The sequence below is a fragment of the Leopardus geoffroyi genome, chromosome X (assembly GCF_018350155.1).
Source record: "Leopardus geoffroyi isolate Oge1 chromosome X, O.geoffroyi_Oge1_pat1.0, whole genome shotgun sequence".
NCBI lineage: Eukaryota > Metazoa > Chordata > Mammalia > Carnivora > Felidae > Leopardus > Leopardus geoffroyi.
Genome location: NC_059343.1, coordinates 75,515,714 through 75,659,892, shown reverse-complemented (window position 1 = coordinate 75,659,892; position 144,179 = coordinate 75,515,714). Strand labels below are relative to the sequence as shown.

The 144,179-nt window shown below is 36.4% G+C and overlaps 2 protein-coding genes and 1 long non-coding RNA gene across 6 annotated transcripts; 2 read left to right on the top strand and 1 right to left on the bottom strand.

The window, feature by feature from the left end:
- Positions 1 to 38,801: 38,801 nt before the first annotated feature.
- Positions 38,802 to 91,331, bottom strand: FAM133A (family with sequence similarity 133 member A). The gene is given in 5 exon segments (XM_045470875.1): positions 38,802 to 39,412; positions 39,415 to 39,595; positions 39,597 to 39,963; positions 55,350 to 55,435; positions 91,260 to 91,331. Coding segments are annotated over 3 exon segments (684 nt in total). The 5' UTR covers positions 39,834 to 39,963; positions 55,350 to 55,435; positions 91,260 to 91,331; the 3' UTR covers positions 38,802 to 39,146.
- Positions 91,332 to 92,310: 979 nt separating this feature from the next.
- On the top strand, positions 92,311 to 131,621 carry LOC123594558. Of its 4 annotated transcripts, none has more exons than XR_006710780.1 (3): positions 92,311 to 92,609; positions 99,575 to 99,662; positions 131,572 to 131,621. It is a non-coding gene; the product is annotated as an uncharacterized LOC123594558 (long non-coding RNA). The 4 variants fall into 4 exon arrangements; XR_006710778.1 differs by lacking the exon at positions 131,572 to 131,621 and adding an exon at positions 113,914 to 114,042; XR_006710781.1 differs by lacking the exon at positions 131,572 to 131,621 and adding an exon at positions 111,142 to 111,186.
- NAP1L3 (nucleosome assembly protein 1 like 3) lies at positions 92,608 to 94,964 on the top strand. The gene has a single exon (XM_045471349.1). The coding sequence runs from the start codon at positions 92,688 to 92,690 to the stop codon at positions 94,116 to 94,118; it is 1,431 nt and encodes a 476-aa protein (XP_045327305.1). The 5' UTR covers positions 92,608 to 92,687; the 3' UTR covers positions 94,119 to 94,964.
- Positions 131,622 to 144,179: the final 12,558 nt, after the last annotated feature.

Here is a 144,179-nt window from a genome sequence, read left to right as displayed (position 1 = left end):
CTGATCCTGAGTAAGGTACAAAATGCTAGCAGGAAAATAAACGTATCTAATCTTACACACAATTAAATGATCTGCTCAGTTTTAAAATTCAGAAACGATGATCTATTAGCAAAATCTTTTGCACTTTGGGACTATTAAAAGTGTCATTTGACATCATTAATTAACATTCCTACAATGTGTTTCTAAGCTTTTATAACTACTCTAAATTTGAGGGGAAATTTTCTATTAAGAGAACTCATATATATATATTTTTCCAATTAGAAAAGAGTAAAAACAAATGAATTGGTAAATAAAGTCTCAGAACAATATGAAGACACTGAGAATACGTAAGCTAACAAGTTTATTTACCTATTGGTTGTCATACATTTGATCTTATCATTGTTCAGGGCTGCTTCACTGAACACTAACCTGTCAACATTGCTTTGGGTGTTTTTATTTCCTTATTCCTACTATATTTATTCTTTGAGCTTATCTAGTTCTCTGGTCCCTTCATCTTTTCCTTTCTCCTCAAATCATCAGCCCCCTTCTAATATCACTTTCCTCCCTATTCAACTCTAACCCTAGGATCCATCTCTTCAACTACTCTCATGTAAGCATCCTCTGCTACCTTGTTTCTACATATTTGCACTGATATTGACCTTAAAATTCCAAAACCTGGATAAATTCGACATATTAACTCACTGAATCCTACGTTATGTCACTGAGATTGGCCATCTTCCCATAAATATGATTATTTGTACAATTACAAATACATAGATTCCAACCACAGCTAAGCTCTCAGCAAAGCAGGTTAATTTGTTCAAGTGTCCCTGGGAAGATCCTTCTTCCATTTCCCACATAATCTATTCTTCACAATTTTCTACTCATCTCAGAGAAGAATGGAAATCATCACAATTCTCTATTCATCTCAGAAAATAGATGTCTTCAGGAAAAACTACTGCAATTTCGTGTTTCCAACCTGCAAACTTATCTGTACCTATGTATAACCTTATTTCTATTGATTCAGTCTTTTTCTTTCCAAGATGAATGTTTCTGCCAATGCTCTGAGATATATTCTTTCTTGTCTCCTCTGAAATATTGCTTTAACTACTTTTTTTCCTTTACTGTATCTTCAACCTATCCTCTATTTTCTGTCTGGTTTACTTTGGCCTATAAATATTTTAAAGTCTCTGTACACCAAAAATATTAAGTCCTTGACCCTTCTGTGCCCTCTTCTAGTTACTAGTCCCTCTCCATTTTCCTTAACTATTAACCTTAAAAGGATTTTCTATACTCACTCTTAATATTCCCCTCACCTTTCATTTGGTCTACATTTCCATATAGTCTAGCTTTTCTCCCACTACTACATCAAACCTGTACCATTCATCTTCAATATATCAGTCAGGGACCCAGCAGAAAATAGATGGCATCCTAAAATTTGATAATTTAATGATAACTCAGTAAAGGGATTATTTATAAAGATATGGGCTTAGGTGTAGGGAAACAACTGTAGAATCTTAGGGTTAGTAATAGTGTGGTCACTTTACCACCCTTCTACCTGAAGAGGCAAGAGAAGGAAGCAGTTCCTAAAATCCTGGAAGTGGAGAAAACTGTTTGCAGATAGACACTGGGCAGAGGCAGTGACTTTCCATCATTTTTCTGTCATGAAAATGTCTAGTATATGCTGACACAGGGAGGGAGGGAGTAAGATGAATAAATATCCAAATCTAACTCTTCTCTTTCCCTGAGATCTCCTTCAAGGTCTCCCCAGCATTTGAACCTAAATCAAAGTCCATTGATGAGGTTTATACACATCAGACACCCAGGCACAGATCAGAGTGCAATGGAGAAAGGTAAATGATGGATCTGGAGAGGCCTACAAAAGATAATTAGCACATCTATGTTCCCAGATCCAATGACCACCTTGTAATTCTTAACTTTTTAAATATCTGCAACATTTGACCCTGTGGTTTTATCTGATCATTTTAAAACTCTTCCCTCCAATGATTTACGAATTTTTGCCCTTTAATATATATCTGACCTCCCTGATGGCTCTTTGAATTTTTTGTCACCTTTTCTTTCTTTCCCTTCCTACCTCTTACCTATGGTATATCCCAGGATTTTGCCCTCAGCCTACTTGTCTCAAAATGTGGTCCTTAGTTTGATCCCAGTCACATATAATATTTCAACCTGTGTGCTGAAAAATCCCAAATCCATTTCTCTTGGACATAATTTTTCCTGGAGCAACAACCTGTTTTTAATTCTTAATAGTCTAATTTCAACTTTTCCATTTTCAACAATTTTCAGTTCCTTATTGGACATTGTTTTCCAGATGTCCCACAAATAACTCCATTTCAACAGGTCCAAAATATAATCTTTATTTTTACTGAAGTAAAGCTATTCCTTTACAAACCAGCTCTTCTTCCTGTGTTCCCTATTTCAGTCAATGGAAACAATTATTCCACTATCTGTCAAAGCCAGAAACTGGGTGGTACTTTGCCAGTTCCATCTCCTTTACCCCACATGCCTGAGTAATTCTTAGGTCATTTAGACACTACCAATATAAAATTTCATATCTATTTTCTCTTCTCTATCATACGGCTACTCTCTTACATTAAGTCCTTATTTCTCCCCTGGACTATTGTTGTAGTCTTCTGATTTTCTTGACTTCAAATGTCATTCTCTATTTATTGTGCTGCAGAATTATCCCTTAAAAAGGCAAATATATTCATGAAATTGTCCTTTGGGAGCAAAATGGACAAGGTCTTTTCTGATTTAGCCATTGCCTATCAATATAACCTAATCACCATTCTCTATGCAGATGTTCAATGAATATTTGTGTAATAAATATATAATTAATGACATTCAGCTGCTTATAATAATTGCTACCATATGTAGAGGAATTACTAGGTGTTAGGCACTGTGAAAAATGCTAGATGTGAGGCTTATTTCACTTAAACCTTATGACAATTCTGTGATACACATATAGTTTTCCCTGTTTTACAAATGAGGAAATGCAGCTCAATAAAGTTATATACCTAAAGTAATAAAGCTGGGAATTGACAAAGGCTGCAGTGTAATCCAAGCTGTCTGAGCCCAAAGCTTATGTATCTGGCAGTATACACATGGCTTTATAGATCCAGAGCTTCGGAGTCAGATTGCCTAAATTTTGTTCTGTGTTTGGAAACTTTCTAATAGTTATGATGATTAAAAGAAACTATGTCGAACCCTTATAAAAGTGCCTGTCACTTGGTAAGTATGCCAAAAATGTTAGCTACTGTTATTAGACTGTAGGCTTTAAGGATTTCTGGGACCTGAAAGAGTTAATTCTAAAGCATCTACATTGATTACTTTTCTTCCCTTATTTTTCCATTGCTTTTCTGTAGGAAACTTGATCAAGAATGGTGCTGATCTTTATTCTGCATACAAGGCAGGTTTTGCCTGAAAAGGGACTGCATGTAGTCTCTTTAGGAATTCAAGACCACATTCACCTGCAGCCTCACAGTGAGAACTTATCTTTTTGAGCAATCAATTTGAAAGACAACTTGAAAGCCCCAAGTCCAGGTATAGTTACTCATTTTGTAGGTATGGGGAGGGGGGATTGCAGTTTTTGTTAGTCTATTTGTTTGTCTTTGAAGGAAAGGAAAGGAAGTGCCAAACTGTCTTTATGAATATTTGGAGAAAAGTATAATACATCAATATTAAATCAATTTTTGGATAGTATTGGACACACACACACACACACACACACACACACACCTCCTTTCTTTTTCCTAGCCCACTCTCTGTCTTTATAGCATGAATTAATCATCTACCATCATGACTACCTACACAATAAAGAAACAGCAGTAGCCTGTGTCCTTCTGTCACTGCCAAGAGCTCTGGATCTTCTGCTGCCTAATGAGAGGGCAGCACAGTTGAATAACCATAACATTTGCTTTTTACCAAGTGCATATTTGTTTTCAATGCCTTGTCCCAGAGTCTCCTGAAAAACGGTGCGCTTCAGTTTTTACTAATGAAATAAATTAACCATGCATACTCCTCTTTCTTTTTCTTTCTTTTTTTTTGTTTGTTTGTTTGTTTTGGCTTAAGAATTAAACCAAACAGTTTCCTAACAGGTTTTCACTAAAATCCACTTCTGGCCAAAACTCATTTTTTAGATATTATTATTCCCTTTTATCCCTCTCTCCTGTAAGCTCAAATAAAACAGTTAATTAAAAAAAAAACATTTCTTGCTCCCTTCCACTATGCCAGACACTGCACTTGTCACTGAGTATTCAGGGGATTGGATCTACTTCCTGCCATGAAGGAGCTTACACTTTAGAAAAACCAGTTGCTGTCTCTTAGGTAGCTTAATACCCAAGGGATCAGTGAAATCAGTCATCTCGAAGTCACTTAGAGATAGGTGCACCCAGAAGAATACATCATCATATTGCTTTACTTTTAATTGCTTAGGAGATAAGCACCAACCCAATGCATTAACAACATAAAGTTTTTATAAGTTGAATCAGTATTATTATAATAAGATGAGCCATAAATAGTCAAAGTTTTTGTATGACTAGAATTTTAAACAATTCTTATTCCATATCAGTGTAATGGTTACTTTCACTTATCTCAAAGAATAGACTGAAATACAATGATGTGCTAATACATACTGTGGTGTTCACCAGAAAGTTTTGACCCAATTCAGTGTTTCATCATTAAAAAGTCCATCATTCTCCTATGATGAGAATGTGTTCCTTTTCATATATATTTGTATGTTGGTTCAGAGTGATTCTCAGGTGGATAAATGAGATGGAGGTTGGATACAGTTGCATGGGTACTCCCCTCTTGTCCAATTCCCCATGTTATCCAAGAAGATGTTTTTGTTTAAAGATAGCTAGTTTGTATCTTTACCATGATACCATCTTTGGTCCACCTTTGGACCATGAACCAAAGCAAAAGTCACTAGGTTAACAGGAAAATAAATTGAACAGCTTCTACAACTGGATCTGAATAAAAAATATAAATTATGTCACAGTGACCTTTGACACAGCTTATCTTATCTTTTTATTTTTTTGGAAGAAGGATTGGAAAACTTTATTTTATACATCTGATTAGCCATACTGCCTAATTTTCAATAGACTATTATAACTTATATTTTAAAGTTTTTTTTAAACAGCTTGCACACCAGATTCTATTTAATGTTTATTTTTGAGAGAGAGAGAGAGACAGAGACAGAGACAGAGACAGAGAGACAGAGCATGAGTTGGGTAGGGTGAGAGAGAGGGAGACACAGAATCCAAAGCAGGCTCCAGACTCTGAGCTGTCAGCACAGAGCCTGATGTGGGGCTCTAACCAATGCACAGTGACATCATGACCTGAGCTGAAGTCAGATGCTTAAGAGACTGAGCCACCCAGACATCCAAGTTTTAAAGTTTTTATTTAAATTCCATTTAGTTAACATACAGTGTAACATTAGTTTCAGGTGTACAATATAGGGATTCAGCATTTCCGTACATCACCTGGTGTTCATCACAAGTGCACTCATTAATCTTCCGTACATCACCTGGTGTTCATCACAAGTGCACTCTTTAATCTCTATCACCTATTTCACCCACCTCCCACCTGTCGTAGACTCAGTCTAAAGTTCTCTTTTGACCAGCAAAAGAGAGGACACAGGATTAAAGCGAGAGATGGCTAATGTCTGCGGAAAGACAAGAGCCCCAAATAAGGGTCCTTGCCCTGTATTTATTCATATCAGAAGGCTTACAAACGTGATGGGCATGTACAAAGAGACAAAGAAACTGGGAAAATTAACTTAGGGGCATGAGGGAAGTGGGGGGTTTTGAAGATATACAGTGTTTGGGGTTTGGGTCAAGATAAAACAAATTCCAGGCACCAGGCAGTCAGTAGGTAGTCAGTAGTCAGTCACCAGGCAGACAGAAGGCAGCACCTCTGTTTATCTTAGTTAGCCTAGGGGATAAGACATATAGGGGAAATCACCTCAGGGTTAATAAGGCATCTTTTCTTTTGTTAACTGTCTCTTCTCTGGGCAACTTTGCCTGCTGCAGCACAGCAGTCCATAGTCCAATTCACCAATTTACCTAACCTGGCCCTATTCTCCTCTGAAAGCAGCTTTTCTGCTATAGTACTAAATTGGGGGTGCTTCCACCCTGAATATCTAATCTTGTTTATTTCATATACCTATGTATTGGGCACCTTTGAGCCATTCCTATTTTAGGACTTTGCCTCTCCCTCTCTATTCTGGGGGCTCTTCACCCCCTCTCTATTTTGGGGTGCATTTGTACCTCCCTATTCTGGCACCTTTGAGCATCCCTATTCTCAGGGTGCCTTTGCACCCGCTATTCTTGGGATGTCAATCTGATTTATCCAAACTCGGGTGTGAGCATTTTATGACTTTGTATTTCTTTATGCCTTGTTAACCCATTGATGTAAACCCAGGGGATTCCTAAGCTTATCCCCCACACTCACCCACCTCTTATATTTTAAAATATTTGTCAGACTTTATTTCTCTTACATCATTAGATATCAAGTGCCTTCCTGCTACACTTATTGCTCTTCTATTCCAGAAAAAGAAAGCATCGTATATACTAATGAATACCAATAAAGAAGTTTTATATATCAATAATTAGATTTCAAAAGAAGAATTTTCAGAAGATACAATACTTAACCAGGTTTTTCTCATACCACATCATGCAGCTGGCCATTTTTCATTAGGTTAGTCCTTATAACATATTAGATCTGGGTTCTGACCAACAGTTGTTTAGGAAGAAAGTCTCTGGGCTGCTGGACTACAAAGCACTTATTGGTCCTTAGTGAGTCAGGCCCAACTAGGATACAAATGAGTTGGTGGATATAAGTCTCCCTTCCTCATAGAAGCACACCATATATCTGATGGTCATGCAGAATGAGGATCTGACCACATCTGATGCACACCAAAACACAGACTCTGCCTTCTATCCCATTGTATTTGGGAAAAGCCATATCGAAACTTTAAGATGTATTGCCAAATAAGTCCCTGGCATTCAAACTTTCAAGTTTTTTTATTGAAATCTATAGTAAGAAGTATATTTTATATCTTGAATCATTAAATACACACATACACAAAAACTTAAAGTTCCACAAAGGAATACTTATCATTATTGCTTAAGATATACTCATATCTAAAAAAAAAAAAGATATACTCATATCTCATTTTTAATTTTTATTTAAAAATAAAAAAAGAATTGTCATGACCTGCTAAATTGATTTACAATCTACTAATAACCCCAACCCGCATTATTAAGAAACACTGATATTACTAATATAAGGTAATTCCATTCCACATAAGACCTGCAAGTTTCCTTGTTCTCTTTCTTAGTGAGTCATGAACCACACAGTGGCCCTGCTCATTGATTACTAAATATCATGACTAAAAACTGGAGGTACCTCATTGACTACCTGACTTATTACTAGGGAATTAGAAGAACAAAAGTCTCTTAATTACAAGGCTAATTATCACAGACTTATTCCACCCTATGTTCTATAACATTATTAAGGACTATGATTCTTTTTTTTTTTTTGTAAATCATCTTAGATAGTAAGAAAATACATGCTGAAAAGCTGGTTTTTTTAAGTTTTTGAGGTAAAATTTTTGTAAAATAAAATTTTCCCTTTTAAGTATAGAGTTCAATGAGTTTTGATAAATGTATACAGTCAACAATGTAATTAGCATCATACACAATATATAGACTATTTTCATCATCCCAGAAAGTTTCCTTGTGCTCCATTCTAATAAATTCACTCTATGAACACCCAGGCTCTGGAAACTGCTGCTCTGATTTTTGTCCCTACAGTTTTGCCTTTTCTAGAATCACATATAAATGGAATCATACAGTATTCAGTCTTTTGTGTCTGGCTTTTATCACTTAGCGTAAAAGTTTTAAGATTCATTTATGTTATCACTTAGCATAATACTTTTAAGATCCATTTATGTTAAAACTACAATGAGATACTATCTCACACCTGTCAGAATGGCTAAAATTGATAACTCAGAAAGTAACAGATGTTGGTGAGGACGCAGAGAAAGGGGAGACCTTTTGCACTGTTGGTGGGAATGCAAACCGGTGTAGCTACTCTGAAGAACAGTGTGGAGGTTCCTCAAAAAATTAAAAATAGAACTACCCTATGACTCAGCAATTGCACTACTAGGTATTTATCCAACGGACATAAAAATGATGACTCAAAGGGGCACATGGCCCCCAATGTTTATAGCAGCACTATCAACAACAGCCAAATTATGGAAAGAGCCCAAACGTCCATTGACTGATGAATGAATAAAGAAGGTGGTGTGTGTGTGTGTGTGTGTGTATGTGTGTGTGTGTGTGTGTGTGTGTGTGTGTGCGCGAAATAAGTCAGTCAGAGAAAGATATCATAGGATTTTACTCACACGTGGAATTTGAGAATCTCAACAGATGAACTTAGGGGAAGGGAAGGAAAATAAGATAAAACAGAGAGGGAGGCAAACCAAGGGAAATAAGATAAAACAGAGAGGGAGGCAAACCATAAGAGACTTTTAAATACAGAGAACAAACTGAGAGCTGCTGGAGGGGTTGTGGTGGGGAGGGGGGTTAAACGCGTATGGGCATTAAGGAGGGCACTTCTTGGGATGAGCACTGGGTGTCATATGCAACAGATGAATCACTGGATTCTACTACTCCTGAAGCCAAGACTACAATGTATGTTAACAAACTTGAATTTAAATTTTAAAAAAGAGAGATTCATTTATGTTATTGCATGTCACTGCTGACATTGTATGAACATAACTCAGTTTTTTATCCATTATCCATTTACTATTGATAGACAGTTGGGCTGCTTCCATTATGTGACTATTATGAATAATGATGTTATGGACATTCACATAAGGTCTCAGTATGGAAATGTGTTTCATTTTCTCTTCTGTAATTACCTACGAGTACAATGGCTGGATCATACGATAAGTATATTTTTAACAATTTAAGAAGCTGCCAAAGTGTTTATCACAGTGAATATGCAATCTTTCATTCCCACTAGCAATGAATTACTAATTACTCCACATCCTTGCCAAAACTTGGCGTTTTCTGTATTTTTAATTTTAACCATTCTAGTTGTGCATAGTGATGTTTCATTGGGAGTTTTGACTAGTTTTTTATAATAGTATTTGAGAAAGAAAACTTAATTAACATATACACTACAATTGTCATATTTAAATAATTGAAGGCAGGGTGCCTGGGTGATTCAGTCGGTTCAGTGTCCAACTTTGGCTCAGGTCATGATCTCGTGGTTTGTGAGTTGAAGCCCGGTGTAGGGCTCTGTGCTGACAGCTCAGAGCCTGAAGCCTGCTTCAAACTCTGTGTCTCCCTCTCTTTCTTCCCCTCCCCCACTCCCACTCTGGTCTCTCTGTGTCTTTCAAAAATGAATAAACATTTTAAAAAATGTAAATAATTGAAGGCACTCATTCCATTACAAAAGCTAGCCAGATGACAGAGATTATTGCTAACACATCATTCCAAATCTCTCTCTTCTTATGATGCAATGGCTTTGAAGCCCAAAAAAATACATTGATTTTCAGTACATCTCCTTTTTGAACACTGCTTTGTTAAATCTTAAATATTTTGCAGGTGTACAATTAAAGCCTGTGATCTGCCTTTTCAGAATGTGAGGTTTGTTGTTGTTGTTTTTAATATTTGATAGGTTTAAGCATGTAATAGGGAATAGGTCACAAATCTTAGTCCCAATTAAAACAAAACCACACCAAAAAGAGCAAAATTAGAACCTAATAATTGTTTTGTGATGAAAATGCTATCTAAGAAGGTTTAGAATTGAAGTGGATTCTGGAAAATGAAATTTGAATGGTATTTTATCTTAAATGCTAGGACAAGGAACCAAATATTGAATGACTTTTAAAGCAGACTCCAGACTGAGCTATCAGCACAGAGTCTGATGTGGGGCTCGAGCCCACAAACCATGAGACCATGACCTGAGCCAAAGTCTGACCCTCAACTGACTGAGCCATCCAGGCACCCCTTGTTGATATTTGTGTATGCATACAACTTCATGTATTGCTGTCCATATTTTGTCTGTTACTGGCTTTACCCACATAATAAATATTTCTTTAGCAAAATCTTCTACTGAAAATTCCCCCCTGTCTGTAATTTCTTGATGTAGCTACCCCCTGATCACTATTTTAACCTTATCTATGTTATTTGTCTCAGCACAGACATTACTTGACCCAGCTCCCATTTTGAGTTAGGTGGCCCTCCTCTGTGATCCTATAGCTATCTGTGCTTAGCTCATCACACCTACCAATACTGTTTACCTTGCACTTTAATGGTATATCTACTTGTCCATTTCCCCTACCAAACTAGAAATTCTTTGAAGACAGAGACCAAGTTATTTTTTTCACCATTGCACCAACTAAACCAGGTACAGTACTGAGTGCATAGTGGATACTGAATAAATATTTGCTTAGTGAATCAATCATTTCTACTCATTTATGGCTGGTGCATTTAACAGGAGTATTCAATGTCTTGCAAAGATGTGTTGAATACTGAAATTTTAATCAGGCCATATATTGAAATAGTCCTTGGATAAGGTATCAGTTACTTTCTTATCTAAGAGTAGTCCTGCCTTCACACCCTACCCCACTTCCTCTTATGTCTGCCTTAATGTTTTAAGTGTCCATGGAGAGTTTTAATAATGCACTTAATCTCAGAAAGAGAGGAACTTGATCCAAGGTTTCTGTAAATTTGGTATCGGTCACCCTTAAATATTTCAGATATACCTTCTTTGACTAAGGTCTTTCTTTATTCTATATTTATTTGTTCCCCAGGTCCTATTTTAAGATGCATACAATCCATTTTGTGTCTCTAAGTCAGCTTTGGGTCTGTCTATAATGTCTCTGTGTATAACTTAGAGTTTGCGGCTTGACGTGGAAGAATGCAAAGAAAGCATAAATGTGAAATTTTTAGACTCCTTCTATATCCCCTTAGGTCTGTATATTTGTCACACAACAGAAGTCATTGTCTGATTATGTGAATTCTCCTTAAGAACTGCTTCTCTCATTTCGGCAAAATCTTCTTTCCTGCACGGTGTTCTCCTTGCCAAATAATTGTCAAACTGAATAGATTCTTAGAACTGAGACCATTTAGATAAATGTGTTATTAAAAAAAAGCAAAAAAAAAAAAAAACACCTCCCAAACCCTGAAATTCACAGAGCTAAAAAGAAAATTTAGATCATTTTTACTTTAAAATCTGATAAACAATGTTACTTCCATTCATTTAAGAAGCTGATGTAATAAATGGCCAGAAAAAAATTGATTCTAAGTCTCAGTCAATAGCAGCTAGCAAATGGTTCTAACAAGTACCCTTCAAAACGTGTTGCATTTAAAACAAACTTTTCTTTATGTTAATATAGCTATATAAGAAGAACTGATTTTTTCTTTCAAATGATTACATTTTGAAGCAATATTTGCTGTTGATATAAACATAGTTAAGAAACTGCTTGTTATGTGTGTCAACACTCCAAGTGGTTGTGTCCTAATGTATCAATCAGAAGAATAAGGAAATAGTGGGTAAGAAACCAGAAGACTTACAAATTAACTAATAGGATATTTTATATTACTATGGCATAATTAGCACAAGAATAAATATCTCAGCAACTGAGTGATAGAAGGTAGAGGAGGGTTAGTAATGAATCCACCGGACTGAGCAGGTGCTTTGAGACGAAAAAATAAAGCAAGCCACCGCATATCATTTACACTGTATTTATTTATTTATTTATTTATTTATTTATTTATTTATTTATTATTTTGTTATGTATTAATTATTTTTTTCTCAAGTTAGATAACATACAGTGTAGTCTTAGCTTCAGGACTAGATTCCAGTGATTCATCACTTACATACAACACCCAGTGCTCATCCCAACCAGTGCCCTCGTCAATGCCCATCACCCATTTTCCCCACCATTCCAACCCCCATTCCCATCAACCCTCAGTTTGTTCTCTGTATTTAAAAGTCTTTTATAATTTGTCTCCCTTTCTGTTTTTATCTTATTTTTCTTTCCCTTTCCCTATGTTCATCCGTTAAGTTTCTCAATTTCCACACATGAGTGAAATCATGTGATATCTGTCTTTCTCTGACTGGCTTATTTCATTTAGCATAATACCCTCCAGTTCCATCCACATTGTTGCAAATGGCAAGATTTCATTCTTTTTCATCACCGAGTAGTATTCCATTGGGTGTGTGCGTGTGTGTGTGTGTGTATCACATCTTTTTTTATCCACTCATCAGTCAATGGACGTTTGGGCTCTTTCCATAATTTGGCTATTGCTGATAGTGCTGCTATGAACATTGGGGAGGATGTGCCCCCTAGAATCATCATGTTTGTATCCTTTGGATAAATTTCTAGTAATGCAATTGCTGGGTGGTAGGATAGTTCTATTTTTAATTTTTTTGAGGAACCTCCATACTATTCTCCAGAGTGGCTGCACTAGTTTGCGTTCCAACCAATAGTGCAAGAGGGTTCCCCTGTCTCCACATCCTAACCAACATCTGTTGTTTCCTGAGCTGTCATTTTAGCCACTCTGACCACTATGAGGTGGCATCTTAGTGTGGTTTTGATTTGTATTTACCTGATGATGAATGATGTTGAGCATCTTTTCATGTGTCTGTTTGCCATCTGGATGTCTTCTTTGGATAAATGTCTATTCGTGTCTTCTGCCCATTTCTTCCTTGGATTATTTGTTTTTTGGGGTATTGAGTTTGGTAAGGTTTTTTAAATAGATTTTTGATACTAACCCTTTATCTTATATGTCATTGCAAATATCTTCTCCCATTCTGTCGGTTGCATTTTAGTTTTGTTGGGATTGTTTACTTTGTTGTACAGAAGCTTTTTATCTTCATGAGGTCCCAATAGTTCATTTTTGCTTTTATTTCCCTTGCTTCTAGAGATATGTCAAGTGAGAATTTGCTTCTGCCAAGGTCGAAGAGGTTGCTGCTTTGTTTATCCTGTTCGATTTTGATGGTTTCCTGTTTCAAATTGAGGTTTTTCATCTATTTTGAATTTATTTTTTGTATGGTGTAAGAATGTGGCCCAGCTTCATTCTTCTGCATGTTGCTCTCCAGTTTTCCCAGCACCATTTGCTAAAGAGACTGCTTTTTTCCCCACTTTGGGTACTCTTTCCTACTTTGTCAAAGATTAATTGGCCATATACTTGTGGGTCCATTTTTGGGTTTTCTATTCTATTCCATTAGTCTATGGGTCTGTTTCTGTGCCAATACCATACTGTCTTGATGATTACAGCTTTGTAATAAAGGCTAAAATTTGGGATTGTGATGCCTCCAGCTTTGGTTTTCTTTTTCAACATTACCCTGGATATTAAGGGTCTCTTGTGTTTCCATACAAATTTTATGATTGTTCTAGCTCTGTGAAGAATGCTGGTGCTATTTTGATTGGGATTGCATTGAATGTATAGATTGCTTTGGGTAGTATAGACATTTTAACACTATTTGTATTTCCAACCCATGAGCACAAAATGTTTTTCCATTTCTTTGTGTCTTCTTCAATTGCCTTCATAAGTTTTCAGTGTACAGATCTTTTACCTCTTTGGTTAGGTTTATTCCTAGATATTTTATGGGTTTTGACACAACTGTAAATGGGTTTGATTCCCTAATATTTCTTTGAGTTGCTTCATTATTGGCATATAGAAATGCAACCGATTTCTGTGCATGGATTTTACATTCTGCAACTTTGCTGAATTCATGTATCAGTTCCAGCAGTTTTTTTTTTTTTTTATGGAATCTTTCAGATTTTCCATGTAGAGTATCATGCCATCTGTAAAGAGTGAAGGTTTAACTTCTTCTTCACCAGTTTGGGCCCCTTTTATTTTGTTTTGTTTTCTGATTGCTGAGAGTAGGAGTTCCAACACTACGATAAACAACAGTAGTGAGAGTGGACATCCCTGTCATGTTCCTGATCTCAGGGGCAAAGCTGTCAGTTTCTTTCCCATTGAGGATTATATTAGCTGTGGGAATTTCATATAGCTTTTATGATGTTATGGTATCTTTCAATACTGACTTTCTTTAGGGTTTTTATTAAGAAAGGATGCTGTATTTTGTCAAATGCTTTTTCTGCATCTATTGACAGGATCATATGGTTCTTACCCTTTCTTCTATTAATGTGATGTATGTATCATGTAGATTGATTTGTGAATATTGGACCATCCCTGCAGCCCAGGAATGAATTTCATTTGATCATGTTGAATAATTCTTTTAATATACTGTTGTATTTGATTTGCTAGTATCTTGCTGAGGAGTTTTCCATCCATGTTAATCAGGGATATTGGTCTGTAATTCTCCATTTTAGTGGGGTGTTTGGTTTGGGAATCAGGGGAATGCTGGCTTCATAGAAAGAATCTGGAAGTTTTCCTTCCATTTCTATTTTTTTTTTTGGGAAGATTTTGAGAAGAATAGGTATTAACTCTTCTTTAAATGTCTGATAGAATTCCCCTTGAAGACATATGGCCCAGGACTCTTATTTGTTGGGAGATTTTTCGATAACCAATTCCGTTTCTTCGCTGGTTATGGTCTGGTCAAATTTTCTAATTCTTCCTGTTGCAGTTTTGATAGTGTGTGTCTAGCAATTTGTACATTTCTTCCAGATTAGCCAGTTTTTTGGCATATAATTTTCATAATATTATTTAATAATTATTTGTATTTCTGTGGTGTTGGTTGTGATTTATCCACTTTCATTTGTGATTTTATCTACTTGGGTCCTCTCTTCTTTTTGAGGATGTCGCTATGGATTTATCAATATTCCCTTTATTCTTTCAAAAAATTAGCTCTTAGTTCCATTGATCTGCTCTACTGTATTTTTAGATTGTATATTGTTTATTTCTGGTCTAATGTTTATTATTTCTCTTCTTATGCTGGCTTTGGATTTTCTTTTCTGTTGTCTTTCAACTTTGTTGTAAGTTTTGTCATGAATGGATTTTGCACTTTGTTAAAAGCTTTTTATGCATCTATTGAAATGGTCATATTGTTGTTATACTTTCTCTTGTTAATGAGATGTATCACTTTGATTGATTTGCTAATATTGAACCACTTTTTCATCCCTGGAATATATTCCACTTGATTGGAGTGCATATAGCAGACTATATTAGATTGAAAGTCACTTAAGTTTGAACCCATTCTAAAAGCAATACATTTTTACTCCTCCTTCCATGTTTTATGTATATGATGTCAAACTACATATCTTTTTATTTTGTGAATCCCTTGACTGATCTTTATAGATATAATTGATTTCACTGCTTTTGTGTTTTTATTTCTTTCTGGTTTTATGTGATTAATCTACTAGTTTTATTATATTGGTTGTACCTGTGAACTTTCTCTTTCCCTAATTGTTTTTACTCTTGATTATGGCCTTTTCTCTCCACTCAAGGAATTCCCTGTAACATTTCTTGTAAGGCTGATTATTGGTGATTAATCCTTAAACTTTTATTGGTCTGGGAAACTGTCTCTCCTAGTCTGACTGATAGCCTTGTTTGATAGAGGATTCTTGGCTGCAGGTTTTTTTGCTTTAAACACTTTGAATATATCACACCACCCACTTTGTCCTGCAGTTTCTGATGAAAAATCAGCTGATAACTATGGGGTTTCCTTCGTGTAACATTTTGTCTTCTTGCTTTAAAATTTTTCTCTTTATCACTACTTTCTGCAACTCATTATGTGTTTTCCTGTGGACCTCCTTAGTTTGATTTTGTTGGGGGCTTTCTGTGCCTCCTGGATCTGGGTGTCTGTTTCCTGCTCCAGACTAAGGAAGTTTTTAGCTATTCTTTCTTTCTTTCTTTTTTTAAAATTTTACTTATTTTAATTTTTAATGTTTATTTATTAGAGAGAGAGAAAGAGAGAATGAATGGGGGAGGAGCAGAGAGATAGAGAGACACAGAATCTAAAGCAGACTCCAGGCTCTCAGCTGTCAGCACAGAGCCTGATGCTGGGCTCAAACTCCCAAACTATGAGATCATTAAGTGAGCTGAAGTGGGATGCTCAACCAACTGGGCCACCCAGGGGCCCCAGCTATTATTTCTTCAAATAAATTTTCTGTTCACTTTTATCTCTCTTCTTCTGGGATCCCAAAATATGAATGTTATTATGCTTAAAGATGTCATTGAGTTCTCTTAACCTATTCCCAATTTTTACTAATATTTTTTTTTTGTTTTCTTTTCACTGTTCTGCTTGGTTGCTTTTCATTACCCTGTCTTCTAGCTTGCTGATCCATTCTTCTGTTTCCTCTAGTCTACTATTTGTTCCCTCTGGTGTATTTTTAATTTCAGTTATTTAGTTCCTATCTTTGATGGTTTCTTTTTAATGTTTTTTATACCTTTTTTGAATGTCTGAGGTCCTCCACTCTTTTCTCAAGTACAGAAAGTATCTTTATGATTATTATTTAGAATTCTCTATCAGGAATATTGCTTATATCCATTTCATTTAACTCTTTTGCTATGATTTTGTCCTATTATTTTATTTGGAGCATATTGCTCTGTCTCCTCAGTTTATCTAAATCTCTGTGTTTGTTTCTATATATTCAGAAAGCCAGCTATGTCTTTTGATCTTAAAGTAGTGGCCTTATGAAAAAGAGTTCCTATAGTGTCTTGTAAAGTATCTCCTCCTCACCACAACCTGGCACTTCAGGACTATCTCTTATGTGTGTTATGTGCACTTTATAGTTGTCACAGAGTCATCTTTGCCTTCAGTCCTATTGACTAAAATGGTCCTCTTCGACTTTAATGGGTAGTATTTGGTCCCTGTGCTGTTAAAGGGCATGTCTGGGGCCTCCTTGGTCTTACAGTTGGGTCAGATCAGATACGTGTCCTCCGTCCATTTGCTGGAACTGCATTTGCACCAAACTGTAGGGCTTTCTCCCAATGTTGTTCCCTGAGGGGCTTTCTTTGGTGGTCAGGGCCTTCAGCCAAAGTAGATATCTGCCCCCAGTCTGTCTGCTGTATTCGCAGGGACCCAAAACTACAAGGATCTCTCCTTGTAATATCCCCTATCAGGTTTTTGTTGGTGGGCAAGACTGGCAGTCAGAGTAGATGTTTATCCCTGGCCCACTGCTTGGCTGTAGTGGAACTGTTATTTGTGGTTATTTTCCCCTTTCCACAGGGCAGGAGTCCCTTTGGAGTGGTATTTGTCACTTGTTGGAGCTGCTTGCAAAATAAAATGTGTCAAGCACCAGTTTCGTGGGACTCCTGCCAAGTGGGGCAAGTTGGATGGGGCAGTACACAGGAGAAAACAGGGTTGTGGTGTGTAGTGTTAGCAATGTATGTGCCAGTCCCTACTGTGGCTGCTTGCAAGATAAGGCCTGGCTGGAGCTGCTCTGGAGAGAGTCCCAGGGAATGGGGCAGGTTAGATGGGGAAGTCCACAGGAGAACATGGGTGTGGGGCACACAGTGTTAGCAAGCTATGTTGACAGTGTTCCTGGTGGTTCCCACAGGTGTCTGGCTATCTAGTCTGAAGGGGGAATGGAATGGCGCCAACCAGCTTTTTTGTTTTTGGAGAAGCCTCCTAAAGATTCCTGTCCCTCTCATGAATTTTCTTAGATTAGTACATAAATCTTATTCCATATACCCCAAGAGCTTTTCAAATTGCTGCTTCTATGCTGTATCTTGGCAGGGTTGTTTTTCATGCTGTATTTTTAATGGTGGGGACTAAGTTTCTAGTCAACATCCAGCTCCTCCAGAGTCAAGCCCACTGACTTTTAAAGTTCCCAGCATTAAGCTCCACTTATTATAAGGCAAGCCCCTCTGGTTTTCAAAGTCAAATTTCATGAGAACTCATCTTACTAGTGCAGGTCCCCTATGTCTGGGGTGCATGGTGTAGAGTATGTCCCTTTCCCTTCTTTGTATTTGTAGTGTCCCTCCCATTTGTGATTATCCTCACTGGTAGTTTGGTTCTAGACTGGGACTCTGCCCTTCCTCCCATTTTCAATGTGGCTTCTTTTCTACAAATAACTGTGGACGGTCTGTTCTGCCAGTGTTCAGTTCATTTTCTGGGTTAGTGACACTGATGTGGCTCTTTTCTAGGTGTATCTGTGGGATGAGGTGATCTTATGATCCTCCTACTTGGCTATCTTCCAGGTCCATTAATATCTTTATAGTTGTAGCCTGATTGGCTTTTCTACAGGCAAAGGCTTATACAAGTCTGTGGAAGTATCCACACAGGTCAGCACATATTTGCTCCCTTTAGATACTGGCAATGGGCCTATGTAATCTTTTAACCAGCAAGAAACAGGGTATGTAGTCTGCCCAGTGTGTCCTGGAGTGTGGTACAGTGGCCATTGCCTGAGGCAGCACTGTGGCCAGTTTTTGTCAGTGCTTGTAGATTGAAATATTTTAAAAGCCGATGTTGTCTTTTTACTATTTCCCGAGTCATTTTGGGACAGTGGTGTCTTGATTTACAGTGGATCCATTATGCTGCCTCATACAGGCTCAGCATTTCCTCCAGCAGAAGGACTCATGCCTGGACTAGAGCTTCTGCTTCATGATTGCCTGGAAGTATGGATGTGGAGTTGAGCAGACACATGCCAGAATTAGATGCCTGAATTGGGTTTAGGGCATACTTCCCAATTCCCAATTATCTTCACATAGTTCCACTCTCCACAGGGGTCTATTTAATATAGAGCAGGCTTCATTGTGCCACTGGAGCATGCATGTTGCTAACCCTTTCCACACTCCCCAGCTGTCAGTAGCCAAATTAATGGGCATGAGTTCATTCATCAACAAAATCCATACTGCTCTCAATTTTGCCTACTCAAACCAAAGTGCATAAGAATCCAGTTGTATGGGAGAGGAATGCCAAATAGGTGGGTTTTCCTGGCAACTGCTGTCAGTGTACCATGTGCCTGCTAGAGGTAAGACCACCCCTTTCTTTGCTTGGGTGAGGGGAGGCATAATGCCGGCAACTTCTGGAAGTTGGGCTTGGTCAACATAGGTGACTTGCCCTAGTAATGAGTGTAGTTCATGAGACAGTAGGCTGATGTTGTAATTTCTCTTCTGCTGTGTAAGCATGCCATTTCTTTAAGGTGATTACCTGGGTACACTCTTAGGCTTGCTGAATATGTCCTTAATATATCCTCCTACTAGCAAAATGATTCATATCATCATGGGCATGTTGGCAGTCAGTCCTTCCATCTGTTGCAGTGCAAGATTATGCAGCTAATAGTTGTTTCTTGATTGGACTATACCTGGCTTCTGTTCTCTTCCATAATTGAGACCAGAATCATAATGGGATTTGTTTCCCATTTTGTGATTGCCACAAGCCCCAGTCAAACCCTTGTGGATATGAGCTTATATCTAATTAACAAACTACATCTAGCATGAATATCCCCAGGGCCTGTACTTGTTTCACTACCATTTTTTACCTTTAAGAAAGCCTCTTGTTGGTTAGAACCCCAATCCCATCGATTTCCCTTTTGTAACAAAGGCATATAAGAGTCTTAATATCTGTGCTAGAAGGGAAATAAAAGGTCTCCCATAACCTAATAAACCAACAAAACCTGTAATTCCTTTACCATTTCAGAGATTATGGAATGCTTCTTTGTATTGGTAACTGCCTCCAGCATCACTTTTGTTTTACCTGACCAGATCATGCCCTGGAACTTTACTGATTGACTCAATACTTGGATCTTGTTGGTGTTTACCTCTCATCCTCCTGTCTTTAAGTAGGCCTGTAAAGACATAACTGTTTGAGACAGGAAAGATAAGTTATCACGAGTTAAAAGCACCATTTCCTCTGGCAGTACCATTTTCTCAAATCTCTGGCTACCATTCTGTGACAAATTTGGAGATTATGGAGATACCCTTAGGGCAATGCCTGTAAGGTCGATTGTTTCCTCTTCCATGGGAAGGCAAGTTGGTTTTGGGATTCAAGTCCTAATAGAATACAGAAAAAGGTGTTAGAAAACTGTAGTACATACTGGTATATCTTAGTGGATGTCCTGTTTTTTTTCTAACCAAAAGGATATATTAGGTACCCCATGGGGCTGACTGCAAGATATTGTCTTTCATACCAGAGGAAAATAATTCTTTTTCTGTTCACATATAATTTCTTGTAGTTCTTCCACTGAGATCCAGCATAATGGAAGGGAGGGAACAGCTCCTTTGTTAGGCCGGGTTATCTTTTTTTTAACTTTTTAATTTTTATTTTTTTAATATAATTTATTTACAAATTGGTTTCCATACAACACCCAGTGCTCATCCCAACAAGTGCCCTCCTCAATGTCCATCACACACTTTCCCCTCTCCCCCACCCCCTATCAACCCTCAGTTTGTTCTCAGTATCCAAGAGTCTCTTAAAATAGCCAAATGATGGAAAGAGCCTAACTGTCCATTGACTGATGAATGGATAAAGAAGATGTGGTTGATATATACAATGGAATACTACATAGCAATGAGAAAGAATGAAATCTGGCCATTTGCAGCAATGTGAATGGAACTGGAGGGTATTATGATAAGTGAAATAAGTCAGTCAGAGAAAGACAGATACCATATATTTTCACTCATAGGTGGATCTTGAAGACCATGGGGGAGACTAAGGGGAAAAAAAGTTACATAAAGACCAGGTTATCTTAATGCTATCTTAATGCTCCAGTCAGTCAAATTAGCTGAACACCTGCAATTCTTGGCTAGGTCCGGTTATCTTAAGGCTAGCATTTATCCAGACAATCAAATTAGCTGAGCACCTGCATTTCTTGCTCATGCCTGTGGCACATAATATCAGCTGCAGGGTAGACTGAGTAGTGACTGAGGCCATTTCTAACATCTCAAACCCATTTAACATAGTACCATCTCTCCCAGAATCCTATAGTTGCAACATCCAATCTGCCACCACCTCTCAGCCTCCCTTCTCAAAGTAGCTGGCTAGCTACACCAATTCAGTGGCAGAATATTCCCTCATAGTCATCTTCTAAATGGTGGGAACTTCCTCTCGGCCATCTCTTGACTCCAAGATGAACTTGGTCTTTGACTCAAAGGATATGCCTGAAAATCATTTTCCTCCTATATTATAATGTCTTCCTCATCAGAGGAGTCATCATTCCAGGGATCTTATGCCTCAGGGACACAACTCTCCTGAGATACAATAGTTTTCACTTTGATGTGAGTCAGTTCATACCCATACATCCCTGCTTTGCCACATGCCACAATCTCTAAGTATTCCTCCCTGTTCTGTTCCAATTTTCTCCTTACTCATAATTGTCTTTCCATGGTATCTCAAAATGTTTAGATCAATGGCCAAGCTATTGCCACAATAGTTTGGTCACTTTCCCTTCTCCATTTCTCCCCACCTTTTTGGATAGGATATCCAACAACCCCTTGGGCATTTCTAGGGCATCCCCCTAGTCATGCACTGCTCCAAAATGCTCAAAAGACCTGGCCAAATTTCCCCACACAGTGTGACTAGCCAGTTTGGGATTTCCCCCATGGACAATGGGCTTTCCTTCAGCACATCCCCTTTACCTTTGCTTGTTTCATTGTTGGTCTTCTGGCTGGTTCACCAATTATTAGAAGGTGGAGGAGAGTCAATAATGTACCCTCCAGGGGCACCTGGGTGGCTCAGTCAGTTGAGCTTCAAACTTTGGCTCGGGTCATGATCTTGCAGTTCATGGGTTCGAGCCCCATGTCAGGTTCTGTGCTGACAGCTCAGAGCCTGGAGTCTGCTCCAATGGGTTTGAGCCTCATGTCAGGTTCTATGCTGACAATTTGGAGCCTGGTGTCTGCTTCAGATTACATGTCTCCCTCTCTCTCTGCACATCCCCTGCTCATGCTCTGTCTCTCTCTCTCTCTTTCTCTCAAAAATAAATAAATGTTAAAAAAAAATAAAAAATATAATGTACCCCCCCCGAACTGAGAAGATACTTTAAGACTGAAAAATGAAGCAAGATATTCAATACACAACTTTATTCAGAATAGCTTGCTGACAGGATAGATCTGGAAGCAAGATATATGATTCAGGAGGTACAGAACCATTCTCTGACCCACTTTACATTGAGTTTGGGCCTTAAACCTCAGCTTTTATGGAGTGAGAGGCATGGTGGTGTGGTCACAGGGCAAATATCTAAAGCAGTGCAGTCTTTGCACCAGGGAATGTCTAATAGTTATATAAAGTGGGGCTTTCTATGGGCCAGTCATCTCTCCTAGTTATCTTAAGTTGGGTCTTCTGTGTGCCAGTCAACTCTACTAGTTATCTGAAATGGAGCTTTTTAGGGATTAGAACAAGACTTAGTGCATTCCACTCAAGGCATATATTAACCTCCATGGGGTCTGGGAAAATAGCCCTAAGTGAAGTCATTGCACAGGCATGAACAAGATGGAGGGCCAAAGATGGAGTCAATGTTGTCAGCACTTGTGCAATGAGTATGGAAAACAAACCTAGAAAACGGTGGAGTCCAACAGAGTAAATAAATTGTGGTGTGTGTGTGTGTGTGTGTGTGTGTGTGTGTAGATTGTCAAGGACAAGAAAAGAAGAAAAGTTAAAGAAAAGCCCACAGGTTTATGCTAAGAAGAAATGGTCTAAAGAGCAGCACATCATGAGGGGAGATTTAAGGAACAGAGCTTGAGAGATCTTGGAAGATGGCAGTGTTGGAGGACGCTGGACTCACCTCATCCTGCTGATCACTTAGATTCCACCCACATCTGCCTAAATAACCCAGAAAACTTCCAGAAGACTAGCAGAATGGACTCTCTGGAGCTAAGCATAGATAAGAGCCAACAGAAGAGGCAAAATTCCAAAAGGAACCAGTTCCCCTCAACGAACTTGCTTGCACCACACAAATGCCCAACACTGTGCTTCTATGGATCCATCCCTCCAATAGGCCTGCCTCCCTCTGGTGCTGCAGGGTCCCTCCCTCAGGGGATCACCTATGACAAAGCGAGCTAAGCCTGCCCTCCTACCCCTGTGCACCTTTGGGATCCACCCCAGCTAATACGGCCTTGGCCAGATCCCATTGAAGCAGCACCACAAGCCTGGCAAGTAGCCCAGATAAGGAACACACCACTCCACAGTAAGTCCTGCTCCTGGGAGAGGTGAAGATAAGGTACAAAGCAGACTGACTGTGGCCCCAGCTGTGAGCTGGAGGCAGACATCTTGTCTGACTGCTGCCCCTCCCACCAACAAAAGTTACTCTGGACAGCACAGAGGAATTCTCTGCAGTTTGGAGCTACTGCAGTGACTACTCAAAATGACAACATGGGGGAATTCTCCTCAAAAGAAACTCCAGGAAGTAGAGACAGCTAACGAATTGATCAAAACTGATTTAAGCAATATAATGGAACAAGAATTTAGAATAATAATCATAAAATTAATGCTGGGCTTGAAAAAAAGCATAGAGGACAGCAAAGAATCTATTTCTACAGAGATCAAGGGACTAAGAAATAGTCATGAGGAGCTTAAAAATGCTGTAAATGAAGTGCAAAATAAAATGGAGGCAGCCATAGCATGGATTGAAGAGGCAGAGGAGAGAATAGGTGAATTAGAAGATAAAATTATGGAAAAAGAGGAAGCTGAGGAAAAGAGAGCTAAAAAAATACAGGAGTATGAGGGGAGAATTAGAGAACTAAGTGAGCAATCAAATGGAACAATATCCATATCATAGGAATTCCAGAAGAAGAGAGAGAGAAAGGGGCTGAAGGTGTACTTGAACAAATCATAGCTGAGAACTTCCCTGATCTGGGGAAGGAAAAAGGTATTGAAATACAAGAGGCACAGAGAACTCCCTTTAGACATAACTTGAATCAATCTTCTGCACAATATATAGTGAAACTGGCAAAATACAAGGAAAAAGAGAAAATTCTGAAAGTAGCTAGGGATAAACAGGCTCAAACTTACAAAGGTAGACACATAAGAATAGTAGCAGACCTATCTACTGAAACTTGGCAGGCCAGAAAGGAATGGCAGGAAATCTTCAATGTAATGAACAGAAAAAATATGCAGCTGAGAATCCCTTATCCAGCAAGTCTGTCATTCAGAATAGAAGGAGAGATAAAGGTCTTCCCAAACAAACAAAAACTGAAGGAATTCATCACCACTAAACCAGCCCTACAAGAGACCCTAAAGGGAACTCTGTAAGTGAAATGTTGCAAGGACCACAAAGTACCAGAGACATCACTACAAGCATGAAACCTACAGACATCCCAATGACTCTAAATCCATATCTTTCAATAATAACACTGAATGTAAATGCACTAAATGCTCCAACCAAAAGACATAGGGTATCAGAATGGATAAAAAAACAAGACCTATCTATTTGCTGTCTACAAGAGACTCATTTTAGACCTGAGGAGAAGTTCAGATTGAAAGTGAGGGAATGGAGAACTATCTATCATGCTGGTGGAACTCCAAAGAAAGCTGGAGTAGCCATACTTATATCAGACAAACTAGACTTTAAAGTAAAGGCTGTAACAAGAGATGAAGAAGGACATTATATAATAATTGCAGGGTCTGTCCATCAGGAAGAGCTAACAATTATAAATGTCTATGTGCCAAATACGGGAGCCCCCAAATTTATAAAACAATTAATCACAAACATAAGCAACCTTATTGATAAGAATGTGGTTATTGCAGGGACTTTAATACTCCACTTATAACAATGGATAGATCATGTAGACACAGGATCAATAAAGAAACAAGGGCCCTGAATGATACATTGGATCAGATGGACTGGACAGATATATTTAGAACTCTGCATCCCAACGCAACAGAATATACTTTCTTCTCGAGTGCACATGGAACATTTTCCAAGATAGATCACATACTGGGTCACAAAACAGCCTTTCATAAGTATACAAGAATTGAGATCATACCATGCACACTTGCAGACCACAATGCTATGAAACTTGAAATCAACCACAGGAAAAAGTCTGGAAAACCTCCAAAAGCATGGAGGTTAAAGAACACCCTACTAAAGAAGGAATGGGTCAACCAGGAAATGATAGAAGAAATTTAAAAATACATGGAAACAAATGAAAATGAAAATATAACAATCCAAATGCTTTGGGATGCAGCGAAGGCAATCCTGAGAGGAAATTACATTGCAATCCAGGCCTATCTCAAAAAACAAGAAAAATCCCAAATACAAAATCTAACAGCACACCTAAAGGAAAGAGAAGCAGAAGAGCAAAGACACCCCAAACCCAGCAGCAGAAGAGAAGTAATAAAGATCAGACCAGAAATAAACAATATATAATCTAAAAAAAAACTGTAGAGAAGATCAATGAAACCAAGAATTGGTTTTTTGAAAAAAATAAACAAAATTGATAAACCTCTAGCCAGGCTTCTCAAAAAGAAAAGGGAGATGACCCGAATAGATAAAATCATGAATGAAAATGGAATTATTACAACCAATCCCTCAGAAATACAAGCAATTACCAGGGAATGCTATGAAAAATTATATGCCAACAAACTGGCAACCTGGAAGAAATGGACAAGTTCCTAAACACCCACACACTCCCAAAACTCAAACAGGAAGAAATAGAAAGCTTAAACAGACCCACAACCAGTGAAGAAATTGAATCAGTCATCAAGAATCTCCCAACAAATAAGAGTCCAGGACCAGATGGCTTCCCAGGGGACTTCTACCAGACATTTAAAACAGAGATAATACGTATTCTTCTCAAGCTGTTCTAAATACATTTGACTGAGAACAGAGCCAAATTAATTGCAATGTTGGTATACAACTGTTATTCATTCCACACTTTAATAAAACAGAATATTAAAATATGGAACCAAAGTGAGTTTCTAATGAACGATTAGGCCACCCACGAAAAAAAAAAAAAAGCTCTTTGAAGCAATTCCATGGGAGTCAAGCTATCAGGTGATAGTCTGAATGATGGGAACTCTAACCTCATAGTCTGTGTGACTATAACTCAGTAGGATGCAGAAACCAAATGCAGAGACTCCAACTATCCAGGTTTTTCTCCTTGTGTGGAGAAAACCTGGCTTTTACAAGGTCATATTTTGATTAGCTATTCTTAGATAGTATTACTAAAAATATCTGGTGAAGATTTATTGAAAAATGAATTCCATTTAAATATTTGATGACTTCCTATAACCATTTCAAGTGATAAAAGTAGTTATTCTAAAGGTTGATAAGTTGGTTTCTATTTATATTTTTGTAAGTTTCCATAGAGCTATAGCATTCTGATTTCTCAGTAAGATAGAATGAGTGATCATTTTGTAGTATATAAAGTAATTTTATAAACCACATTTCAGCTCAAATTCAAGAGAAAAATAAGAGATTTACTTCCCCCAGATGGGCAACAAGGTGCAAAAATAACTAGCAATTAGATCATTTATAATGGCAACATTACTAATAATGATAACCATTTAATTTTAGTAAACATCTTCTGGGAAAAGTTCTGAAAATACCATATAGTGTTCTTGATTATACCATTTAGAAAAGTAGCTTATTGGAGGAAATATTACCATAGAAAAGTAGCTTATTGGAGGGAATATTACCAATCCAAACTCTCCTCAAAACACTTCTATTCTTCACAAGTTTCTGAGCACAAAAACATACTAATATTGTATCATTGTTATCAGCCTCCATTGCAAAAATTGATCCAATTTCCTCTTATGAATCCTTTGAACATTTTTACATCCAGGAAATATAATCCTTCAAATAATCTGCTGCATCATCAGGATTTTTAAAGTAGTGCAAGGCATATTAATGGTGCCAAAAATATCTATGAAAGGTGTTGTTTCTCCTGGTTCTAGCCGAAACTTGGTAGGATGTACTAGATTTTCTTTTATCTTATCTTGGCATAAAAATTCTTTATACATGCTACAAAATGAATGTACCTTGAAAATACTATGTTCCAATAAAGAAACCTGCCACAAAAGACCGTATATTGTATAGTACCATTTATATGAAAATTTCAGAACAGGGTGATCTATAGAGACAGAAAATATGTCAGTAGTTGCATCTTTTGGTGGGGTAAGTATGAGAGACTGGGGGTAGTAGGGAGGACAGGATATGGAGTTTCTTTTTGAGGTGATTAAAATGTCCTAACATTTATTGTAGTTGTGATTGCATATATCAGTGTGTATACTAAAAACATTGAATTGTGTATTTTACAAAGGTGAAGTATATATCTCAATAAAGTCTTTTAAAAAGTGAGACAGTTGACCCTTGAACAGCATGGGTTTGAACTGAACAGGTATTCTTTTTTTTTTTTAATTTTTTTTTTCAACATTTATTTATTTTTGGGAGAGAGACAGAGCATGAACGGAGGAGGGGCAGAGAGAGAGGGAGACACAGAATCGGAAACAGGCTCCAGGCTCTGAGCCATCAGCCCAGAGCCCGATGCGGGGCTCGAACTCACGGACCGCGGATCGTGACCTGGCTGAAGTCGGACGCTCAACCGACTGCGCCACCCAGGCGCCCCCTGAACAGGTATTCTTACACACAGATTTTCCTTGTTAAATACAATACAGTGCTGGGTAAATGTATTTTCCTTATGATTTTCTTACTAACATCTTTTACTTTATTGTAAGAATACATATAATATAAAAATATGTATTTTTTTTAAAAAAAATTAATGTTTACTTGTGGGAGAGAGAGACAGAGTATAAGCGGGAGAGGGGCAGAAAGAGAGGGGTACACGGAATCTGAAGCAGGCTCCAGTCTCTGAGCTATCAGCACAGAGCCTGATGTGAGGCTCAAACTCACAAACCGTGAGATCATGACTTGAGCCGAAGTCGGTTGCTCAACTGATTGAGCCACCCAGGCGCCCCAACATAAAAATATATGTTAATTGACTATGTTATCAGTAAAGCTTCTGGTCAACAGTAGGCTATTAGTAGTTAAGTTTTGGGGGAGTCAAAAGTTGTACACAAATTTTTCACTGCACAGTGGTTGGCGCCACTAAACCCCCAAGTGGTTCAAGGGTCAACTGTACATAGTGTTGCATTGCATTCACTCATATTCTATCTCCCAGGACCTAACCAGCTAACTCAAGTAAAATAATGAGGAATCTGTGATATGCAATATACTGTGTACCATGATTGCAAAAGATAAAAGATGAAACAGCCTCTAACTTTAAGGAGTAGGGGCGTGATATATTAAAAATAACTATACTAATGATGATGGTGGTGGTGGTGGTGGTGATGATGATGATGATGATAGGAGGAAAAAGGAGAAATAACATTTACTGAGAATTTACTATATGCCAGAAATTGTGTTAAATGCTTTAAATGTTATTATGTCTTATTCTCATAACAATCCTAGAGATATACACTATTAATTTTGAGTTTGTACCTAAGGAAATTGAGACACAAAGAAATGAACTAAGGGTCACATATCAAGAAATGGAAGAGTGGGAATTTCAACCTAGTGCTTAGCCAAAAACCCGTGTTTTTAACAACCAGAGTCTATAAGTATATAGGTTATATACTTATATAATACAAGGTAGATTAAGGTAAGTGTTATGAAAGAAACAAGTAAAAGTGACTGAGCCATTTGAAGAAAGAACATATCCTGTTTGCAGCTCAGGAAAGATTAGGAAATTCAGTTCAGTTGAAAAATACATAGGTATTTTTGAAGGATAATTTTTCTGAGTCATAAAGTAGCTACAAACCTACACAAATATTTTTTGTAAAATAAATATGATCAAACAGAAAATGACCACAGAATTACAATTTGCAACTTTCAAAGGTGCAACTTTCTCCTCAGATAAAGTTATAATAAAGAAAAGAACTATTATTCCAAGATGCAAAACCAGAAACCCAAATTTTATTCACTCATCTTAAGTCCAATCTAATGTCATCTTCAGCCTGAAATCTTTCAAATTCTTCTTTTGGTGCTTACAATTACATTCTTAATCTAGATTGTATTGATTTTTCTCTTCTCTCATCTACTTTCTTATTGATTTTCTCATTGTTTCTCTTCCCATAGTCAAAGTTAGCTGAATGTTATGTCTAAAGCTCTTTTTTTAAGTTTTTATTTTAAATCCAGTTAGTTAACATACAGTGTTATATCAGTTTCAGGTGTACAATATAGTGATTTAACACTTCCATACACCACCCTGTGCTTATTGCAACAGGCGTACTCCTTAATTCCCATCACCTATTTAACCCTTCCCCCTCCCCCATCCCTCTCCCCTGTGGTAACCAACAGTTTGTCCTCTATAGTGAAGAGACTGTTATTGGTTTGCCTCCTTCCCTTTCCCCTTTGCTCATTTGTTTCTTAAATTCCACATATAAATGAAACCATATGGTATTTGTCTTTCTCTGACTTATTTCACTTAGAATAATACTCTCTAGCTCCATCCATGTTGTTGGAAATAACAAGATTTCATTCTTTTTTAGAAGTTTATTTATTTTGAGAGGGGGAGGAACAGACAGACAGAGGGAGAAGAATTCCAAGCAGGATCCCCCCCCCCCCATCAGCACAGACCCTGAAGCAGGGCTTGATCTCAGGATCAGGGCTTGATGTCAGGAACTGTGAGATAATGACCTGAGCCAAAATCAAGAGTCAGATGCTTAACTGACTGAGACACTCAGGTGCCCCAAGATTCCATTCTTTTTTATGGTGCAGTAGTATTCCATTGTACATATATACCACATCTTTTTTATCCATCCATCAGTTGATGGATATTTGGGCTCTTTCCACAATTTGGCTATTGGTTATAATGCTGCTATAAACATCAGGGTGCATATACCCCTTTGAATTAGTATTTTTGTATTCTTTGGGTAAATACCTAATAGTGCAATTGCTGAATCATAGGGTGGTTCTACTTTTAACTTTGTTATGAGTCATATAAAGTGAGTCACTAATAATAACTTTACTGCTTTTCACATAAGGGTAAATTATTTTGTTTTCAATCTGAAGGCTACCTATTGAATGTTCACCTAAATCTATTTAATCTATTGTCCTGTACATAGTTTCGTATCATTTCACCATATCATCTATACTTACATCTAAAAAATAGCATTCTTCTTCCTTATCAAGTCCCCATGAGTGCTTTTAAATTTTTCTTCTAAACGCTTTATTGGAAGATTATTTTGGCTATATTCAGAGGAATAATGAAATAGTTTTGCTTTTTAGACAGCATTGTTGATAACCATAAAATGTTATGCTAGACCATCCTCTTCCTCAGTCATTAAACACCAATGCAAATAAAATAACATTTCCTTCTATTATGACATAAATGATCACCTCTGAAACAAGTTGAAAAAAGATGTGATAGAAGTAAGTTATTTATGTAAATAACAAAATAGACATTCTAGAATGCTACAATATTAGAATAGGTTAGGTGAAGCTGTGGTAATAAAAAAGACCCAAAATCTCAGTGGCTTAACACATAACAGTTTATTTCTTACTCTCAAAAGTTTCACTGCAAGTCCATCAGCTCTCCAAGGCAGGTCCCTTGTAAAGAGTAACTTAGAGATACAGGTTGCATCCATCTTATAGATACACCATTTGGAGTACATTGCTTTCAGGTCACCATGGCAGGTAAAGAGAGGGCTGGAAGGTCACGCAGGACTTTTTCTGCTCCAGTATTGAAATGACACCTCATTTCTGTTTACAATCTCTGTAATCCCTCTGCTAGAAGTAGTCAAATGGCATTACCTAAGTACAAGGGGCTGGGAAGTAAATGAGAGCACACAGATATTTGGTAAGCTGTTAATGTCTTTACCATATTCTACAAATAATATAAGCTTCTTTCATATGTTAATCAAAACCAAATTTGAAAAATTCTATATGGATATAAGATATCCCTTAACTATAATATTTTTATCAGCGTATATAGTGTTGTTGTTTTTTTTAAGAAAACAACTAAATTTATGAAGCTTTAATGTGATCTATCATGATATTAAATATATAATGTTCCAAGAAACTTACTGAGAGAACTGCAAAAATTTGGGGAGCCAATATTTATTTACTTGATATTTTCTATCTTTATAATAACTTTACCTGTGATTCAAGGAGGTTGATATGAAATCAGCTATTAAAAAGTAGCTATTGATTCCCTCATCATGCCAAAATATTTTGTAAATATGTTACAATTAGCACATCCTCTGTAACAGGTGGGTTTTTTTGAGACATCAATTTATAATTAATATTACTCTGATATATCAATATGTAAAATAAAAATAATTCTCAACTCATTTCAGAATTAGTGGTGAACATTAATCAGCAACAAACATGAGGCACCATTTAATAAAATATAACACAGGAAGATCAATGATGTCATTATCTTCTAAATTCAACTCCTATTTTAAATCAATACTAATGCTTAAGATACTGAACTTCTAAACAGAATACTTACTAAGATTTTGGAAATAGTTTCATGTAACAAGACACATAGCGTACTAGAGGTCTGGCACTTAACTTGCTTGCAGTAAACAAGCTTCAATATGAATGAAATATAGTAATGAAATATAGTAAGATTAAGAAATTACAAACTTGTATCCTAAGCATAAATCATATAAAAAGGATTAATGGTTGTATAGAATATCCCTGGATAATCAAAAATTAATAGTATAAAACATGCAAAATATTTCACATCTTTATTAATAAAAAAGATACCAGGGTTTATATAAAATGATTCCCCTCCAAATGGCATCAAAGTTAATTCAAACAATGTAACACTCTAATGCTAAACAGTATTCAGTACTATTGAAGTGGAGGTAAATTTCATAGAACTGGGGGTTTACTTATCCTTTCTTCTTGTTCACATGAAGGAGCACACAACATCCCAGAATTTCACCAAATAAGAATAGAATGGCTGTTGCACTGGCAAAGATAGGATGTGTAAAGATCAAAGGCACACACTATTCAGCTAGCTAAAGTTATAGCAAACTCTTTTTTCCCCCACAGGCCCTTTCCTCATGTAAACTAAAGTTTATTAAGAAGTAAAATAAACTAATTTTCAAAAGTAAGGATTTATAGTATTCCCTGATAATTGCTTGTATCTCTGAGGGATTGGTTATAATAATTCCATTTTCATTCATGATTTTATCTATTTGGGTCATCTCCCTTTTCTTTTTGAGAAGCCTGGCTAGAAGTTTGTCAATTTTGTTTATTTTTTCAAAAAACCAACTCTTGGTTTCGTTGATCTGCTCTACAGTTTTTTTAGATTCTATATTGTTTATTTCTGCTCTGATGTTTATTATTTCTCTTCTTCTGCTGGGTTTAGGCTGTCTTTGCTATTCTGCTTCTATTTCCTTTAGGTGTGCTGTTAGATTTTGTATTTGGGATTTTTCCTGTTTCTGGAGATAGGCCTGGATTGCAATGTATTTTCCTCTCAGGACTGCCTTCGCTGCGTCCCAAAGCGTTTGGATTGTTGTATTTTCATTTTCGTTTGTTTACATATATTTTTTAATTTCTTCTCTAATTGCCTGGTTGACCCACTCATTCTTTAGTAGGGTGTTCTGTAACCTCCATGCTTTTGGAGGTTTTCCAGACTTTTTCCTGTGGTTGATTTCAAGCTTCATAGCATTGAGGTCTGAAAGTATGCATGGTATAATTTCAATTCTTGTAAACTTATGAAAGGCTGTTTTGTGACCCAGTATATGATCTATCTTGGACAATGTTCCATGTGCACTCGAGAAGAAAGTCTATTCTGTTGCTTTGGGATGCAGAGTTCTAAATATATCTGTCAAGTCCATCTGATCCAATGTATCATTCAGGGCACTTAAAAGTAAGGATTTAGAGATATCATTAAGTCCATGCTTCAAAAATGTCAACTGTAGTCATCTAGATATTTCTAATTACATTTTATATGTGTATCAAAGTACACACTTTTATTTTTTTTTTTATTTTTTTTATTTTTTTATTTTTTTTTATTTTTTTTTATTTTTTATAATATATGAAATTTATTGTCCAAATTGGTTTCCATAAAACACCCAGTGCTCATCCCAAAAGGTGCCCTCCTCAATACCCATCACCCACCCTCTCCTCCCTCCCACCCCCCACCAACCCTCAGTTTGTTCTCAGTTTTTAACAGTCTCTTATGCTTTGGCTCTCTCCCACTCTAACCTCTTTTTTTTTTTTTTTTCCTTTTTTCCTCCCCCTCCCCCATGGGTTCCTGTTACGTTTCTCAGGGTCCACATAAGAGTGAAACCATATGGTATCTGTCTTTCTCTGTATGGCTTATTTCACTTAGCATCACACTCTCCAGTTCCATCCACGTTGCTACAAAAGGCCATATTTCATTTTTTCTCATTGCCACGTAGTATTCCATTGTGTATATAAACCACAATTTCTTTATCCATTCATCAGTTGATGGACATTTAGGCTCTTTCCATAATTTGGCTATTGTTGAGAGTGCTGCTATGAACATTGGGGTACAAGTGCCCCTATGCATCAGTACTCCTGTATCCCTTGGATAAATTACCAGCAGTGCTATTGCTGGGTCATAGGGTAGGTCTATTTTTAATTTTCTGAGGAACCTCCACACTGTTTTCCAGAGCGGCTGCACCAATTTGCATTCCCACCAACAGTGCAAGAGGGTTCCCGTTTCTCCACATCCTCGCCAGCATCTATAGTCTCCTGATTTGTTCATTTTGGCCACTCTGACTGGCGTGAGGTGATACCTGAGTGTGGTTTTGATTTGTATTTCCCTGATAAGGAGCGACGCTGAACATCTTTTCATGTGCCTGTTGGCCATCCGGATGTCTTCTTTAGAGAAGTGTCTATTCATGTTTTCTGCCCATTTCTTCACTGGGTTATTTGTTTTTCGGGTGTGGAGTTTGGTGAGCTCTTTATAGATTCTGGATACTAGCCCTTTGTCCGATATGTCATTTGCAAATATCTTTTCCCATTCCGTTGGTTGCCTTTTAGTTTTGTTGGTTGTTTCCTTTGCTGTGCAGAAGCTTTTTATCTTCATAAGGTCCCAGTAATTCACTTTTGCTTTTAATTCCTTTGCCTTTGGGGATGTGTCGAGTAAGAGATTGCTACGGCTGAGGTCAGAGAGGTCTTTTCCTGCTTTCTCCTCTAAGGTTTTGATGGTTTCCTGTCTCACATTCAGGTCCTTTATCCATTTTGAGTTTCTTTTTGTGAATGGTGTGAGAAAGTGGTCTAGTTTCAACCTTCTGCATGTTGCTGTCCAGTTCTCCCAGCACCATTTGTTAAAGAGGCTGTCTTTTTTCCATTGGATGTTCTTTCCTGCTTTGTCAAAGATGAGTTGACCATACGTTTGTGGGTCTAGTTCTGGGGTTTCTATTCTATTCCATTGGTCTATGTGTCTGTTTTTGTGCCAATACCATGCTGTCTTGATGATGACAGCTTTATAGTATAGGCTAAAGTCTGGGATTGTGATGCCTCCTGCTTTGGTCTTCTTCTTCAAAATTCCTTTGACTATTCGGGGCCTTTTGTGGTTCCATATGAATTTTAGGATTGCTTGTTCTAGTTTCGAGAAGAATGCTGGTGCAATTTTGATTGGGATTGCATTGAATGTGTAGATAGCTTTGGGTAGTATTGACATTTTGACAATATTTATTTTTCCAATCCATGAGCAGGGAATGTCTTTCCATTTCTTTAAATCTTCTTCAATTTCCTTCGTAAGCTTTCTATAGTTTGCAGCATACAGATCCTTTACATCTTTGGTTAGATTTATTCCTAGGTATTTTATGCTTCTTGGTGCAATTGTGAATGGGATCAGTTTCTTTATTTGTCTTTCTGTTGCTTCATTGTTAGTGTATAAGAATGCAACTGATTTCTGTACATTGATTTTGTATCCTGCAACTTTGCTGAATTCATGTATCAATTCTAGCAGACTTTTGGTGGAGTCTATCGGATTTTCCATGTATAATATCATGTCATCTGCAAAGAGCGAAAGCTTGACTTCATCTTTGCCAATTTTGATGCCTTTGATTTCCTTTTGTTGTCTGATTGCTGATGCTAGAACTTCCAGCACTATGTTAAACAACAGCGGTGAGAGTGGGCATCCCTGTCGTGTTCCTGATCTCAGGGAAAAAGCTCTCAGTTTTTCCCCGTTGAGGATGATGTTAGCTGTGGGCTTCTCATAAATGGCTTTTATGATCTTTAAGTATGTTCCTTCTATCCCGACTTTCTCAAGGGTTTTTATTAAGAAAGGGTGCTGGATTTTGTCAAAGGCCTTTTCTGCATCGATTGACAGGATCATATGGTTCTTCTCTTTTTTTTTGTTAATGTGATGTATCACGTTGATTGATTTGCGAATGTTGAACCAGCCCTGCATCCCAGGAATGAATCCCACTTGATCATGGTGAATAATTCTTTTTATATGCCGTTGAATTCGATTTGCTAGTATCTTATTGAGAATTTTTGCATCCGTATTCATCAGGGATATTGGCCGGTAGTTCTCTTTTTTTACTGGGTCTCTATCTGGTTTAGGAATCAAAGTAATACTGGCTTCATAGAATGAGTCTGGAAGTTTTCCTTCCCTTTCTATTTCTTGGAATAGCTTGAGAAGGATAGGTATTATCTCTGCTTTAAACGTCTGGTAGAACTCCCCTGGGAAGCCATCTGGTCCTGGACTCTTATTTGTTGGGAGATTTTTAATAACCGATTCAATTTCTTCGCTGGTTATGGGTCTGTTCAAGCTTTCTATTTCCTCCTGGTTGAGTTTTGGAAGAGTGTGGGTGTTCAGGAATTTGTCCATTTCTTCCAGGTTGTCCAATTTGTTGGCATATAATTTTTCATAGTATTCCCTGATAATTGTTTGTATCTCTGAGGGATTGGTTGTAATAATTCCATTTTCATTCATGATTTTATCTATTTGGGTCATCTCCCTTTTCTTTTTGAGAAGCCTGGCTAGAGGTTTGTCAATTTTGTTTATTTTTTCAAAAAAACAACTCTTGGTTTCGTTGATCTGCTCTACAGTTTTTTTAGACTCTATATTGTTTATTTCTGCTCTGATCTTTATTATTTCTCTTCTTCTGCTGGGTTTAGGCTGCCTTTGCTGTTCTGCTTCCATTTCCTTTAGGTGTGCTGTTAGATTTTGTATTTGGGATTTTTCTTGTTTCTTGAGATAGGCCTGGATTGCAATGTATTTTCCTCTCAGGACTGCCTTCGCTGCATCCCAAAGCGTTTGGATTGTTGTATTTTCATTTTCGTTTGTTTCCATATATTTTTTTATTTCTTCTCTAATTGCCTGGTTGACCCACTCATTCGTTAGTAGGGTGTTCTTTAACCTCCATGCTTTTGGAGGTTTTCCAGACTTTTTTCTGTGGTTGATTTCAAGCTTCATAGCATTGTGGTCTGAAAGTATGCATGGTATAATTTCAATTCTGGTAAACTTATGGAGGGCTGTTTTGTGACCCAGTATATGATCTATCTTGGAGAATGTTCCATGTGCACTCGAGAAGAAAGTATATTCTGTTGCTTTGGGATGCAGAGTTCTAAATATATCTGTCAAGTCCATCTGATCCAATGTCTCATTCAGGGCCCTTGTTTCTTTTTTGACCGTGTGTCTAGATGATCTATCCATTTCTGTAAGTGGGGTGTTAAAGTCCCCTGCAATGACCACATTCTTATCTATAAGGTTGCTTATGTTTATGAGTAGTTGTTTTATATATTTGGGGGCTCCGGTATTCGGCGCATAGACATTTATAATTGTTAGCTCTTCCTGATGGATAGACCCTGTAACTATTATATAATGTCCTTCTTCATCTCTTGTTACAGCCTTTAATTTAAAGTCTAGTTTGTCTGATATAAGTATGGCTACTCCAGCTTTCTTTTGACTTCCAGTAGCATGATAAATAGTTCTCCACCCCCTCACTCTCAATCTAAAGGTGTCCTCAGGTCTAAAATGAGTCTCTTGTAGACAGCAAATAGATGGGTCTTGTTTTTTTATCCATTCTGATACCCTATGTCTTTTGGTTGGCGCATTTAATCCATTTACATTCAGTGTTATTATAGAAAGATATGGGTTTAGAGTCATTGTGATGTCTGTATGTTTTATGCTTGTAGTGATGTCTCTGGTATTTTGTCTCACAGGGTCCCCCTTAGGATCTCTTGTAGGGCTGGTTTAGTGGTGACAAATTCCTTCAGTTTTTGTTTGTTTGGGAAGACCTTTATCTCTCCTTCTATTCTAAATGACAGACTTGCTGGATAAAGGATTCTCGGCTGCATATTTTTTCTGTCTAGCACACTGAAAATCTCGTGCCAATTCTTTCTGGCCTGCCAAGTTTCAAAAGAGAGATCAGTCACGAGTCTTATAGGTCTCCCTTTATATGTGAGGGCACGTTTACCCCTTGCTGCTTTCAGAATTTTCTCTTTATCCTTGTATTTTGCCAGTTTCACTATGATATGTCGTGCAGAAGATCGATTCAGGTTCCGTCTGAAGGGAGTTCTCTGTGCCTCTTGGATTTCAATGCCTTTTTCCTTCCCCAGTTCAGGGAAGTTCTCAGCTATTATTTCTTCAAGTACCCCTTCAGCACCTTTCCCTCTCTCTTCCTCCTCTGGGATACCAATTATGCGTATATTATTTCTTTTTAGTGTATCACTTAGTTCTCTAATTTTCCCCTCATACTCCTGGATTTTTTTATCTCTCTTTCTCTCAGCTTCCTCTTTTTCCATAACTTTATCTTCTAGTTCACCTATTCTCTCCTCTGCCTCTTCAATCCGAGCTGTGGTGGTCTCCATTTTGTTTTGCATTTCATTTAAAGCGTTTTTCAGCTCCTCATGACTGTTCCTTAGTCCCTTGATCTCTGTAGCAAGGGATTCTCTGCTGTCCTGTATACTGTTTTCAAGCCCGGCGATTAATTTTATGACTATTATTCTAAATTCACTTTCTGTTATATTATTTAAATCATTTTTGATCAGCTCATTAGCTGTTGTTATTTCCTGGAGATTCTTCTGAGGGGAATTCTTCCGCTTGGTCATTTTGGATAGTCCCTGGCGTGGTGAGGACCTGCAGGGCACTTCCCCTGTGCTGTGGTGTATAACTGGAGTTGGTGGGCGGGGCCGCACTCCGACCTGATGTCTGCCCCCGGCCCACCGCTGGGGCCACAGTCCGACTGGTGTGTGCCTTCTCTTCCCCTCTCCTAGGGGCGGGATTCACTGTGGGGTGGCGTGGCCCGTTTGGGCTACTTGCACACTGCCAGGCTTGTGATGCTGGGGATCTGGCCTATTAGCTGGGGTGGGTAGGCAAGGTGCACAGGGGCAGGAGGGGCAGGCTTAGCTCGCTTCTCCTTAGGTGATCCACTTCAGGAGGGGCCCTGTGGCAGCGGGAGGGAGTCAGATCCGCTGCCGGCAGTTTGGCTCCGCAGAAGCACAGAGTTGGGTGTTTGCGCGGAGCGAGCAAGTTCCCTGGCAGGAACTGGATCTCTTTGGGATTTTGGCTGGGGGATGGGCGGGGGAGATGGCGCTGGCGAGCGCCTTTGTTCCCCACCAAACTGAGCTCTGTCGTCCGGGGGCTCAGCAGCTCTCCCTCCCTTTGTCCTCCAGCCTTCCCGCTTTCCGAGCAGAGCTGTTCACTTATGACCTCCCAGACGCTAAGTCGCGCTTGCTGTGGGAACACAGTCCGTCAGGCCCCTCCGCTTTTGCCCGCCAGACTCCGGGGCTCTGCTTGGCCGGCGAGCCGCCCCTCCGCCCCGGCTCCCTCCCGCCAGTCCGTGGAGCGCGCACCGCCTCGCCGCCCTTCCTACCCTCTTCCGTGGGCCTCTCGTCTGCGCTTGGCTCCGGCGACTCCGTTCTGCTAATCCTCTGGCGGTTTTCTGGGTTATTTAGGCAGGTGTAGGTGGAATCTAATTGATCGGCAGGACGCGCAGTGAGCCCAGCGTCCTCCTACGCCGCCATCTTCCCAAAACTCCCGAATTACACACTTTTAAATAAGATACATTCCGGGGGGTCAAATTATTATCTAAAACATTTAAATTCAATTCCAAACGTCTTAACCACTAGTATGAACAACAGGGTTTTAGCTCCCAGAAGAATTAACCAATGGAAGGAAAAACACACAAACTAACAAAATTATATATTTGTGCTGCAGGCAATGATTATGGCCCTTTCTGGCACAGTGGCATATGACTGACACTCAGTCCAGGAATAATTCTATTAGCACAGGGAAATTCATGCATTTTTGTAAATATGCCCTAACATTCACAGTTGAAGTTTCCTTAAGTGCTTGCTTTTTTAAATAGGAAAATCTTAATTTTTTATGTTATCCTGACTTGTGACTTGAACCTGACTTCTTTTTCTTCTTCTTAGTATGTTTCTTGTGATGTTTCTTCTTCTTTGCTTTTTCTGTTGCTTTTTCTCACTCTTCATGTCTCTTCTTTTTTGCTTGAACTTCCACTTTATAATCTGATTCTGATGAGGATTCTAATGAGAAAGGTTTATCTTCAGGATAAGTCTTCTTTCTTTTTTTGTTGAGTCTTCTAATATACTTTTCTTTCTCTGTTTCATCCTTTGACTTTTCTTTTTTACAGATTCCTTGCTTTCTGATTCAGATTCATATGTAGCGCTTTCTGATGACCTGTATGAACAGTTCTTTTCCTTTTTTCATTGTTTCTTTTCCTCATTCTCAGAATCTGAACTGCTTGAAGAATCAGAGCTTGATGAAGAAGATGAATACTGATAAGATTTCTTCTTTTTCTTTCTTTCTTTTTTGTTTGGATGAACTTTCATTTTCACTTATTAATTTCTCTCTGCTTTTTTCTAATTATTTTTTCCAATTCTCATTCATTTTTTCTTCAAATTAAGCTAATGCCTTGGAGCCTTTCTTTTTATTTTCTAATTGTTTCTTCACTTCTTCCCAGGTGGGCCTTGGTCGATTCAGATAATCTTGTATTGTTGGGCCTACAGATTGAGTTGGGCCCCTCCATCTGGCCATTGATATAGGATTCATAAAGTCCACTCAATTATCCCACTTCCCCATGGAGTCTGAAGGCTCCAAGAGCAGACCCTCAATTCTAAGGAGAATAAAAATAAACCCTCCTTCAGTTCTTCATTTCCTGGTATATCAAGCAGGCTCTATTCTGTTAGAGAAACAGATGGAATGGTTACAAAACACCTTTAATGTAAGAAAAAAATAAAAATCTTAATTGTTCACTATCGTTTACATAGTACAATAGACATTTCAAAATCTTAGACCTTGAGAACAAAGAATATACACATTTAAGACTTTTGCATACTTTTTATATTGTGGTAGGAATATAACATTTTATATACCTCATAAGGTTCTCACTTATCTAAAAGTTTTACTAAATATTTCTTTTTATATTGTATGATACTTACCTTTTTTTCTTTTTTATTCGGCCTTAAATAGTATAAACAGAGAGAGAGAAAAATTTCTATAGCTGAAATCTGTACCAGGCAGATCTTCCCCAACTTAGAAAAGTGCAGCAGAATCCACTCCACTCTGACAGAAACCTAGGAGTTATATATGGAAAACTCTCTCCTTCATCTCTCACATATAATTCATCACTACATCCTGCTGTTTTAAACCTTGACAATAGGTCTCATATCCATTCACTTATTTCCAAATATATGGTCATCAATTCAGTTGAAGCACTATCACTTGGACTATTAATCTCTAGTATCAATTAAGTGTTATTTGCCAGGGACTGCTTAGTGTTTTCAAATGGCTTATCTCATTCAATCTCTAGACTAATGCTAAGAGGTTGATTCTATTATTTTCCCTATTTCACAGATGAATAAATTGATGCTTAGAGAATTTGAGTAACTTGCATAAAGTAACAGCTAATAATTGTTAGAACTAGGATTTAAACCAAGGGAGCATGACTTCAGTGTCTTTTTTTTTTTCAATATATGAAATTTATTGTCAAATTTGTTTACATACAACACCCAGTGCTCATCCCAAAAGGTGCCCTCCTCAATACCTATCACCCACCCACCCCTCCCTCCCACCCCCCATCAACCCTCAGTTTGTTCTCAGTTTTTAAGAGTCTCTTATGCTTTGGCTCTCTCCCACTCTAACCTCTTTTTTCTTTTTCCTTCCCCTCCCCCATGGGTTTCTGTTAAGTTTCTCAGGATCCACATAAGAGTGAAAACATATGGTATCTGTCTTTCTCTGTATGGCTTATTTCACTTAGCATCACACTCTCCAGTTCCATCCACGTTGCTACAAAGGACCATATTTCGTTCTTTCTCATTGCCATGTAGTACTCCATTGTGTATATAAACCACAATTTCTTCATCCATTCATCAGTTGATGGACATTTAGGCTCTTTCCATAATTTGGCTATGGTTGAGAGTGCTGCTATAAACATTGGGGTACAAGTGCCCCTACGCATCAGTACTCCTGTATCCCTTGGGTAAATTCCTAGCAGTGCTATTGCTGGGTCATAGGGTAGGTCTATTTTTAATTTTCTGAGGAACCTGCACACTGTTTCCCAGAGTGGCTGCACCAATTTGCATTCCCACCAACAGTGAAAGAGGGTTCCCATTTCTCCACATCCTCGCCAGCATCTATAGTCTCCTGATTTGTTCATTTTGGCCACTCTGACTGGCATGAGGTGATATCTGAGTGTGCTTTTGAATTGTATTTCCCTGATGAGGAGCGACATTGAGCATCTTTTCATGTGCCTGTTGGCCATCCGGATGTCTTCTTTAGATTAGTGTCTATTCATGTTTTCTGCCCATTTCTTCACTGGGTTATTTGTTTTTCGGGTGTGGAGTTTTGTGTGTTCTTTATAGATTTTGGATACTAGCCCTTTGTCTGATATGTCATTTGCAAATATCTTTTCCCATTCCGTTGGTTGCCTTTTAGTTTTGTTGGTTGTTTCCTTTGCTGTGCAGAAGCTTTTTATCTTCATAAGGTCCCAGTAATTCATTTTTGCTTTTAATTCCCTGGCCTTTGGGGATGTGTCGAGTAAGAGATTGCTACAGCTGAGGTCAGAGAGGTCTTTTCCTGCTTTCTCCTCTAGGGTTTTGATGGTTTCCTGTCTCACATTCAGGTCCTTTATCCATTTTGAGTTTATTTTTATGAATGGTGTGAGAAAGTGGCCTAGTTTCAACCTTCTGCATGTTGCTGTCCAGTTCTCCCAGTACCATTTGTTAAAGAGACTGTCTTTTTTCCACTAGATGTTCTTTCCTGCTTCGTCAAAGATTAGTTGGCCATACGTTTGTGGGTCTAGTTCTGGGGTTTCTATTCTATTCCATTGGTCTATGTGTCTGTTTTGGTGCCAATACCATGCTGTCTTGATGATGACAGCTTTGTAGTAGAGGCTAAAGTCTGGGATTGTGATGCCTCCTGCTTTGGTCTTCTTCTTCAAAATTACTTTGGCTATTTGGGGCCTTTTGTGCTTGTGTATGAATTTTAGGATTGCTTGTTCTAGTTTCAAGAAGAATGCTGGTGCAGTTTTGATTGGGATTGCATTCAATGTGTAGATTGCTTTGGTTAGTATTGACATTTTGACAATATTTATTCTTCCAATCCATGAGCAGGGAATGTCTTTCCATTTCTTTATATCTTCTTCAATTACCTTCATAAGCTTTCTGTAGTTTTCAGCATACAGATCTTTTACATTTTGGTTAGATTTATTCCTAGGTATTTTATGCTTCTTGGTGCAATTGTGAATGGGATCAGTTTCTTTATTTGTCTTTCTGTTGCTTCATTGTTAGTGTATACGAATGCAACTGATTTCTGTACATTGATTTTGTATCCTGCAACTTTGCTAAATTCATGTATCAGTTCTAGCAGACTTTTGGAGGAGTCTATCGGATTTTCCATGTATAGTATCATGTCATCAGCAAAAAGGGAAAGCTTGACTTCATCTTTGCCAATTTTGATGTCTTAGATTTCCTTTTGTTTTATGATTGCTGATGCTAGAACTTCCATCACTATGTTAAACTACAGCGGTGAGAGTGGATATCCCTGTCGTGTTCCTGATCTCAGGGAAAAAGCTCTCAGTTTTTCCCCATTGAGGATGATGTTAGCTGTGGGCTTTTCATAAATGGCTTTTATGATCTTTAAGTTTGTTCCTTCTATCCCGACTTTCTCCAGGGTTTTTATTAACAAAGGGTGCTGAATTTTGTCAAAGGCATTTTCTGCATCGACTGACAGGATCATATGGTTCTTATCTTTTCTTTTATTAATGTGATGTATCACGTGGATTGATTTGCGAATGTTGAACTAGCCCTGCAGACCAGGAATGAATCCCACTTGATCATGGTGAATAATTATTTTTATGTGCTGTTGAATTTGATTTGCTAGTATCTTATTGAGAAGTTTTGCATCCATATTCATCAGGGATATTGGCCTGTAGTTCTCTTTTATTACTGGGTCTCTGTCTGGTTTGGGAATCAAAGTAATACTGGCTTCATAGAATGAGTCTGGAAGTTTTACTTCCCTTTCTATTTCTAGGAATAGCTTGAGAAGGATAGGCATTACCTCTGCTTTAAATGTCTGGTAGAATTCCCCTGGGAAGCCATCTGGTCCTGGACTCTTATTTGTTGGGAGATTTTTGATAACCGATTCAATGCCTTCGCTGGTTAAGGGTCTGTTCAAGCTTTCTATTTCCTCCTGAATAAGTTTTGGAAGAGTGTGGGTGTTTAGGAATTTGTCCATTTCTTTCAGGTTGTCCAATTTGATGGCATATAATTTTTCATAGTATTCCCTGATAGTTGTTTGTATCTCTGAGGGATTGGTTGTAATAGTTCCATTTTCATTCATGATTTTATCTATTTGGGTCATCTGCCTTTTCTTTTTGAGAAGCCTGGCTAGAGGTTTGTCAATTTTGTTTATTTTTTCAAAAAACCAACTCTTGGTTTCGTTGATCTGCTCTACAGTTTTTTAGATTCTATATTGTTTATTTCTGCTCTTATCTTTATTATTTCTCTTCTGCTGGGTTTAGGCTGCCTTTGCTGTTCTGCTTCTATTTCCTTTAGGTGTGCTGTTAGATTTTGTATTTGGGATTTTTCTTGTTTCTGGAGATAGGCCTGGATTTCAATGTAGTTTCCTCACAGGACTGCCTTCACTGCATCCCAAAGCATTTGGATTGTTGTATTTTCATTTTCGTTTGTTTCCATATATTTTTTAATTTCTTCTCTAATTGCCTGGTTAACCCATCATTCTTTAGTAGGATGTTCTTTAACCTCCATGCTTTTGGAGGTTTTCCAGACTTTTTCCTGTGGTTGATTTCAAGCTTCATAGCATTGTGGTCTGAAAGTATGCATGGTATAATTTCAATTCTTGTATACTTATGAAGGGCTGTTTTGTGACCCAGTATATGATCTGTCTTGGAGAAAGTTCCATGTGCACTCGAGAAGAATGTATATTCTGTTGCTTTGGGATGCAGAGTTCTAAATATATCTGTCAAGTCCGTGTGATCCAATGTGTCATTCAGGGCCCTTGTTTCTTTATTGACCATGTGTCTAGATGATCTATCCATGTCTGTAAGTGGAGTGTTAAAGTCCCCTGCAATTACCACATTCTTATCAATAAATTTGTTTATGTTTATGAGTAATTGTTGTATATATTTGGGGGCTCCCGTATTCGGCACATAGACATTTATAATTGTTACCTCTTCCTGATGGATAGACCCTGTAATTATTATATAATGCCCTTCTTAATCTCTTGTTACAGCCTTTAATTTAAAGTCTAGTTTGTCTGACGTAAGTATGGCTACTCCAGCTTTCTTTTGGCTTCCAGTAGCATGATAAATAGTTCTCCATCCCCTCACTCTCAATCTGAAGGTGTCCTCAGGTCTAAAATGAGTCTCTTGTAGACAGCAAATAGATGGGTCTTGTTTTTTTATCCATTCTGATACCCTATGTCTTTTGGTTGGCGTATTTAATCCATTTACATTCAGTGTTATTATAGAAAGATACGGGTTTAGAGTCATTTTGATGTCTGTATGTTTTATGCTTGTAGCGATGTCTCTGGTACTTTGTCTCACAGGATCCCCCTTAGGATCTCTTGTAGGGCTGGTTTAGTGGTGGCAAATTCCTTCAGTTTTTGTTTGCTTGGGAAGACCTTTATCTCTCCTTCTATTCTAAATGACAGACTTGCTGGATAAAGGATTCTTGGCTGCATATTTTTCTGTTCAACACATTGAAGATTTCCTGCCAATCCTTTCTGGCCTGCCAGGTTTCAAAAGAGAGATCAGTCACGAGTCTTATAGGTTTCCCTTTATATCTTAGGGCACGTTTATCCCTTACTGTTTTCAGAATTTTCTCTTTATCCTTATATTTTGCCAGTTTCACTATGATATGTCGTGCAGAAGATCGATTCAAGTTACGTCTGAAGGGAGTTCTCTGTGCCTCTTGGATTTCAATGCCTTTTTCCTTCCCCAGTTCAGGGAAGTTCTCAGCTATTATTTCTTCAAGTACAACTTCAGCACCTTTCCCTCTCTCTTCCTCCTCTGGGATACCAATTATGCGTATATTATTTCTTTTTAGTGTATCACTTAGTTCTCTAATTTTCCCCTCATACTCCTGGATTTTTTTATCTCTCTTTTTCTCAGCTTCCTCTTTTTCCATAATTTTATCTTCTAGTTCACCTATTCTCTCCTCTGCCTCTTCAATCCGAGCCGTCATCGTTTCCATTTTATTTTGAATCTCGTTTAAAGCGTTTTTCAGCTCTTCCTATTCCTTAGTCCCTTGATCTCTGTAGCAAGAGATTCTCTGCTGTCCTCTATACTGTTTTCAAGCCCAGCGATTAATTTTATGACTATTATTCTAAATTCACTTTCTGTTATATTATTTAAATCCTTTTTGATCAGTTCATTAGCTGTTGTTATTTCCTGGAGATTCTTCTGAGGGGAATTCTTCCATTTGGTCATTTTGGATAGTCCCTGGATTGGTGCGGACCTGCAGGGCTCTTCCCCTGTGCTGTGGTGTATAACTGGAGTTGGTGGGCGGGGCCGCAGTCAAACCTGATGTCTGCCCCCAGCCCACCGCTGGGGCCACAGCCAGACTGGTGTGTGCCTTCTCTTCCCCTCTCCTAGGGGCGGGATTCACTGTGGGGTGGCCTGTCCCATCTGGGCTACTGGCACACTGCCAGGCTTGTGGTGCTGGGGATCTGGCATATTAGCTGGGGTGGGTAGGCAAGGTGCACGGGGGAAGGAGGGGCAGGCTTAGTTCACTTCTCCTTAGGTGATCCACTTCAGGAGGGGCCCTGTGGCAGCGGGAGGGAGTCAGACCCGCTGCCGGAGGGGTGGCTCCGCAGAAGCACAGAATTGGGTGTTTGCAGGGAGCAAGCAAGTTCCCTGGCAGGAACTGGTTCCCTTTGGGATTTTGGCTGGGGGATGGTTGAGGGAGATGGCGCTGGCGAGCGCCTTTGTTCCCCGCCAAACTGAGCTCTGTTGTCCGGGGGCTCAGGCTCAGCAACTCTCCCTCCCTTTGTCCTCCAGCCTTCCCGCTTTCCGAGCAGAGCTGTTAACTTATGACCTCCCAGAATCTAAGTCACACTTGCTGTTGGAACAGACTCTGTCCGGCCCCTCCGCTTTTGCAAGCCAGTCCTGGGGGTTCTGCTTGGCCAGCAGGCTGCCCCTCCGCCCCAGCTCCCTCCTGCCAGTCCGTGCAGCTCACACCGCCTCTCCGCCCTTCCTACCCTCTTCCGTGGGTCTCTCGTCTGCGCTTGGCTCCGGAGAATCCGTTCTGCTAGTCTTCTGGTGGTTTTCTGTGTTATTTAGGCAGATGTAGGTGGAATCTAAGAGATCAGCAGGACGCGCGGTGAGCCCAGCGTCCTCCTAAGCCACCATCTTCTGCTGGTCCTCTAGCTGCTTATTTTAAAAACACAAGTATTTCACTTTTATTAATCTTAATATAGTAATATTGTGTATTTTATATTCAGAAAAACAAATCATGATATTTTTAGCTTTTATGCTAATGAAGTAAAATGCTCTTTAATATTTTTATTAAAAAATTTCAATGTAATATAACATACTATAATGTGGTTATATATGAATTCTGGGTAGGAAAGGACTTTTTTATTGAAGTACAATTGAAATACAATATTATATTAGTTTTGGGTGCATAACATAGTGATTCAACAATTCTATACATTATGTAATGCTCACCACAATAAGTGTAGATACCATTTGTCATTATACAAAGTTATTACAACATTATTGACTATGTCCCTATGCTGTACTTTTCATCCCCATTACTTATGTATTTTATAACTAGAAGTCTATACCTCTTACTCCATTTTTTGCCCATCCCCCTGCCCCTCTGGCAACCATAAGTTTGTTCTCTGTATTTATGAAATTGTTTGTTTGTTCATTTGTTTTGTTTTTTAGGTTCCACATGTAAGTGAAATTATATGGTATTTGTGTCTGACTTATTTCACTTAGCATAACACCCTCTGAGTCCATCTATTTGTCAAGAATAGCAAGATTTTTTTTTTATGACTGAGCAATATTCCATTTTACACACACACCTTTTTTATACATTAATCTATCAATGGACACACATTGCTTCCATATGTTGGCTTTTATAAATAATGGTACCATAAGCAGGGATATATATATATATATATATATACATATATATATATATATATATGTTCAAAATTAATATTTTCATTTTCTTCTCTGGGTGAAATATCCAGCAGTGGAATTATTGGGTTGTATGTATTTATATATTTAATTTTTGGTGGAACCTCCATACTGTTTTCCATAATGGTTGCAATAATTTACATTTTTCACCAACAGTGCACAAGGGTTCCTGTTTCTCCACATCCTTGCCAACACTTGTTGTTTCTTTTTTTTTTTTTTTTCAATAGTAACCTTTCTGACTGTCATGAGGTGATATCTTATTGTGGCTTTGATTTGAATTTTTTTATTATTAGTGATGCTGCACATTTTTTCATTTGGCCAACTGTATGTCTTCTTTAGAAAAATGTCCATTCAGGTACTCTGCTCTTTTTTAAATAAGATTACTTGTGAGTGTGTGTATGTGTGTGTTGAATTGTATGAATTCTTTATATATTTTCAGATTAACCCTCTATTGGAAAAATCATTTACAAATATCTTCTCCCATTCAGCAGGTTGCCTTTTCATTTCATTGATGGTTTTCTTCACTGTGAAAAATCCTTTTTATTTTGATACAGTCCCAATAGTTTTTTGTTTTTGTTTTTGTTTTTGTTTCCCTTGCCTGAGGAGACATATTAAAAAAAATGTTGCTAAGGCCAATGTCCAAGAGATTATTGGCTATGTTCTTTAGGAGTTTTATGCTTTCAGGTCTTATATTTAGGTCATTAATCCATTTTGAGTGAAATTCTTTCTTAAAATGATTTTTTTATACTTGAGAATATTTTTAGCTTTACATAAAAGTTGTAATTCCTGTATCTGCTGTACCCAGTTTCCCTTTTTTCTTTCTCTTATTTCCCTTATATCCTACATTAATATGGAACACTTGCAACAACTGATGAGACAATGCTGATGTATATTAACTAATGTCCATTGAGTATTAAAATTTCCTTAGCTTTTAGCTGATTTTTGTTGTTGTTGTTGTCATTGTTAGTTTGTTTGTTTGTTTTTGTGTGTGTGTGTGTGTTTTTCTATCACAGGAATCAACCCAGAATACGGTGGTACATTTAGTCATCATGTCTCCCAGGCTCCTTGTGATTATGGAAGTTTCTCAGAATTTCCTTGGTTTTGATGACCTTGACTGTTTTGAGGAGTAATGATCAGATATTTATTAGAATCCTCTTCAATTTGGGTGCCCCTGATGTTTTTCTCATGGTTGGAATTAGGTTTAGGTTCTTGGAAGAAAGAACACAGGTAAAGTACCATTTTCATTACATCATCTCAAGGGTACATACATTGATCACCTAACTGAGGAGTGTTCGTCAGATTTCCCCACTGTAAGATTATACTCCTTATCCATACTATACTCTTTGAAAGGAAGTCAATTTTTGCAGCCCACACTTAAGGAATGGAGATTTACCCTCCACCTCCTTGGAGGAGTATCTATATTAATTACTTGAAATTTGTGTGTATGGGAGATTTGTCCATTCATAATCACTGATTCAGTTTTTCAATCATTTTTATCCATATGGGTCAAGAGTACTGATTTTTATAATTTGGTGAATATTTCAGTGCTACTTTACTTTGCTGCCAAAATAGTTCTAGTTTTGGCCTTTGGGACCTCTTTTAGTTGGCTCCTGTGTCCTTTTGACATGGCCTCATCATTTTTTTTCTTAAGCACTCCCTACTTTCTGGCTAAGACACTCCAGGATATTTTGTATACCACCTGCATTAGCCCTAGAATCCTATCAGGGAATCATTGCACTAGGTCTTCTCAGTAGACAGGGCCAGGAAGTATATGAAGTGGTTTTAATTCATTCAATCACATATGAAGTTTGAAATAAATACATGACATTTGAATATAAATTATTTACAGATGGTATGCAGAACACTATGTTGACTATAATATGACATCCAGGTCATAAGACTGAGTCATCATCAACAGAGTCTATGTTATGATTATTTCCTGATTAATAGGAAAGGAGCTCTACTAAATATTTCTGAAATTTCTTGAAAAGTCTAATAGTCTAAAAAAAAAGAGCAAAGGTCCTCAGAACTAGCTCTGCCCCTTTAGCATTTGCCCTAGTCAACAAGCCATGAACAAAATAACAGTACCGTTTATAGCGTCAATGTCAATGTTTTAAGAAACCCTATGTAGAAAACCATTATATACAATGTTTTAAGAAACCTTATTAAGAAACCATTGTATACATAAGTATAAAATTAAACTACACATTTTCCAAGAAAATGCATTTGGCAAGTTTTGGATACTCACTGGCAACTTTCTTGAGTCTTCCTTAACAACAAATTTTGCCCTACAATGTGTGTTTAGATGTGATATGACTATATGTGATGTAACTAACATATCCTTGGAACACTGAAAATTCTAGTTCTTCTATTCAAGGAGTCCTCTTACATAAACCAAAGCTATTTGGATACTAGTTTCTTTCCATCTGTATGACGAGTCCTATGAAAATACACCTCAAAAATAAGGTTTGCTACATATCTTCTCCATACTGACCCAGTTTCTATTTAACAAATGTCTCATTGTATGAATTTGGTAGAAACCCTTGACAAGATCCCTCAAGTCCTAAAGTTTATTGAGTTTGTTTGTTTATTTATTTATTTATTTATTTATTTATTTATTTTTAGCACTGAACATCTAAAATCAGTTTGCTCACATTTGGCCAGAGCATAAATGGAATATCATTAATATATGAGACTTTCAAAGTGAGATAGAACTGCATCTATCACATATTCCTTACAATTTCATCTACATGTTTGTGTTAAAAAGTGATATATTATTTATTAGAGAATTTTGATATGTTTCTTGAGTAAATACACTGTGTACCCAAAGTCATTTGTAATCTAAAATCTGCCAAATATTCCCTAGGATCTAGTTGTGCCAGGATACACTTGTCCCTAAGCATAGAAAGCAAAATACCAGGGGAACTCTTTGTTATTCTGCCAGAGAACACAGTTCAAAACCACATCTATTTATGCATGGCTTTAAATAGCCTTACTTGGTTTTACATGAATCAATGTTTCAGTCACTACCTTCTGTACCCTGCTACCCTAACACAATATTTAAATGTATTTCTGAAAACAGAACAGATAATTTGATGTAATGTATACAGATGAATATACTGGCTATGAAATAGCTAAAAGCATCAAAGTTAGTTAATGAATCTGGGTACATTTACATGAATCACATCTCTTCTCATATTTGAAATTACTACATGTGCAAATTTCCTAATAATTCAAATGCCAGAGCATATAGACTTATTTGTTACAATAGCTAAATTATGATGCTTATCAGAAACGATAGTAAGTTGTGCTCAGAAGCATCACAAACTAAAAATTTGTATTAGCATTACTTTATTATATTAGAATCAAAGGGGACTACATTTCTGAATCCAGAAGATTCAGAAATCCGTGACTGGCCTGATTTGAAAACATATGTGGGAAAATAACTCAGTATGGAAAGGAAAAAACAAAACAAAACAGATTTCAATTCAGGAATAACACTGAAGAAGGGTTGGCTTGATGAAGGCAGATAAAATGTAGGGAAAATTCACTAGGCATGCTACTTCACACATGCAGCAAATCATCATTAGAATTCATTATCATTAGAGTTGAAAGCCTAGCTTTCCCATTTACTTGCTGAAGCTGTCAGACAAATCATATAACCTCTCTGTGTCTCAGTTCTCATTTCTGAAAATTAACATATGATCATTCTTTTTTATAATCTCATTCCCTGCCAGGTTCAAATGGAATACTGTTTGGCTCTCATTCACTGTTCATGGTGAATACTGAATAGTGAATTCACCATGAACAGATACTGTTCCAAGTAGTTTACATGGTTTATCATTTAATTCCCATGAAGTAGATGCCATTATTTTCCCCATTTGACAGATGAAGAAACTCAGTATCCACAAGGTTAAGTAATATGTCCAAGGTTTCATAGCTAGTAAGTGCTAGAACCAAGATTAGACACCTAGCAGCCTGATTTAAAACCTGCATTATTAAAGAATGTTATAGCATGAAAAGTGGCCGTAAATTCTAGTTGAGAACTCTAATGAAAATATGATGGTTATTTGTAGTTGTACCTCTATCCCTCAAGTTCAGAAGGTCACAGGACAAGTACTTACTTGAAAGGGCAGAAGAGAGTCTAATGTTAATAAAATTTAAATTGGTTGATAGTATCAGTTTCTATAAATTGGGACAACTTGAATCAGGAGTTCTACTAATTTGTTAAATCAATCTAAAATTTTCAGATACATGAAGCATACACCTCTCTTTGGGTGTGAATGGGGATGGAAGTCTAGCCTAAACTAGTCAATGTTTCTTTTTGAATTACCAATACCACTAAATTTTATGATAATGAAGATTAACTTGAGAAAATGGAAATATATAGAAAACTTTAAAACACCATTATTTTCAACTTCTTTCCTTGCCCAACCTGATGATTACCAGAATTGTTAAAATGGACTGATTCAAGTTTTCCTTCTCTTTTCAAACTTGCAAGTGTGGCAATGCATAAGGAACAGTGTTAACTATAATCAGCAAAAAAATAAAATGGAAACTATCCCAGTCAGCCTGGATTATCTACAAACTCTACTAAGAGTTTCTTCCTTTTAGATTACAGATTACTTACTACCTAGCTCTGTTCCTTTGTATGACTGTATATGTTTCTGTATTAGTAGATTGTCATTTCTTTTTTCTTCATATTTACTTATTTATTTTGAGAGAGAGGGAGAGGGAGAGAGAGAATGAACAGAGAGGGCCAGAGAGAGAGGGAGAGAGAGAATCCCAAGAAGGCTCTGCACTGTCAGCACAGAGTTTAACATGGGGCTCGATCTCACAAACCCTGAGATCATGACCTCAGCCGAAATGAAGAGTCAGACACCTAACTGAATGAACCACTCAGGTGCCCTGACTGTTCTTTCTAATTTCCTTTTCCCTCACTGAACTGCAGATCCCTAAAAGATAAAAGAATAGCATGTGCCCAAACTACTATGCTCTATCTACTGTGTTAGCAGATATTCTGAGTGACAGAATTTGCTAACTTGACACTTAAAAACATATCATATCACTTATTTTCACCTATTTGTTATATAATTGCCAGTTTTTATGCAGTATTCAGAAATATAGGAAAGTTCCACACTGGGAACTCAGCTATTTTTACTTAGACTCTTCTGAATCTTTTTTACCATTTTACTGACACTGAAATAATCTGCCTATATAACTGCCTAAATCTGAAGATTCAGAAATCTGAAGGTTCAAGTACGTTTGTTTGATTCACTCCAAACTCAGTAATTATAGATAACTTTCTCTCTATACAAGAAGTCAATTCTAACCTGAAATTATTCAACCACCTTGAATAGAAGCATACAGATTACTTAATGCAATCCCTTAAATCTTTTGATAGGCAGTCCTTCCAAAACCTTGTAATCTTTTTGGATTAATCTATTCTAAAATGTTTGAGCATGAAATTCCTCATCATGGAAATAAACTTTATATCCTAAAAATTAATGAAACATCTAAAATGTTTATCCATGCTAAAATGGAAGAAAACTTACTTTTCATCAGTACAAATTACTGGCCTAGAAAATAAATCATGGTTCTAGAACTTTATTCTGACTATACTAAAATTTAAAATAACTTAAACTAAGGTTCAACCTATATGGCAGAAATACATAATCTGAATGAAGGCGATTCACTTATTCACATAACAAATATATACTGAGATTGTACTATGAGATAGGCACTAGTGTTAAACAAGACAGATCAAGTCCGTGACTTCATGAGGTGTACATTTTAGAAGAGGAAGATAATTACAAATTTGGGCTTTATTCCAAGTATGTCATAATACATGTAATCAAGAATCTAATAGAAAATACTAGGTGGGGGATATTGAAGAACAAGTTAAATGACATAATGAAGAAACACATAGATAAATCCAAAATATGGGACATTCTATAAAACAAACAGCTTGTCTTTTATAACAATTACATGGAGGAAAATGAAGATGATTCTAGAAAAAAAGAAGTTTTAATGAGACATAATTAAATGCATGAACTTTGATTTTATCCTGGTTCAATAAAAACAGGTATATGAGGTTTCTTTTTAGGAGTGATGAAAATGTTCTAAAATTAGATTGTGGTAACAACTGTACAACTTCTGTAAATTTACAGTAAATCACTGACTCTTACATTTAAAATTATATCCCACAAAGCTGTTAAAAAAGATTTTGAGGGGACACTGAAGATACCTAATATTGATGGGTATTAAATGATATCAGGAAATTATTTTTAATTATCTCAAATATTATAATATTGATAGTACAGAAGAAAACGTCCTTATTTTTAAGTGATGCATGCTGAAAAATTTGCATCTGAAGTATCATGATGTCTATAACTTACTTTTAAATTGTGCAGCAAAACAGAGAAAGCAAATACAGCAAAATGATGTTAGTTCTTGACTCTAGGTTGTGAGTATATAGGTATTCATTGCAAAAGTCTTTCAAGTTTTCTACATTCTTGAAAATTTAATAATAAAAAATTGTATATTAATTTTCAAGAGGGAAAAAAAGATGGGTGCCTCGGTGGCTCAGTCAGTTAAGCGTCCAAGTTCAGCTTAGGTCATGATCTTGATGTTCGTGAGTTTTGAGCCCCAGTCCTGCTCTGTGCTGAGAGCTCTGAGCCTGAAGCCTGCTTTGGATTCTGTGTCTCCCTCTCTCTCTGATGCTCTCCCACTCATGCTGTGTCTCTCTGTCCCAAAAATAAATAAAAATTTTTAAAAAGAGGAAAAAAAGAGAGCCATTTGAAGACATTAAGTAAGGCGTGATATCTGTTGTTTTGTGGCATCTTAAATTGGATTTGTCTACTGTATGATTTGATAAGTTATACAAAAATCCCTCAGTTGCTGAAAACTGAATAAATTGAATATATTGGGAAATAACTGATTATGAAGCTACAATATAGACTTGGCCTAATGTTCTGTCTCCAGCAGGATAAATAGTGAACAAGCAATTCACCTTTCTATTTTGCTTCCTGTCTCTTTCACCTTTAACTTTTCAATTCTGGCTGGTTCACTTTTTTCAAAATCAAGGATCCCTAATGCTTTTGGCATTAAAAAAAGACAAAGTGAATTTACAGGCTCCAGTCTAAATAATCTCATCAGTCTACATAATCTCATCACTGCTTATCTCTTCCTCCTTACCTTCTGCCTCACTTATCTTCCTTCCTCTCTCACCTCAAAATCAATGGCTTTCTTTTCATATCTCAGATATGACACATTCTCCCCTAACCAGAGTCTTTGCCTGTACTATTTCCCCTCCTAAGTGCAACTTAAATATCATTCATTTAGAGAAACTTGTCTTGATGTTCTTGAAAAAGCTAGGTCTGACAATTATACTCTCTGATGGAACTTTGTACTGTTACTTTTAATATTCATTGCAATGATAATTATCTAATTACTTGCGTAATCACTTAATATAATTTCCTCCCACTAGATTATGAGTTTTATAAGGAAAGGATTCTGTGTGTATTGTGCTCACTAATGAAGATTTGAGGAAAACATTAGCATATAAATATGTTATTGTTTCACTTACAAAACAACAGAAAACCACCTTTCAACCCCATTTCTCCTATTATCTAACACTCCATTTCTCTGTTACCCTTCTTTAGCAAAACCTGTGGAAAGGGCTGTTCATACATTGTTTTCAAGTCTTCTTATTCTCTCTTGAACACACACCAATTTGGGGTTTTGATCTCAACCACTTCATGAGGACTTTTGTTGTCTAGGTCACTAATGACCTCTATGTCACTAAATTTAATGATCAATTTTCATTCTTTATGTTAATCTCATCAACTGACATCAATTGACAGAGTGAATGACTCCCTTTTCCTTGAAACATTTACCTCAGTTGGCTTCCAGGATTAAACACACTCTTGGTTTTCCTATCACCTTCCCACCTTTTTGTTCCTTCCAGTTTCCTTTTCAGGTTCTTTCACGTTGACCAAAAAAATAAGAAAAAATAAGATAATATTTGTTAAAGTTCTTGCACTAAACTGGTGGTAAGTTTTAGGTTATAGAACTAAAACTTAACGTAACAGAAAATGTAATAACCGAATTTGAAAAAGTATGCTAACCAAAACAAAAGACTCTTTTACTCAAAGAAATAATCTACCTTAAAGTGTTATGATTAGCACTTTAACCATTATTATTACTTAATCAATTGTAAATAACTACTATAAGTAACTATAGGTTGCTCCCTGTTAATCACACTTTCCTACCTATACTTGGTCACCTAATACATTCTTCCTCATTGTTGAAATTCCTCTACTCTCAAAGGAATCATTGTTCTGAAACCCAATTTCTTTAAACAAAATTCTGCTCCAACATCTGGACCCCTAATTTTATATTTCTATAGTGCTTTCAAATTCACAGAGTAAATTATTCATAAAAGCAATATTGGAGTAAATTTTATGAAATAATTTAACAATCCATCACAATCTATGGAACAAATTAATTTTCTATCTTCTTTGACATCTCTAAACTTTTATGACCAAAATGGACTGACCCACAAAAACTTTTCTGACAGCAAAAAACAGATATTACTATAAGACTATAACTCAAAATGGGGCCCCAGGACCCATGGGGTTCTCCAAGATCCTCTCAGGGGTCTGCAAGGTTTTCATTTTTCCAATTATGTTATTTGTATGAGGCCTTATTTTACTCATATACTTCAACCAAAATATCATATCACAACAGATTAAATGCAGAAACATATATGAGAATTATTGTAAGTATTAAAGAAGTTTAAAAATGTGAAATGATACATACTGTTCACTAAATATTTTTAATTTGGAAGATATAATTACTTTTAATAAAATGTTATCCAGTTAAAATACAATTGTCTTATTACTGGTATTTTTAAATGAGTTAATAAGCATTTTAAACATTTCTTAGTTCTCATCTTTAATATCATAAATATCAATAGCTATTTTTATCAGATATTATTTACCATATAAACAAATGTACTTTGGGGTTCTCAGTAATTTGTCATGAAGTAAAGGAATCCTGAAACCAAAAACATTGAGAACCATTTTCATTGAGAAAATGTTTCTGAGTATGTGAACTGACCATGTGCATCACAGCCATCTGGGATACTTGTTAAAAATATATATTTCTGGACTTCAGAGACCCAGGGGTCATGAACTTACATGTTTAAAGCAGCTCTCAGGTGACTCTTATGCATACTAATACTAGAAAATTCTAATAAAGAGGTATATTGACTTTGGAGTTTGATGGATTCCAACCCTAGTTGTGCTGCTTCCTTGTTATAACCCCAGCCTATACCACTCTTGCCTGATTCCCTAATCTTACTTTTTGTCCCTCCCTCCACCTCCTGAATCCTCTTCCAACTGCACATTCTCAACTAAATAGTTCCTCATTTATAGAGGAAGCCCAAAATTTTCTATGTAACAGGAATTTAGAAGCAGCAATCTAGGTCTTAAAGAAAGGGGCCTAAAGTTTCACTTCTAAAGCAAGCACATTGCTTTTACTCAGGTTGTTTTACTGGGGATGACTAGGGAGACATCTGGTGGGGGCATAATATTTCCTAGGCTACTCATTGGCATTACCACTTACCTATATGCTTCTGCTCCTAAACAGGGTAAGCCTCCTCAAAGGATTTTATTTACTGTTCTTTACTTCGAAGCACATGGAACCATGAAGCTGGCAGCCATTTTGTATTTCCTTAGCCCCACCCCAAATCAATTATCCACCTAATGCTGCCATCTTCTACTTCCTCAATGTTTACTGTGATTTGCATACATTGTTCCTACCAATCAGAGGCTTGGAACTGTTTATGATGTTATCAATTTAGCCAATTAACATAAACCAATGAAATTTTGCCCAGCGGTGAAAAAACACTTTCAGCACCACAGGGTTATTTAAAGACAGCAAAATTCTCTGTAGAACAGTGCTGCTCAAGGTATAGTACACCAACCTTCAAGATCAGAATCATATACGATGTTTTTAAAAAATGCAGATTACTGTGCTCCATCCCAGACTAAGTGTATCAAAATCTCTGGCAGTGAGTGAAATCTAGGAATTTGTAATTTTAATAATTTCCTCAGGTTATTACACTATAAAGTCTGAAAACCATTGCCATAAGGGAAATTTCAATCAGAAACAATAAAAATAGGAAAAATAAGCATATTCTGTATCACTACCTAACTGTTTTATTGATCGTAAATGTATGTCACCCATGTGCCCTTCCACACAGATTTAATATTTCCTTCCTTCTGTGTAAACATTATTTACTATTCCATCAGTGTTCCAGTAGTATCAGGATTAGGGAAGTTAATTCAAACTAACTACAGTTACAAGATATCAATGTATAAAACAGAATGCCCACCTATTAGTTTATAATGGGAAATATTTGTAAACACAGGGATGTTCAGTTTGATAACCAGCATATTCTGAATCTATCAGATAATACATATACAAAAATAAATTATAATAAGATATTACCACGGTGAGCCAGGAATCATTAGAAAAGTAGTCAGTAGATATTCTTAATGACTACTGCTTTAATAGTTAATTTGATCTGCCTAACCATCTCCAACACTGGGTTGAGGACTAGAGTATTTCAATCTGATAATTAGGGCATTTCCTTTCCTATACATTGCTGGAAACTCACAGCTAGCTCTCCAATTTTCTCTAATACAGTAATTTTCTTTCTGATAATTCAGTCTTCTGAATTAAATGATTAGATTTTACCTTTTAAATTTATCAACACATTCTATTCATGCTTCCCTGCAACTCAACCAAAACTTTTGGTGTTTCCAAATCAACTTATCTACTCACAAGCAGTCTCTTGGGTTAATTCTGCAAGTGGCTTATCTTACTGTGGCTCTTCATTTTTCTTAATTTCACCTCGAATTTCTAACCTTAATTTCCTTGATTTTATAAGACACTCAGAATTTCTAACCTTAATTTCACCTTGATTTTATAAGATACTCAGAATTTTGCAAATATAAATAATAAATTTGCAAAGAGTTCTTAAGAATATTCAGTATGCTGTCTATATTATATTCTAATGTTTAAAAGTATCAGGACAGAAGTTTCATATTATAATTCTTATATTATGGTAATTGGAGAATATTTTTGAAATTTTTTCCTGTGTTAAAAGGCACTGTATAAAGATGGCAAGTAAGCACATGAAAAGATCTTCAACAACATATGCCATCAGAGAAATAGAAATTAAACCAGCAACAAGATATCACTACACACCTATTAGAATGCCCAAAATGTAGGACACTGACAACACCAAACATTGTCAAGGATGTGGAGCAACAGGAACTCTCATACATTGCTGGCAGAAATGAAACTGGTACAGCCACTTTGGAAGACAGTTTGGCAATTTCTTGCAAAACTAAATATACTCTTACCAAATGAGTTAGCAACTGTGCTCTTTGGTATATACCTTAAAGAGTTAAAAATTTATGTCTGTACAGCTATCTGGACATACATGTGTAGAGTAGCTTTATTCACAATTGCCAAAACTTGGAAGCAACCAAGATGTCCTTCAGTATGTGAATGGATAAATAAAGTGTGATACATCCATACACTGGAATACTATTCAGCAATAAAAAGAAATAAGCTATCAAGGCATTAAAGGACATGAAAGAAATTTAAATGCATATTACTAAGGGAAGTAAGTCAATCTGAAGAGGCTATATACTGTATAATCCCAACAATATGACATTCTTAAAAAGGTAAAAGTATGGAGACAATAAAAATATCAGTGGTTTCCAGTAGTAACAAAATGAAAAGGCAGAGCACAGAATTTTTAGGACAGTGAAACACTCTGTATGATACTATAATAGTGGATATATGTCATTATACATTTATCTAAACCCATAAAAACCAAGAGAAAACCCTAAGGTAAACTATAAACTGGATAATTACGGTGTGTTAGGAAAGGTTCATCCTTGGTAAAAGAAATAAAAAATACCATTCTGGCAAGTGATATTGGCAATGGGGGAGCCTATACAGGTACGGAGGGCAGAGGGTGTATGGGAAATCTCTGTACCCCACTCTCAATTTTGTTGTAAAGTTAAAACTGCTCTAAAAAATTAGTCTTAGAAAAGACATTCCAAACAAAACTATTACAGATAATAAACATGCCATATTATCTTTCTCAAAAGATGTTCAACCATATTGGCATTTCCATCTTTTTGCATTTCTATTCCAGTTTCTTTCCATCCTTTATTCACCTTCTAAATGTAATGAGATGATCCCTGTTCTGCCAACCCAAAGCAATACTTTTATGTAGACAGTCATTCTGTTCCTTTTAAAATTACCCTTAGATTTTTTAAAAGTTCTAAAATATGGGTGTTATTTTTAATAGATAATAATCATCATTTGAATTTTCATTTTTATTTTTTTAGTGTTTTTATTTATTTTTGAGACAGAGAGAGACAGAGCATGAGCAGGGGAGGGGCAGAGAGACAGGGAGACACAGATTCTGAAGCAGGCTCCAGGCTCTGAGCTCCCAGCACAGAGCGCGACGCAGGGCTCGAACTCACGGACTGTGAGATCATGACCTGAGCCGAAGTTGGACGCTTAACCAACTGAGACATGCAGGCACCCCATCGTCTGAATTTTTATGACAATTAAATTTATAATCCATTTATCTATGTAATTTTTGGTTAGTCTTTGCTTAGGCCTTATAGATTGTGGAAATATTTCAAAAGGGCAGCCTAAAGGTAGCAAATGCTAATCTTTGTTGTTACCTCAAAGTTATAAGAACTTGTTGTGAAACCTTTATTAAAAGCATTAGTTATAAAAAGTAACAACAGTAAAATCAGTACTAAAATGCATGCAAATGTGCTGAATTAAGAAGGGCCTTGGACTTAGGAAAGAGCTCTAATGCTACATCTCACTTAACGCTAGTTATATAAACTTAGGATGGTCTTTTAGCCTGTGTGAAGCTCTGATAAAATAAGAAAAGCTGTCTCTATGAGTTTTGGTGAAAATCAAATAAGGTAGTATATATGAACATACTTCAAAAAGGTAAATGTGTCAGGCTTATATAATTTCATATTGTTAGAATTGTTAGTATTATCATGGTATCATGAGGGTATAATAGGAGGACCTATAACCATATTTAACAAAAGTTTCAAAGAAAATTCTGAAATTAAATAATATATATCTGAATGACATTACACACACATACACAATGGTAAATGTTTAGGAGGGTCCTATAAATAATGCAGATTACTATGCAAATGCTGTGCACCAAGTATGCTCTACTTGCATACATATTTTTCTTTACCCTATTCTCTGTCCAGTATATCATCCACACTGCCAATTCTAGTTACCTTCCCCCCAAAAAAAAAAAAAAAAAAAAAACAAAACACAAAAAAAACTCATTTGGTCACTCCTTAATATTTATTTAATTACATTTGAATTCCCTAGTTAGGCAGAAAGATCTTTGCCTTGATCTAACCTCATCTCCCCTTAACCCTCTTCCTCTTATTCTCTCTTCTTCTTCCATATATCACTGAGATCCTTATGCTTTCGTCACAAAAGGTAGCTTACTAGTCTTCAAATATTCCAAGAACTTGCCTAACTCTTTGACTTTACACAAACATGTTTCTTTGCCTAGAATATTTTCCCTTTAATTCCTGACTTTCCAGATCCTCCTGGAAGGAAATAATGTCTTTCTCTCTTATATTCCTATGCTATATTCATTCATTCATTTATCCTATATTTATTGAGTGCTTACTATGTGCCCAGGACTGTGCTAGAAAGTACTGGTGACATTGCACAGTTATGGTCCCTAAACTCATAGATTTTATAAAATGCTCATATTAAATAAATAATCCACAAATAACTACATAATTAAAACTGTAATAGTGCTATAGGGGCACCTGGTGGCTCAGTCGGATAAGCATCTGACTTCGGCTCAGGTCATGATCTCGCGGTTTTTGAGTTCGAGCCCCGCTTCAGGCTCTGTGCCGACAGCTCAGAGCCTAGAGCCTACTTCAGATTCTGTGTCTCCCTCTCTCTGGCACTACCCCGCTCACACTCTGTCTCTGTCTCTCTCAAAAATAAATAAACATTAACAAAATTTTAAATTGTAATAGTGCCATAAAGAAAATGTATAGAGTTTGATGCACTTAACTAATACTTAGTCTATGGGATCAGGGAAGACCTCTCTTTGAAAGCAGGATTTAAAATAAGACTTGAAAGATGAATAGTCTTTGGCCAGGTAAAGTAGATTGGGTCTTGTTCTGGGCAGAAGGAAATCATATGTGAAGGTATAGGAATTAGCTTGGCTACTTCAAGAAACATTAGGACAATATGACTGGAGGGTAATAATCGATGATTATGGTGGCATGACATGATGCTGGAAAAATGGGCAGGAGCATGATCATGAAGAAACTCGTGGGCAAAAGTAAATATTTTGAAGTTTTTCCACAAGGCCATGAGAAGAGTTCTGAATAAAGGAGAAAGAGAGATATATTTAAATTTGCATTTTATAAAAATTATTCTCTCTGTAAACAATAATAGATAGGTAAGGTTGTATTCAAAAGGAATGTCAATCTAGGTGAGAGATGCTGTTTACTTGGACTATTTTGGGACTAGAATGTCACATCTCTTAAAGGACACCCTTAATTAAGCATCATACTATATGCCAGGCGGGAAGCCACTGAAAATTTTAAGCAGAGAAGTGATGTGATCATACTTTCATCTTTAAAAGATCATTTTCCCCCTTGTGTGGAGAAATAATATTAGTGGGCTAGGATGGTATGCAGGATAATAAGTTAGGCAGTAGTCCAGGTATGATAGTTTAAATTTTCTTAATGTTTATTTGCTTTTGAGGTAGGGGAGGGGTAGAGAGACAGGGGACAGAGGATCTGAAGTGGGCTCTGTGCTGACAGCACTGAGCTTGATGTGGGTTCAAACTCACAAACCATAAGATCATGACCTGAGCCGAAGTTGGACACTCAAGACTGAGCCCCCCAGATGACCCCCAGGGTAGGATAGTTTAGAATGCAGTGGTGGCAATTAATGATGATAATCTGGACTATGACCTTGGAACTAGAGTAGGAGACAAATGGAAATATATGAGATACGATTTTTGGAGGTAGAACTAAGAGGACTCAAGGACTGATTGGATATGAGGTAAGGGAGAAAAAGGAGTCAAAGATGACTACCAAGTATCGAGAACTTGGCAGAGAGAGGTGCCATTTATTGAGATGGGGCTCACTAAAGAGGATTAGTAGCAAAGGGTGGGTGAGCAAATTCATTTTCACACATGTTAATTTTGGGATGCCTGCTAGATATCTAAGTAGAGGTTTTGAATAGTCAATTGATAGTATGAGTCTGGGGCTCAAAATAGATACACACTTGGCTGTCTACTTTATACTTCAATTAGTTTAGACTCTAACACTACATGGAGAATTTTGGTAAGACAGCAATAATGGTTTATTCATCTATTATTTCCTGTGGAATCAAACATATATAGGAGAGGAGCTAATATGGTAGCATAGTAGGAGAACCCTAGACTAGGCTTGTTCTTCAAACACAGATAACTGTCAAATCATTCTGAATACGCAAGAAATCGACCTGAGGACAGAACAAACTCCACAACTAGAATGAGAGAACAGGCCACAACATGGAAGGTAGGAAGTACAGAGACATGGTTTGGGGAAGAAGGGATCATGGGTGCTGCGGAGGGGAGGGAGCCCTGGTCACAAAGAAAGGCAAGACAGAAAGGAGCACACAGGGAAATACACAAAGAGAACACTTCCCCAACGCCATTGGCTGGGGAAAAAAAAGGGGAGGTCCGATTTTGGTGAGTTTCTAATACCAGCAGAGCTCAAATACTTGAGTTTTAAATGTCTGCAGGCTTGGCTGGGATAGAGACCTGAGGGTGCTGGAGTAAAGGCAGGCAAGCAACTCTGAGCAGATGGTGAAATCTGAGGACTGTCTAAGGTGCACTGGGTGGGGGGGTGGTGGGGAGACTGTTCCCTTTTCTTAGAGCACATCTGTGAAGGGTAGCTTTCACAGAGACATCTCTCCAGGGACAAAGGAGCCTGTGGGAGCAATTTCCCTCCTCTACCCCTCAGCATAGACACAGAGACACCTGCTGAGGGCTTCTCAGCCCAACGATGGCTGTTTAGCTTGCTTGCACCAAATCCCATAACCCTGTGTTTTGGCACTACTGCCCTTCTCTGTAAAACCTGCATCCATCCCAGCACAGCAAGACCCTCCCCTAGAAGATGAGTACAGGTCCCCACCATGGCAAGTCCTTAAAGTTTGGAGTTGTAAAAGTCACTAGACTTGGTTGGGATAGAGCTCACAGTACACTGTATTGTTCCAGGCACACAAGCAACTTGAAGACAGCTTAAAAATGGAGACCTGAAAAATGGCTGGGACACACAAAGGGAGATTATTTGCTCTTCTCTGAGTGCTTACTTGAGAGCAGCAATCAAGAGCGCACTTTCTGGGGACAAAGGAGCTGGCTGGCATGATTTCCCTCCCCTGCCTCTCAGCATAAACTAGCTTCAGTAAACAGCACAGAACCTATACTAGCTGCCTAATCTGCTTACACCAAGTCCTGCCCCCCTGCACTCTGCTGATATCGTGTTTCTCCTGCAAGTGTGCCTAAGTCCCAGTGCAGTAGGCTGCTTCCCCAGAAGACCAGCAGATACTCTTACACACACCACATCACCCACAGAGTCCTGAAGGGAGTCATTTCTAGTGCAAGAAGCATCAAATCTCCTGTAACAAGCAGACCAGAGTACATCTAGTTAAAAGTCACCACACTCTGGTCAAAGTCCAAACACTGCCCACTGCAGACAAGGAGAACCTCTGCAGACAACTGACCTAAGGAACAGAGTAGCCAAAACACAGCAATAGAGTGACCACAAGAGTGGAAGAAGCAGAAGCACAAATAAGTGATATAGAAGATAAAATAATGGAAAATAATGAAGCTGAACAAAAGAATGGAGAATTCTGCAACATGAGAACATACTCAGTGATGCCATCAAATGTAGTAACACTCATATAATAGGAGTCTCAGAAGAAGAGAAAGGGGGCAGAAGGTTTATTGAGGAAATAATAGCTGAAAACTTCCCTAATGTGGGGAATAAGACCAACATCCAAATCCACAAGGCACAGAGAACTCTGATCAAATTCAACAAAAGGAGGCCAATACCAAGAAATATTGTAGTAATATTTGCAAAATATACTGATATAAAAAAAAATCCTAAAAGCAGCGAGACAAAAGAAGTCCCTTAATTATAAGGGAAAACCTGTAATGCTAGCTGCAGATCTCTCCACAGGAACTTGGTAAGCCAAAGGAAGTGGCATGATATATCAAACATGCTGATTGGGAAAAATCTGCAGCCAAGAATACTCTATCTAGGAAGTCTATCATTCAGAATAGAAGGAGAGATAAAGAATTTCCCAAACAAACAAAAACTAAAGGGGGTCCAATCCACTAAATCAGCTCTGCAAGAAATATTAAAGAGGACTCTTTGAGTGGGAAGTAAAGACCAAAAGTGACAAAGACAATAAGAGAGAAAATCCAGAAATGGCAAAACAAGTAATAAAATGGCACTGAATACACACCTATCAATAATTACTCTGAATATAAATCAAAAGACATACGGTGCCAGAATGGATAAAAAAACAAGATCCACCTATATGCTGCCTATAAGAGATTAATTTTAGACCTAAGGACACTTGCAGTTTGGAAGTGAAGGGATGGAGAAATATTTGCCATGCAAATGGATGTCAAAAGAAAGCCAGAGTAGCAATATTTATATCAGACAAACTAGATTTTTTTTAATGTTTATTTATTTTTGAGATAGAGAGCACCAGTGGGAGAAAGGCAGAGAAAGAGGGGGGACAGAGGATCCAAAGTGAGCTCCATGCTGACAACAAAGAGCCTGATGAGGGGCTTGAACTCATGAACTGTGAGATCATGACCTGAGTTGAAGTCAGATGCTCAACTGACTAAGCCACCTAAGCACCCCAAACTATATTTTCAACCAAAGACTGTAACAAGAGATGAAGAAGGACACTATATCATAATAAAGGGGAATTCCAAAAATATCTAATAATTGTACATATTTATGGCCTCAACATGGAAAACACTCAAATATATAACATAATTAATAACAAACATAAAGGAATTCATTGATAATAATACAAAAATAATAAGGTACTTTAACAACCCACTTACATCAAAGGACAGATCATCTAAAAAAATCAACAAGGAAACAATGGCTTTGAATAACACTACTGGACCAGGTGGACTTAACAGAAATGTTCACAATGTTTTATCCTAATGCAACAGAATACATATTCTTTTCAAGTGACATGAAACATTACCTGAGATAGATCACAGACTAGGTCATAAATCAGGCTTCAACAAGTACAAAAGACTGAGATCATGCCATGCATATTTTCTGACCACAACTCATTGAGAAACTTGAAGTCAACCACAAGAAAAATTTTGGTAAGACCACAAATATATGGAACTTAAATAACATGCTACTAAACACTGAATGGGTAAACCAGGAAATCAAAGAATAAATTTAAAAAGATACAAAAACAAATGAAAATGAAGACATGATGGGCCTGCAAAAACAGTCCTAAGAGGAAAATATATAGCAATAAAGGTCTACCTCAAGAAGCAAGAAAAATCTCAAATAAACAACCTAACCTTACATGTGAAAGAGATAAAGAATAAATGAAGCCTCAATCCAGCAGAGCAAGAGAAATAATTAAGATTAGAGCAGGAATTACTGATATGGAACCTAAAACACAATAGAACAAATCAATGAAACCAGGAGCTGGTTCGTTGAAAGAATTAATAAAATTGATAAACTCCTAGCCATACTTATGAAAAGAAAAGAGAAAGGGCCCAAATAAATAAAATCACAAATGAGAGAGGAGGGATCACAACCAACACCACAGAAACACAATTATAAGAGAATATTATGAAAAACTATATGCTAACAAATTGGACAACCTGGAAGAAATAAATTAATTTTTAGAAACATATAACCTACCAGAACTGAAATGGGAATCAATAGAAAATTGGAACAGACCAAAGACCAGCAAAGATTGAATCAGTAATCAGAAATCTCCCAACAACAAAAGTCCAGGGTCAGAAGGCTTCACAAGTGAATTCTACCAAACATTTTTAATACCTATTTTTCTCAAACTATTCAAGAAAATAGAAATGAAAGGAAAGCTTCCAAATTCAATCTATGAGGCCAGCATTACCATAATTCCAAACTAGACAAAGACTCCACCAAAAAAGAGAACTACAGGCTAATATCCCTGATGAACATGGATGCAAATATTCTCAACAAAATACTAGCAAACTGATTCCAAGAGTATATTGAAAGAATCATTCACCATGATCAAGTGGGATTCATTCCTGGGCTGCGAGGGTGTTTCGATACTCACAAATCAATCAATATGAGACACCACATTAATTTAAAAAAGTATAAGAAAATTTTCTCTCAATAGATGCAGAAAAATCATTTGACAAAGTACAGTGTCCGTTCATGATAAAAACCCTCAACAAAGTAAGGATATTGAGAACATACTTCAACATCACAAAGGTCATATAAAAATATCCATAGCTAATATCATCCTCAATGGGGAAAAACTGAGTACTTTTCCTGCAAGGTTAGGAACAAGACAGAGATGTTCACTCTCACCACTGTTATTTAACATAGTACTAGAATTCCTAGGCTCATCAATCATACAACAAAAATAAATAAGATGCATCCAAATCATCAAGGAAGAAGTCAAATTTTCATTATTTGCAGATGACATACTATATATATATATATATATATATATATATATATATATATAAAACCCAAAAGAATCCACCAAAAATTGCTAGAACTGATACATAAATTCAGTAAAGCCATAGGATACAAAATCAAAGTATGGAAACCTGTTGCATTTCTATACACCAATAATGAAGCAGAAAGAGAAATCAAGGAAACTATCCCATTTACAATTTCACCAAAAACCGTTAAGATACCTAGGAATATATCTAACCAAAGATGTAAAAGATCTGTACTCTGAAAACTATAAACACTGATTAAAGAAACTGATGGTGAAACAAAGAAATGGAAACATATCCCATGCTAATGGATTGGAAGAAAAAATATTGTTACAATGTCTATGCTACCCAAGACAATCTACACATTCAATGCAATTTCTATCAAAATACCACCAGCATTTTTCACAGAGCTAGAGCACACGATCCTAAAATTTGTATGGAACCACAAAAGGCCCAAATAGCCAAAGCAACCTTGAAAAAGAAAAGCAAAGTTGGAGGCATCACTATTCTGGACTTCAAGTTATATTATAAAGCTGGTGACAAGACAGTATGGGGCTGGCAGAAAAACAGACACAGAGATGAATGGAACAGAATAGAAAACCCAGAAATGAACCCACAACTGTATGGTCAATTAACCTTTGACAAAAAAGGAAAGGATATCCAATGGAAAAAGACACTCTTCAACAAATGGTGTGGGAAAACTTGACGGCAACATGCAAAACAATGAAACTGGACCACTTTCTTCCTCCATACATAAAAATAAATTCAAAATGGATGAAATACCTAAATATGATACAGGAAACCATCAAAATTCTAGAGGAGAACAAGGCAGTAATGTCCTTGACATCAGCCATAACAACTTCTTACTAGACATGTCACTGGAGGCAAGGGAAACAAAAGCAAAAATAAATTAATGGGACTTCATCAAAAGAAAAATTTCTGCACAGTTAAGGAAACAATCAAGAAACTAAAAGGCAACCTACACAATGGGAAAAGATATTTGCAAATGACACATCTGATAAAGTGTTAGTATCCAAAATATATAAAGAACTTATTAAATTGAACACCCAAAAAATAATCTAGTTAAAAAATGGGCAGAAGACACGAGTAGACATTTTTCCAAAGAAGACATACAGATGGCTAACAGACACATGAAAAGATGCTCAACATCACTGATCATCAGGGTAATACAAATCATAACTACAATGAGATATCACCTCACACCAGTAAGAATGGCTAAAATTAATAACACAGGAAACAACAGTGTTGTGGAAGATGCAGAGAAAGGCAAAACCTCTTACACTGTTTGTGGGAACACAAACCTGTGCAGGCACTCTGGAAAACAGTATGGAGTTTCCTCAAAAATTTAAAAATAGAACTATCCTATGATATAGCATTTGCACTACTAGTATCTACCCAAAGGATATAAAAATACTGATTCAAAGGGATACATGATCCTGAATATTTATAGCAACATTACCAATAATGTTTATAGCAACATTATCAATAATGGCCGGGGCGCCTGGGTGGCTCAGTCGGTTAAGCATCCGACTTCAGCTCAGGTCACGATCTCGCGGTCCGCGGGTTCGAGCCCCGCGACGGGCTCTGGGCTGATGGCTCAGAGCCTGGAGCCTGCTTCCGATTCTGTGTCTCCCTCTCTCTCTACCCCTCCACCGTTCATGCTCTGTCTCTCTCTGTCTCAAAAATAAATAAACGTTAAAAAAAAATTAAAAAAAAAAAAATAATGGCCAAATTATGGAAAGATACCAAATGTCCATCGACTGAGGAATGGATGAAGAATATATGGGGTGTGTGTGTGTATACATACATACATAATGAATATTACTCATCCATCAAAAAGGATGAAGTCTTGCCATTTAGCAAATGTGGATGGAGCTAGAGAATATTATGCTAAGCAAAATAAGTGAGTAATAGAAAGGCAAATACTATCTTAATTCACTCATACATAGAATTTAAGAAGCAAATCAGATGAACATATGGAGAGGAAAAAAAAATAGAGAGGGAAGCAAACCATAGAGGACTCTGAACATTAGAGAACAAACTAAAGTTTGGTGGAGGAAGGCGGGTGGAGGATGGGCTACATGTGTGATGGGTATTAAGTAGGGCATGTGTTTTGATGAGCACTGGGTGTTATATGTAAGTGAGGAATCCCTGAATTCTATTCCTGAAACCAATATTACACTATATGTTACCTAGAATTTAAATAAAAATTAAAAAAATATATATATATGTAAGAATTCTGCAAAAAAAAAAAAAGTCAGTCAAAGACAAATACCATATACTTTCACTCACATGTGGAATGTAAATTTAAAAAATGAACATAGGGAAAAAAAGAGAGGAAACCAAGAAACAGACTCTAAACTATAGAAAGCAATCTGATGGTTACTGGAGGGGAGCTGGGCAGGAGATGGGTTAAATAGGTAATTGGTATTAAGGAGGGCAATTGTTATGTGGAGCAGCGGGTGTTGTATGTAAGTGATAAATCACTAAATTCTACACCTAAAACTAAGATACAAGTGTTTGGAAACTTATGTATAGAGGCATATGAGAACAGACCTGTTTTTACCCCATTGTAAATGCGCTATTTACGTAAAAATAAAAATCATATATATATATACATATATATATGTATATATGTATATGTATACATATATATATTTGCTTTATATATCTATTCATTTGAATTAAATTATATACTTAATCTCAGTCATTTTTTTTTTTTTTTTTTTTTTTTAAATTTTTTTTTTCAACGTTTATTTATTTTTGGGACAGAGAGAGACAGAGCATGAACGGGGGAGGGGCAGAGAGAGAGGGAGACACAGAATCAGAAACAGGCTCCAGGCTCCGAGCCATCAGCCCAAAGCCTGACGCGGGGCTCGAACTCACGGACCGCAAGATCGTGACCTGGCTGAAGTCGGACGCTTAACCGACTGCGCCACCCAGGCGCCCCAATCTCAGTCATTTTTATCACAACTCTAAACATAATTAATACAAAGTAAAAAAATATCCAATCACATATGTTTTATCTTTAAAGGACAAGTGGTAGTTTTATATGTTTTCTGACTGAACTTGCATAGATCAATTGATATCATGTCACTGGGCTTTTGGAGTTAAAAGTGTTTGGAACACAATTCTCATGGTACACGGTACCATGGCTCATGGTACTTGATACACGATACATCGTTCTCAAAGTTCATGGTAGTACTTCTGTCATTCTCTTGGGTGAGGAGATAAGGAAATCTTCTCCCTGGAAAGCACTATAAACCTGGACAAAGTTAACAAAAGCAACCACTTCAGCACTCTGGAAATTGACCAAAATAATATATCCATCCTACAAGTGTTTATTCTTGAAAAATTGCTGACTGTGGGAGACAAAGTGTGGGAATCTATGGCACTAGGGCCTGGACCTGCTCCCATACTCCCAATCCCCACTTCGTTCAGCTCAAGAGTTCTGACTACCAAAATATGATCTCAGTTCTTTGTAGAAATTGACATTGACAAGCTGATCCTAAAATTCATATGGAAATATAAGGTACCAGAGCAGCCAAAACATACTTGAAAAAGTGGAACAAAATGGGAGTATTCACACTTCCCAATTTCAAAATGTAAAAGCCAGTTAATAAGACAGTGTGGTATTGGTATAAAGAGAGGAATTTAGAGAAATAGAACAGAATTGAGAGTTTATAAATAAATCCTTACATTTATGGTCAATTTATTTCTCACAAAGGTACCAAGACAATTCATTGGTGAAAAGGATAGCCTTTTCAGCAAATGGTGCTAGGACAATTAGATACTCAATTAAAAAAGCAGAGAAGAAAATTATACCCTTATTTCATACTATATACAAAAAAAAATTAACTCAAAATGGATCACAGACCCAAATTTAAGAACTAAAACTATAAAATTTCTAGAAGAAATTCCAGAAGAAAAAAATTATGACTTTGGGTAGGGCAGAGAATTCTTATATACAATATTAAAAGTATGATCCATAGAAGAAAAAAATGATAAATTAGACTTTATCAACTTTTGCTCTTCAAAGTCACCAATAAGAAAATAAAAATACAAGCCACAGACTAGAAGAAAGTTTTTGCAAATCACAAATCTGATATAGGACTTATATAGAGAATATTTGAATAATACAATTCAATAATTATTAGGAAGAAAAAAGCCCAATTTAACAAATGGGCAAATAATTCAAATACACATTCTACCAAAGAAGATATATGGATGGCTAAAATAAGACGTGAAAAGATATGCAACATCATTAGCCATTAGGAAAATGTAAATCAAAACTCCAACAAGAAACTGCTATATATCCACCAGAATGGCTAGAATCAAAAAAAACAAATGATACCAAATGCTGAGGAGGATGGGGAGAAAGTGGACCACTTGTGCGCTGCTGGTGGGAATGGTAAGGACACTCTGGAAAATATTTTGGCAGTTTCTTAGCAAGTTAAACACAAATTTACCACACAAATATCAGCAATTTTACTCCTAGGAATCTAACCATGAGAAATGAAAGTATATGTCCACAGAGAGACATGTGTAAATATTCATAATAACATTACTCATAATAGCAAAAACTGGAAAAATCCAAATGTCCATCACCTATTAATTAAAAGGAACAAGCTATTGATACATGCTACAACAAGGATATACCTTAAAAACAGTAAAAGAAACTAAACACAATGGACCATATATTGTATGATTCCATTTATATGAAATGTACACAAAAAGCAAATTTACAGACAGAAAACAGAAGAGTTTTTGCTTAAGAGGGGTATGGTTGAACAAATCTATTAATTTACAGAAATAATTGAATTAAACACCAATAAGCGTGAATTTTATAGTACATAGATTACATTTTAATAAATTTGTTGAGGGGCACTTGGGTGGTTCAGTCCATTAAGTGTCTGACTTTGGCTCAGGTCCTGATCTCACGGTTTGTGAGTTTAGCCCTGCGTCAGGCTCTCCGCTGACATCTCGGAGCCTTGGAGCCTGCTTCAGATTCTGTCTGTCTGTCTGTCTGTCTCTCTCTCTTTCCTTCTCCCACTTGTGCTCTCTCTCTCTCTCTCTCTCTCTCTCAAAAGTAAATAAACATTAAAAAATTAATAAATCTGTGTAAAAATACAGGAATATAGTAAATGGAAGCATTTGGTGTACTTTAAGGCCTCCATTTGGCTTTCTTTCTTAATGTTTATTTCTTTATTTTGAGAGAAAAAGAGAAAGAGGGGGCGGGAGGGGGAAGGAGAGAGAGAGAGAGAGAGAGAGAGAGAGAGAGAGAGTGTCCCAACCAGGCTCTGTGCTGACAGCACAGAGCTGGATGCAGGGCTCGATCCCACCAACCATGAGATCATAACCCGAGCCAAAATCAAGAGCCAGACACCTAACTGAATGAGCCACCCAGGCACTCCTTCATTTGTCTTTCTTTAGGCCTACTGTATGTACTAATTTTTGTAATTTCTCCATCTAGACTAACACTCCTTACACACCAATGAATCACAATCCTTTATCTCCTATATGTAGGCCTTGACTGCTAAGCCCTTTTCCAAGTTCTAATTCTCATATATCCAGTTACCTATCATACTGCTTGCAAAAGTTAACAAACTCTTCTCTACCTTTTACCTCAATAAATTTTCCTGAACCTCAATTTTCTCATAACTATTAGTGTTACTTATATCTGTTCTGTATTTCTCACAACTTCAGTGTTATTTTCAGTCTCATTATCTTTTTTGACTTTTCTTTTAACTGTTAATTTATTGATTCAATGAAAGTTTTTTTTAATCTCCTGTACATTCAGTTATGCTTTAAGTATCACATTTGTAGCACTTTCAGTCTCCAAATGAAAATATTCATCCTTTGTCTAATCTCATCATTACATAATTTTTCTGAGCTTCTGTAATACTTGGTTGGGGTTGTTTTCATGAACACATCCATAGTACTTAAAAGTATATATTTTAAAAAATAATATTTATTTATTCATTTATTTATTTTTAATTTATTTTTTTAACTTACATCCAAGTTAGTATATAGTGCAACAATGATTTCAGGAGTGGATTCCTTAATGCCCCGTACCCATTTAGCCTATTCCCCCTCCCACAACCGCTCCAGTAACCCTCTGTTTGTTCTCCATATTTAAGAGTCTCTTATGTTTTGTCCCACTCCCTGTTTTTAATATTATTTTTGCTTCCCTTCCCTTATGTTCATCTGTTTTGTATCTTAAAGTCCTCATTTGACTGAAGGCAGTCTCATTACCTTAATCCCCAAATTAAATTGGAAATTTAGTCAAACTAATTTTTCCCCAAAGCGTTTCTTAAGTTTCCCCTTTCCACTATCTAATCAAGAATCCTAGCATGTCTTGATGGCTTTAGAGCCTTATATATAGATGTTAAAGCAATTTCCCTCAATTATTATCTTTTATATTATGTCCTTGAAAACCTATAGTACTTTTTTTTTAGTTGTCGGTGCCATTGATTTATTCAGAATATTTCCATGAATATTTATAAGATCGTAGTGTATCATGGGTCAAAGGGATTTTCGAGACTTTGGAGTCTGGAGTCCATATTCCTATATTTATCATGAACTGAGGCTCAGTGATATTAAGACTTGACTATGTTTACTTAAGCAGATAAAGGTGAATATCTAGATGTAAATATCACTGAATTAAAAGAATGGAAAATCTGAATTGGCTGCCATGGAAAGGTAAAAGCACTAAGGATGGAAAACCTATAGTACTTTTTTTAAGTTTTTTTTTAAAGTTTATGTATTTATTTTGACAGAGAGAGAGAGAACACAAGCAGGGGAGGAGCAGAGAGAGAGGGAAAGAGAGAATTCCAAGCAGGCTCCACACTGTCAGCAAAAACCCCAATGTGGGGCTTGATCCCATGAACCATGAGATCATGCCCTGAGCCTAAATCACGAGTTGGACGCTCAACCAACTGAACCATCCAGGTGCCCCAAAACCTACAGTACTTTTAAGTATACATGTTCATACTTTTTTCTGTCAACCAAATATATCTGTTGGAAAAATTTTAAAAAGCAACCATGGAGTACACCACCTACATCCAACTATAATTAGTACCTTGTTGATTATAATTCCAGATATTTTGATGTGTTTTTATGCCCTTTATTTAAAAAAATAAATTCATGTACATAATATTTTGTAACCTGTTTTTGTGGCTGAATACTATATTTTGATCATATTTCTAAGTCACTAAATAATCATCACTGTGGGTAGCAGATTAATGTTCCATTATGTAAATAAACTTCATTCCATTTAGTGAAGCTATTGCTGTTCCCTCTAAATTTATAAATTTATTTTTCAAATACTTCCCCAACCCTGTGTTCTCTAATACTATCTTTTATTATTTTCCAACATGAACTCTTCATCCTAGACAAGGCAATCTGCTTGTCCCTCACATCTATCTAGTTAATCCCTGCTTTTTATATATTCTTATACTCTTAGTGTGGATATCAAACATTTTCACATGATAGTTTTTACTTATTAATATAATTGCTCTTGAGGTGCTTCATGTCCTTACCTTTTTTCTCTCCTAAATTAAACTGCAAGCTTTATCGAAGGCAACTTTACAGTTTTTATCTTTTTTCTGCACCCTCAAAACAATCACCACACTGCTGAGTATAGAGTGTGTGATCATTAAATGAACATTGATTGAAATTAATAATTCATATTCTTGTATCCATTTACCAGAAGTTTATGAGCACTTACTATATGCATGATACTGGGTTAAATGCCATCAAGGAAACAAAGAAAATATGATACATTATCTCTCTTCTCAAGGAGTTACAATCTAGATAGGAGAAAAAAGGCACAAGATGGGTTAGATAGTACAAAACCACTATTCAAAAAAGATGTCAAGAAATAATACATGATTAAGAGAAAACGAGAAAAAGAAAATCAGTGATTCAGGGATCAGAAAAAGAGCTAAACTAAGCTTTAAAAGAGATAAATAGGATATTATTAAAAAGTGAGAGAGGTTGAGAGCATTTCAGACAGGGAAAATGGACTGAGTAAGAAGGACAGAGCTGGATATTAAGGGTTTGCAGAGGATTCAGGGGAAAATTAAGTTTGAAAAGGCAGTTTGATGACAGAAAGTGAATGACCATGAATGCCTGACTAAGTTGTCTAGATTTTGTCTTGTTAAAATAGCCATTTACTGAGCACCTATGTGACTGGTGGTTTACATGCATTGTGGGCATTTGTTATGTGCTAGATATCAGGCATCCATTTTTTCAGTCTCACAGTACTGATTTTCCTTTGAGAAGAGTCCAGTGGGACTATAACTAGAAGTCTTACACTCCCATAGTGAAGGGACAAACAATTAAATTGAAAATGACTGAAGCTCCAGTTTATCTCATCCTCAACATCATGGTTAGACAATACTGGTTATGAAAACCTTGTGTTTTCTGCTTGCTAGGTATCCAAAGCTATTTCAGTTCCTGTCTATTCCTGGACCTGATTCATTAGCCTTCCACAGAATTTGTAAGACCATGTTATTTTTTCCAATGAATCAAATTTTGAGTAAGACAACCAGCACTAGTTTATATTGCTTACAACTCAAAAGTCCTAATTGATATACATTATTTTCCACATTTCACTGATAAGAAGACTGAATTAATGAGATTAAATAAAACCCCAAGGCCATATAGCTAGCAAGTAGCAAATGTAGTTATGTTTGACTCTGGAATCTAAATTCAATAAAATTACCTACTAGAGGTTACATGGCGGGACCAAGATTCAAACTCTAATCCATCTGACTCCAAAGCTGGTGTTCTTTTCCTTATGCTATTCTGCCCTGCAATGGGGATTCAGTGCGATTTTCAATAAGGGTATGATATAAAATGGAATTTTAGAAAGGTTAATTTCACAGCAGAATATACTTTCAAGGGAAGCAAGAGAGCTTGAGGTAGTAAGAAAAATGACAAAGAAGAGGTAAATAATCCAGATGGGAAATGACAGCAGTCTGAAACAGTGAAATAACAGTTGGAATGCAAGACAGTAGAGAAGGAAATAGTAACTTGAATACTTTATCAGTTGTGATGCTATCTCTCTGAAATGTACATCCCATTACTTGCATAACTTCAGTGGAGTAATTTCAAATTTCAGTCCCGTAAACATATGTCTTTTACTGAACTAAACAGAATCTCTTAGTATACTCATACTATAAACTTATAAGCAAATGTAAACCATTTGCACCTAAAATATATAAACATCCTTTGCAGAAAAAAAAAAATGCAATGTGCCTAGTGATTTTATGAGCAAGCAACATTTTATGGATTGAAGTTTCAAGTTATCACAAACCCACAGGAAAAAAAATATCAAAAATCCAAACATATTTATAGGAAATAGCTTATTTTTTCCTCATAAAGGTAAAAATAAAGTTGTCAAAGAATGGTTGATCTACTCATGATCTTCGTTTTCTAGGCAACATAAGTCACTAAAAGTAAGAGACATTTCACCATTAAAAATATCTGTACAAGTAAATAGGAAAAATGAGATGAATTTCAAAACAAGAGGAAATGATTTGAATGAAAAAAAAAAAAAAAAAAAAAAACTTAGAGGGGGGATCCAGCCCAAGATGGCAACGTAGGAAGACTCTGAATCCACCTCATCCATGGAACACACCAAATTGTATCTATTTATAGAACAATTCCTCTTGAACATCTGAGGGTCAACTGAACAGCTTCTGTACAACAAAAGATAGAATGACAAAAAAAAAAAAGAACAGCAAGAGAGACAGAGACATGGTAACAAAGGGAACCCCAACCCTCTACCTTGTGAATTTCATTGGGGTGGGATAGTACTGAGGGGCTGAGAACAGATTCCTATGTCCTTGGGCACAATAAAAAAAAGTCTTGGGTTTAAAAAAAACAACTAGCATATAAAAAAGTCAACCCCAGGGGCGCCTGGGTGGCGCAGTCGGTTAAGCGTCCGACTTCAGCCAGGTCACGATCTCGCGGTCCGTGAGTTCGAGCCCCGCGTCAGGTTCTGGGCTGATGGCTCAGAGCCTGGAGCCTGTTTCTGATTCTGTGTCTCCCTCTCTCTCTGCCCCTCCCCCGTTCATGCTCTGTCTCTCTCTGTCCCAAAAATAAATAAACATTGAAAAAAAAAATTAAAAAAAAAAAAAAAAAAAGTCAACCCCAGAATTCTGCCAAACAGCAGAGGACCTGCAGGAATGCACTACAGGTCAGCGGGATTGAGCAGCGACATGGGTTTATGCTCTCTCTCCACCTTAAAAATGGATACTGGAGTAGGAACTTATCACCATAGCTGGCTTGCCACCTCAGCAAACCCCAGGTCCACAAGCCGACACCAGCCCTGGTCACACTGAGGCACAGAAAAAAGCCACGGTTTAATAGAGCAAATAGCATACAAAAGAGCCAGCCTTAGAACTCCACCAGAATGGCAGGGAAAGCTGCCTACACTTCCACCCCCACCTTGAAAGCACAGATAGGTGCACAGTACCGGCACCCAAACTGGTCTGCCACCTCAGTGAGCCTTAGGTCCCTAGTCCACACCAGCTACAGCCATCCCACCAAGGTGGCCACAAGGCAGTGCACACCAGGGTACCCCTGGTTAGCACTCTCTGTAGCCCCAGCTTTCATGCCAAGGTGAAACAGGTGCAAAGAACCCTGGAACATCTCCAGGCCTATACCACTTTGGCTTCAGAAGGCTTGCGAGGGCACCCCCGAAGCAGAGTGCTCTAGAGCCACCTGGCTGATGTCCCCTTTAGACCCAGTTGCCCTGCCAGGGAGACACTGTATGGAGTACTCTGGGAATCCCTGGCCCTTTTCTGCATCAGTTCCAGCCATTCTGCTGGGCACCCCCTGCATGAAGTGCCCTAGAACACTTCTGTCCATACCAGCCTCAGTTCCAGTTGCCAGGCAAGGGCACCTCCTGCATTCAGCACCTTGGGCATCCTGGCCCGCACCTAATTTAGCTTCAGCTGTCCTGTCAGGTTGCCCTCAGTTCAGAGAGCCATGGGACACCCTGGCTTGCAAACACTTCAGCTTCACTTGTCCTGCCAGGGCACATTTTTTCAGAGAGCCCAGGGGCCACAGTAGCCCATGCTCACTTTAGCTTTAGCTGTTGTTCCAGGGTTCCCCCTGCACAAAGCAGCCCAGAACCTCCTGAATGATACAGTGCCTTGGCTCTATATACCACTTCATGGAACCCTCTATGCAGAGAGTCCTGGAACATCCCAGTTTACACTCACTTCAGCTTCAGGTATCCTGCCAAACTGCCCTCTGTTCATAGAGCCCTGGGTATGCCCAGCATGCACCCACTTTAGTTTTAACTATCCTGCCAGGGAACCCTCTGCACAGAGAACACAGGGACATCCTACTTGTATACTACCTTGCTCCAGAAATTCTGCCAGGGCACCCCTTGCACAGAATACATGGGATACCCCAGTTTGTACCCAGAGTACCCTCTGCATGGAGAGCTCCAGGTGCTCCCAGCCTGCTCACCACCTCAGCTTCAGCAGCTCCACCAGGGTACTCCCAGCATGGAGTGCCCCAGGATCCCCCAACTTTCATCTACTTCAGCTTTAGTTGTCCTGCCAGGGTGCCTGCTGCATGGAAATCCCTAGGATGTGATGGCCCACAATATGCCTCAGTATCAGCCACCTCACCAGGGCACCCTCTGGGTGGAGAGTTCCAGGATGTTCCAGATAACATCATTTTAGCTTCAGCTATACTGCCAAGGTGCTCTCTGCATGTAGATCCTTGAGACATCGCAGCTTATGTCCTCTTTAGCGTTAGCTGTCTTACCAGGGTACCTGCTGCATGGAGAGCCAAAGGAGCACACTAAACTGTACACATCAGCTTTAATTGTGCTGCCAGAATGTCCGCTGAGTGGAGTCCTATGACCCCCAGCCGATGCACACCATAGATCCAGCTAGCTAGCAAAAGTAACCAAGCATAGTCTACATAGGGGATGACCATACACTAGGCCATTCCTTCAAGTTTAGGCGAAGTAGCTGTTCCACCTAATCCATTGAAACAAACAGAGAAAGTCAAGGAAAATGAGGAGACAGAGGAATATGCTCCAAAAGAAAGAACAAGACAAAACCTCAGAAAAAGATCTAAATGAAACAGAAAGCAATATGCCTGATAAAGAATTTAAAATAATGATTGTAAAGATGTTCACGAGGCTGGAAAGAAGAGTGGAAGAACTCAGTGAGACTACCAAAAAAGAGATAAAGAATATAGAAAGGAACCAATGTTAGTTGAAGATCACCATAACTGAAATACAAAACATACTAGAGGGAATTAACTATAGATTAACAGATGCAGAAGAATGAATCAGTGATTGGGAAACAGAGTAATGGAAAGCATAAAAGTTGAACAGCAAAGTGAGAACAGAGTGAAAAAAAAGTGAGGATAGGTTATGAGATCCCTTGGATAACATCAAGCAAAGAAACATTTGTATTATAGGGGTCCCAGAAGAAGAAGAAGAGAAAGAGGTAGAAATTTTATTTGAATAAATAATAAATAATAAATATAATTAATTAATTAAATAAAATAAAAATAATAGTCCCCTAACCTGGTAAAGAACATAAACATCCAGGTTCAAGAAACACAGGGAGTTGCAAAGAGGCGAACCCAAAAAGGTCCACACCATGACACATAATAATTAAAATATCAAAGGTTAAAGATAAACAGAGAATTTTTAAAGCAGCAAGAGAGAAGCATGAAGTCACCTGCAAGGAAAATCCTATAAGGCTATTAGCTGATATTTCAGCAGAAATTTTGCATGTCACCAGGGAGTGGCATGATATATTCAATGTACGGAAAGGAGAAAAAAAAAAAAAAACTACAACCAAGAATATACTACCCACAAGGTGATCATTCAGGTTTGAAGAACAAATCAGACAAACAAATGATAAAGGGGTTTATCACCACTAAACCAGGATTACAAGAAATTTTAAAGGGATTTATTTGAATTTTTAAACTTTAACCTTTATCTGAGAGAGACAGCACGAGTGGGGGAGGGGCAGAGAGAGAGGGGACAGAGGATCTGAAGTGGGCTCTGAACTGATGGCAGAGTGCATGATGTGGGGCTCAAACTAATGAAATATTAGATCAAGATCTGATCCAAAGTCAGAGGCTTAACTGACTGAGCGACCCAGGTGCCCTGACCCAAGTGCCAGGACTAATTTAAATGGAAAAGAAATTGCCATAATTAATTAGATACAAGAAAATCATGAGTAAAAATATGTAAAATAAGATAGCATATACATAAAACATGGAAGGAGTAAAAAAGAACTCTTTTGAATGCGTTTGAACTCAAAAGACCATCAAATTAATATAGAGAGTTATATACTTGGGATGTTATGTATGAACCTCATGGAAATGAAAAACCATGGAAATGACAAACCCAAAACCTATAATAGATATACAAAAAATAAAGAGAAAGAAAGCCAAACATAACACTACAGGAACTCATCAATCACAAAGAAAGAAAAGAAAATGGGTAGAGAAGAACTATAAAACAACCAGAAAACAAATAACTAATAGTTACTTTAAATGTAAATAGCCTAAATGCTCCAATAAAAAGACGTAGGGTGACAAAGTGAATAAAAAAGCAAGGCCCATCTATATGCTGCCTATAAGAGACTCACCTCAATGGAAGCCAAAAAAATAAATAAACAAAGCTAAAGTAGCAATAATTAGATCAGACAAATCAGACTTTAAAATAAACACTAAAAAATAAGGGCAATATTTAATGATAAAGGGATCAATCCAAAAAGAGGATAGAACACTTGTAAATATCTCTGAACCCAACAATGGAGCATGTACATACACAAAGCAAATGTTAACAAACATAAAAAGAGAGATTGATGGTAATAAAATAATAGTAGGGGACTTTAATACCCCACTTACATCAATGGATACATCAACCAAGCAGAAAACCAGTAAGTAAGCAGCGACTTTTTTTGTTATGTTTATTCTGTTTTGAGAGACACAGAGAGACAGAGTGTGAGTGGGGAAGGAGCAAAGAGAGAGGGAGACACAGAACCTGAAGCAGGCTCCAGGCTCTGAGCACATAGCCTGACATGGGGCTCAAGCTCACAAACTATGAGATCATGACTTGAGCTGAAGTCAGCCACCTAACCAACTGAGCCACCCAAGCGCCCTGTAAGCAGTGACTTTGAATGACACATTAGACCAGATGTACATAACAGATATTTACAGTGCATTCCATCCCAAAACAACAGAATACACATTCTTTTTCAGTGAACATGAGACATTTACCAGAATACATCACATGTAAGGCCACAAAACCAGCCTCAATAAAATTAAGAAGATTGAAATCATACGATGCATCTTTTCTAACCACAATGGTATGAAACTAGAAAGCAATCACAAGAAAAAAAAATGAAAAAATCACAAACACATGGAGGCTAAACATGATACTAAAAAATAGGTCAATAAACAATCAAAGAGGAAATTAAAAAAATACATGGAGACAAATGAAAACACAATGTTCTAAAAACTCTGGGATGCAGCAAAAGCAGTTCTAAGAGAGAATAAAAAGGCACACAGCCCTAGTTAAGAAATAAGATAAAGCTCAAATAAACAATCTAAACTTACACCTAAAGGAACTAGGAAAAAAAGAATAATCAAAGCCCAAGGTATACAGAAGGAAGGAAATAACAAAGGTCAGAGCAGAAATAAATTACATAGAGACAAAAAACAGACAAACAAACAAACCAAAAACAACAAAACAAAACAAAAAAAAATCAATGAAACCAAGAGCTGGTTCTTTGAAAAGATAAACTAAATTGATAGACCCTTAGCCAGACTCATCAACAAAAAAAGAGAAAGCACCCAAATAAAAAAAATCAGAAATGAGGAAAAGAAGTAACAACTGACACTACAAAAATACAAAGGATTAAAAGAGAATACTACAAAAAATTATATGACAGCAAACTGGACAACTTGGAAAAATTAGATAAATTCCTAGTAACATATAAATTACCAAACTTGAAACAGGAAGAAATAGAAAACTTGAACAGACTGATAACCAGCAAAGAAATTGAATCGCCAATAAAAATCTACCAACAAACAAAAGTCCAGGGTCAGATGGCTTCACAGGGGAATTCTGAATTTAAAGAGTTAATACCTTATTCTCCTCAAACTATTCCAAAAAACAGAAGAGGAAAGAAAGCTTCCAAGTACATTCTGTAAGGCCAGCATTACCTTTATAACAAAACCAGAAAGACACCACAAAAAAGGAAAACTACAGGCCAATATGCCTGATAAACATGCATGCAAAAATCCTCAAAATATATTGGCAAACCAAATCCAACAATACATTAAAAGGATCATTCACCATGATGAAATGAGATTTATCCTGGGATGCAAGGATGGTTCAATATTCACAAATCAATCAATGTGACATACCACATCAACAAAACGAAGGATAAAAATCATATGATCATCTACATAGGTGCAGAAAAAGCATTTGACAAAATACCACACTCATTCATGGTAAGAACTCTCATCAAAGTGGGTTTAGAGGGAACATACCTCAATCTAATAAAGGTGTATATGAAAAACTCACAGCTAATATCAATGTATCAATGGTGAATCTGAGAGCTTTTCCTTTAAGATCAGGAACAAGACAAGGATGTCCATTTTTGCCACTTTTATTCAACCTAGTATTGGAAGTCTTAGTCACAGCAATCATTCCAAAAAAAAAAAAAAAGAGGCATTCATATGAGGAAAGAAGTTTCACCAGTTGTGGGGCACTTGGGTGGCTCAGTTGGTTAAGCGTCCGACTTCAGCTCAGGTCATGATCTCACAGTCCGGGAGTTCCAGCCCCGTGTTGGCCTCTGTGCTGACAGCTCAGAGCCTGGAGTCTGCTTCAGATTCTGTGTCTCCCTCTCTCTCTGCCCCTCCCCTGCTCATGCTCTATCTGTCTCTGTCTCAAAAAAAAAAAACATTAAAAAAAAAGGGGTCACCAGTTGTGGATAACATGATACTAATACATAGAAAATTCTACAGAATCCACAAAAAAACTAGAAGTAATATAAATGAATTCAGTAAAGTTGTAGGATCCAAAGTTAATACCTATAAATCATTAGGGTTTTATACACTAATAATGAAGCATCAAAAAAGGGAAATTAAATAAATAATTCCATTTTAATTGCACCAAAACAATAAAATATCTAGGAATAAACTTAACCAAGGAGGTAAAAGAACTGTATCTGAAAAATATAAAGCACCGATGAAAGAAATTAAGTACAGCACAAACAAATGGAAAGATACTCCATGCTCATGGTTTGAAAGCATTAATATTGTTAAAATGTCCATACTACCAAAAGAAATCTATAGTTTCAATGCATTCCCTACCAAAATATCAACAGAATCTTTCACAAAACCAAATCAAATGACACTAAAATGTGTATGGAACCACAAAAGACCCCAAAATAATAAGCAACCTTGAGAAAGAAAAACAAAACTGGAGACATCACAATTTCAGATTTCAAGATAAACTATAAAGCTCTCATAATGAAAACAATATGGCACTGGTACAAAAATAGACACATAGATCAATGCAACTGGATGGACAGCCCAGAAATAAACCCATACTTATACAGCCAACTAATCTACGACAAAAGAGGCAAGAATATACAATGAGGAAAAGGCAGTCAGGCAGTCTCTTCAGTCCTGTTGCTTGTAGTGACAAATACCTGGAAAAACACAGAATGTTCATCCAATAAGTAAGGCCTCAGTTTCCCCAATATGTATATGGTTATTGGGCTAAATGATTTCTACAATCTCTTCCACCTCCAACAAGGATAATATTTTCACACAGCTGTGAGTTAGGCTTGAGACCATTACTCTAAACAAGATGAAAAAAAATAGGAAAATCTAAGGCATTTGGTGGATATTTAAAATTGTCACAATGCATAGTACTCTAACCACATAAAAAGTTAAAAAAAAATGTTATTAATATCAAGAATAGAAGTCACTATTTAAGACATTGCGAATTACTTTATTATATTTTCATATATATGTAGTTAATTGTATGCAAATATTATATTCTTAATCTTTATAATGGAATAAAAAATAAATGGCATCAAAAATAAACATGAGATATAAATTTGAGGTTTAGGTAATGAAGATTGAGTAATTTAGGGCTGTCAGGAAGTTTAAAAGCTCTCAAGAAAGAAAGGATGCTGTGTGAGGTGTAAAATATTAAAACAATATTTGGCTTGGAATTTTATTTGTGTCGTGCTGATTTTTCTCCCTTTGAAATAACAGGAGAACTTCTGTAGGCAGATAATGCCAACCAGGATGAGTGGCTATTTGACCTTAGAACTATCAAGATCTAATACTATTATTAATATCAAGGAGTTGCCAATATCCATGAAATTTCTACTTTCATGCATATTATAGATGGAAAATTCATATTTGTAGATTCCTATGCTGCTTCCATAAGAGAAGTCACAGCATACTGACTTCATAGAAATGCTGAGTGGCTTGAGACTATATACTAAGAAAGGTTTCTTTAAAACACTACCTTGATAAATGATAATACAAAAAGTAGTAAACAATATTGAATTGTAGTTCTATGTCCCATTCTTAGCCCCATTTTAGAGAGGGAGAACAGAAGTAATAAAAGTGAGGTAGCTTGTCCAATATCTAATGCAACTAGTAAGAAAAAAAAAAAAGGATTCAAGCCCAGCAATTCTGACTCTAGCACCTACACTAACAATCTGGTCATAATGTCTCAGTAAGGAAATCAAATGCTAAGGTTTGATGATTGTTTGGATTCTCCTCTTTATACTTTAAAAAAGGTTTTTGTGAATTACATGTATGTTGTTTGATACAAAAATGACCATCACCTCTGAAGAGCTGTGGAACATATATTTGTTCCTACCAGCAGGAATATTTGCAGTATCATAAGACTCATTTTTCCTCAGAGGATGCACTAAATCAAATTAATTAAATATATCTGGGTATTCTGGATAAAATTTGGCAGAGAATATCCATTTGGGCTTGTTCTACATTGTCCAAATATAATGAAAATTTAAAAATAGTTATTGTGGTCATATATACATGCAAAGACATTTAAATCCTTCAAAAATTTTCCTCCTTTAAAAAAATTTAAAGTTTATTTATTTATTTTGAGAGATATAGAGAGAGTAAGTGGGTGAGGGGCAGAGAGAGCAGGGGAAAGAGAGAATCCCAAGCAGGCTCTGTACTATCAGCATGGAGCCCTATGTATGGCTCCAATCCATGAACCATGGGTTCATGACCTGAGCCAAAACCAAGAGTCGGTCGCTTAACCAACTGAGCCACCTAGGCAACCCCTTCCGTTTTTAGTAGCATTAAATAAAATGCTTCCAAAGTTGCAATAAAAAAGATTTGCTTTATTTGAGTTTTAATGTGAGAATTCTTCAAATGAGCACCAATGGAAAAAGATCCTTGAATGCCCTTGTAAAAGTGTTCCTCTGCAATGTGGATTTACGTTTTTGAACATGTATGCTATTAAGTTGAAAACTAGCATTAGAACAATATCCAAATTAGTAACTGATTCACCTACTCTGCCATTGCATTAATTGTAAGTGCCCTTTCAAACACCATGAAGTTAAGGCTATAATGCCAGAAATGTAATTCACAAATATTTCCTTTAAAAATCAAATTTTATAGCTATATGCCATACTCTCCTCATTTGTGTGTGTCCTTATTTTAGGAATGAGTATGGAATGAGATAATTTTGCTTTGAAACTCACAGTATGAAATAATAACCAATTATTCATAACAATTCTGTCTTTAATTATAATTTATTAATAGCTTGAAAATGCTTTCTACTTACATTTAACAAAGAGATCTTTCTTATCAAAGGTTGAGAAAAGCACAGGCATTATTCGTGCTCTTGAATAATACTAGCTACCATTCCTGTGGCTGGGCTGTAGACAGCCATACACTGGCAACTCCACAAAATAGAAACGCATTTCTGTTTCTTGTTTTGATTTGTTTTCTAGGTTAACATTGCTGTTATTTTCCTTTTCTGTCAGATATTTGGGAGCAGAAATGAAAGGCCAAGGATGAAGACCTAGCTACTGTAATTGTCTCCACTATCATGAAATTCTATTATCCCACAATTTGGTTCTCATTCCCTCCCAAATATAAACATAGCTAACAAATATTTACAAATTAGGAAGTTAAAATAAGCACACAATGGAACAGAATAGAGAGCCCAACATACACCCACACATATATTGACAATTTTTGATGAAGATACAAAGGTAATTCAGTAGAGAAAGGATAGTTTTTCAACAAATGATGGTGGGACAACTAGATGTCCATATGTAAAAAAAAAAAAAACAAAACAAAACAAAAGAATTTCAATCCATATCTTGTACCACATACAAAAATAGATCCAATCTGAATGTGAAACTAAGCATAAAAATTCTAAAAGAGCATAGAAGAATGTCTTAGTGATCTTGGGATAAGCAAGCTTTCTTAGAGATGACACCAAAAACATGGTTCATAAAAGGAAAAAAAAAGATGATAAATTGGACTCTATCAAAATTACAAACTTCTGTTCTCTGAAAAGCTATGAAAGGTACTATTAAGAGAATAAAAATAAAATCCATGGATTGGTAAAAAATACTTGCAGACCTTTTTTCTCCTAAGGACTTGTATCCAGAGTATATAACAAATTCTCAAATCTCGATAGTAAGACCAGAACCCAATAGAAAAATGGGCAATATATGAATAGACAGTTCACCAAAGAAGTTATGTGGATGGTAAATCACTACAAAAAAGGTGTTTAACATCATCAGTCATTAGGGAAATGCAAAGTAAAACCACAATGAGATGCTACTACATACCTATTAAAATTGCTAAATTTCAAAAGACCAACGGTACCAAGTGTTGGCATTTCTGATACGAATGCAAAATTGTACAACCACTTTGGAAAACAGTTATTTCTTAAAAAGTTAAACACAAACATAGCAAGTGACTCCTCAGTTCATTTATATAATATTCTAGAAAGTGCAAACTAGTCTATTACATAACATTCTAGAAAGTGCAAACTAGTCTATAGAAACAGAAAGTAGATCAGTAGTTGCCAAGGTAGAGACAAGGAGAGGCATAATGAAACTTTTGGGGGTGATAAAAATTTTCATTTTCTTGACCGTGGTGATGAATTCACAGGTGTACAGATTTATTAAAACATCGTATTGTACACTGTATGTACAGTTGTATCTACTATAGTTCAATAAAATTGTTTCTAAAAAGAATTACCTTAGGGGCACCTGGGTGGCTCAGCTGGTTGAGCATCTAACTCTTGATTTTGGCTCAGGTCAAGATCCCAGAGTCATAGGATTGAGCCCCATGTGAGGCTCCATGCTGAGCCTGCTTAAGATTCTCTCTCCCTCTCCCTCTGCTCCTCCCCTGCTCATGCACAAGCATGGGTACACGCATGAGTGAGCACTCTCTCAGAAATAAATAAATAAATAAATAAATAAATAAATAAATAAAGAGAGAGAGAGAGAGAGAGAGAGAATTAACTTATATGTTCAGATAAAATCTGTCTAGATGAACAAGAACAACAACAAAAAAGTCCACCAATAAATGAAATTGCAATGCTTGGCTTCTTAAATATCTACAACAAAGATAATTCTGTAACACTTATTGTGTATTACATACATGTGTTTGTGTGACAGGCATGATAGTTGGGGTTGTATATATGTTCATAACAGGGAAGATATAAACAGATGTCAAAGAGCCATGTTCAGCCTGAATATACCAATAGATTCTGTGTTAAGCATCATTTCATGTAGAAGTATGAATATTTGACCCCAAAAAAGAATGTCATAAAATAATGAAATGGTGAACATATCACTATGCAACTAAAGATAGCTTTATGAAAAAAATAAGCATATTATATACTAGAATACTTATAAAAATATTCACTATAGAAAATATATGCTATAATGCATACATTAAATTCATTATATAAATAAAATACTTATTTTCTTTTAGGAAACTGCCATAATAAAATTAACAATAGACAAAAAAGCTACAAAAATAAAAGTGTGTTATAAGATACCTAAAGTAGTGCATACACATCAAAAGTAGAGCACTGTAGTTAGAAGTCACCAATAGTCTTTGGCTTGGGAAAAAATACTTACAAATAGAAAAATCAAAATAGTTCATTAATATATTATCTTTGTATGAGTTTTTTTTACAAGTTTTTCTCTTTTTATTCTGTTTCATTTCAAACTTCTTTGATCAGTGTGATTAAGCACGAATTCTTGAAAGACATTATTCAGATGACAATTTAAAATGAAATTGAGTAATTTAAAATAAAAGCTTTAGTTAAGTCACATGTGTCCAACATTATAAGTCAGAACAGAGATATTTTCTAAGTGAGTCACAGTTGGTTTTAAATCAAGACCACAATTATTTAACCTGTAGGATCTCACCACTGATTAATTTCTTTCTTAATTCAGTGGAAAAGCAAGTGAAGGATATGAATAGGCATTTCTCAAATGGACAATAAAAATATGAAAAGACATTGAATCTTACCACTAACCTAAGAAATACAAATACATAATGATAAGAAATTAATTTGGAGGGGCACCTGAGTGGCTCAGTCGGTTAAGCGTCCAACTCTTGATTTCAGCTCAGGTTATGACCACACAGTTCCATGGGATCAAGCCCTGCATCCAGCTCCTCACTGACAGCACAGAGCCTGCTTGGGATTCTCTCTCTAAACTCTTTCCCACTCACCTGCTCTCTCTCTCAAAATAAATAAACATTTTTTAAAAGAAATTAATCTGGAGATTTTCATTAAAGATGTGAATAGTGATTACTCTCAGTGTGTTTTCAGTTACTTTTCTTGTTTGGATTTCAACATATTATCTAACTTTTTTTCAATGCATATCATTTTCATAAAATATAAAGTTTTCAAAAAAAACCTGCCAGTACCTCATTAGTTGTTTGTAGAAAAATTATGGCCAACAGATCAGAGAACAGAATTCAGAAACAGAACCAAGCATTTTAGTTAATATGATAGAGTTGGTATCTCAAATAAGTATGAGTCAGAGAGATTACCAAAGAAACAGCACAAAACAATTAGCTAGCTAATAAAAATATATTTAAAAATATTTGAGGGGTGCTGGGTGACTTAGTCGGTTAAGCGTCCAACTTGATTTTGGCTCAGGTCATGATCTCATGGTTAATGGGATCAAGGCCCTCATCAAATTCTGTACTGACAGTGTGGGAGCCTGCTTCAGATTCTCTCTCTGCCCCTCTGCCACTCATTCTCTCTCTCTCTCTTTCTCTCTCAAAGTAAATAAACTTAAAAAAAATTTGAATCCCTAACTCAATACTTACTCCAAAATATTAATTCCTGATGATACAAAATTTAACATGTAAATGAAACCTTTAACATACTATCAAAATATAAGAGCATTCATTAAAAAAGGATATCTATCATTTTAAATGAAAATAATAAGTTTCAGGACAATATTTATGGCATAAACCCACTGATTTAAATAATTGTTTCCATAGTATATGTTGTGATTAAAATTATGAAATGAAAGAATACACACTCAGTTTAGTTTTTTTAAATATTTTTAAATGTTTATTAAGTTTTGAGAGAGAGAGAGAAAGAGAGAGAGAGAGAGAGCAGGGGAGGGGCAGAGAGAGAAGGAGACACAGAATCCAAAGCAGGCTCCAGGCTCTGAGCTGTCAGTACAGAATCCCATATGGGGCTTGAATTCATGAACCTGTGAGAAACCTAAGCCAAAGTCAGAAGCTTAACCAACTGAGACACCCAGGCACCCCTCACACTCAGTTAAGTTTTATTCACCATTAAACTGCCATCCTCTACCACATGTGCCTAACACACGGCAGGCACAAAAATATATTAGTTGAAGGACAAAATTAACTCTTAGCATTGTTTGTAGGAGTGTAAACTGTGATAACTTTTCTGGAGAGAAGTTTGGCAATATGTGTCAAAGAATAAAATGAACACAATTTACTCCTGCATTCCCATAATTTTCACGAGCGCATACAGTAGGTATCCAAGGCTAATTTTTTTATAGTAGGAAAAAAAATGTGTATGCTAGTAGAAAAATGATGTGGGAAGTAGCTGCCCTACAACAGGAATATGGTTAAATATTAAATAAACATTTCCATGGAATATGTATCTATTTTAAAATTAGGTGTTTATCATTTACCATGAAAATATAGCCACAACTGATAAATGAGCAGATTACAAAACAAAATATGTTATATAGATAAAACAGTATATATAAACAGGCAGGTATGTAGATGTACAGAGAAATTTCTGGGAGAAAATGCACCAAAATGTTAAAAATGGTTATCATTTGGTTGATAAGATTGTGCATATATACCATCATTGGAATTTTCTATATTTTTTTCTTTATAATGCTTATATACCTTGAAAATCAAAAATAAACAATAAAAGTAAATTTATTTACAAAATAGAAAGTGTTTCCTAACTTTTTAAAAATATGTGACTAAATGACAAAGCCCAAATTATATAATAAAAAAGTAATGTAAAGATTAATCTAACTTTAAAATTTTTCCACATTTGAAGTGAATAATTCATCATATTTTATATTTTAATTTACTACTTGTGTTCTGTGAGCAGGTTTAGACAGTGAATTTAATTAATTAGGTTATTTTCTGCATTAGTATATCAAATGACGTCTAGGTTTTTTTTTTTTTTTTTTTTTTTTTTTTTGTTTTTACTTCCACAGAAAGATCAAGGTATCTTCCAATGAACTCTTTAAGAGACTATTAATATATCCTGTGAATTTTTATTCAAATATAGATAGGTAATTGTGGTCATTCATAAAAAGGGGCTAAATATGTTTCTTACCTTTTAATGAAAAGTAAACACTGGTCTTTTTTGTTGTACCAAGGGAGGTGTTCTGTAGCAGAAAACAATCCTGTAAATAAAAATAAGATACCTGTTTTTAAACCTCATTTTACAAAAGCCTATTTACATATTACTGGACTGGTAAATCATACTTTAGCGTGGCCGGAATATTACAATGTTAGAAGGAAACTGGTGGTAGACAACATTGTAAAGTATACCCTGACAGAGGATGCACTTTCATCAGCACAAATTCCCTCTCCCATCCTGTTGTTAATGGAATTGAAAACTGCTCCACAAAAGTATAGAGCAAACCGTCTGCTTTTAAATAATACTACTTAACATCTGAATGTCCTTGCACTTCATCTACAAGGTTGTTGCAAGCTTTGAGAACAGCTAGAAGCAAGTCGGCAGCAAGATTGGAGTATATTATATGCCAGTTAAAAAAAAAAGAAATGCAGTAAAAATAGTCTAACTGACTCACAGCATCGCCACCCTTGTAGATGGATATAAATCAGGCTTGCCCAACACCACAGATAGTACTTACTAAAAACTGTTAGGTGGAACTCAATATGCCTGCTTTCTAGCCCCTCCCCCCTTTGCCAATAAATGACTCCCTTTTCTCTCCAGTGTAAAAATACACGCTAATAGGATATTTAGATATAGTTTTAAAAAAATTCCATATTCACACTACCCAATGATGCCATTTGAGGTATTTCCATCCAATTTTTTAAAAACAGATTTTTGTCAAGAGGCTCCTGACAAACCAAACGGGAATTCAGGATGAAATGATAGGAGAAAGATACTCCTCTTCCCTTGTTAGGAACCATGGATAGTATTTTTACCTCATATCTAAGCTTTTTTTACTTTTATTTTTTGAATTATAAAACTATAAAGATATAATTTTCAGGGGAAACAAACGTCTTCCACGAGTGTGTGCCTCAGCTACCAGGCAGCGTCTGGGAAGGTGGGCGGAGCCTGGAGAGCGGCGCGTGCGTTTGGTCATTCAATAGGCTTAGACATTGTCAATCAAGTTTGCCCAGCAAATGAGGTGAGAGCTAAAAGGCACACGGGGAACTAAATTGACTGCAGGTGGGTCCGCAAGGGGTGGGAGCTCGCGATCTAAACCGCGAAGAGATCTTGGGGTCTTACACTACGCCATTAGACTGCGGCACTCCTCTGTCCGCAGCAGCTGCTCTAAGAGTCCTTGCCACCGCCGCTCTTGCCCAGGCCTCTACTGCGGCTTCCACCTTTGCGGGATCACAGCAGCCCAGCCCAACCCCGTCCTGCGCTACTGCTGCCTTCGCCGCTGCCACCTCCTCAGCCTCGGCCTCCGCCACCACCCAAGCATCCGTGAGTCATTTTCTGCCCATCTCTGGTCGCGCGGTCTCAGCGGTAGTCACCACATTAAGAGGTTTGCAGGGTTGCAAAATGGCAGAAGCGGATCTTAACACGGTTTCGGAACCTGCCTCCCAAAGGGTTGCTGAAGAGAAGATGGCTAGCTCCTCTAGTGATTCTGGGGAGGAATCTGACTGCAGTAGCTCTAGCAGCAGCACTAGTTGCAGCAGCAGCAGCAGCAGCAGCAGCAGCAGCGGCCGCAGCCGCTTATATAGAAAGAGGAGGGTATCTGGGCCTTCCAGAAAAGCACGACGGGCTCCTTTGGGTAAAAGTTTCGTGGATAGGCTGCCTCGGGCCGTTAGAAATCGTGTGCAGGCGCTCAGAAATATTCAAGATGAATGTGACAAGGTAGACATCCTGTTCTTAAAGGCAATTCACGATCTCGAAAGAAAATATGCCGAACTCAATAAGCCTCTATACGATCGGCGATTTCAAATAATCAATGCAGAATATGAACCTACAGAAGAAGAATATGAGTGGAATTCAGAGGATGAGGTGTTCAGCAGTGATGAGGAGGTGCAGGAAGACAGCCCTAGTGAAATGCCTGCTTTAGAGGGTGAGGAAGAAGATAACGAGCCTAAAGGAAAACCTGAGGTAAAGGCTGAAGAAAATGAGGTTCCAAAAGAAATTCCTGAGACAAAGGCTGAAGAAAAAGCAGAGTCTAAAGATTTTCTGGGGACAAAGCCTGAAGTGAAAGAAGACCCTAAAGTAGACCCTCAGGTAAAGGCAGAAGGTAAAGAACAGACTAGAGTAACAGAAGCTAAGGCAAAGGCTGCCATAATAGAGGCTCCTAAAAGAATTCCTGAGGTCAGGCCTAAAGAAAGAGTGAATCTTAAAAGAGCTCGTAAGGGAAAGCCTAAAAAAGATCCTAAAGGCATTCCTGACTATTGGCTGACTGTTTTAAAGAATGTTGACAAGCTCGGGCCCATGATTCAGAAGTATGATGCACCCATTCTGAAGTTCTTGTCAGATATTAGCCTAAAGTTCTCAAAACCTGGCCAGCCTATAAGTTACACATTTGAATTTTATTTTCTACCCAATCCATACTTCAGAAATGAGGTGCTGACCAAGACATATATAATAAAGTCAAAACCAGATCACAAGGATCCATTCTTCTCTTGGGGATGGGAAATCCAAGATTGCAAGGGCTGTAAAATAGATTGGAGAAGAGGAAAGGATGTTACTGTGACAACCACCCAGAGTCGAACAACTGCTACTGGAGAAATTGAAAGTCAGCCAAGAGTGGTTCCTAATGCATCATTCTTCAATTTCTTTAGCCCTCCTGAGATTCCTAAGATTGGAAAGCTAGAGCCACGAGAAGATGCTATCCTTGATGAGGACTTTGAAATTGGTCAAACTTTACATGATAATGTCATCCTGAAATCGATCTATTACTATACAGGAGAAGTCAAATGTACCTATGAAGATAGTACAAATTATGGAAACAGGAAATATCGAAAATAAAAAAAGAAGCTGCTTGAAAGAATTTTCAAGAATCTCAAAACTTCAATCAGAAGTGAAGCAGGTTTATATAGCCTTAGGCTAGATGGGAGGGGGGCGCTGCTCTATAGCCTCAACACTAGCATTCCTTATAGTCTTGTGTTTTCATATTTTATTGGTAGTCTGAAAATGGTCTTACAGTGTCTAAGTATCAGTTTATCTAGCCTGTTGTAGTGTAATATTCTTCAAAATATATAAATGTTGCAGTTATCTAAAGCATGCTCATTTTGTGCTATAAAGTTCTGATTTTTGTGAAGTTTTTTTGTCATGTTCCTATTAGAATGTAGCTGTGAAAACTGTCAGAATTGTCAATTGAGACAAATATTTGCTTGAAAAAAACAGTTCCTGAAGTACCAACGCAAGTGTTTTTTTATTTCCAGCCTGGAAGACTAAAAGTTTAAATCTGCTTGCACTAGCTGTGCCTTCATTACTTTGCTATAGAAATATGGTACTTACAGTGACTAGAACAGCTTAACAGTGAAATTTGCTTAAAAAAGATTAGCCTACATTTAAGAATGTCCATCGAGCCCATATATGATATGACTGTGAGCTTATTTATGTGACATAGTGGTCTATAAATTAATAATTAAGTTATTGTTTACCACTGAAGTGTTAGTGACATGGTATTTTTTAAAACTTTCCTCATATTATACTGTGTAATTGTAAACTGAGGTTACTAACCACATTTTCTTTGTAATATGTTCTACTTTATCTTTCACTAAGATGATCACTTTATATCAATTGATATTTTTTCATGTTCTATTGCATCCTAAAATGTCAAATAAAGTGTATCATGCTATAAAAATCTAACATTTTTTCCTAATTATAAAAAATGTAGGTCTTCTCAAAAAAGTGGAAAATACTGAGAAAAGGGGAAATTTAAGAAATATATAACTATTACTCACATTCTGATTTGTTTCCCAGATCTTAGCTCTTCTTTGGAAGATACACATTCAAGTGATTGGAGAGAAATGGGACAGAGGAGGAAGGCTAAGGGGGAGGAGGAGAAAGAGAGGGTAGAGGGGGAGGGAAAAGGAGAAGGAAGAGGGAGAGGAGGGTGGAAGGAGAAGAGGGTGGTTGGAAGGGAAGGGAGAGTGGAGAAAGAAGGGAAAGGGCTTGAGGGGAAAGGGAAGAGGGTGGGGAATGAAAAGGATGGGAGGTAGTGGGGATAGGGCAGAAGGGGAAAAAGGGAAGGAGTGCCTCACTGAGAAAATACATCTATATAAGCTGTTGCTTTCACTTCCAAGAGTAGGATGGGCAAATGACCTAGGATGAACAAGTGACCCAGGCCCACCTTCCGCCTGACTTGGGAGGTCACACTCTTAGATGTGGCATTTTTTTAAAATAGGTGTCTCAGGCTTTCACCTCTTCAATACCATGCAACTGGTTATCACCTCTTCAATACCATGCATCTGGTTACAGGGTAATGAGATCCTGCGATTTTGGGGTTGAAATTAGTGTGAAGAGGAGGTCCCTTAAAACTCAGCTTACCAGAGAGCTTTGCACAGGGCACAAAGGCACAAGCACAACAAATGGTAAAGTAGTATCTTCTTTCACATTTGCCATTTCCCTGTCCACATATATCTTCAATCAAAACCTTAAGGAAAGAGCTGAAGCAGGAAGAAGACAGGATTTGGGGGTTTCTGGCTCTTTAGGCATAAAATTACCTAATAGTCTTTCCAAATCCCATCATACATAGTTTAATATCTTGCTTTTATCCCTGTTTAACAATAGCCCAGACCGTGTCTACAATGTTAAAATATTACAATATATGACACTATATTTAACCAATCTGGGGTGTTTGGATATTTAGGTTTTTATTTCTGAGATATTTGCATCCATCAAGAAAGGGTATGGGAATAGATTTACTAATATAGCAGGGCCAAAACGAAGGCTATAATAAATATGGTGTACCTGGTTCACTGTTGGGGAGGTTCCCAAATCAGATATATACTGTGCTTGTCAGACATCACAGATATAGCAGAGCCCTTAAAACTCCTACATGGAATGCAAAATCCTTATCGCATCTTAGAACACTTAAGTATTTAGCCCCTACCCGTTCTGTATTTTCCAATATTAAAGGAACACATCTCAGAATATTTGCAACAAAGAAGCAGAAATGCAGAAAATAAAAGTCATTCAGAAGCACGCTACAGGAAGATATCGTGTTTGTAGATTGGTGTATTTTCTCCCAGTCTGTCTCTTGATTAGGTTTTATCACAACTTCTTGGCTCAAATCAAAAGGTTAATTCAAGCTGGGTGGGTGTAAGAAAGCGCGGTGGAAAAACAGCTTATTGGTATATTTACCGTTACCGCTTAGGGGGCTGGTGGGAGGGTAGAGGAAAGGGAGGGGCGGGGTAATTGCCAAAGCTTTTTACATTAGTAAAGCTAGAATCACAGAAATGCAAACTGTCTGTGCTAGGTGCTTCTACCACCGTGGCTAGTGAAGGTGGCTACAGCCGGGAAACCGCTGGGCTTGCACGTTTGTTGGGCTGCAGGTTTGTCCGTCACACTTGCCCAACCAATGAACAATGCTGGAAGGAGGAGCCTACTGGGAATGAACCCCGTGAGCGGAGAGCAAAAGCTTGGGAAGAGCTTTTACTCAGTCTTCTGTGACTTCTTTCTGGCGCGCTGTTTTCCCTTTGCTGTCATTTAAGGCTGAGGCAAGCTGCCCTCTTCCTTGTTCCCACCCCGACCAAGGAGGACCCCCACCACCACCACGTCCCCCCCCTTTCCCACATCCTCCTTTGTGAGTTCTTTCCCGTCCTGGATTAGGCAATGAGCGTCCATGATAGTCACTTTAAAAGTTTGCTCTTTTCCTTTAACCTTGCTGACTGATGACGAAGAATGTGACTAAGCAGCAGCAGGGATTGCTGAAGAGATCATGGAAGAAACTCTGGATCGAAGTGAACAAAGTGAAAATACAGATAGTCAAATGAAGCAAATTACCCATTATGTCGCAGTCTAGCGATACTGGTGCCCCTGCCCCCCCCCAAAAAAAAAACACTTAAGGGACCATATGACAAGATAGAAGCCAAATGTGAAAAGGAATTGCAGGCTTTTGAAAAAAGTATAAACTCTTACTTGATGAGGTAGGTGTTTGTGCCAACTAGTGCATGTATTAGGACAACCTGCAGTATAATAACTTTAATACACGTAGGGATTACTTCAAATGTTTTGTGAGTTTTGTAGAGTATATTTTTTAAATAAAAAATGAAATATTTAAATATTAAAACAGCATTTAGAAGTATACTTTTCTTCAAGAGATACAGAACACAACAAATTCTCTAAACCATCTTTTCTCATTGCTATGCAGTTTAGTCCTTATAATTTTTTTTTGTATTATAGATTTTAGAGAGTGGGAAAATTATTAGAATTCTTCACTGAAGCTAATATTTACCTGGGGGGGAAATATACTTGGAAAGCCAATCAATTCAAGTATGTGTTTTGCCTCCAGCTCAGAAGTAAAAGAGTTTAAGTCAACTTAGCCCAGGTGTGCCTTTATTATTGTGCTATAAAAATGTGGTTTACTATGATATGGTACCTAACAAAATTTTATCACTTGAATAAAGTAGCATAGAGTTAAGAATTTTCAAAAACACATTAATATCAAGTCTCTGAGATCACTTCTTAAATTTTTGTGTGACACAGGATTTATAAAGAAAAACATAATGAAGCTGTTTTTCCCTGGTAGTGCTGAGAAAAGTTAGTGTTTGCGAGCGTTTTTCTCAGCTGTACTCATGAGTTATGTAAACTAAAGTGATTAATTATATTTTGTTTGAACTGTGCTTCACTGAAAGTTGTAACTTTATTACTGTTGTATTACATCCTCTGATTATAAAGTATGTTCATTATAAAAAATTTGGAAAATATACTGAAAAGCATAAAAATTATTTTAAACAGTTCTGCCTTCAAAGATAATGACAATTTGCACGAAAATGTCAATATCTTTATTAATATTATTGCATCCACACGACTCCTGAAACACAATGCAACCGGCACCAGTGACAGTCACAACAAAATTTACTGCAGCGAGAGGCAAGGCCAACCGATCAGGACTGACACTCTTAACCAGAGTGCGGTCCAACAGCCAGGGTACAGAGTTTTTATAGCTGACCACATTGTCTTATCATCACCTGGGGACAGAACAAAGAAATAGTTCCCAGATGGGGGTGGAAACAGTTCAGACGTGCCCTTGCCCCAATCCAATCAAACACTAAACCAGTTGATTTCCCTTAAACTTTTGTTCCCTTGATTGATAGGACAAGGCTGTTATCTCTTAATCTACAATGTTAAAACAAAGCTGTTATTTCTTAAAGCTACAGGTTAGCCCTACACTACAATTTAACCCTTACAATATAACTACAATTTTATCACTTTCACTTTTCATTTAATATATTTTGGAGCCCTGTGCATGCAAAGTTTATTCCTTTTAACATATATTAAATGGATATGCCATAACTTATTGTATCTGCTGCTTTTCATGGGCATTTAGGTTAGGAGCATTTTTTTCTAATTGGTTAGTAATTATGAACACTATTTGAATTAAGGAAAAATGTTGCATATGTTGAAACATTTTCGCTTTTGATTTTGTTCATTTTTTTTTCTTTTTCCCTGCAGAAGAGTTTTAATGTTAATACAGTCACATTTATCCTTTTTCCCCCTATTATAGATTTTGGGTATTTGGCTTAGATCTTTCCACACCAAGATCATTTTTTTTTTTTACTTGATCATGTTTTCTTACAGAATTATTTAATTTCATTTAAAGCTTTAATCCTTCTGGAATAATTTTGATGTAAAGATTGAGATACCTGTACCATTTTTTTTTCTCAACACAACTCACTAGTTGTTTCAACACCATTTATTGAGTATTAAATATCCAATGTAAATAATTGACACCTTTATTATATAATCCATTACCTCATGTGTTTGGGTCTATTCGTGGACTGTTCCGTTCAAAATGGTTATTCTTGTGCTAGTATAAATCTTTTTAAAAAAATCTCTGATGTACATTTTAAGATTTTTTATTATACATTTTTAAAGATTTTTTTGGGGGAAATTTTCACCTATTTATTTTTCCAGATGAGCTGCAGTATTGCTTTTTTTCACACTTCCTCCCCGAAGCCTATGGATATTTTGATTTGGGGTTTGTTTGAATTTGTAGATAGATTTAGAGAGAATCGGGAATTTCATATTATTGAGTCTTTTTATCCAAGGACAAGATGTGTCTTTCCATTTAATCAAGTCTTTCTTATATCCTTCAGTAGAATGTTAAAGTTTACCTGTTAAAATAGGCTTTTCAAAAATTTTCAGGACCTGTTCCTTAATTTCTTCTTCCTTAGTCTGCCTTTTGCTTATGTTGTTTTGCTTCTTATTTTTAAATCATCTATGCTTAGGGGTTGTCTCATTTTTTTTTTCAGTTTTGAATGGGGGCAACTGTTTGCTGAAGTGTGATGTGTGAAGAGGTGGAAAGAAATGAACTCAAGCATCTCAGAAGTTTCAATTCAGGTTTGTATAATATCATTCTCTCTCTAAATTGCTAATATCTCTTGCCTGAGGCCATTTCTATCAATTTATGGTGTTCTCTCCATTGCCAGCTTTGGAATGAACAGCAGATCAGTATGATTCAGTGAAATGTCTTGAGTTAGAAGTGTTCTGTGGCGATCTAGTAGTTAATTTCTGCTCAACTGACTGACCAGCATCTTTAGTTACTTGTTGTTTGTCTTTCTCATACTGAAGCAATCTCTAGAAAATAAAGATGATATACTGGTATAATTTTCTTCTTTACTTCAGTTCCACTTTTGTTCTGTGTTATGGAGGTGATGAAATTTTGGGGTGATGGTGGGGTTCAGAGCTGATGGGCAAGAAAGAATTCTCGAAGATGTCTTTGGTGTAAAAAGATGATTGTATTAAAGCACAGGGACAGGACCCATGGGCAGAAAGAACTGCACTGGGGTTGTGAAGAGTGACTGATTATATACCTTCAGGTTGGGAAAAGGTTAGGGACAGCGTAAGTCTCTAAGGATTTTGGAAGCAAGGTTTCCAGGACCTTGAGGGGCTAGCTGTTGTTAGGAAAACATCATTTATTACTACTTCGTAAAGCCTCAGTCATGAACCCTTCAGATGTGTAAACAGTAAAACTTCAGTCATGAGACCCTTCATATGTATATCAGGGGTCATATGCTTGGAGTACAATTGCCAACATATACTTGGTGGTTAAAGATAAAGGAGGTTTGCAAAGGAATTTTTATGTGTTTGGGGAGACTCACAGGATCCTGGGGTGTTAGGATAATGTTAAGCCAAGATTCCCTTTTGCCCCTAGAAAAGTGTCATCATCTAGGCAGCTGAGCTCCTAGAGGAAGGTCACTATACCTGTTTCAAGGACTTGTCAATGGGCTGTAGTCAGTAAGGGAATTTAATTTTTCGTTTTCCTTTGTTTCCCACATCACCATGGCAAGGAATTAAACCCCCTTAACATCTTGATAAGGGTGATATTAGGGCTCTAGGGAAAGGAGTGTATAGGCTTCTGGAAATTAGGGTATAGATGACATTGCCTTTTTCTTGCAGTTTACTAAATTATACATAAACTGAAAGAGATTCCTGTCCTGCATGACTGTGGTCTGTATCAGTCAGCCATTTGTTTTCTTTACTTACCTTTGTTTATGGGCAGTCAGGAGTGTCAGAGGAATATCATACATATCCTACCTGGGGGTGGGTGCTTTTAGCATGTACTTTGCCCTCAGCTTGCCCCATGCTTCCTCATCAGAGCTGTTTCCAAAAGGGGTTATTTTTTTGCTGCTTTCACTATCTGCCACAGGCCTAAATCAAATAATTAGGGCTTGAGACCTGTGAAACCTGCCTGAGACCTGTGAAAGCAAGCATTGATTCATAGTCTTGCATTTTTTTTTTTTTTTGGTTAAAATTTCATTGAAACTGAAAGATATTCTTTCCAGTGTGTGTCAGATGATTCTGATGCACATGCAGGATTGAGAACCACAAAGCAATATAGAGAAGAATCTCTGAGAGGGACGTATATAATGCTCTCTAAATGTATTGACCTCAGAAAACTTTTTCTGCAGCACAACTATTAACAACTCTCCTAATTCAGTAGGAGTACCTGTTTGGTGAATTTGGCTTTGGCTAAATATGTAAATTAGCCCAGATTCATTTATTGGTAAAAGCCTCCCTTAACACTTAAAGAAAAAAAAAACTTTTGCTAAAAAAAAACCAAAAACTTTTTTTGAGACCTTTAAAGAACCCATAGAAACTTGCAAATACAGTATAGAAAGGTCCTGTATGCCCTACATCCAGCTGTCCCAAATGGTTAACACCTTACATGACTATAGTACTATACCCAAACCAGGATGTTAAGTTGGTACAATTTACAAACCTCATTCAGATTTTGACACATTGTACACGCATTCATGTGTGTATGTGTGTGTGTGTGCATGTGTATGTCCACATAGTTCTATGCAGTTTTACTACATGTACAGATTCATGGAACTACCACTGCAATTAAGATTCAGAAGTGTTCCATCATCACAAATTAATACTAATATACTAATGTTCTCCCTCTTGTCCTTAATGCTTGGCAACCATTAATTTGTTTTCTGTCTTGATATGAAAAAGTTATACAGATGGTTATATAAATGGAATTATACAGTATGTAACCTTTTGAGAGTGGCCTGTTTTCACTCAGCAGAATAACCTTAACGTCCATCCAAGTTGTACCTGTACTAATAGCTGTTCTTTTTATTGCTGGATAGTATTCCAGTGTGTTAATCACTGATCTGTGACTATGCTATAGGAGAATAAAACTGGGTGAAAAGCAAACAGGACTTCCAGTGGCCAGGACCTCCCATAGGGACAGAAGAAGGAATTACAAGGTCTTTCTTTGTAAAATTTGAAAGTTTAATAGTATCAATAGAAAATGCTTATGTGATGCTTACTATGTACCAGGAATATACAAATTATTATTTATGTAATCTTGCTACAATCTTTTTTTTTTTTTAAGAGAGAGAGAGTGCACACATTACAGCAGGGGAGGGGGCAGAGGGAGGGGGAAAGAGAGAATCTTAAGCAGGCTCCACGCCCATCACAGGTTCCACTACCGTTGAGATCATGACCTGAAAGGAAATCAAGAGTCTGATGCTTAACAGATTGAGCCACTTAGGCAGCCCTCTTGCTACAATCTTGAATTGGTACAATTATTATTTCTTTCTAACAAATGAAGAAACTGAGGTACAGAGAGGTTAAGTAACCTGTCCAAGTTCACACAAATGGTAATTGACAAAGCCAGGTTTTAAACTTGGCTGTCTGGCTTGAGTCCATGCTTTTAACTGCTCTACTGTACCACTCTCTACCATGCTTTACCACCTAAAAAAGCACCTTCTTTGTCCATACTCAAGACTACACACAAAGGCTCAGGGAAGCAGCAGAGAAAAAATAAGTATAACCTGCAGACAAAGTGGTTGTTCATCTATTGAGGAAAACTAAGAATTTCATCTTATCTAGCAGTGGTGCCCCCTGAATCCACTTGTAACTCATGTCTGAGTAACTTTGTCAAGGTTTATAGCTTAATTAGACCACTGGGTGGAGCTTAGCCCCTGGGTCATATCCATCATATTCAGGGGTAAGATGAGAAATGGCTTAGTAAATTTATATTTTGGTTAAGTTCAGGATTATCTATTACCATTAAAGATTTCTTTTACCTTTCCAACATATTTATCATTCCCTGTTTTCCTGTAGTCAGCAGCAATAAAGAGCCTTTTAAATCAGTCAACATAAGAAGGGAAGAGAAACTGAAGAGATTTACTCCTAAGCATCCTTGAGCATAACCCAAAGGGACATTTATAGGATTTGAGCATTGTAGAGGATGAAAGCAGGGATTTGAAGTCTGTGATAGGCTTGGTTTGACTCCCACTTTTGTCACTTACTGGCTTTGTGACCTTATGCAAATTGCTTAATCCCTCTAATCCTCATTTTTCATATCTACAAAATGTGGCTGTTATCTTACTACATCATAGAATTATTGTAAGGCTTAAATGAGATATTGTTTATCAAATACTTAGCATACTTACTGGTGTGCAGTAACCATTCAAATAATAATAATTGTGATTGCTATAATTAGAATAAATTAGTTTTAGTTGGAATTCCAATGAAATATAATGATATTAAAGATTTTACAATAGGTATTCACACATCCAGTTATGTCCATCTTTGAGGAAAAAAATCTTCTTTCATGGGTTTCATGTAATTATTACAGTTTTTTCTTGTCTTTTTCCTCCCTAAATCAGTTCCTGGTAAACACCTACCTGCCTGCATCATTACTATATCTTCAGTCTTTCAAGATCATTTTGAATTTTTATCCATTTCTTTAAAGAGCCAGTACTCTACCCAATCTGTTTTCTTACCAAAAGACTATGAAATAAACACTTTTCTTTAGTAATATTGAATACAACTGGATCATTTCCAGAACCCAGTTGCCCATTTCTATGTAAAATAGGGATTTGCAAACTATTTCCAGTGTGGAATGCTTTTTATACACCCTCTTCTAGTTTTAGCCAGAGTATTAATAGGGGTCACAGAAAACAGGTTAGTGATATTTTGACGTGGTTTCTAAAAATGCTCTTTTGGTCAGGAAGTTTATTCTTAAGAATTGCTTGTAAAAGTTTAAGAGAGCATGAGAGGTGAGAAGTGAAAGGCAACGAACAGCATATCAGATGACATCTACTTAAAACATTTGCACCACATCCCATAAAAAAATGAAATTTGAGGAGAGTAAAAATATTTCATGTAATATTTCCCTTCAAATACCACCACTATTTACAACTTCAGGTAAAATATCATGATGTTAGATTTGCTGAATTTGTTATTAACTCACATTAGCCGGTCTTGCTTTAAGGAAAAAAACATCTCTTTAAATCCAATAAAAAAGATTTCAGGAATAAGATGCATTACTTATAATTATTTAAGTATAATTCAAGTTTTAATAGAGTTCTTCACTTTTTGGATTGAAAAACAAAGAAAAGCACAAAGACCAGTAAGTCACTTAAATTTTTTGCTGTTATTTCTGGCTGGGTTCAGGGTGCAAGGAAAGCAATCCAAAAATATAATATACTTTTAAATATTGGAAGAATTGGATTTTCTTAGCCTAATTATCATGTCAGCGGGTTGCCAATTAATTGTTTGATATTCCTTTATGCAAAGTCTGCAGCTGTATTTAATTAAGGTGAAGCGTTAGAGAAAGAACATAGCTATTTTTTAAAAATCTGTATAAATGATGAGGTTTAAGAAAATGAATTCAGTTTTGTAACTGAATCTATACTAAGCAGCACATGGTAATTTATCAGAAAATTTCTCTAGTTTAGGGAAATACCTGGTTGATTTTCTAGACAATGGTTTTAGAAATAAGTCTTTTCAAATATGTTTAGGTTTGTTTAGCTTGTGTTATTAAATATTCTCACAAGTCTAATAGTGAAAAAGAATAACTTGACAAGACCCAACAAAAAAAAATGCTATATCTTAAATTACATATTGGAAGAAGTATTATCCCAACAACTTGATTTTCATTTCATTTTCATGAGGAAGCAAGAGATCAGAAATGATACCTCAATTACCATAATTTTATGTGAAAAGAGTATATTTAGTTTTTTTTATTTGATGCAGAAACACTGGTTTGATATTAAATATGGCTTAAATCTCTGTATTGTTCTAATATTTTTAGTAAACAAAAAGTATTTGTGTATAGTAAAGAGCAGTTGAGTCAGACTTTTGTTACTCAGGGTAGATTAATTTCCATCCACCAAAAATGCATCATGTGATATTTTTTAAAAATACCAGAATTTATTGATGTTTAAGATTTTTTTCTAGGCATGTCTTCTCTATCTATCAACCTGCTTTGTGGTAGTTATCTGGAGGGTACCTTGTACCCAAGGAAAGGTAGAAGAAAGAGTACTGGGTGGCATTCCTTATCTAATTTTTGGATCTGTCTTGATAGTCTCAACTTAAAATCATATCATTTATAAAACAATATATAGGATGAATGACAAACTTAAGAAAACTTGTAAAAGAGTGAAAGAGGCAATTCCAAAAAATATTTTTATATGTATATTAGCCTTTTGGCTAATAAATATGAGAAATCTCACCTTCACTACGAATAAAAGAGATGAAAATTAAAATAATGATGAGATACTGATGTTTACCTGTTTTGTTGAAAAAATTAAAATTTAAAAGTTGCTATCATTCTTCCATAATGTGAAGAAAATTCCATGTCAGATACTGCAATGGAAAGGTTTGTACATATTTCCTGGAGTATTATTTGGCAGTAGTTAATAAAAACCTTAAAAAATGTGCATATTCCTTGCTGCAGCTGGGTGGCTCAATTGGTTAAGCTGCCAACTCTTGATTTTAGCTCAGGTCATGATCTCATGGTTTGGTTAGTGAGATTGAGCCCCACGTTGGGCTCTGCCCTGACAGCACTGAGCCTGCTTGGGATTCTGTCCTCATCTCTCTGTCCCTCCCCTACTCTCTCTCTCTCTCTCAAAAATAAATAAATGAGCATGAAAAATATTTTCAAAATGTGCATATTTCTGGGGTGCCTGTGTTGCTCAGTTGGTTGAACTTCTTTCTTTGACTCAGGTTATGATTTTGTGGTTCATGAATTCAAGCCCCTTTTCAGGCTTGGTGTGGACAACTCAGAGCCTAGAGCCTACTTCAGATTCTGTGTCTCCCTCTCTCTCTGCCTTTCCCTGATTCTCTCTCTCTCTTTCTCTCAAAAAAAATTAAAAAAAATAATTAAAAATGTGCATATTCCTGTTGTTTAACATAGTGTTGGAGTTCTAGCATCGACAATCAGACAACAAAAGGAAATCAAAGACATCAAAATTGGCAAAGATGAAGTCAAGCTTTCACTTTTTGCAGATGATATGGTATTATACATGGAAAACCCAATAGACTCCAACAAAAGTCTACTAGAACCGCTACATGAATTCAGCAAAGTCGCAGGATATAAAATCAATGTACAGAAATCAGTTGCCATTCTTATACACTAATAATGAAGCAACAGAAAGACAAATAAAGAAACTGATCCCATTCACAATGGCACCAAGAAGCATAAAATACCTAGGAATAAATCTAACCAAAGATGTACAAGATCTGTATGCTGAAAACTATAGAAAGCTTATGAAGGAAATTGAAGAAGATATAAAGAAATAGAAAAACATTCCATGCTCATGGATTGGGAGAATAAATATTGTTAAAATGTCAATACTACCCAAAGCTATCTACACATTCAGTGCAATCTCAATCAAAATTGAACCAGCATTCTTCTCAAAGCTAGAGCTAGCAATCCTAAAATTTGTATAGAACCCCAAAAGACCCCGAATAGCCAAAGTAATATTGAAGAAGAAGACCAAAGTGGGAGGCATCACAATCTCAGACTTTAGCCTCTACTCCAAAGCTGTAATCATCAAGACAGCATGGTATTGGCACAAAAGCAGACACATAGACCAATGGAATAGAATTGAAACCCCAGAACTAGACCCACAAAAGTATGGCCAACTCATCTTTGACAAAGCAGGAAAGCATATCCAATGGAAAAAAGACAGTCTCTTTAACAAATGGTGCTGGGAGAAGTGGACAGCAACATGCAGAAGAATGAAACTAGACAACTTTCTCACACCATTCACAAAAATAAACTCGAAATGGATAAAGGACCTGAATGTGAGACGGGAAACCATCAAAACCCTAGAGTAGACAGCTGGCAACAACCTCTCTGACCTCAGCTGCAGCAGTTTCTTACTTGACATATCTCCAAAGGCAAGGGAATTAAAACCAAAAATGAACTATTTGGATCTCATGAAGGTAAAAAGCTTCTGCAGTGAAAAGGAAGTAATCAGCAAAACTAAAAGGCAACCAATGGAATGGGAAAAGATATTTACAAATGACATATCAGAAAAAGGGCTAGTATCCAAAATCTATAAAGAACTCACCAAACTCCACACCTGAAAAACAAATAATCCAGTGAAGAAATGGGCAGAGAACATGAATAGACACTTCTCTAAAGAAGACATCCAGATGGCCAACAGACACATGAAAAGATGTTCAATGTCACTCCTCATCAGGGAAATACAAATAAAAACCACACTCAGATATCACCTCACGCCAGTCAGAGTGGCTAAAATGAACAAATCAGGAGACTATAGACGCTGGAGAGGATGTGGAGACACGGGAACCCTCTTGCACTGTTGGTGGGAATGCAAACTGGTGCAGCCGCTCCGGAAAACAGTGTGGAGGTTCCTCAAAAAATTAAAAATAGATCTACCCTATGACCCAGCAATAGCACTGCTAGGAATTTATCCAAGGGATACAGGAGTGCTGATGCATAGGGGCACTTGTACCCCAAGGTTTATAGCAGCACTTTCAACAATAGCCAAATTATGGAAGGAGCCAAAATGTCTTTCAACTGACGAATGGATAAAGAAATTGTGGTTTATATACACAATGGAATACTACATGGCAATGAGAAAGAATGCAATCTGGCCTTTTGCAGCAACATGGATGGAACTGGAGTGTGTTATGCTAAGTGAAATAAGTCATACAGAGAAAGACAGATACCATATGTTTTCACTCTTATGTGGATCCTGGAAACTTAACAGAAGACCATGGGGGAGTGGAAGGAAAAAAAAAAAAGAGAGGGAGGGAGCCAAACCAAAAGAGACTCTTAAAAACAGAGAACAATCTGAGGGTTGATGGGGAGTGGGAGGGAGGGAAGGGTGGGTGATGTGTATTGAGGAGGGCACCTTTTGGAATGAGCACTGTGTGTTGTACGGAAACCAATTTGACAATAAATTTCATATTTAAAAAAATGTGCATATTCCTTGACCTAGCAAATCTTCAAGGAATTTATCTAAGAAAATAATAGCAAAACCAATTATAAGCATATTAATTTCAGGACACCTGGGTGGCTCAATTGGTTGAGCATCCAACTTAGGCTCAGGTCATGATCTAGCAATTAATGAGTTTGAGTCCTGGGTTGGGCTCTGTGCTGACAGCTCAGATCTAGAGGCTGCTTCAAATTCAGTATCTCCCTCTCTCTCTTCCCGCCCCCCTCCCCCGCTCACGCTCTGTCTCTCTCTCAAAAATAAATAAAAATATTTTTAAGAATTTAAAAAAGATGGGTACCCGGGTGGCTCAGTCAGTTAAGCATCTGACTTCGGCTCAGGGCATGATCTTGTGGTTTTTGAGTTTGAGCCCCGCTTTGGGCTCTGTGCTGACAGCTCAGAACCTGGAGCCTGTTTCAGATTCTGTGTCTCCCCCTCTCTCTGCCCCTCCCATGCTCATGCTCCGTCTCTGTCTCTTGATAATAAATAAACATGAAAAAGAATTTTTTTAATTAGAAAAAAGAATGTTAATTTCAGTGTTGCTTATAATACCAAAATGTCAGAAACAAGTTTAATGTCCAGAAAAAGGGATTCAATTTATATGTTTACTTTATTCAGACAGTTGAATAATATGAAGGCATTTAAGATAATATTACAGTTCTGTACTGACATTGAAAGTTAACTACGATAAGTTGTTTAATGAAAACGGTGTCAAAAATATGGAAATACGTGCGTATATATGTAAATTATATATAGTACACAAAAATTCTGATACTAGTTATCTATATGTAATGGGGTGTAGGTAATTTATATTCATAATTTTGGGGATTCTAAATTTTATATAATGGCCAGAACTTACTGTTGTGATCAGGAAAAAATATAGTGGAAGAAAAAGAACATGTTAGAATTATAGACAATTATGTGGAGCTGTAGAGTCAGAAAACAAAGAATTATGAAGGCACATATTTGAGCTATGCAGTATTGGAGACTATTTTTAAAAATAATGTATTAAAATAATTCACATAGTTTATGACCCTTCATAGTGGTCACCTTAAGACCAAACACAAATTCCAGTAATGTTGACGCTAAATGTTAGAGATGATCTACTTTCTCATTTCATAGGTAAGAAATCTTGGGCTCATTGTATCTACTTATTACCCAAGGTCACACAATAGGTAACTAGTGGGAAGTTCAGAAAACCATCTGCTTTCCCTTTCAATTTTTTGTGCAATTAACAGTTACTATAAAACCAAGTTTCTCTAACACTTCTGACTTTCAATGGTTACATTTCCCTTTAATACTCAAATAATGTAACTTCAGCCTTCATTCCCTCAAGTAACTTCACTAGTCTCTGCCTAGTTTCCTTTTCCAAGTATTTCTGAGAAACCTAGAAAATACTTGGTTGTATGTTCCAAAAGTGTGTCTGCTTGTCACTTTCTTAGAGCAAGTGCTTTAGACTTTTCCACTGGTCATACTGTGCTGTCTTACAACCACTTCTCCATGCTGCTGCCACTTATCCCAGTCCACATTACATTAAAAATTAACACATCACACCAAAAAGTAAACCCCTAAAACAGAGCTACTATCTGACTCTTATGCTTAACAAAATTTTAGTGATGATTTGGGAATAGAAGGAAATTATCATACAAAAAAAGGAAATTTTAAAACTAGCTATCAGAGATTCATTGTCTATGCCTCTGCACAAAGATTCCTTAATGGTAGTCCTTCCTTATGCCATACACGTTGCAAATGCCAACTTATTTCCCATTGGGAGAGTCCCCTTCACCCCCTCCTTTAAAGATGACATTAGAATTCCCATTTTTCTTGGGGATTAGAGAAAAAATGAATATCTTTCTCTCTTCCTGTCAAAGGACTGTTGTTTTCCCAGTGAGAAAGTTGAAAAACTCAATTCCTCCAAGATATAGTCCATCATTGCCACAACTGGTCTAGTCACCATGTTCCAGATAAAACCATTATAATAGCGTATTTCTCAATTTGGATTATTCATTTATATGTGAAGTATGTGAATTTCCCTCTGCAAATGGACAAAAAAAAATTTTTAAGTTTATTTATTTTGAGAGAGAGCAAGTGTGAGCAGGGGAGGGTCAGAGAGAGAGAATCAGAGACAGGTTTCTTACACTGTCAGCAAAAAGCCCAATGTGGGGCTCAATTTCACGAACTGTGACATCATGACCTGATCATAACCAACTGAGTCACTCAGGTGCCCCCAAATAATTTTTGATTGCAGGACCTAAACATCCTTTCAACTGCCTTTCTCTCTCTTTGCTTCAGCTTGTCTTTCACTGTTTTCTAGTGTTCTACTTTATCTGTAGTTTTGTCTGCCTTCACTCCCCCTTCTCTTTTCACATGTTCTCTTACTTTTAATTTCCTGGACAGATGATTAAGTCAGTTAGACTTACCTACTTGTTTTCTATATCTTTTTTTTTTTTTTTTTTTTTTTTTTTGCAAAGTTAAGTCTACTGCAATCTGTAAAGATGAATTGAAAGTCTCAGGAGGATTGTTTTTAATTTTAATTTGGGTAAGATAAATTTACCAACTAATCTAGTTATAAAAATCCTAGCTGAGAAAATGACTATCCAGCAGAGATTCTGTTTTCATAAAGATACAAAATACATTAACAGCATCACCCTCAGTGGCAGACAATGCCTGAAAACTTCAAACATCCCCAGTATACACATCAGAATAAATTTTGATGTTGAACATAATTTATACCTTTTTTACATTCTTCACTTTAAGATTTCAAGTTATCTTCTTAGTAATTGACAAGATATGTTTTCTGTAGTTGCTAAACCCTTGAGACAAGTCTATAACTTTCTATTTTAAACAATACTGAAGTGAAAGGAACCCAGCATTTCTCCTGTCTACTCTCTCTCCCATTTTATATTCCCACCAGCACTATATGAGCGATCCATTTCTCTATATATTTTCCAATACTTATTATCTCTCTTCATGATTCTAGCCATTCTAGAGGGTGTGAAATGATATCTCAAAATGGTTTTGATTTGAATTTCCTTGATTTTTATTTTTTTTTTTTATTATTTTTTTTTAATTTTTTTTTCAACGTTTATTTATTTTTGGGACAGAGAGAGATAGAGCATGAACGGGGGAGGGTCAGAGAGAGGGAGACACAGAATCGGAAGCAGGCTCCAGGCTCTGAGCTGCCAGCACAGAGCCCGACGCGGGGGCTCGAACTCACGGACCGCGAGATCATGACTTGGCTGAAGTCGGACGCTTAACCGACTGCGCCACCCAGGCGCCCCTCCTTGATTTTTATTTGATTTGAATTTCAATGGTACTGAACCAGATCTAAAAAAAAGATATAGAATTATTGATTATTGATTGACTTTTCAAGGTGAAGAAGAAGAAAGATTAGAAAATATGCTCCCTTTTAATAATAATAAACATCACTTACAAAGCCAAAAAATGTTTTGAATACCCCCCCCCTTTTAAAAAATACTGTCTCAGTACTGTTTACATGGCTAATTAAAAGTTGGGAATAACTGAAAGTCTGCACTCAGGACAAATCTTTATTTTCTTTCTCTCCACACCATTTTCATTTTTTCCTTAAGTTGAAGGATCTATTGCTTGGAAATATCCTTAGACAGAAGAGAGCTGAGTAACATACCCCTCTTCTTTCTCCCTCTACTTTCTGTGCACCACTGGTGTACATTAGTTTTTTTCTTGCTGCTGTAACAAATTACTACACGTTTAGCAGCTTAAAATAACACAAATTTATTATCTTACATTTCTGTAGGTCAAAAGTACAGTATGGGTCTCCTTAAGCTAAAATCAAGGTGTCAGCAAAGCTGGGTTCTCTTCTGGAGGCTCCAGGAGAACACTGTTTCTTTGCACATTTAGGTTGTTGACAGAATGCAGTTACTCATGGTCATAGGATGATATCTCCATTTCCTTGGCTGGCTGTCAGCTCAGGGCTGTTCCCAGCTTCTAGAAGCCACTCATGTATCTTGGTTCACAAACCCTTTCCTTCTTATTCAGAGCTGACAACTCCTCTGCCTTCCTTTTCCACTTTTATTTTTTAGTTTTTTAGCTTTATTGAAGTATAATTGACAAAAAATTGTACAATTTTTAAAGTTTACATCATGGTGATTTGATATATGTATATATTGTGAAAAGATTCCCACTTTCTAGATAATTAATATATCCGTTACCTCATGTAGTTATTTATTTACTTATTGTTTGCTAAAAACATTTAGGTTATACCCTCTTAGCAAACTTCAATTCTACAATACAATGTTATCAACACTTTTTTTTTTCATGAAATTGTTTTTTTCTCTTTTTGTCTAGGTCCCCTATTTTAACCTATCTTTTGTTTCTCTACCTACGTTATAGTATTCTGTAGGCTTTGTTTGTTTTATGTCTTGTGTAAGGATCTGTATTTCTCCCTTAAAAAGTTATTAATTGCATACTTACTTCACCCTGGAGAATGGTAGAGAGGAGAGAGGTTTGCACTGTGGTTGGTGATAATTCTTTCAATGAGAGTTCCCATTTCAATATAGGTCGTTTATTTGGGTCCATCACAGCAATTTCTTACTTCTCTGATATTTTAGGTGATTTCCCACCCCCACCATACTCCCATCAGTTGCTTAAGTAGCTCTGGGCTAAAGGAGAAGGAGGTCAGAGATTCACTATTTTGTTGGTTAGTATCTTTCCAATATACCGTGTCAGTGAAAAACTCATTCTGAGAATCAATATTTAAGGAGTAATTACCCACACAACTCTACTGGGTCTACTGCTCAGTTGGTTATTATAAGGAACTCTTCTTCAGCAATTCTTTGCAGGGGGAATATTTAATGTCAGAGCTTTAATGGCCTTGTAGTCATGAGTCCATTATGTTACTGTTCTGTCAGTTAGCTTTTGCAATTTTTCCACACAACCTTTTCCTGCCTGCCCTAGTAGTGTTGTGTTAGGAGGACTAGTTGTAGCAACTACCACTTTGATGACATAACCAGTGTGATGGTTAATTTTATGTGTCAACTTTACTGGATCATGAGGTGCCCTGATATTTGGTCCAACATTATTCTTGGTGTGCCAGTGAGAGCATTTTGGGATGAGATTCACATTTGAATTGGTAGACCGAGCAAAGCAGATTTCTCTCTCTAATGTGATTGGGCCTTACCCAATCAGTTAAAGGATGAGATTAGAACAAAAAGACTGACTGTCCCAGAAGTAAGAGGGAGTTCCTTCTGCCTCACTGCCTTGGAGCTAGAACATCATTTTTCTCCTGCCTTTGGACTGAAACTGGAATATCAACTCTATCTGGATCTCAAGCCTGCTGGCCTTTGGACTGGAATTGCACCATCATCTCTCCCAGTTCTCAAGCCTTTGCACTTGGACTGACACTATGCCAATGGCTCTTCTTGGTCTCCAGCTTGCTGACTGAAGGCCTTGGGACTTGTCAGCCTCTAAATTTTTAAGACAATTCCTTATAATAAATCTCTTTGCGTGTGTAATATACATATATATTTTTATTTTTATTTATTTGTATATACATATATACATATATTACATACACGTACATACATACACAAATATAAAATCTCCTATTGGTTCTATTTCTCTGCAGAACCCTGACTACTACAGCCAGTATACTCATTTCTCTTTATGGTAACTCCTCTCCCCACCCCCACCTTGGGAAAACTTTTTTTTTCCTCTCATAACTCTTATGCAACCTATAACCACCCTTCTGATAGACGCTAATCTCAGTGAGTCTTGGAGGTACACTATCCCCCACCCTTCTAAGGAATGTTTTACTTTGTATATATGTTAAGGCTCTAGTCTCTCTACCACTACATAAGGAGTAGCCCTCCACTCACTATTTATTTTGCATTTTCTAGGCAATTCCAGTTGTGAAAGCAATATTTGGTCCTCCCTTATGTCTCCTGGCATCATAATTGGAAGTCAACTCTGATTTAGCTGGCATGTTTTCTCACTGAAAAAGAATAAATAAACCACATGTTTCATCATTGCCTTGCTTTCTTCTCTGGCAGTGCCTCTGCTACACATACAAGTGAGAAAACTGGTTTTGGAGTTCAACAGAACTAAATTCAAGGCCAAGATATGTGAGGCACCTTATTTTCTTTCAAAGTCAGTGGTTCATTAATAAATGGGGATAATAATAGCACCTGGCTCATAAATTTGTACTGAATAAACGAGACAATGTGTATAATGCTTAGCACAAAGTCTTTGCCACATAGTAAATAATCAATACATTTTAACTATAATTAGTACTAATAGTATTATTATTCAGTAGACTAAGGCTATCAATGAAATTCTGTCCCTGTTACTAGATTGTTTCTTTATCTCTAAGATATATTTATTAGTCCTATATATGAAATGATTCTCTGGGAAATCTAGCTCATTTTTTACATCTATCTACAGAGAATACATATATTTATTGACAAGATTTGGAATAGGTTTTTAGTAAACAAAGCTAATCTTTTAGAACCTCTGATGAATCGCGTTAAAAAACAGGAAGAGTTATTTATGGTACTAGGAGAAGCAATATTTCTTTTAAAGTACATGCCTAAGATTTTCTACATGAAAATTCTGATAAAATATGAGGAAATTGAAAATTCAATATTCCAAAATTGACAACTGTATTATTAAGTCTCATAAAACAACCCCTGTCCTTGAGTTTCTAAGCAAAGAAAAAGTTATTAATGATGTTATATTCTAGTTGTTCAAGTAGATCTTTGCTTGCATTTTGACAAAAGTCAACACTTATGCACGGATAAGCTTTAAAAGTTTTTTTCTTTTTTTTAATGTTTATTTATTTTTGACAGAGACAGAGCGCGTGCGCCCATGAGTGGGGGAGGGGCATAGAGAGAGGGAGACACAGAATCCGAAGCAGGCTTCAGGCTCTGAGCTGTCAGCACAGAGCCCCACGCGGGGCTCCAACTCACAGACCGCGAGATCATGACCTGAGCCAAAGTCAGACGCTCAACCAACTGAGCCAACCAGGGGCCCCAAAAGTTTTTTCTATATACACACACATGTGTTCACAGTATTGAATAGAAATCAAAATGGAACAAATTTTGATGCTGATCATCATTCATACTTTTTTTTTTTTTTTTTTTTTTTTTTTTTTTTTTTTTTTTTTTTACTTTCTTCACTCTAAAATGATCCAGACCTGGGATTCAAATACTGCGTCTCTAGTTATCAGTTACATCATCTTAGGCAAGGGAATCACTTTTAAAACAAGGGTATAGTTATGGATCATGTCTGCGTGTCCATATTCTTTATACTATTTATTTACTTTTGCAGTTAAATTGTGCACATATACATAGAGTAAAAGAAGTCATATTTTTAAACTGAATATATTGTGGGGCACTTGTTAGAGGGCAGGTCTTTAGCAAAAAGACAAGATAATTAGAAATTAGTAGCTCACATATTTCTAGACTTCTGGGTTCAAATATGTTTCCAATTGTTATTCAAAAAAATCAGTTTGACTGTAACAGCCCCAAACCATGATTTTGTCTGCTTACATGAAAATATAGAAATGTTGTGATAGATCATCCTCAGGCAAGTAACATACCTGTTGAACAAAACATTTTCATGACTATCTCAAACGTTGTCTCTCAAAATATATTTTCTACTATCAATTATCAATTCTGACTAAAGAATGTAACTAGTAGGTCTTATTTACTGTGACCCACTAAGATGACTGGGTAGGGTAAGTGGCATTGTGGTTTTTATCTGTGGATTCTTGCCATCCTCAGGGTTGTGCTGGACCATGGCAAATCAAGACAGCTGAATACATTATTCCTATTCTATTATCCAGTGCGTGTCACTATGCAGATATAGCTTAATAATAGTAACAGCAACATATTTTCTCTATATCCTCTAATACTTACATGATGAGTATATTCTATTTCACAGAAGTATTCCATTTTATTGAATATACTGGGAGGAAATGAATCTTTTCCTAGAAGCTGGGACTTAGGATCTTTTCCAAAGTTTCTAGAATATAAATCTACATAGACATTTGCGTGCAAATTGAAGATTTCCAGATTAGAAGTATGTCAGAGAAGCAAGTTCCATCAAATATCACTTTGGCCTTTTCCCCCTTTAACCAGCTCTCTGCAAGTGATAAGCTTTTAGTGAAGGGAAATTTTGACATTTAGAGAGAAACATTCATGGAGATGCCTAGTGTGGAGAGGAAGAGTGTTCCAGGCAGTAATTATTATCTAATTCAGTGAGATAGTTCTGGCTTATTTTATATGACTGCATTTATGAGAATGTACACAGGCATTCTGACATGCTGTTTCATATTTGTCAGTCTCTCTAGAAGTCACAATATTCTTGTAATTTCTCTGTAGTAACATTTCTTTCAACCTTGTTGGCCCTTGGATCTGCATATGCAATTTTTGTAAGAACTACTGCATAAGCTTTAATAAAAAGTCATAAGTCTTCCTCAATATCATGAGGAAATAGCATCATTTTGAATCTAGAAAATATATTGGTACAAGAAAATCCTCCATACTCCTGCTGTAGTTTTTACCTACTCCAGCAGTTAACATAAACTTGAATGCCTGGAATCTGTAGAAAAGAATAGTTGTTTGGCAGACATTTGATCCTGCCCTGATTGTGTGAACTTGGCAAGTTTTAACCTCTGAGTGCCAGGAATAGCTTATTAATCTGCTTTGTGTGAGTCTGTTAAGAAGATGAACTTTAGCCAAAAACATCCTACATCTATTATTATTGGTATAACAAAATCCCAGTATTATTTGTATGAGTAATAGAATCATACAGGGAGAATAAAGTGATATTATTTAGTGAGTGATTATGTTTTGTAACTTAAATTTAAGTCTTCACTAATAACCCTTGTTTTCATATTTGCATGGGGAGAACATACTATATATATTTTATTATTTTAGCCTTGCCATCCCAGGTACAGCAGACAAGTTAACTGGTGGATACCCCCAGGTGTCATTACTTCTTCAGGCACAGGGCCACAAGGGGTCTCACTCAAACTTCCTGTCCTTTTTGGCATCATATGTGCATGCCAGTAACTCCAAACTACAGAAAGAGGGATGGATGGGCTGGGGAAGTCTGTATTCACACAAACATAGAGGTGTCAGAATCCCATGGGCAGGAATTTGGTGAGAAGCAATGAGTGAATTAATTGGTCTTTCTGAACTGGCAGGCAGATTCCCTTGAAATGGTCCCAGGACTTGACTTCTTAGCACAACTTGGGGCACAGAGAGGGACATGTGAGGGAAACAAGGAGTAGCTGGTGTCTATCCATCTCCAAAACAGAGTACCTAACTCCCCTGAGATCAGATCTCACAGGAACTCAAAGTGTCATAGAGACTCCAAAATTGCAGGGACTCCTTAGCCATGTCATTTAGGGCAGGGAATGAGGACATACAATATTGATGTGTGTTTTGAACATAGATCTGGAAATTGTGTCAAATTATTTCCTGAAAAATCTAGGCTTGAAACCTCACAATAATTTTGCCTACTTCATTTTCACACACACCCCAACTGAATCAATTGCTAAACCTCTTCTTATATTTTCTTTATATTCTCAAGCCCATTTCTTTCCTTTGAGGGACCCTAGACTTTGTCTCATTTTAAATTCCAATTTGGTCATCTACTAATTGCATAACCTTGGGAAAATACTTAATCTTTCTAAATCTCAATTTCTTTGTAAAATGTAGATAATAAGATGGTTGTGCTTCTGTATATCCCACAAAATGTAGGCAGGCTTTTATTCTGCGCAAATTTGTTAAATTAATGAGTGTCTCTCTACCCAAATTAAAAAAAAAATGACTCATCTTAATTTGGTACTGTGGCCCTAGGATTATTAATCAATGTCATTACAGACTTTTACTTCTTGGCCTTAAATGTTGCCCTGCTTGCTATAACATTTTGCATGGCTTTCAATTTATCCTTTCTTTTTTTTTTTTTAAAGAGTCAACAACCATCACAGCTGCAATTATTTTTATTGCATACTTACTAGGTATCCAGCAAAGTTAGAAGTTATGTAGAATATGGAAGTGTATGCTGCTTTTCCTGTATTTAATGAACTCAGAATCTAACTATGGAGGTAGAAAACAAATAATTTATGCATGAAAATTTTAATAGCAATGCAAAATTGTCTGAAGGATACACAAGAAACTGTTAACAGTAATTACTTGAATGAGGAAGGGGGATTTACTCTTTGTGTATACACTAAGTCATACATTGTTATTGTTCATGTTTCTGTACTGTTATTACATAATTTTTTACATGATGTTTTTACATCGAATTCATTAAAATGTGATATATAAATATAGTTTATAGCTAAACTCAATTTTTTTTAGCACAGAATATAAATGCATTTCCAAGGAGGGAGTGAACTCCTTCCCTCATTATTTATATGGAAAAATTTGGGGGTGCCTGGGTGGCTCAGTCAGTTAAGCGTCTGACTTCAGTCATGATCTCATAGTGAGTTTGAGCCCTGTATTGGGCTCTGTACTGACAGCTCAAAGCCTGAAGCCTACTTTTGAGTCTCTTTCTCTCTCTCTCTCTCTCTCTCTCTCTCTCTGCCACTCCCCCACCTGTGCACTTGCTCTCTCTTTCAAAAATAAATATAACTTTAAAAAATATTGGGGCGCCTGGGTGGCGCAGTCGGTTAAGCGTCCGACTTCAGCCAGGTCACGATCTCGCGGTCCGTGAGTTTGAGCCCCGCGTCAGGCTCTGGGCTGACGCTCAGAGCCTGGAGCCTGTTTCCGATTCTGTGTCTCCCTCTCTCTCTGCCCCTCCCCCGTTCATCCTCTGTCTCTCTCTCTGTCCCAAAAATAAATAAAACGTTGAAAAAAAATTAAAAAAAAAATATTAAAAAAAAATTGTGGAGCATTTCACCAATACCATTAATGGGGCTAGACTGTGGGCATGAAAAGGTGAAAAATGTCTTGCTTATTCTTTAAGAAAGCCTGTACTGGGGCAGGAAGATAGCCAACAAATACAGTAAAATTGAATAGGGACTATAATTAGGGTATGCACATGTGGGTTCAGCTTTCCGCTTTGTCCTTCAAAGTCAATGGCAGCAGAAAGAATTACTCAGGACCCTACACAAGTCAAAAGAGATGAGAGGGAGGCTAAGGGAAGTCTCCCCAAGCTGCTCTCAAGCTCCCATATTTATTAAGCATACATTTGGGGAGACAATATATAATACATCAGTGGGCTACATGCCAGTAAGAACATATTGAAAATATTCACAAAACCAAGTTAAGGAGTTCCCAAGACTTCAAAAGAGCAGATGTAGAAAACAGGGTAGGAAACAGGATAAAATATTCCATGTGATAACATGATCTAAGGAATTTATGAGCACAGGCAGGACCTAACCCCTAGAAATACATTAACTAAATAAGATACTTTCCCTAGATATACATGAACTAGATAGGCAAAGTGCAGCCTGCTGTTTTCAGCAAGACCAGAAAGCAGTGTTCTGCTTTGCAATGGGTTCCCTATAATCTCCTAAGCGAGTATACGGCTGATTGATTTTCCACATGCACATGGAATACATGGGAACACATTTGAGAGTCTTATTCATTAAATCACTTAAAATTTTGTGCTGGGCTCTATACTGAATAGAGAGACTCTCCTCTAGAAGTACATTATAAAAGAGCAGTGCAAAATCTTTGATGTAGCTTGGAAAGCCAGCATAAACAAGCAAGACATATTTCACCCTGCCTTACCTAGCCCATATCATTATTTGTCTTAAAAAAAATAATACCCCAGTTCTAGCATGCCAATAATGTTTTGACCAGGTCACCTGATCACCACAGCAGTTTCATCTAAATCCCACAGCTTACTCTTCTGAAAGTCCCTGCTATTGGCTGATTAGCCTCTGAGGAAGATGAAATACATAGATATTACAAATTCCAGGGAGAGAAATTGGGTTTATCTCATGTACTGGATAATTACATTGACAGCTGTTGCAACAGAAATGTTGGTATAATAAAAAAAAAATTAAGTCCTAGCTAAGAACTTATTTATTTTAGTCAATATCCAGTCTGAAAATGTCTGTTCCAGTGTGCCACAAGATTTAAGCTAGATGAATTGCAATAGTTTCTAATGTGTTTTCTCTGAAAATCTAGATACATATATTTTTAAAAGTTTGTTTTATGTTAGTTTTTATACAACTAGTTTGGTTTGACCTATTTATGCTGAAAATAAAGAACAATTATGAATTTTTTCCTGTGGGGAAATGATTTCTGAGATTTTCACAGCCTAATCACAGTTCCCCACTGAAAGTATACATTGCACATACTTGCCAGAATATTTTTAGAGGCAGAAGAAGATCTACAAGGTACTTCAATTGTATAGTGGTTCAATGTTGAAAATGAAGGTTCTAGTCATTATTTAGTGAGAAACTGTCACAGAGGATGAAAGTTAAAACTTGAAATCAGTTAACTCAGTTCAATACTCAGCTATAGTAAGCTTGTTGTTATTGTTGGTAGTAATCTTCTGCACTCTTTTCTCCTACAATAAAACCAGCATGCAAAGCTTTAGTTTCATGAATAAAATAGATGAGAATTTATCCAAACCAGTTTTAGTAAGTACACAATGAATTGCAGATAGACAAAAGTCTGGCAACATACTCTGTTTACATAAATTACAGGAACAAGATTTGTGATTCTGTATATTTCATACATGGTATTCAAAATTTATTAAACCTTCATCAATGCTGTTACCTACAAAATAGGTAAACAAGAAGTTCTAGAGATAAATCCCAACCTTGAAAAGAGAAACTTTATTATAATTGATCCATGGTGCCCGCTCTTAGAGATGGAAAATGTCACAAGTCTTGGCAAGGATGTGGAGAATTTGGTCCCACCCATGACCTGCCAACAGTGTTGATCCAACTGGAGCGTTCTCCTTTCTGTGGCCCCCACCACTCAGCACTTACCCAGGACTTTTCACTACTTTTCCCAGTCTCCTCCCCTAGCAGGGCCTCCGAAGGCCTGTCACCTCCCTGCCTCGTCTCCTGGGCCATAGCGACTCTTTTTTCAGTGTCTTTTGCTAAATATGCCCTTTTTGTATAAATAAAAGATAATTTGGAGTTGTTCTCTCAAAATTCTCTCTCTCTCCCACTGTTGGTGGGAATGCAAAATTGCGCAGTTGCTATAGAAAACCGTATGGAGGATCCTCAAAAAATTAAAAACAGAACTACCATAAGATCTACCAACCCCACATCTCTTTCACTTTCAAAAAATTGAAATCAGGATATGAAAGATATCTTTGTACTCCCAAGTTTATTGCAACATTATTCACAGCAGCTAAGATGTAGAAACAACCTAAATGTACATCAACAAGTGAATGGGTAAAGAAGATGTGGTATATACATACAATGGACTATTATTCGGCCTTAAAAAGGAAGGAAGCTCTGCTTAATGCAACAACATGGATAAAGCTTGAAGTAAAATGTTAAGTAAAATAAGTTAGTCATAGAGGACAAATACTGCATGATTACACTTACATGAAGTATCTAAAATAGTCAAACTTCTAGAAGCTAGAGAATAGAATGCTGGTTGCCAGGGGCAGGGAAATGTAGAAAATGGGGAGTTGCTTATCAACAGGTGTAAAGTTTCAGTTATGCAAAATGAATAGGTTCTAGAGATCTGTACAACACTGTGCATATATTTAACAATACTGTATTATACACTTAAAGGTCTGTTAAGAAGGTAGATCTCATTTTAAGTGTTTTTACCATAATATAAAACATTTTAAAAGGGTAGAGAAAGGCAAGTTTTACTCCAAGTCCATTATAGTACCTTTTCATTAATCAGGTTAATGCTATCAGTATTTTTAATCTTAAAAATATATGTGTTCTCTTGTAGGTATCATAACATATCAGGCATTTTTCCTGTTGTTTCATATGTTAATCTTAATTGTTTTAGAACTCAAGCTTCTTTTTTTTCCTACTTTGTTGAAATATAATTGACATATTAATTTTAGGTGTACAACATAATGATTTGATACACATATGTATTGTGGAATGATTACTACAGTAAATTTAATGGACATCTATCACCTCACATAGTTACATTTTCTTCTTGTGATGAGAACTCTTAAGATCTGCTTTGTTAGCAACTTTCAAATTTATAATACAGTATTGTTAACTGTAGTCACTATGCTGTACATTACATACATACATACATACCTAGCAGTTAGTTATAACTGGAAGTTTTTACCTTTTGGCCATCTTCAACCAGGCCTCTTTCTGACTTAAAATGGATCTTATAACAATGGACCAGGACGTTTAGGAATCTCTGTGGCAAGAAATACAAAATTCAGTAATCCAACTGTTTAATTTTACTTAAAATTCTGAAATACAGATATCTAAACAAGAAGAATATGAACACAGCAGCATCCATCATTTTGGTTTCTAAGAGCTGAATACCTCTATATTCCATACCACAGTAGTCTGAAATAATTTGGACTCAGCCTAAAAGCATACACATAAATAGTTGTCCATAATTTCTATATTGCTAGACCACATGTCTGCTGAATACTGTATGACATTGAACTGTTATATTTCTTTATATTTTCCTGAGGCATATGTGCATTTAGGTTGCCTAAGTAGAAGATAGCATGTTTAAATTATTTACATATATAAATATACATATATTCCATTGCTAAAAGCATAAGGTATTAAAAAATCTTTATAATAGGAAGTTATATATTCAGACTAGGTGTGACATCAAACTTGTGAATTTAGAAAAGTGAAACCTATTTTGAAACCAGATTTAAATGTTTGTTGCTTTAAAGTTTTGTCTTAAAAATGTATGGAAGATGTTTAATATTATACTGAAACAACCTAACAAGCTGAATTATATGACAGATATATAACAGCTGGTAGGAAGTGTTTAATTCTACACAAAAGTAGAATTTGTTATTATCTAATATGTGTTTATCTAACATTTATTAAGATGTGCCAAAAGCTCTGTGCTAGGTTCCTAAGACTTTAGCACTTAGCACTTTGCATGCTGTGTTAAGTAAATGGAATATATTGTGATTCTACGGGTACAAAGAAGTATAGGAGGCATGGATGAAATCAATGTGCCAGAAGTACTGCTTCACTTTCTATAATAACGTAATCTCTACCTCTTAGCCTCCCATTCCACAAGTTAGTGGAAATTTAAATTTTCATGTTTACGGTTCCCTACCCTATGGAGATTATGTCACACTTTTAGAGTCTTATTCCATAACAATATTTTAGGTAAGAGTCTGTTTTTCAGATATCTGACTATTCCGATACCACAGAGATGCCCATTATCCCAGCCTAAGTGACTATCAAGTATTGGGAAAAACACCTGATTTTGTGCCAAATCTGGACACAAACTTTGCAGAGGCTTGAACTCCCGTGCCAGGGGTCACATGCACGCATGCACATACACACATACACACACCAGCAATTCCTCTCCAGGAAGTTTTACCTCTTGTACAGTGCTGATAAGAAATAGAACTCAGGGAACCTCAGGAATCTTTCTCTCTCCTCCTCCAGACATTAGAAGTTGTTGTTTTTTTTTTTTATTTCCTACTTTCTCTGGTTTGTATATATATGGCCATACTTCAGAAGAACCCAGGAATCTCATTTGTTCAGTGCAATGTAGCAGTCAGGTGTTTAGGCCCTTGAATCAGGTAAGATCTAAATTCAAATTCCCACTTCTACCAATTGCTGACTGTATGACTTTAGGCAAGTAATCCTACCTGTCTGGATCCTCATCTTGTAGAGTAAAAAAAAAAAAAATGCCTACTTCATAGGGATGTTGTAAGGATGAGATAATTCAATGTATGACCAACTTGCTTTTTCACACATTTTCTCACAAAGATCATTCTTCCTTTATAGTGCTGTGTGTGTGTGTGTGTGTGTGTGTGTGTGTGTGTGTGTATGTATGTGTGTGCATCTTTTCTAGGCATAGGAACCTTTTCTTTCTTTGATCCTGATATCTGAATCTGGTTCACACAACCAGTCTGGTCTGTTCAAGCTGTGCTTTCCTCATGTGTATGGACATGGGGATAAAATTTCAAAAAAATGTAGTTTTTGCAGGATCCTTACCATTGTCTACCTATAAATTTCCTTCAGGGTGTAACCACCCCAAATTGAGCCAAATCAAGTTAAGGATGGTGACCTGAAGTGACAACGTGAGGAGTAAACAAAGAAGTTTCAGAGCCATATGTCAGATCCAGCTGGATAAAAGACCTACTGCCCTGCAAAGTGCAGCTGTAGGTCGCAGCTGTAATAGATAAGAGCCTCTTCCACCCTTGCACTGCAACTGCACATTACAGCTACCCAAATGAGAGCTCTACACACCCCTGTGCCATAGCCCCACCACAGCAAGAACACACAAGCAGTTCACATAGGGGATGTCCCTTAAATGCTTGGTGGCTAGTGGGGAAACATGATTCCGAGGCCCATGAGGCTTCTCATATACAAGGCAAATCCTTTAAGACACAAAGAGATAGCTGATTTGCCTAATACATAGGAACAAACACAAAGAAAAAAGCAAAATAAGGAGGCAGAATAATATGCTTCAAATGAATAGATAAGACAAAACCTATGAAAAAGATCTTTATGAAATAGAGATAAGCAATCTACATGAAAAATAATTTAAAGTGATGGTCATGAAGATTTTCAGTGCACTTGGAAGCATAATGAGTGACCACACTGAGAACTTTGACAAAGAGATAGAAATACAGTTCACCCTTCAATGACTCAGAGGTCAGGGTGCTGACACAGAGTTGACAATCTATGTATATCTTTTGACTCCCCAAAAATGTAACTAGTGATAGCACTACTGACCATAAGACTTACCAGTAACAGGAACAATTGATTAAGACATATTTTGCATGTTATATGCATTATATACTATATTAGTACAATAAAGTAAGCTGGAAAAAAGAAAATTTTATTAAGAAAATGATAAAAAAGAAGAAAATACATTTATAATATCATATAGTTCCTTCACAGTTCAAATCCATATTGTTCAAAAATCAGATATAATAAGAAAGTACCAGACAAGTTACAGAGCTGAAAAATACAATAACTGAACCGAGAACCAGCACACTGGATGAAGATGAAGAACAGATCTGCAAGCTGGAAGACAAAACAATGGAACTCACTTAGACAAAACAGCATAAAAGGAAGAGGAATTCTAAAGGTGAAGATACTTAAGGGATTTTCAGGACAACATCAAGCAGAATAGCATTCACATTATAGGGATGCTAGAAGGAGAAGAGAGGGAGAGCCAAAAAACTTATTTGAAGAAATGATGCCTGAAAACTTCCCTAATCTGGGAAAGAAAACAGATGTCTAAGTCCAGGAAGCCCAGAGAGTTCCAAATAAGAAAAATCCAAAGAGATCCACATCAAGACACATCATGCTTAAAATGGTAAAAGTTGAAGATAGAATTTTAAAAGCATCAAGAGGAAAACAACTTGTTATGCATAAGGGATACCCTATAAGATTATCAGCAGATTTTTCATCAGAAACTTTGCAGGTCATAAAGAAGTGGTGTGACATATTCAAAGGGCTGGAAACAAAAACAAAACAAAATTCTTCTAGCCAAGAATTTTCTACTTGGCAAGGCTATCATTTAGAATTGAAGGGGGAGATTAAAAATTTTATTTTTTTTTTTAATTTTTTTTTCAACGTTTATTTATTTTTGGGACAGAGAGAGACACAGCATGAACGGGGGAGGGGCAGAGAGAGAGAGAGAGAGACACAGAATTGGAAGCAGGCTCCAGGCTCTGAGCCATCAGCCCAGAGCCCGACGCAGGGCTCGAACTCACGGACTGCGAGATTGTGACCTGGCTGAAGTCGGACGCTTAACCGACTGCGCCACCCAGGCGCCCCTAAAAATTTTAAAGACAAACAAAAACAAAAGGAACTCATCTCCAGGGCAACTGGGTGGCTCAGTCAGTTAAGCATCTTACTCTTGATTTTGGCTCTGGTTGTAATCTAACAATTAGTGAGAGCAAGCCCTGCATCGGGCTCCCTGCTGAGAACACAGAGCCTGCTTGGGATTCTCTCTCTCCCTCTGCTCATCCCCTGCTCATACTCTCTCTTTCTCTCTTTTTCTCTCTCTCAAAATAAATAAATAAACTTTAAAAAAAGGAAGTCATCACCACTAAACCAGTCTTACAAGAAATGTTAAAGGGATATCTTTAAGCTGAAAAGAAATAGCACTAATTAATAACAAGAAAACATATGAAAGTAAAAATATCACTGGAAATGATACATATATAGTAAATATAGTTTATCAATCACTTATATAGCAAGTATGAAATTTAAAGGACAAAAGTAGTAAAATTAACTAAAACTATAATAATTATTTAAGGGATCCATAAAATAAATATTTGTGAAATGTGATTAAAAATACAAAATGTAGCAATGGGAGTAAAAATGTAAAGTTTTGGAATGTGTTCATATTTAACTTCCTTTCAACTTAAAATATACTGTTAGAGGTGCCTGAGTGGTTCAGTTAGTTAAGCACCTGACTCTTGATTTCTGCTCAGGTCATGATCTCATGGTCATGAGATTGAGCCCCACATTAGGATCTGTGCTGGATGTGGAACCTGTTCAGGATTCACTCTCTCCCTCTCCTTTTCTGCCCATCCCCTGCTCTCTCTCAAATGTGTTCTCTCTTTCAAGAAAGAAAGAAAGATCAGTCAAATAAAACTGACGTATATATAGGATGCTACTTGGGAACCTCAGGGCAACCACCAAGCAAAACTTTATAGTAATGAGAAACCCATCAAACCACAAGGGAGGAGAGAAGGAGAAGAAGAAAGGAACAGAAGGAAAGTACAAAAACATCCATAAAACAATTAACAAAATTGCAATAAGTACATCCTAATCAATAATTATGTTATATGTAAATGGACTAAATTCTTCAATCAAAAACCATAGAATGTTTGAATGAGCTAAAAAAGACATATCTATATATTACTTACAAGAGACTTACTTTAGAAATGAGGACACACAGAGACTGAAAGTGAAAGAATGGAAAAAGATACTCCATACATATAGAAACAAAAAGACAGTTGGTAAAATAGTCATATCATACAAAATAGACTTTAAAGCAAAGACTATAGTAAAAGACAAAGAAGACCATTACATAATGATAAAGCAATCAATCCAATAAAAGATATACCACATAAATTTATATGCACCTCACATAGGAGTACCAAATATATAAAGCAAATATTAATGGAGATAAGGTGGAAATTGACAGCAATACATTAACAGTGGAGCATTTTAACACCTCACTTACATCATTGGATAAATCATCTAGACAGAAAATCTGTAAAGATAAGTCAACCTTAAAAAACATATTAAACTAGATGGACTTAATAGACATATGCAGAACACTTCATCCAAAATCAACAGAATACACATTCTCCTCAGGTGCATATAGAACATATTCAAGGAGAGATCAAATGTTAGGTGACACACACAAAGTCTCAATAAATTCAAAATATTGAAATGATATCCAGCATCGTTTTTGACCACAATGGCATATAATTAATCAATTACAAGAAGAAAGCGAAAAAACACAAAAATGTGGAGATTAAGCAACATGCTACTGACCAGTCATCAAAGAAATCAAAGGAGAAATAAAAAATACCTATGGACATATGAAAAAAAAAACACAGCATATAAAAATCTATGAGATGCAGAAAAAGTTGTTCTGAAAGGGAAGTTCATAACAATAAAGAAACAATGAAGGGACACCTGGGTGGCTCTGTTGATTGAGCATCTGACTTCCACTAAAATCATGATCTCACAGTTTGTGAGTTTGAACCCTGCCTCAAGCTCTTTGCTTGAGCCTGGAGCCTGCTTTGGATTCTGTGTCTCCCTCTCTCTCTTGCCCCTCCCTTACATGTAATCTCTCTCTCTCTCTCTCTCTCTCACAAGTAAACATTAATTTTTTTAAAAAAAGAAAAAATAAAGAAAAAATCAGATAAACAGTTTAATTTTACACTTAAAGGAACTAAAAAAAAATGAATAACAAAACCCCAAATTAGTAGAAGGAAGAAAATAATAAAGATCAATGGAAATATAGAGAGACTGAAAAATCAATAGAAAATGTCAATAAAACAAAGAGCTGGTTCATTGAAAATATAAACCAAACTGACAAACAATTAGTTAGACTCACTATGAAAAAGATAGAGAAGTCTCAAATATATAAAATCAGAAATGAAAAGAAAGAAAGTTAAAACTGATAACACAGAACTACAAAGGATCATTAAAACCTGTAAACAACTCTGTGCCAAGAAATTGGACAACCTAGTAAAAGAATTGATACATTCCTAGAAACATACAATCTTCCAAAACTGAATCATGAAGAAATAGAAAATGTGAATAGATTGATTTCTATTAAGGAGATTGAATATGTAACCAAAGTCTTCCTCTAAAATTGAAGCCCAGAACCAGATGGCTTTACTGGTAAGTTCTAAAAAACATTCAAAGATTTAATACCTATTCTAAAACTGTTCCAATGTATCAAAGTAGAGGAAATGCTTCCAAATTACTTTTATAAGGTCACCATTACCCTGATACAAAAACCAGACAGGAGGCCACAAAAAGATTAGGAGTCAATATCCCTGATAAATATAGATGTAAAAATCCTCAACAAAATATTAGCAAACTAAATTTAAAAATATATTAAGGGAATCATAAACCACGATCAGTTGGGATTTATTCCAGGAATGCATGAATGGTTTAATACCCGTTTTCAATCACTGTGATATACCACCTTAACAAAATGAAAGATAATCATATGATCATCTCAACCAATGCAGGTAAAGCATTTGACAAAATTCAACATCGTGATAAAAATGCCTAACAAAGTGGTTATAGAAGGAATGTACCTCAACATAATAAAAATCATATATGACAAGCCCACAGCTAATCTCATACTCAATGGTAAAAAACTGAAGGATTTTCATCTTAACATCAGGAACTACACAAGGATGCCTACACTTACCACTTCTATTCAATATAGTACTGGAAGCCCTAAAGACAGCAATATAATAAGAAAAAGAAATAAAAGCCATCCAAATTGGGAAAGAAGTAAAACTCACAATTTGTAGATGGCATGATATTATATATAGAAAATTATTTTTTTTAATTTTTTAATTTTTGAGAGAGAGAGAGAGAGACAGAGCATGAGCAGGGGAGGGGTAGAGAGAGAGGGAGACACAGGATCCAAAGAAGGCTCTAGGCTCTGAGCTGTCAGCACAGAGCCCAATGCGGGGCTCAAACTCATGAACCATGAGATCATGACCTGAGCCCAATCTGGTGCTCAACCTGACTGAGTCACCCAGGCGCCCCAATATTATATATACAAAATTCTAATGTCTACACCAAAAGAAATTTTAGAACTAATCAATAAATTCAGTAAAGTTTCTGGGTACAAGATCAATATACAGAAATCTGTGCTATTTCTATGCACTAATAATGAACTATGTGAAAGGAGAATTAAGAAAGCAACCACATTTGCAATGGAACCAAAAAGAATAAAATACCTAGGAATAACTTTATCCAAAGAGGTGAAATTCCTGTATGTTGAAAACCATAAGGCACTGAAAAAAGAAACTGAAGAAGACACAAATAATGAAAAGACATTCTGTGTTCATAAATTGGAAGAATTAATATTGTTAACATGTCCATACTACCCAGAGCAATCTACAGATTCAATGCAATCCCTGTCAAAATACCAACAGCATTTTTTCAAAGAACTAGAATAATCCTAAAATTTGTATGAAACAACAACAAAACCAAATATTCAATATAATCTTGGGAAAGAACAAAGCTGGAGGTATCCCATTTAATCATTTCAAACTACACTACAAAGCTATCGTAATCAAAACCGTATAATATTGGCATAAAAATAGACACATGGATCAATGGAACAAAATAGAGGCCCAGAAATAAACCTACATATATATGGACAATTAATTTATGACAAAAAAGCCAGGAATGTATGATGGAGAAAGAATAATCTATGCATAAATTGGTGCTGGAAAAGCTAAACAGTCACATGCAAATGAAAGCAGACCACTCTCTTACCCTATACAAAAAATTAACTCAAATGGATTAAAGACTTGAATATGAACCCTTGAAACCATAAAATTCCTAGGAAAAAAAATCATAGGTGGCAAGCACCTTGACATTGGTTTTAGCAATGTATTTGTGTATCTGATGCCAAAGGCAAGGGAAACAAAAGCAAAAATAAACAAATGGGATTATTTCAAACTACTTCATTATACACAATGAAGGGAGCCATCATCAAAATGAAAAGGCAACCCTCTGAATGGGAGAAGATATTTTCAAACTATATATCTGAAAATGGGTTGATATCCAAAATATATAAATATCATACAACTGAACAATGAAAATCAAATAACCTGATTTAAAAATGGGCAGATAATCTCAATGAATATTTTTCTAAAGAAGACATACAGATGATGAGCACTGGGTGATGTATGGAATTTTGAACCACTATATTATACACCTGAAACCAATATAACACTGTATTTTAACTAACTGAAATCAAAATAAAACTTTTAAAAAGAAGACATACAGATGACAAATAGATACATAAAAGATGCTCAATACCACTAATCATCAAGCAAATGCAAATCTAAACCACAGTGATATATCACCTTACATTAACCAGAATGACTATTATCAAAAAGACACAAAAACAAGTTTTGGTGAGGATGTGGAGAAAAGGAAACCCTTGTTCACTGTTGGTAGGGTTGTACATTGATGCAGCCACTATGAAAAACAATACTGGAGATTCCTCAAAAAAATAAGAATTGATCTACCATATGATTCAGCTTTCCCACTTCTGGTTATTTGTCAAAAAATATGAAAACACTAATTCAAAAATATATATGCACCCCTATGTTCATTGCAGCATTATTTATAATAGCCAAGATGTGGAAATAATATAAGTGTTCATCCTTAGATGAATGAGTACAGAAGCTATGAGATAAATGTATGTATGTATATGTATGTATACACTTACCCATTTATCTATGGATGAATACTTGCATTGTTTTTGTATCTTGGCACTATATATATATATATATATATATATATATATATATATATATATCTTGGCACTATATATCTTGGTACTATAAATATATATATATATATATATATATATATATATATATATATATATAATTAATACTACTCAGCCGTCAATAAGAACAAAATCTTGCTATCTGTGACAACATGGATAAAACTTGAGGGTATTATGCTAAATGAAATAAGCGAGACAGTGAAAGAAAAATACCACATTATTTCATGTATATTTGGAATCTAAAAAAAGGAATAGAATTACTATGAAAATATTTTTTCACATAATTAAGACATAAGATGCTCTATAGAGTATGAGGAATACTGAATGCCATGATGGGTAAGCTCCTAACAATAAAGAGCTCAATATTTAAAAAAAAATTGTTTATTTATTTTTTAGAGAGAGACAGAGAGAGCACAAGCTGCGGAGGGTCAGAGAGAGAGAGAGGGAGACACAGAATCTGAAGCAAGCTCCAAGCTCTGAGCTGTCAGCACAGAGCCTGATGTGGGGCTTGAAGCCATGAACCCTGAAATCGTACGCTAAACTGAGCCACCCAGGCTCCCCAAGAACTCAACATTCTTAAATGTAAAAAGCTAAAATAACTAAGTGAATGAAGTCGAAACATACTTTTCAATACAAAAAGGCCACAGAAATGATTTCTTCAAAGATTTATGTTTGTAAATACATTTGAAATCTCAGAATTTGGATTCATTAGAAATGTTAGTGTCATGTAACCAAGTACTTGACTGTTTCCCATGGAAATTTTTGAAGAAAATAAAATTCTAACCTATAAAAGATATTATATTTAAATTAAAATAAAATCCTATTATTCTTTTAAACAATTCCAAACAAGTAATTTGTTTTAATATTGTTCCTCCACATTTCTACAAACAATCCCAAATAAGAAACCATTTTTCCCCTTAGGGTAGAAACATAATTCCTCCACAATCTAGGCAAAAAGCAAGACCCTAACTATAACAGTGACACTTTTACTTAACTGCCCTTTTGATCTATGACAAGTAAGTTCTCATTTCCTTATATCACATTAAGATAAATGTATCCATAACTACTTGAAGTGTTACCAATCCAAGAATATTTTATTCTAGTAAACCAAAGCCCAGTGTTTAGAAGCAAAATTATTGAGCTTCAAGCATTAGGCTCCTTCTTCTAAGCATTGATCTTATTCCCAATCCCTGAATCATATCTTTCAAGTGTGTCACTTAAAAAGTTTACTGATAAGACCAACCCTTCAAAAAAAGACATATTAGCTGCCCTTAATTTTTTTTCATTCTGTACCCTGCTTATGGTTGTTTCATATTTGATCACCAGGGATTAATTTAGTTTCTTCCCATTAACAGTTCAGTATACATTATCTTTTATGGAACTGAACAAGTTTGCCTCAGAGTTAGTGGACAAATGTATATTATACCTATTTGCTATTGATGAACCTATATTATCACTGGTCGTGAAAAATGCAGAAAAAGTTTCTGAAGAGACTGAGGATGTTATATGCAGTATAATATAGTGGGTACAGGCTTGGTATTGAAATCAGACACATCAAGATCAAAACTAGATTATTGGCCCCCACTGGAGGTATGATATTGAACAAATCATTTTAAGCCTTTTATTTTCATAAGCGTGTTAAATAATGTATAGAAAGTCCTGCACAAATAGTAAGGACTCTGTAAGTGTTAACAAAGATAAAACCAATACACCCCAATAAAAACTTCAGAGTGCACCTGGATTTCATAGCCTCATTAATAAGTAGATTGTATCATTAGTCAATTAACCTTTACTTTCCACAGCTAAAATTATATTTTAAAAGTATTTATACATTATAAAATGAAGAATTTAGGTAATGACTGCAACAGACTACAACACAGAACTTAAAGCTAAATTCCCTTGGTTTTACATGTTTGAATTTTTCAATGAACTTTCTGTGTCAGAACTCTGCCAATGTTTGTGTAAGTCATATGCTAAACTTCTTGGTTCAGTTTTGTTTCATTGATCACTTAATAAATAAATATTTGTCTAACATCTATTATTTACCATGACTGTATTATTTGTTACTACTATAAATTTGCATAAGATATTGCTTCTGTTTTCAAGTCTGTTTGCACAAGTCTGGAAGAAGAGGCAGAGATGTAAATAGCTGATAATAATAAAAAGTTATGTGTACACAAATAACTTATTATAGAAATTGTGACAAATGTCATAAAGCAGTTTGACATGAATCATGATAAGAATAGGTGTGGAATAGTAAGATTCATAGCACTCATCTCATGTACAATGTTAAGATTACTCACAGTGGGATGTGACAGAGCCAGACTGTGCTTTGCCAATTATTAGTGATATGATTATGAGCCCTAGTATTCTCTGTTGTAAATTGGGTTAATAAAATTTTCATTTAAATATTTATTTTGAGGACTTGTTCTTTCACCTTGCAAATATTTATTAAATCCTTATTCTTCCAGGCAGTGTGGTAAGTGCTGAATTAAATAAGACTGTGAATGGGGCGCCTGGGTGGCGCAGTCGGTTAAGCGTCCGACTTCAGCCAGGTCACGATCTCGCGGTCCGTGAGTTCGAGCCCCGTGTCGGGCTCTGGGCTGATGGCTCAGAGCCTGGAGCCTGTTTCCGATTCTGTGTCTCCCTCTCTCTCTGCCCCTCCCCCTTTCATGCTCTGTCTCTCTCTGTCCCAAAAATAAATAAACGTTGAAAAAATTAAAAAAAAAAAAATAATAATAAATAAATAAATAAATAAATAAATAAATAAGACTGTGAAAAATGCACTTGATACATGACAGGCTTTCAATAAAAGACAACTATATAAGGGGGGCCTTGAGTAGTAATAATAAGTTAGCAATAATAACAGTTATTATTTATTGAATATTTTCTATGTGATACATGTTATATCACTTTTGAATACTGATAATGACCAAAGAAGATAGTTCATGTATTTGAGGGGCTAGTCTAGCACATACTTTCATTATTTGGATATGTTTCACAAAATTCCAATTCCAAAATGAATATATTTATCATATTAATATATTATTAACATATATTAGATTAATATCATTATATAATTATAATACATAATAATATTAACATATACATTATATTATGTAGTATAACTATAATACAATGTAATACTTTTATATTAAAATAATATTGATGTTAATATATTAAACATATTTAAATATGTTAAATAATATACTTCTTGTATCATTGATATATAAATGATATATTGATTCAATATTTATAATATAAATATTAATATTTCCTTTCTTTGATTGCATTAACAAAAAGATGAACATGTCTCCCTAAAGTAACATAGGCTAGTTTGCTAAAGCACTGAGTGAAACATTAGTTTGCTGAAGCTGAGCCTAATATTTCTTCTAAGGAAACATGCTGCTTTTGATTAATACAATTTGTAGTCTTTTATCTAAAGACACAGATTAAATGATTTGACCATTGCTGAAAGCACTTCTATAAGCATTGGGGTACAATTGCCCCTATGAATCAGCACTCCTGTATCCTTAGGATAAATTCCTAGTAGTGCTATTGCTGGGTTGTAGGGTAGTTCTATTTTTAATTTTTTGAGGAACCTTCACCTTATTTTCCAGAGTGGCTGTACCAGTTTGCATTCCCACCAACAGTGCAAGAGGGTTCCCATTTCTCCACATCCTTGCCAACATCTGTTTCCTGAGTTGTTAATTTTAGCCACTCTGACAGGTGTGTAGTTGTATCTTAATGTGGTTTTGATTTTTATTTCCCTGACAATGAGTGATGTTGTGCATCTTATTATGTGCCTGTTGGCCATCTGGATGTCTTCTTTGTAAAAATGTCTATTCATGTCTTCTGTCCATTTATTCACTGGATTATTTGTTTCTCAGGTGTTGAGTTTGGTGCGTTCTTTATAGATTTGTTATATTAACCCTTTATTTGATATGTCATTTGCAAATATTTTCTCCCATTCTGTTCATTGCCTTTTAGTTTTGTTGATTGTTTCCTTTGCAGTGCAGAAGGTTTTATCTTGATGAGGTCCCAATAGTTCATTTTTGCTTTTATTTCCCTTGCCTTTGTAGACACATCAAGTAAGAAGTTGTGTGGCTGAGGACAAAGAGGTTGTTGCTTGTTTTTTTTCTCTAGGGTTTTGATGGTTTCCTGTCTCACATTTAGGTCTTTCATCAAAATCATGGAAAGAGCCCAAATGTCCATCAACTGATGAATGAATAAAGATGTGGTTTATATATACAATGGAATACTACTTGGCAATGAGAAAGAATAAAATCTTGTCATTTGCAACAACGTGGACAGAATTGGAGGGTATTATGCTAAATAAAATAAGTCAGTTATAAAAAGACAGATATCATATGTTTTCACTCTATGTGGAACTTGAGAAACTTAACAGAAGACCATGGGGAAGGGAAGGGGAAAAAATAGTTTCAAACAGAGAGGGAGGCAAACCCATAAGAGACTCTTAAATACAGAGAACTAACTGAGGGTTGATTGGGGTTGTGTGGGAGAGGGGAAAATGGATTATGGGCATTGAGGAGGGCACTTGTTGGGATGAGCACTGAGTGTTGTATGTAAGCAATGAATCATGGGAATCTGCACCCAAAACCAAGAACACACTGTATACACTGTATGTTAGCTAACTTGACAACAAATTATATAGAAGAAGAAGAAGAAGAAGAAGAAGAAGAAGAAGAAGAAGAAGAAAAGACACATGGAGAAAAGATGGTCATGTGACAGTGGAGGCAGAAATTGGAGTGATGCATCCACTAGCCAAGGAATGCCTGGGGCTACCAGAAGCTGGAAGTAAGGAAGGATCCTTTCTTGGAGGCTTCAGCGGGAGCATGGCTTTGCCAACATCTTGATTTCAGACCTCCAGTCTCCAGAACTGTGAGAGAATAAATTTTTATTGTTTTAAGCCCAAAAAAAAAAAAAAGACACAGATTCAAGTTTAAAATTTACTTGCCATTTTAGGAGCATAAAAATTGGGTTAATTGTCGGTGGTTGAAAATTTCTACCCACTTTTTCTTGAATTTGTCATTCAAATGGATGATTCAGAGGAAAGGTAGCTGGAAAATATTATCATATCCAACATTCTCATTGTGTTTAGGCAATATTATATTGTTTATTTGTTCATTTGCTTTTCTATATATGTTTCAAATAAGAAATTGAAAGTAATTTCTAAACAAAACAGATATTAGTTAACATTTTAGAATGAATTATCCCTTTTGAAATTCTTGCCCTCAAATATCCTGCTACTAATGGTTACTTTTTGCATGTAGGCAAATCAAAGACTTATACAGCATTTATTTTTTTAATACAAAATGTTATTATTGCAAGATAATCATATTGACTGGTGTAAGATAATTTTAATTATGATTTGCAGATGAAATTCTAAATGTCAAAAATTTACACAAGCAAAATCAAAGAACTTCCAGGCTTTCTGAGGATTGATCTCTTATCACTAAATACTCTCTGCTTGAAATAAATTATTGTCAAAATTTTTCTAATTTTATTGTGGTGCTTTATAAATTCATTGTTGCTGATTGGCTGATTGGTTGTAATAGTTAAGGAATCTAAATTAGTTACATAAGATTAATTTTAAAATTAAATTCCAATGATTGCAAAAAAAGGTATCAGAAATCAACTTTCTTCACAAAAATGACATGTCATCACAAAATATTTAGAGGTTATTTAATTATAAACTATAAAACATTAATAATTTAGGTCATAAGTTTGGAAACATTTTCTATGAAGAGCCTCACAGTAACTATTCTAGGACTTCTGTACTTCATGGTCTCTTTGGCAAGCTACTACTCACCTCTGTCATTGTAGTGTGAAAGTAACCAGACACAAGATATAAAAAGATGGGGGCGCCTGGATGGCTCAGTCAGTTGAGTGTCCGACTTTCAGTTCAGGTCATGATCTCACACTCTGTGAGTTCGAGTCCCATATTGGGCTCTGTGCTGACAGCTCAGAGCCTGGAGCCCGCTTCAGATTCTGTGTCTCCCCCTCTCTCTGCCCCTCCCCTGCTCATTCTTTGTCTCTCTCTGTCTCAAAAATAAATAAAAACATTAAAAAAATAAAAAGATGAACATGTATATATTCTAATAAAACTTTATATATGCCAAAATTTGAATTTCATATAATTTTCACACAATATTCTTTAAAAAATTTTTTCAATGACTTAAAAATGTAAAAAAAGATGTCAAGGGTTCTTAGGTCAAGGGCTATATACAAACAGGTGGAGGCAAGATTTAGTTTATAAGCTATAGATTTTTACCCCTTTTTTAGGTAACTTTCACTACCCCTTGCAGAAGAACCTCTGTTTTGGAATATCAATTGATAGGTATTAATATAAAGAGCTCACCAAACTCCACACCCAAAAAACAAATAACCCAGTGAAGAAATGGGCAGAAAACATGAATAGACACTTCTCTAAAGAAGACATCCGGATGGCCAACAGGCACATGAAAAGATGTTCAGCGTCGCTCCTTATCAGGGAAATACAAATCAAAACCACACTCAGGTATCACCTCACGCCAGTCAGAGTGGCCAAAATGAACAAATCAGGAGACTATAGATGCTGGAGAGGATGTGGAGACACGGGAACCCTCTTGCACTGTTGGTGGGAATGCAAATTGGTGCAGCCGCTCTGGAAAGCAGTGTGGAGGTTCCTCAGAAAATTAAAAATAGACCTACCCTATGACCCAGCAATAGCACTGCTAGGAATTTATCCAAGGGATACAGGAGTACTGATGCATAGGGGCACTTGTACCCCAATGTTCATAGCATCACTCTCAACAATAGCCAAATTATGGAAAGAGCCTAAATGTCCATCAATTGATGAATGGATAAAGAAATTGTGGTTTATATACACAATGGAATACTACGTGGCAATGAGAAAAAATGAAATATGGCCTTTTGTAGCAACATGGATGGAACTGGAGAGTGTGATGCTAAATGAAATAAGCCATACAGAGAAAGACAGATACCATATGGTTTCACTCTTATGTGGATCCTGAGAAACTTAACAGGAACCCATGGGGGAGGGGGAGGAAAAAAGAAAAAAAAAAAAGAGGTTAGAGTGGGAGAGAGCCAAAGCATAAGAGACTGTTAAAAACTGAGAACAAACTGAGGGTTGATGGGGGGTGGGAGGGAGGAGAGGGTGGGTGATGGGTATTGAGGAGGGCACCTTTTGGGATGAGCACTGGGTGTTGTATGGAAACCAATTTGACAATAAATTTCATATAATAAAAAAAATATAAGATCATAAAATTAACCATAAATGATTATTAATAAGTATGCCAGCATCTCTTTCAATTATAATCAGAAATAAATTGAAAATATAACTAGTGTCCCAGGACTAGCAACATGTCCTTCATCAGGACACAAAAGCCTAAATTTCAACTTCAGTTTTTCTATGGACTGGCATGGGTAATGGAAATTTCTAGAATTTTTATTATTTTTTTAATTTAAATTCTGGTTAGCTAACATACAGTGGTGTGATATTGGTTTCAGGAATAGAATTCAGTGATTCATCACTTACATACAACACCCAGGGCTCATCAACAAGTGCCCTCATTAATACCCATCACCCATCTAGACCATCTCCCATCTACATCCCTCCATCAGCTCTCAGTTTGCTATCATTAGAGTCTCTTGTGATTTGTTTCCTTCTCTTCTCTTTCCCGCTTCCCATGGGTTCATCTGTTTTGTTTCTTAAATTCCACACATGAGTGAAATAACATATTTGCCTTTCTCAGACTGATTTATTTCACTTAGCATAATATATTCTAGCTTCATCCATGTAATTGCAAATGAGAAGATTTCATTTTTTGATGGTTGAGTAATATTCTATCATATATTTGTATCACTTCTTTATCTATTCATCAGTTGATAGACATTTGGGCTTTCTCCATAATTTTGCTATTGTTAGTAATGCCACGATAAACATTGGGTTACATGTACCCCTTCAAATCTTTGTGTTTTTTTTATCCCTTGGGTAAATAGCTAATAATGCAAGTGCTGGATCATACGGTAGTTCTAATTTTCGTTTTTTTGAAGAACCTCCATATGTTTTCCAGAGTGACTACACCAGTTTGCATTCCCAACCACAGTGCAAGAGGGTCCCCCTTTCTCTGTATCCTTGCCAACACATGTTGTTTCATGTGTTGTTAATTTTAGACATTCTGACAGGTGTGAGGTGGTATCTCATTCTGATTTTGATTTGTATTTCCCTGGTGATGAGTGATGTTGAGCATCTTTACATGTGTCTGTTAGCCACCTGGATGTCTTCTTGGGAAAACTGTCTATTCATGTCTTCTGCCAATTTATTAACTGGGTTGTCTGATTTTTGGGTGTTGAGTTTGGTAAGTTCTTTATAGATTTTGGATATTAACCCTTTATGAGATATGTCATTTGCAATTATCTTGTCTCATCCCGTCAGTTGCCGTTTAGATTTGTTGTTTTCTTTGCTGTGCAAAAGCTTCTTTATCTTGATGAAGTCCCAATAGTTCATGTTTGTTTTTGTTCCCTTGCCTCAGGAGACATATATAGTAAGAAGTTATAACAGCCAATGTCAAAGAGGTTACTTCCTGTGCTCTCCTCTTGGATTTTAATGGTTTCCTGTCTCACATTTAGGTCTTCCATCTATTTTGAATTTATTTTTGTGGATGGTGTAAGAAAGTGTCGAGTTTCATTCTTCTGTATGTCGCCATTCAGTTTTCCCAACACCATTTGTTGAAGAGACTGCTTTTTCCCCCCTTTGGATATTTTTTCCTGCTTTGTAAAAGATTAGTTGGCCTTACAGTTTTGCATGCATTTCTGGGTTTTCTATTCTATTCCATTGATCTATGCACCTGTTTTTGTGCCCATACCATACTGTTTTAATGACTACAACTTTGTAATACCGTTTGAGGTCCGGAATTGTGATGACTCCAGCTTTGATTTTCTTTATGAGAAATGCTTTGGCTATTCGGGGATTTTTGTGATTCCATACAAATGTTATATTATCTTTTCTAGTCTGTGAAGAATGCTATTGGTACCTTGATAAGTATTGCATTAAATATGTAGATTACTTTGGGTAGTCTAACAATGCTTGTTCTTCCAATCCATGAGTATGGAATGCTTTTCCATTTCTTTATGTCCTCTTTAATATCTTTCATAAGTCTTCTATAGTTTTCAGAGTGTAGAACTTTGAACTCTTTAGTTAGGCCTATTCTTTGGTTTCTTATGGTTTTTGGTGCAACTGTCAATGAGATCAATTCCTTGATTTCTTTTTCTACTGCTTTGTTATTGGTGTATAGAAGTGCAACAGGTTTTTGCATGTTGCTTTTATATCCTGTGACTTTACTGAATTCATGCATTACTTCTATCAATTTTTTGGTGGAGTCTTCTGGGTTTTCTACATAGAGAATCATGTCATCTGAAAATAATGAAAGTTTCACTTCATCCTTGATGATTTGTATGTCCTTTATTTCTTTTTGTTGTCTGATTACTGAGGCTAATGCTTCTAGTACTATGTTAAATACTAATGATGAGAGTGGGTACCCTTGTCTTGTTTTGACCCTAGGGGAAAGTCTCTCAATTTTCCCCATTGATGATGATTTTAGCATGTGTCTTCCATATATGGCCTTTATCATATTGAGGTATTTTCCATCTATCCCTACTTTGTTGAGGGTTTTTATCAAGAATTTTGTCAAATGCTTTTTCTGCATCTATTGAAAGGATCATATGGTTCTTAACCTTTCTTTTATTTGGGCTATATCACAAAGAGTGGTTTGCAAATACTGAACCAGCCCTGCGGCCCAGGAATAAATCCCACTTGATCATGGAGAACAATTCTTTTAATATACTATTGAATTTGATTTCCTCATATCTTGTTGAGAATTTTTGCATCCAGATTCATCAGTGATATTGGCTTATAATTTTCCTTTTTAGTGGGATCCTTGTTTGGTTTGGGAAGCAATATAATGCGGGCTTCATAGAATGACTTGGAAATATTTCTCCCATTTTTGGTTTTTGGAACAGTTTGAGAATAGTTATTAATTCTTCTTTAAATGTCTGATAGAATTCCCTTGGGAAGCCTTTGGTCAAAGACTCTTGTTTATTGGGAGGTTTTTGATTCCTGATTCAATTTCTTAGCTAGTTACGGGTCTATTCAAATTTTCTTATTTTTTCTGTTTCAGTTTTTGTAGTTTGTGAGTTTCTAGGAATTTTTCCATTTCTTCCAGATTGCCAAGTTTGCTGGCATATAAATTTTTATAGTATTATAATTGATGGTATCTCTCTGGTGTTGATTGTGATCTCTCCTCTTTCATTCTTGATTTTATATACTGGAATCCTTTCTCTTTTCTTTTTGATAAATATGGATAGTGTTTTATCAATTTTGTTAATTCTTTCAAAGAATCAGTTCTTAGTTTCATTGGTATGTTCTACTATAGGTTATTTTGGTTTGTTTATTTCTATATTATTTATTTCTGCTCCAATCTTTATTATTTCCCCTTTTCTCCTGGCTTTAAGCTTTATTTGCTGTTCCTTTTCTAGCTCCTTTAGGAATAACATAGGTTTTGTATTGGGGATTTTTATTGCTTCTTGAGATAGGCCTGAACTGCAATATAATTTCCCCTTAGGAGTGCCTTTGCTTCATCCCAAAGAATTCTCATGTTTTCATTTTCATTGACTTGCATGTATTTTTAAATTTCTTCTTTATTTTCCTGGTTAACCCATTCATTCTTTAGTAGGATGCTCTTTAACCTCTATGTATTTAAGGGTTTTCCAATTTTTTTTGTTGTGATTGACTTCAAGTTTCATATTGTTGTGACCTAAAAATGTGCATGGTATGATCTCAATCTTTTTGTACTTTTTGAAGCTTGATTTGTGACCCAGTTATGTGATGTATTCTGGACAATGTTCTATTTGTACTCAAGAAGAATGTGTATTGTGCTGTTTTAGGAAGAAATGTTCTAAATATATCTGTTAAGTCCATCTGGTCCAGTCCATTTATTGTTGTATGTGGAGTAGTCAAGTCCCCTACTATTATTGTATTATTATCAATGATTTTGTTTGTTCAACATCAGTTTATATACTTGGGTTTTCCAAGTTGGGGCCATAAATATTTACAATTGTTAGATCTTCTTGATGCATAGACCCCTTAGTTATGATATAATGTTCTTCTTCATCTGTTGTTACAGTCTTTATTTTAAAGTCTTGTTTGTGTGATATAAGTATGGCTGCTCCAGCTTTCTTTTGATGTCCATTAGCATGATAGATTGTTCTCCATCCTCTCACTTTCAATCTGCAGGTGTCTTTAGGTCTAAAATGAGTCTCTTATGGGCAGTGTATTGGTGAATCTTGTTTTTCTTTTTTTTTTTATCCATTCTGATAACCTATGTATTTTTATTGGAGAATTTAGTCCATTTACATTCAGAGTGATTATTTAAAGATATGAATTCTGTGCCATCGTGTTACTTGTTAGAGTTGATGTTCCTGGTATTGTTCTATGTTTTATTTTTCCTTGTCTTTGTTGCTCTTGGTGTTTTGTTTTATTTTGTTTTGTCTCTACTCAGAGAGTCTCCCTTAACATTTCTTGCAGGGCTGGTTTAGTGGTCACAAACTCCTTTAATTTTTGTCTGGGAAACTTCTTACCTCTCCTATTTTGAATGACAGTCTTGCTGTATAAGGAATTCTCTTGGCTGCATATTTTCCCATTCAGCACATTGAAAATATCCTGCCACTCTTTTCTGGCCTGCCAAGTTTTCTGGAGAGATCTTCTGAAAACCTGATCTGTCTTCTCTTGTATGTTATGGACTTTTTTCCCTTGTTTATTTTATAATTCTTTCCTTGTCTGTGTATTTTGTAGATTTGACTATGATATGTCTTGGTGATGGTCAGCTTTTGTTGAATTTAACGGGAGTTCTCTGTTTTTCTTGGATTTTTATATCTATGTCTTTCCCCAGATTTGGGAAATTTTCAGCTATAATTGTTGACATAAGCCTTCTGCCCTTTTTTTTGTCTCTCTTCATCTTCTGGTCTCCTATGACACAAATGTAATTCCTTTTTAATAAGTTACTTTTAATAACTCCTTTTAATAAGTCACTGAGTTCTCTAAGTCTTGTATCATGATCTTTGGCATTTGTATCCTTATTCTATTCAGCTTCATTATTTTCCATAATTATCTTTCATATCAGTGATGCACTATTCTACTTTGTCCATCCTCACCACCATGCCATACAGTTGAGACTGCATCTCAGTTATAGCATTTTTAATTTTGCCTGATTAGATTTTAGTTATTTTATTTCAGCAGAAAAGGATTCTCTGGTGTCTACAGTACTTTTTTAATCCCAACTGGGATTCTTATAATTATGGTCCTAAATTCTAGTTAGACATCTTAGTTATGCCTGTGTTGAATAAATCTCTAGTCCTGAGCTCTATTGTCTTTTCCGTCTTTTCAGGTTAGTTTCTCTGTCTCATCATTTTGTTCAGAAAAGAGAAAAGAAAGAAAACACACAAGTAAGAAACAGACAAAAAAACAAAGAAACAAAACAAAACAAACAACTAGATCCTGGGTGTGTTTTGGTGTGCTTGTTTGGTGTGCTTGTTAAAAGAATCTAGATCCAAGGTCACCTGGGGGGCTCAGTCCGTTAAGTATCTGACCTTGGCTTGGGTCATGATCTCACAGTTCATGAGTGTGAACCCCACATTGGGTTCTGTGCTGACAACTCAGAGTCTGGAGCCTGCTTTGGATTCTGTGTCTCCCTTTCTGTCTATTCCTCCCCCACTGATTCTCTGTCTGTCTGTCTCTCTCAAAAATAAATAAACATTTAAAAAAATTAAACAAAAGAATCTGGATCCAAAAATAAAATAAAATAAAAAATAAAGGAATATGTGTATATAAAATATGTCTATATAAAAATAATAATAATAGTAAAGAGTAAAAAAAAGGAATTAAAAATAAGAAAAAAAATAATAATAGTAAAAAGTGAAAAAAA

Coding starts and splice junctions, on each gene's coding strand:
- NAP1L3 (XM_045471349.1), top strand. CDS start 92,688: ATGGCAGAAGCGGATCTTAACACGGTTTCGGAACCTGCCTCCCAAAGG.